Source organism: Aquarana catesbeiana, linkage group LG03 (genome assembly GCF_042186555.1).
Source record: "Aquarana catesbeiana isolate 2022-GZ linkage group LG03, ASM4218655v1, whole genome shotgun sequence".
NCBI lineage: Eukaryota > Metazoa > Chordata > Amphibia > Anura > Ranidae > Aquarana > Aquarana catesbeiana.
Window position 1 is genome coordinate 349,483,845 of NC_133326.1, and position 144,179 is coordinate 349,628,023.

Consider the following 144,179-nt stretch of genomic DNA (forward strand, 5'->3'; position numbering starts at 1 on the left):
TCAAACCTAGATGGAGTACGTACCATCGGCACTCGTTGCTTAATTAATCGAAGGAAGGCATTAAGCTGTATTTGCCTAAATGGATCTAGGTCAGACGAGAACACCTGTTCAATCTCCCCCTTAGTCATCACATGATTGTCAATTGAAAAATGTATGATCCTGCTAATGCCTCTTCTCCTCAAATCCCTGAAACCTTGGTCTATAAGACCTGGCTTAAAAGCCGAGGTGCCCAGGATTGGTATCATGAGACTTGGATGAGTCAACATCTTAGTTTTCTTAAATATCTTTTTGATGGATTGGAGTGTAGCACCCACAATGGGGTGTCTTCTCGCCGCCTGTGGTATCTCTACCTCCCAAAGCCATGCTAATCCCTCCAGGGGTATATTGATCGTTGCTTGCTCCATATGTATCCAAGGCTTTTCCTTATGTAGTACACACCAATCCGCTACCCGTGCTAGATGTGATGCTTCATAATAACCCACCGGGTCCGGAAATCCCACCCCTCCTCTCTCCTTTGGTAATGTCAGAATATCTCTGCGTATTCTCGCTGTTTTGCCCGCCCATATGAACCTCACAAATCTTGATCTCAGGTCCCTCAGAAACCCTGAGGGGAGCTTTATAGGTAGGGTCTGGAATAAGTATAGCAATCTCGGCATTACATTCATTTTGATAATGTTAATCCTACCAAACCACGTAAAGACTTCTTTGTCCCACCGCTGAATATCTAGTTTGCCCATCACGTATTGAGTTAAAAGCATCTAGAAATTTAGGTGCCAGTTTTTCCAAGAAGGTCTTATAATACAGCAAGGTGTACCCATCGGGACCTGGGGCCTTACCTGGCTTCAGCGATTTCAGGGCTTCTGAAAATTCTTCTATTGTAATTGGGCCATCTATGTCTCCTGCTCCTTCTTCAGGTATCTTAGGCATTCCTGAAGCCAATATGTATTCTTTTGCCAACTCCCATCTATTAGATGTTCTTGAAGTAGGCAGTTGGCCCTCTATCTGATATAGGTTGGCATAATAATCCCTAAATGCCTTCGCAATTGCCTGTGAGGAGCTGACTAACGTGTCTCCCTGGGTTTTAATACGCTCAATATGATTCCGAGCTCTTGTCTCTCTGATCGCATTTGTTAGCACCCTGCTAGGCTTATTTCCGTATTCATAGTATACGCGCCTACACCGGGCCAGTTTGCTTTTGCTTTATCTATTAATAATAGATTTAATTCATCCCGTAAGCCCGAAAGTTTCTCCTCTGTCTGTTGTGCATGAGATTTCTTGTGAGCCTTTTAGAGTATACGGATTTCTCCAAGCAGGGTGTCCAGCTTAGTGCCGAGAGAGCGTTTCCTATGAGCTCCTAAAGATATGAGGATTCCTCTAATGTAACATTTATGCGCCTCCCATCTGCAAAATGGGGTTGTTTCCCCTGATTTATTGTTTATAAAGAAGGATTCCAATTCCTGAGCTATCTGATTCTCATACTCTGGTTCCTTCAGGAGTGTCTCATTCATCTTCCAGTTCCATTCCCGGGGGCTTATGTCACCCCATTCTAAAACACAATTGGTTGGTGCGTGGTCCGATAATGTAAATGAGCCTATGGAAGCCTCCAATATACACGACAGTGCGTTCTGCGATAGAAAAACATAGTCAATTCTAGTATATGTCTTATGTTTAGCTGAAAAAAAAGTATAATCTCTGTCGTGTGCATGAAGGGTCCTCCAGGTGTCCATTAATTGCAAGTCTTGTAGCAATCTCTTTGCTCTGCGCAGTTTTATATAAGATAAATGAGACACTCCCTTTGAGACATCCAGAGCAGGATCCAATGCCATGTTCAGATCCCCTCCCATCATCAGGATCCCCTCTTTATTTTGATGTACCAAATTCAGATACGTCTCAAGAGCTGAGACTTGATCCTCATTTGGTAGATACACGTTTACTAACGTAACCTTTTGTTCACAAAGAAATCCTTTTACAATAAGAAGACGACCTGCCTCGTCCGTAATTATCTTGGATTCTTTCCATGGTATCTGATTCGAAATCAAAACTGAAACCCCATTCGCCTTTGCGGTCTGGGAGGCACCATGGTACACTATAGGAAACCTGCGATTCCCCAATTTTGGAATTTTATCATTTCTAAAATGTGTCTCTTGTAAAAAAATGATTTGGGATTTCAGCCTCCTCAGTTCAGTTAGCAATCTGGTGCGTTTCTCTGGACTATTTAGCCCCTTCACATTATAGGAGGTCAGAGTTAGCCTAGTCATTTTGCCCCTTAATTCTAGCAAGTCACCAGTGTAAGGGGAATGTGGGGGAAGGGGGACGGTACAATAAGGCAACCCTACCCAAAAAAAAAAATTCAAAAAGCTGTTTCTCAGGGTCTGGCAAGTTGTCCAAGCCCCTGAGTAATGTATAATCTAAGCTATAGCTGGCTTTATGCAACTGCAAGGCTGCCTGCTAGTTGCTTAGTAAAAGAAATTAGAAAGTGAAACTCCTCCGACTTCCCTCCACTTGGAGGAGAGGCGTATAAATTTGGGGAGAGTGAATAAGCCCGGCAGAGATCAGAGCTATAGTATCTATCCACATGCACCCTATATCCGCTTACAACCCCGTGTAAATATCACCACTTTTTTTTTTTTTTGCCTAAATAACACATTCCTTAACTTATCCATTTAGGCCCCTTGCCAGTTGGCCCCCTTACCCATTATTTGCTCATAACCAACAGACGGATTCCATCATCCCCCCAATATATATTCGTACTTTACTGAAAATCCTATCACACATTTTTTTTTGTCTCCTAATAATACATATTAAGGTGATCCCCCAGGCCCACAAGTAAAGAAAAAAAAAACAGGAACCAAAGATACCCCACCCGACCTCTATTATTAGGCCTTGGCGAGACGGCAAATATTCTAAATCCTTACTTCTTCCAGTTCATACAACTTTTCTTAAATGTGGGATTTTCTTCCCATACCAGGATATTAAAACATACTATTCTACCAATGAGGGAGCAGGGGTACTGAGTACCTTTCTAGGAGGATACACCCTCCCCCCTATTTTACCTCTTGACCCCTGTGACGGTGTATCAATTGCTATACTCTCGTATTCCACCCATTGTGAAACTAACTCACAGCAAACATAAAAAAAAAAGATAAAAAAAACACAAAAAACAAGAAAAAACACTGCTCTCTATCGTGTGTAACCACTACCTTATATAAGACGTCCATCACTACTCACATATTCCTATGCTGACAGACGTAGCAAAAATTCTTGCTTATCAATTGTGAATTGTGATATATGATATGTGATATGTGTTATTTATTATTAGTCTTCTACTCCATTCGGGCTACCAATACCGAACAAACCAATACATAACCCCCCCCCAAAAAAAAAAAAAAAAAAAGTATTCGGGGGGTTCTTCAACACTTGATTTAAAATGGCCATCACTGTATCTCTTAGGGTGGGTCCCTCGATATCCTCTGGGACCCCCTTAATCCGAATATTGTTCCTCCTACTCCTATTTTCTGATTCCTCAGACTGTAGTTGTAGCATAACCAACCGCTGGTGTTGCTTTTGCAATTTTTCTTCAATCATCTCTAACCGTGTATTTGATGTACCTTGCAGCTTTTCAAGATTGTGCACTCTGTCATCTACCGCCACTACATGAGCACGCACCTCCTCCATCTCCTCCCTTAGTGCCCCGTTATACTGACCAGGAGTTTTTGGATGTCATCATTAGTAAGGAGAGCCTGAATAAGCTGTCTAATGTCTGGCTCTATCCCCTGCTCCTGTGACTGTGTATTATATGCAGTGTACGAGCATACCTGAACCTCTTCATTTATAGCTGTATGGGTTGCTGATGAGGGCTCCGCTTCTACTGCTCCCATCGGTGTAGACGATCCACCCCTCTGTAGCAAAGAAGCAGCTGGTGCCTGTAGTGATACCTCCGACAACAGCTCCTTTATCAGAGCCATACTGACACTGGCGTCCGCTGGCTGTTCCAGATCTCTCTTCACCGTCAGGTAGCGGGTAATGTACGAATGTTTGGGAGTGTACGGCACTCCTGCACTCCTACCCCGCCTCGACATGTACTGTGTGGGTCTGGTGAATTTCAGCCGGTCTGCTGGAGGGTGCGCTGTGATACCGCTATGCTCCGGTCTCCATCGCTCTCACGCTGCCATGCTTAGACCACTCCCCCCGGAACACGGAAGTCCAGAGAGCAACCTTTTGGTGATCTTCAGTTCACCGTTACCATGAATGATGGCCCTAGAATTATTACTCTCACTCTTAGGGTGGCCACATACTTTTGGCTTTACAGAGTTTGTTTAAATATTTTACCCTATGCAAATACCTTATTTATTTATTGAAATATGTGTTGAATATCCATCCATTAGGTTACAGAGCTCTGTGAGGCACTGCCATCTTGGAGATATCTTGGAGATATCTAGCACCCCCAGCAAACAGAACTGTCCCACCCTTTACATCATTTCTACAAGCTGTGTGCCAGAGCGCTCCTGCAATCAGCCGCTGCACTGTTATCATACAATGTTGTGCTGGTGCTGCTCACTGGAGGAGATGACATAGTGGCTGGAGAGAGGGAGCTCTGACTCTCCTAGAATTCAACATTTCTGGGAGTGTTGGATTGCCATGAAAACTACACTGTGTATAACAGGAAAAAGAGCAGATCAGAGAAACAAAGGAGAAAAATGTAAATCCTATTATATTTTTACTGATCAAATCTTTAAAAAGAAGAAATGTTGCATGATGACAGGGTCTCTTTAACAAAATACAGATCGTTTTACAAGTAATAATATGTAACTGCCCTTGAGGTCCTAATGCAACCCTGTTACCACATTAACCACTTAAGGACCGGGCCTATTGTTCAAACATGTTGTTAAAAGTTAAAATAATTTTTTTATTTGTGCAGCAGTTTTACAAGCGCACTTTTTAAAAAAAAAAATACACTTTTTCTAATTAAAAAAAAAAGACAACAGTAAAGTTATCCCAATTTTTTTTTATACTGTGAAAGACGATGTTACACCAAGTAAATTGATACCCAACATGTAATGCTTCAAAGTTGTGCCCGACAAACTTTTACCCTTAATAATCTCCATATGCAACGTTTAAAAAATTCTACAGGTTGCATGTTTTGAGTTACGGAGGAGGTCTAAGGCTAGAATCATTGCTCTCCCTCTAACAATTGTGACGATACCTCACGTGTGTGGTTTGAACACCATTTTCATATGTGGCCGCTACTCACGTATGCGTTCGCTTCTGCACGCGAGCTTGATGGGACAGGGCGCGTTTTAATTTTTTTTTTTCTTATTTATTTTACCTTTTATTTTATTTTTTATTTTTACACTGTTCTTTTAAAAAAAAATAATTCTGTCCCTTTTATTCCTATTACAAGGGATGTAAACATCCCTTGTAATAGAAAAAAAGCATGACAGGACCTCTTAAATATGAGATCTGGGGTCAAAAAGACCTCAGATCTCATATTTACACTAAAATGCAATTTAAAAAAAAAAATGTTGAAAAAATCTAAAAAAAAAATGACTCTTTTAGAGCTATGGGCCGAAGTGATGTTTTGACATCGCTTCCATCCTGCAATGGTATGGAGCCGGGTGGGGACCATCTTCCCCTCACTCAGCTCCATACCACAGAGGAGAGCAGACGCGATCGCCTCTCCCGCCACCGATAAAAGTGATCTTGCGGTAAATCTGCCACAGAGACCACTTTTATCTGAAAGCGGACTGCCCGCTGAAGAAGAGGATACCGGGGTTATGGCAGCTAGCTGCTGCTATAACAATGATATCCTTCTTCAAAATGCAGATGTATAACGACGGCGGGTGGTCCATGTTTAAACAAAATAAAGCAAGATTGCCATGTAAAAGAAGAGGTTTGATACCCTTCCAGAGAGCAGTGAGTCAAATCTTTATTCCATTGAAAAACTCTGGGGGCTTCTGGTATCTAGTTTACTTACAGGTGTGAGGGATATCTGGTCCTCAGATATGCTGTATATGTAGTCGCAGCACTGTAGTCGCATAGCAGTCAGCAGGATGAACCACAGCACCCAGCAGGGGACTCCATATCTAACACACATCAGAATATTGTTGGATTGCAGCACCCATAGCTCTTCAAGAGAGCAAAGAATTGACTCCCTATCCTCTGGAAAGGAAAGCCTGAGGCTGGGTTTATATATGACGTCCTTGGGCTGGAAGTGGTTAATAAACTTCATTAAAGAAAAAAAAGTTCAAAAAGCCAGTGCTGTGTCTGCAGTAACATGTGGTTCTGCGCTATGCATGCTGAGGTGCATTGGTAGCTGACGCAAAATGAGTTCAGTGCAAAGCAGGGAAATTAAACAAATCGATCTGTAGTAAAATACAGCACAGATTATATGTTGTTAGGTACACAATTAACCCCTTGATTGCCCGTAGATGTTAACCCCTTCCCAGCCAGCATCATTAATACAGTGAGAGTTTATATTATTATCACTGATCACTGTATTGGTGTCACTGGAGATGTCAGTGGCAGTTTCCACAGTGTCAGTTAGTGGCAGATTGTCCGCTGCACTATCACAGTCCCACTATAAGTTGCTGATCTCTGCCATAAAAAAAATGTAATGTATAAAAATTCCAGTGTATATATATACCATTGTTGTTTGAGGCTATAACTTTCATGCAAACCAATTAATATACACTTATTGGGATTTTTCTTACCAAACACATGTAGCAGAATCAATTTTGGCCAAAATTTGGGGAGAAATTTAGATTTTTTTAAAATCATTTAAGTAAAAATTATTGCTTTTTTTCCCCCAATTCTCTGTATCTTTTCATTTATATAATTGTAGCACACTACTCCCTTGGGAGCTGCAAATAGTTCATTCCTTTCTGTTCTAGGGCGTACACACGGTCGGACTTTGTTCGGACATTCCGACAACAAAATCCTAGGATTTTTTCCGACGGATGTTGGCTCAAACTTGTCTTGCATACACACGGTCACACAAAGTTGTCGGAAAATCAGATCGTTCTGAGCGCGGTGACGTAAAACACGTACGTCGGGACTATAAATGGGGCAGTGGCCAATAGCTTTCATCTCTTTATTTATTCTGAGCATGCGTGGCACTTTGTCCGTCGGATTTGTGTACACACGATCAGAATTTCCGACAACAGATTATGTTGTCGGAAAATTTTATCTCCTGCTCTCCAACTTTGTGTGTCGGAAAATCCGATGGAAAATGTCCGATGGAGCCCACACACGGTCAGAATTTCCAACAACACGCTCCGATCGGACATTTTCCATCGGAAAATCCGACCGTGTGTACGGGGCATTCGTGTGGTTCCGTTCTCTTCCCCCCACACGAATAACATCAACAGACAGTCCAGAACAATGAAACATTAAACTTTATTCTTTTCCTTTAAGCATGGTAGAAAAGAATGTGCAATACTTACAGTCTGTATCTTCAGGAAGTATGAGCTGCCTCTAAATCTTTGGTTCCTGTAAAAGTAGTTCTATCCTTTTCCCTTAATGAACCGACAGGTGCCTCTCTGAAAAACACCTCAGTTCAGGAAAAGTCCGGGCGCACCCCAATCTACTGCATCCTTTTAGCAGCCGCTTCCTGCTCCGAATGTTCAGAACCATCCCAGCCGGTGACGTCTGATCCATTGCTCCTGGAGAGTCTTTAGGTGACTTTTTGTGGATGAACCAACCAGCGCTGAGGTCTCTGAACCCTCAGGCCTTCCAGTTCAAGATCTTGTGCTATCCAGCACTGAGAGCATTACACCCCCAGGCCTTCAAGCCTGGATCCCTGAGGGTCAAATTCTTGCTGCTTCACTGGATCAAATTTCCATCTCCAAACCACCCCAGGAAACATGTGACCTTGGCTTTTATAACAGTCCCGCCTCTGCCCAAGCAAAACAATGACTGGTTCAGAGGGGTCTCCAAAAACTACCTGTCACTCTGCTCCTTCAGTCCACCCACTTTCCAGAACATTTCAGAGAAAGTGGTGGAAATCTTACAGGGCAGAGTGTAGGTGGCCACACCCTCCTCTATTCTATCAAATCTCCCAACCCAATTAACCAACCAGCTTACACCAACAGGGTAAAACACTGGCAATTTTACCTGACACAAATCCTAACTAACTAACTAGCACACACCTAAGTAGGTGGGCGCTAAAATGAAAAACCCAGTGGTGAAGAAGAAGAAATCTCTAATTGTGTAAACAAAATGATATAAATTTCATTTGTGTACAGTGTTGCATGATTGCGCACTTGTCAGTTAACCAGTTGCCGACCAGCCAGCGCAGTTATACTGCAGCAAGTTGGCTCGGCTGTGCGAATCACCATACTGGTATATCGGTTCATGCACTGGCTTTTGCTGGGGCATGCCTGCTGCACATCGCGGGAGCTCATCCGCAGGCCCGGCAGACTCAATGTCGGCCAGCAACCCACGATCGCGGGAAAGAGAGGCAAAACGGGGATCTTCCTTTGTAAGCAAGGTGGATCCCCATTCTGACAGGGGAGAAGAGAGAGATCAGCTGTTCCTAGTGATCAGGAACACCAATCTCTCTATACTCCCAGTGAGCCCATCCCCCTGACAGTTAGAAAACACCTCCCTAGGGAACACTTAACCCCTTGATCACCACCAGTGTTAACCCCTTCCCTGCCAGTGCCATTTATACAGTGATCAGTGCATTTTTTTTTATAGCACTGATCACCGTGTTGGTGTCACTGGTCACCAAAAAGTGTCAGGGTCAGATTTGTCCTGTCGCAGTCCTGCTAAAAATCGCAGATCGCCGCTACTACATAAAAAAATAAAAAGTCCCTAAATCTTTCCCCTATTTGGTAGACGCTATAACTTTTGTGCAAAGCAATCAATGTACACTTATTGCGATTTTTTTCTTTTTTTTACCAAAAATATGCAGAAGAATACATATTGGCCTAAACTGATGAATACATTTGTTTTTTTATATATTTTTTTGGCTATGTATTATAGCAGAAAGTAAACAAATATTGTTTTTTATTTTACAAAATTGTCTGACTTTTTTTGTTCATAGCGCAAAACATTAAAATCGCAGAGGTGTTCAAATACCACCAAAAGAAAGCTCTATTTGTGGGAAAAAAATTAGTTTGGGTACAGCGTCGCACGACCGCGCAATTGTCAGTTAAAGTTACGCAGTGCCGTATCCAAAAAATGGCCTGGTCAGGAAGTGGGTAAATCCTTCCAGGGCTGAAGTGGTTAACCGCTTCCTGACCGCCCCCTGGTCAGGAAGGGGGTAAATCGTTCTGAAGTGGTTAAAGTTGCACAATGCTGAATCACAAAAAATGGCCTGGTCATAAAGGAGGTAAAATCTTCTGGAGCTGAAGTGGATATGGAAATATTTAAGTGTATATATATCAGGCTTACAGCTCTAATTTAAAGTAGACCTTCATCCATGTAAAGAACATGTTTTTTCCTGTTTCCTCCTCCACTCTCCCTCTTACACAATAGCAGAACATTTATTCCTTTTTGGAAACATTATGCACCTTTTTTTTGTTCTGCAGTTCAGAATGACATTGGGATCCCTTCCATGTGAGGGGATGTTCACGTCACACATCCAAGGAACCAGAGTTTTACTAAGGGTCACATGGTGCTGATCTCTGCCAAGTGTTTGGGAACTGGCGCCAAAAAAAAAAAAGAGTCCAAATTTATTGATGATGTGTTAAAAGACAGCCAACGCGTTTTAGGGGTCAAAGAAACTCCCACTTCATCAGGGTTTCAGTTACAAATAAGGACCTTAGTGGACTCAAAATATGGGTTTCCTGATTCAGTCTGTGCAGGGAAGCTGATTGCTGGATTAGGATTGCCGGCCAGCAGTGTCTGCATCAGCAGTCAAACTAAAAAGCTTCTTATATTGACTGCTGATGCAGACACTGCTGGCCGGCAATCCTAATCCAGAAATCAGCTTCCCTGCACGGATTCAAACAGGAAAGCTAAATTTTGAATCCACTGAAGGTTCTCATTTTTAACTGAAGCCCTGATGAAGGGGAAGTTTCTTTGTCCCCAAGAACATGTTGGCTGTCTTTTAACACATCATCAATAAATTAATTTGGTGCACCTTTCATATATGCATGTCTTTTCCTGGTAACCTGCTGGAGTACCAACAGTAGGGTAACCTTGCCTGTTGTGAGCAGCCTGGTCTTTGCCAATGGGCTCTTCATATGTTTTTTTACCCTTTCACTACCTTGATCAATGTAAGTAAGGTCCTTTGCGCTATCAAAGTGAATGTATAATATAGTACTCTGATAAATTGCAGCTAGATCTAAAGTGTATGAGTACACTAAACTGGTATAAAATAAATAAGTGATTAGTGCAACTTAATATTATAAATATAGACGATTTAGCACTGTGCAATAATCTGTGCAAAAATTGCTAAAAAATGCGACTATGCAAAAAAAAACGCTAAAGATGCTGTGCAAAATTGCTAGGTGCAAATATGAGCTTGTGCTTAAATAAAACTATGCCAATGAACGCTCATACTATAAATAAATGTAGATGATTTAGCACTGTGCGATAATCTGTGCAAAAATTGCTAAAAAATGTGACTGTGCAAAAAAAAAAAAAACGCTAAAGATGCTGTGCAAAATTGTTAGGTGCAAATATGCGCTTGTGTTCAAATAAATCAATACCAATGAACGCTCATGGTACTCTGCAAAATACAAATATGAATCTGTGCACATAAGATGATTTCAGTGCAAAAAAATTATATAAATATCAATAATAAAATTCCCATGCATATGCAATATATCAATGGGACACATGTAATTATTATAGATGAATGTAGCAATAATCCGTATAATCTCTCTTTATCACACCGCTGACACAACAAATAGTGGTGGCCTAATGATAGCTAATTTAGCGCTGTGCAATAATCTGTGCAAAAATTGCTAAAAATGCGACTGTGCAGAAAAACACTAAAGATGTTGTGCAAAATTGCTAGGTGCAAATATGAGCTTGTGCTCAAATAAATCAATGCCAATGAACGCTCATACTATAAATAAATGTAGATGATTTAGCACTGTGCGATAATCTGTGCAAAAATTGCTAAAAAATGCAACTTTGCAAAAAAACGCTAAAGATGCTGTGCAAAATTGCTAGGTGCAAATATGAGTTTGTGTTCAAATAAATCAATATCAATGAACACTCATGGCGCTGTGCAAAATACAAATATGAATCTGTGCACAGATGATTTCAGTGCAAAAAATATATATATATAAATATCAATAATAAAATTCCTATGAATATGCAATATATCAATGAGACACATGTAATTTATATAGATGAATGTAGCAATAATCCGTATAATCTCTCTTTATCACACTGTTGACACAATAAATAGCGGTGCTGCAATAGTTCATGAAGTGAAGATAAATAAAGTCTATGATAAAACAAAGTGCAGACAGTGCTTCAATAAGAGCTCTTCAATAAAATCGCCGGTGTGTTCCTCTTCGTGTGTATCACTCAGTGTTCACTAGACTCTTGCCTCCATATGGATAGTGAAAAGCAGTCGAGATGGGTGTAGCTGGAGACCTTTCCAAGATGTTGTGATGGTAGATGGCCCTCTCCAGGTATTGTATATTAGATGGTGGCTCCGGCTTAGTCCATATGGACGTTCATTCCCAACGGATATGTACAGGGGATAAAGAAGAATCTCCCATAGTGTAGAATGTATAAACTGATTGATTTATTTAAAAGCCAAGTGGAAACTTACAACAGAGTAGTCAAAAAACAGCAGATCTGTAATTTGGACGGCGTTACAGGTGCCTCTTACATCACTTCCAGTTCTCGTGTGGTCCGGTCACTTCCTATGCATTACGTCACACCACCTGACTTCCTCAGGGAATTCCCTGAGGAAGTCAGGTGGTGTGACACATCCTTGTGTGTACATCTCTGCAGGTAAATGTGCCCTAAAACCATTCAAAAGTAGTATGGGGTTAAAGCATGTGGAACGTCCGCTCATTTGTCTCCCCCCTCCGGTACCTTTCACAGGTATCATATTACCACTTCAGGGAGTCGCGCCCGTTAACATCACCGCTTGTCTCCCTCCTTTTTCCCCTGCCGCTGGGCCAGTAGGAGGGCGCAGCGGGTGCCTTGTGCATGCACAGTAGGGACCCAGCGTCAAGCCGTAATACTTCACTACCGGGTTCCCCTACTGGATATGGCGGCAGCACCCAACAGCTGATGAAAACATCAGCTGCGGTGCCGACATTGCTGGGCTCCAGGACAGGTAAGTTTCCTATTAAGTCAGCAGCTGCAGTATGTGTAGCTGCTGGCTTTTAATTTTTGCAGGGGTGGGCAGACCTGCGCTTTAAGTTAGACTACAGGTTTAGTGTCACATTAAACCTGGAATCTAAGCCACCTTCTGACTTTTAGTGTTCAAACCCAAAAGAATGATTGGTGCCCTATCTCAATATCCCAGCCAAATACCCTAAATCTGTTCCCTTAAATTGGCACTGCAGTTCTGTGGCATGGCTCATGTGAATGGGGAGTGTCGCACTACAAGAGTCAGCATTGCACTGAAATATCAGTTTCTGACACCTTTCAAGGTGTTCTGTGAAAAATAGCTGCCAGTTAAATCCTGACACAAGGTGAGCACAGCCTCTGGGATAGGTCAGATCTCATCCTGACATTTCTGTACTACACTGCTTTACTCTATTCTCTTCTGTCTGTAGTCTGCTGGGAATGCTGAACAGCATTGGCTTGAGGATAGCCCTGATTTAGGTTGGTCATTTCATGTTTTTTTTTTGTTTGTTTTCTTTTTTCTTTCCTCATGCGCACGGATGTTTTTACAGCTGCTTTTTTGAGCGTTTTTTGCAGCTTGAAAATGCCTGTCTATGTTAGTCCATGGCTTCATGCCCACCTAGGCGTTTTTTGAGCTGCAAATGGCATAGGCGTTTTTAAGCTGTAAAAAAAACTCAGGATCAGTGCGTTCCGTGGCGCTAGAGCTGTAAAAATGCAAAACGCGGAAAACCGCGCAAAAACGTGCAAAAAAACGATGCGGCGTTTTTGAGCTCCGGCGTTTTTTTGCTCCAAAGGGAGTGCATATAGCTGAGAGATGTGTTTGTCTTTAAAAACGCTACTTAACGCTAACGCTAAAAAAACGCGCAAAAAACGCGCAAAAACGTTAATGCAAAACGCGGTAAAAATTGCGTTTTTAACGCCGCTTTTTCCAGGCGTCGGACCTAGCTTTACAGCACATGTGTAAAACGTCCATGTGCATGAGGCCTAGGTCCCTACTGGAGCTGCACAAGAGGAGGAAAGCTGTGACTGAACCAGAAGCTCGCTATTACCTACGACAGACCATCCTGGGCTGCCAGTATCTGCACAGCAACAAAGTGATCCATAGAGATCTCAAACTTGGAAATCTTTTCCTCAATGATGACATGGATGTGAAAATAGGTAGGTATGCTTTGGTTTTGACAAGGTGGGAAACTAGCATGGCATTGGTAAAGATTTGGTGGTGTTTTTTTTTTCCCCTTAGCTGCTTGACCTACTGGTTTTAGCCCCTATTGGTGGTAGAGAAACAAGATTTTCCTAGCAAACGCCCATTACTCCATAACCATTCTGCTCCTGGAATTTGTTGCACAATGGTAAATTCAGTGCGGAACTGCTCTTTAAGCTACCCCTGCCGGGTTAGCCCCCCCATATCAAAATTTTTTAAAAATATTTTGCAGTTTGTTAGAACTTTGTTAGATCAGATTAGATCAACCATTGTTTGCGTTAGATCTCACACAGAAGAAGCAATATTACCAGTTATTTGCTGGGGGGGGGGGGCTAACCCGTCATCAGCACCCCCTTATTAAAAAATGTACCAAACAGTTAGCTATTTTGGAAGCTATTTGTTAGATCTGGTAAGATCAAGTGGTTTAAACGTTAGATCTCACATAATTGGATACTTATTAAGTGATTAATGAGGGGGGCTGGCCCCCTCTTATCAAATTTTCTGGCCAAAAATCATTCAGGCTAGTAGATATTCGTTAGATTCGATAAGATCAAGTGGTTTTAACCTTAGATCTCACATCATTTCAGAGATATTACACATCAAAATAGAGATATTCAGTGGTACATAAGGATGGGTTAGTCCCCCCACATGCAATTTTCTGACCAAAAATCATTTAGGCTAATAGATATTCATTAAATCCGGTAAGATCAAGTGGTTTTAACGTTAAATCTCACATAATTTCAGAGATATTCCACATAGAGATAGAAATATTAGGTGATACATAAGGACAGGTTAGCCCCCCCCCCCCCCCCCCTTATCAAATTTATTGACAAAAAATCATTCCCAGAACTTAGCACAGACTTAAGCCTGATCAAAATCTCAGCAGAGAGGATCGCAGATACAAACCACCGAAGAGGCTTCCTCCATACTCCCTGACAAGCTCGTGGGACCTTTTCCTGTTGTTCCCATCCAAGTAAAGGGAGTCTACACCAAGGCCCTTATGGATACTGGAGCTTAAGTGACCCTTCTCTACAGAGACTTCTATGACAGGCACCTCAATCACCTGCCTTTGCAGAAGTTGGAAGAGTTGCAGATATGGGGCATTGTGACCCAGAACTTGCCCTATGATGGCTATCTACCGGTCAAGCTGACCTTCGATCCCTCCATGGCTGGGAAAGCCGAGACTTTTGACACTCAGGCAGTGGTCTGTCCTTGCCCACCAGGGGCCAGTAAGAGTTCTCTCATCATAGGGACCAATACTGATCTTGTCAGAAGGCTGTTGACATCTCTTGTTCTAGAGATGGCACTTCAACTACAAGTGTGCACCCCATGCTGAGACAAGCCTAACAGCACCTGGTACAAAAACAGAAGGCTCCAGCTGAAGGAGGGGGAAAAAGATCTGGCGCTTGGACCAGTGTGAGAGGTGTTACAGCCTGGTAAAGTGGCCTATTTACGAGCATCAAGCTAAATTGGAAGCAACCAGGCCCTTTCATTGTCCTTGAATCGGACGGACAGAGAGGAGACATGGGAGTGGAGATAATTCCCGAGGTGGTTTCAACCAAAGGGTTGCAAAGAAGTCATGGGAAGATCTTGGTTAGTGTCCGCAACATAACAGCCTCGCCAGAGAAGATTCCGGCTCAGATGTTGCTGGGACAAGTGAATCTGGCCACCCCAGTATTATTTGGTGGGGGGAGCAAAGGATGGGATCTCTGTGGAGGAGTTCTATCCAAAGAATACTCCCCTTTTGCCTGAATGGAAAGAAAGGGCCAAGACTCAGCTCCTGAGATGGCAGGCTGCATTCTCCAAGAGTGAACGTGATGGGTGTGCAAAAAGTGCCCCAGGGAAGGAGTTTGATGGATTCCTTTAGGGGACTTGGAGGATCTGCGTGAACAACTGGCAGAGTTGAAGAGGGCAGGTATCAACCAAGAGTCCCAGAGTCTATACGCTTCCCCAATAGTGGTGGTACAGAAGAAGAATGGGTCACTGAGGCTGGGTATTGACTACCGGATGCTGAACCGAAGGACCATTCCCGACCAATATACTACTCCAAGGATAGAAGATGCCTTGCAGAGCCTGTCAGTGGTTCAGCATGCTGGATTTGAAGAGTGGGTATTACCAAATCCCCATGCACCCTGAAGATCGGGAGAAGACCATTTTCATTACCCCGAAGGGGATCTTTGGATTCGACCGTATGCATCAAAGCTTGTCTGGTGCCCCAGCCACCTTCCAAAGGCTAATGGAGAAGACTGTGGGTGACATGAAACTGATCGAGGTGTTGGTGTACTTAGACGATATCATCGTTTTCGTCAAGACCCTGGAAAAGCACGAAAAGCATCTGCAGAAGGTCCTGAAGAGACTCCATGATGAGGGGGTTGAAGCTGTCTCTGGAAAAGTGCCAGTTTTATCAACCCTCAGTCAACTACCTTGGCCACATTGTGTCTGCTGACGAAATGGCCTCCGACCTCCAGAAGCTGGAAGCTGTCACCTCCTGGCCGAGGCCTACCAACGTGACGACTGAGCTTAGGTCATTTCTGGGATTTTGCTCTTATTACAGAAGATTTGTCAAGGGATTCGCTAAGATGCTGACCCTGAGCTGGCGAAGCCTGTCAGACCAGCTGGAGGGCCTTGAAAACTCAGGAACAATGGACTCCGAAGTGTGAAGAGGTTTTAGGCTGAAGTGAAGCCTAACAACCGCTCCAGTCGTGGCCTATGCAGATCCAGCCAAGCCATACAAGCTACACTTTGACGCCAGTCGAGATGGGTTAGGTGGGGTGCTATATCAAGAGCATGACGGCCATCTACGGCCTGTTGTCTATGTGAGTCGGAACTTGGCCCCATGCACAAACTACCCCATGCACAAACTTGAGTTCCTGGCCTTGAAGTGGGCGGTGGTGGACAAGCTGATGGATTACCTGTATGGAGTTCATGATCAAGACCGACAACAATCCTCTCACCTACATCCTCACTACCACCAAGTTGGACGCCATGGGTACCAGATGGTTGGCTGCTCTATCAGGGTTTATTTTTAGCCTGAAGTATCAACCGGGGTCAGGAAACAAGATGCAGATGCTTTGTCAAGAAGGCCCCATTGTTCCAGAGACCCTCCAGAAGAATAGGCCCAGCTGATACCTGAAGGGGTACAAGCCTTATGTCAAGGAGCAGAACATCAACCTGGAGTAGGATCCAGGACCGAAGAGGTTGGAGTGTCAGCTGCTGGTGTCCCCAGATGTTATTGCAATGTCACCCAAGTCAGGGATGAAGGTCTGCCCAAGCTGTCAAAGACCTGCGGAGGGACCAGTTGGAGGACCCTCCCTGTAGCTTGGCATTGAAGGCCTTGGAGAGCCAACGCCCTGACTTGCTTCTCACTGACTCCACAAAGGAAACCCATCTGCTGTGAGATCGGTTTCAGGTGCACAGAGTGTTGGTCCACCGACGGGGCCCCTCTGACGATTCTGAAGAAAAATGGCAGCTATTCCTACCTGAAAGACATAGGGAGACAGTATTAACTGCCCTACATGACAACCATGGGCACCTAGGGCCCAAGAGGACTTTTCACCTGGTGAGGGACCGGTTCTACTGGCCCTGCATGCAGGCTGAAGTTGAGGACTATTGCCACTCCTGCATCAGATGTATCCAAAGGAAGACTGCCTCACCGAGCTGCCCCAATGGGCCATCTTCAGAGTCAGGGACCCATGGAGCTGGTGTGCATTGACATTCTGTGCTTGGAGCCTGATCTGAGCGGGCAGGGAAATATCCTGGTAGTGACTGACCATTTCCCTCGGTATGCCCAGACGAAGGACCAACAAGCATCCACAGTGGCCAAGATCTTTGCTGAGAAATTCTTTGTGCACTGGTCTGTCCCAATGCATCCACTCTGATCTGATTTCAAGAGTAGTCTCATCAAGAGACTTTTAGACCTGTTGGGCATCAAGAAGTCTTAAACCACCCCGTATTATCCTCAAGGAGATCCTCAACCAGAGAGATTCAATCAAACCCTCCTGGATATGCTCAGAACTCTAAATTCAGAACAAAAGTAGCACTGGAGCAAGCCTATAGTGGCTATTGTGCATGCTTATAACAGCACCGCCAATGATGCCACAGGTTACTCTCCCTAAAGTTTGATGTTCACACCGTAGGCCCGGCTGCCAGTAGACTTGGCCTTCGGCACATCCCTCGACCATACCTCAGCAACTTCCCACAGAGGGTATGTGGATCACCTGCAGAAACGTCTGAAAACCACCTATGATAATGCTCAAGCTGCCTCATATGCCCGAGGACAGAGAAATGAAATAAACTTTGACCTCAGGGTACAAGTGCAGGACCTACAGCCGGATGACAATGTACTGCTGAGAAACCTGGGTGTCCCTGGAAAGCACAAGTTGGCTGACCGCTGGAAGTCACAGCCCTGTCGTTTGCAAGCATCTGCCAGGACACCCAGTATATTAAATCCGGCCAGAGGAAAGCACAGGCCCGCTGAAGACTTGGAATTGCAATCATCTGTTGCCTCTGTCAGAAGCAGTTCATGTGCCACCACAGCCGGATTTACAGTCCACACCCACGGCCTCTCAAAGATCCCGGCCAGTGACTAGATCTCACTCTGTACCCCTTGCTGAAGATGAAAACAGTGAGGATGAAGAGAAAAATTGTCTGTGGCCGTCTCAAATGCGAGGGCCTGCCACCCCCCTTTTCTTCTCCTCCCAAGGTGATTGAAGTGACTCTCAGGCAGAGGCTTATGAGTTTGTACCTCAAAGTCCACCTTTTGAAGAGTTGGAAGACCCTGACAACAGACCCCTAAGACTTTCCATCCTTCATTGAGGAAGCTGAAGCTGATATGTAGGAAGAAGAAGAGACCAGTGTGCCTGTAACCCCAGAACCTAAAGAACAGCGAGAGCGAAGGGTTATTCACCCGCCCAAAAGACTAACATTTGATACTTTGGGTGAAAGCTCTGAGGAAGTAATTCTCATTGCAAAAAGGACTCTTGAAGTAACTGACCCTTCCACCGCAGATTTGGTGGTGGACAATCCCAACTCACTGTCAGGACTGGGCTCAGCCCTTCCTTCTCTGAGCTGGCCGCTCAACTGTCGGCTACTTGCCAGCTCCTATCTCTCCACAGTTACTCAGCTGTTGATGATATACTGCTTGTCAGTCCTTCCTACTTAAGTCGTCCAGTCCAGAGGATCTCTGCCTTCGCCTTAACATCACAGAAACAATCTCCTGCGATCCTGTTCAAGACTTGCTTTACTGACATCCCTTCTGGCTCCAGATCCTGCTTGCTGTTCCACTACATTGATCCCTGACTTCTGGCTTGGCTGACTATCCGTTCCAGGTACTGTACTTTGGCTATGTTTTGACTACGTTTGTTCTTTTTACTTTTATTATTAAACAAGTGTGATTTAACTGTACTTCTGTCTCGGCCCGATTTCTTGGTTTCTGACACTCACCCCCTGGCACATCTAGCTGGGCAATTCCAGTTAAGGTGGCCTGTAGGCAGGACAACTTCCCCTCCTATTCTAATTGGTGGAATGTTCCTCCAGGGTTTTATGCAGATGTAAATTGTATGGTTTCCTGTGTACACTAACCTGTTTTTTTTTTTGTGTGTGTATATCAAAAGCATGTAACAGGTCATAGACTCTTTACCTCCTTTGGCGGACCAAAGGTTCTTTGGTGGGGGGAGTGTGTAGCGGGGGCTACTCTTTCACCCGTGGTCCCGCACCTCCCGTCATTCCCACCAGCGACTGCTGGACTTAATAGAGACTGACACAGACACTCACTGAGGGAGAGCACGCCTGTCAGACCCTGTGGGGGATTTCTCCCTCTCCCTCTCATCTTCCTGTGTCCCTATTGGCAGGGAGAGGGAGCCAATCAAGCAGCAGCAGAGGACCACGGGACTTGAGGTCTCATCACAATACAGCCCCATTGATTTCTACAGGGGGTGGAACTACCAAGCCCAGCCTGCTTTGCAAGAAGGGGGGGCTAGCTAAAGACTTAAGCTTGTTGGTCCGAGGAGAGATCACCATGAGGCAGGGAGGTGAACGGAGGTGTGATGAGAGACTACAGGCACCCGCTGTAGAACCTTCCAAAGACGGTTCCAGAGACCATCCAGAGACGGTTGAAGATGGATATACCGTCTGTACCACCTAACATCTTTATTTTTATCTGGAATATCTCTGAAATTATGTGAGATCTAAAGTTAAAACCACTTGGTCTTACCGGATCTAACGAATATCTATTAGCCTGAATGATTTTTGATCAGAAAATTGTATGTGGGGGGGCCAACCCATCCTTATGTACCACCTAATATCTCTATTTTGATGTGGAATATCTCTGAAATTATATGAGATCTAACATTAAAACCACTTGATCTTACCGGATCTAACAAATATCTATTAGCCTGAATGATTTTTGGCCAGAACATTTGATAAGGGGGGGCTAACCCGTCCTTATGTACCACCTAATATCCCTATTTTGATGTGGAATATCTCTGAAATTATGTGAGATATAACGTTAAAACCACTTGATCTTATCGGATCTAACGAATATCTATTAGCCTGAATGATTTTTTGTCAATAAATTTGATAGGGGGGGGGGGCTAACCCGTCCTTATGTACCACCTAATATTTCTATTCCTATGTGGAATATCTTTGAAATGATGTGAGATCTAACCTTAAAACCACTTGATCTTACCGGATCTAACGAATATCTATTAGCCTGAATGATTTTTGGTCAGAAAATTGCATGTGGGGGGGCTAACCCGTCCTTATGTACCACCTAATATCTCTATTTTTATGTGGAATATCTCTGAAATTATGTGAGATCTAATGTTAAAACCACTTGATCTTAACAGATCTAACGAATAACTATTAGCCTGAATGATTTTTTTCCAGAAAATTTTGGCCAGCCCCCCCTCATTAATTACTTAATAAGTCTCTAATTATGTGAGATCTAACATTAAAACTACTTGATCTTACTGGATCTAACAAATAGCTTCCAAAATAGCTAACTGTTGGATCAATTTTTTGATAAGGGGGGGCTGATGACGGGTTAACCCCCCCAGCAAATAACTGTTAATATTGCTTCTTCTGTGTGAGATCCAACGCAAGCAACGGTTGATCTAACCTGATCTAACAAAGATCTAACAAACTGCATAAGATTTTTTGAAAAATTTTGATATGGGAGGGCTAACCCGGCAGAGGTGAATAAACAGGGTTTCCACCGTGCCTGTATTTTATTAGTCAGGGGGTCAATTCACTAAATACTAAAGACATAAATACTGCATGATTGCCCTATAATAACTCATGCTGCATTTATCTCAAAAGTAGCCAATTCACTGAAAAACATGTTTTATTTAACAAATGCATTACATAATTATGTTTTGTGATATTTAGCACTTAAATCTAATGTTGTTTTTACATTTTATTGCAGATTGTTTATTTATTTATTTTTCTGTTTTTTGTTTTTTTCTTCATTGGCTAACACTGCAGCAGAGAGGGATTGTTCTGTGAATGAAACCATTCTTTAGTGTGCCTTCATTAACAATCTCCTTCCGGCTCAATGTTACAATACATTTACATTCCTGAGCTCAGGGTATAACATTTCTACACTGATACATTGTTTTCTTTTACCTTAATGGCCAGTGCAGAGTTCCACTCATTGTTATTTTGTATATTCCTAAAATATCAACAGCCTTCACCATGAGATAAAAAGTGAACTTGTTTTTTTTTGTGAATTTGCTTTAATTATTTATCTCATTTTTTTAAAGTATTTATTTTAAATTTGTATTAAATTTGCGGTATCTACCAATTCAATATTTTACTTTGATGAATTGAATCCTTTATTATTTCCAGAACAAACACACATATTGCATGCAGTAATCGTTAGTGAATTGACCCCATCGTCTGTAAGTATAGAAAAATACCAGTTGATCCTGCCAAAAATCTAGCATCCTTCTGCATTTCCTGTGCACTGAACTGAATTCTCAAACAATGTTATCAGCTTTCCAGTTTTCTTTTGTGAACTATGGAGCAACCTCCTAGGTTATGGAGATAAGCTGGCCACAAACAGCTCAAATTTTGGCTGATTCCTACTGGTGCCATCAGGCTCAACAAAAGTCTATTTAAAAATCGACTGAGTCGGGTACAAAATTGCCGAACAGTGATCACATTCCTATCAGATGTAGTCACTGTTTGGGTATTTAGGCAGCCCTAGGATGCTGCAACTTACCTTAATACAATAGCTGGCAGTGGATATTTCTTCATCCAAACTGTTGGTCTAGATTGGGGGAATAATCTAGCCATGTATACCTAGCATTAGCCTGAAAAAAAGAAAACATAAAGTAGAACTAAGGACAATTTTTTTTATCTTATTTTGGATAGCGCAAGGGAGAGTTATAACCCCTGTCTCTTTTTTTCACCATCTGTGTCCCATTGTAGAGATTTCCCGTCACTTCCTGTCCCATAGCCACAACAGGAAATTATGAGAATTTCCTGCACATTAAGGGAATTTCATTGAACCCCCAGGTCACCAGAACTAGTGTCCCTATTGGAAGATTTCCCCTCTCTTACTTTTTTGCGGACAACCCAAAATTTGGGATTTTCTTTAACTTTCACTTTCAATGACAATCGTAAACAGGACAAATAAAGAGGGTTAACTTCCCTTAACAGGAGCACCAGGACCGGTGCTACCACTAGGCAAACTAGGCAGCTGCCTAGGGCGCCCGGCCGCTGGTGTTCCTACTCTCTTCCCTCTGCAGCAAGCAACTGCAGCAAGCAAAAGTGTCAGAGGCACAGTGGCAGCGGAGGACTGTGTCTGTGTCCTGACTCCCAAATGAATGGAAGCAAGCAAACATTCATTGATGGGAACTGGTAGGCTGCATTGATGGGCACTGGAGAGGCTGCATTGATGGGTGCTGGTGAGGCTGCATTTGATGGGTGCTGGTGAAGCTGAATTTAATGGGCGCTGGTGAGGCTGCATTTGATGGGCGCTTGGGAGGCTGCATTTGATGGGCACTGGTGAGGCTGCTTTTGATGGGTGTTGGTGAGGCTGCATTTGATGGGCACTGGTGAGGCTGCATTGATGGGCACTGGTATGCTGCATTTGATGGGTGCTAGTGAGGCTGCATCTGATGGGTGCTGGTGAGGCTGCATTTGATGGTCGCTGGTGAGGTTGCATTTGATGGGCGCTGGTGAGGCTGCATTTGATGGGCACTGATAGGCTGCATTGATGGGTACTGGTGAGGCTGCATTTAATGGGCGCTGGTGAAGCTGCATTGATGGGCACTGGTGAGGCTGCATTGATGGGCGCTGGTGAGGCTGCTATTGATGGGCGCTGGTGGGGCTGCATTTGATGGGTGCTGGTGGGCTGCATTTGATGGGTGCTTCATTAAAAAGGTGGGGCATACATAGGCAGGACAAAGGGGGTGGAGTCAGGGATGGAGCCAAGGGAGGGGATGGCAAAATGAGGTTTCGCCTAGAGTGTCAAAAATCAACCCCGAGGGGCACAGACAGAAATAAAAACCTGACAGGTGTTCTAATCCCTCTCCACTCCAAAACTAAAAAAAGAAGTTTTGTCTTAAAGCGGAGTTTCACCCAAAAGTGGAACCTCCGCTTATATGCTCCCCCCCCCCCCCCCCCCATATGGTGTCACATTTTGCACCTTCCAGTGGGGAGAACAGGTAACTGTTTTTGACAGGTATCCTTCCCCACTTGGGGGGAAGTTCGGCCCCCTTCTTCTTTCTCTGCCATCGGCAAGTTAGAAAGTGCAGCACACTTCACACATGCGCAGTAGGGAACAGGCTGCGATCCACAAAGGCTTCACTGACAGTTTTTCTTAGTGGAGATGGTGATGGGAGCACCCAACAGCCAATCCGAAAATCGGCTGGGGTGACGATATCGCGTGCTCCCTGGACAGGTAAGTGTCCATGTATTAAAAGTTAGCAGCTACAGAATTTTTTTTTCCCCAGGCGGAACCCCTCCTTAAGTTATGCTTTAAGGTTGGGTATACACCTTCACTTTTGTTTTTTCATTCAACCAGTGGGTGTGAACAAAAAAAAACTTGACAGATCCCTACATCAACACAAACAATAGGGAGATTTACTAAAACTGGAGCACTCAGAATCTGGTGCAGCTGTGCATTGTAGCCAATCAGCTTCTAACTTCAGCTTGTTAATTTAAGCTTTGGCAATAAAACCTGGAAGCTGTTTCTTTGCAGAGCTGCACTAGATTTTGCACTCTCCAGTTTTAGTAAATCAACCCCAGGGTTCTCCCCTACTGCTCTTTTGTATTCTGACAGGGGAACCCCCCACCCCATCCCCTGCCGCCAGAATACACAGATCAGCACTTACAGACATTAGCTATAAGCACTGATCGGATGCTGGTTTTACACTAGGACTGTTCAACAGAAGCCGGTTGTTAGACTGGCTTCTGTTGAACAGGCAAGAGTACACGCAGACCTTGCTGAACCAATCGATTCCCAGCCCGCGTATAACCAGCTTAACACAGCCACCACATATAAGAACTGGTAATCTGCAATGTATTACTGTAAATGTTTGTTCTTGGGTTTAGATATCCTTTAAACGTTCTAATCGCAACTGCAATCTCCAGACTTCTGTTTTTCACAGAAGCAGGTTTCAACTGTTAAAGTGACACTAAACCATATCCTTATTGTTCCAAAATAATCCATACACATCCACTACTCAATGGCCCTGTAATATAGCCTGTGGTCTTCCAAACCTCCTTTCACTTCCCTTTGTTTGGAAGGAGCATGTTAGTTACAGTCATGTGTACTGCTCCCGTAGTTTATACAAATCCCATAGTCCATCTTGGGAACAAGCAAAGAGAGGGCTAAATTCCTACATACAGTGGGACAATGGAGAAAGAACGTAGCCACCCTCTAACAGGAAGTTGGATCAAAGCAGCAAAAAAAAAAAAAAAAAAAAAATGCACGTATTACACCAGACCGAAGACTGAAAATTTTGAAAAAAAAAAGTTTTTCATAATTTGTTAAAAATGTATGCAAACAGGTAATTTTTCTCCTTCACTGATATGCGCTGATGAGGTGGCACTGATAGGCAGCACTGATAGGCAGCACTTAAAAGGCTGATAGGCTGCACTTATAAGTGGCACTGATAGCCTGCAATGATGGGCACTGATAGACTTCACTGATGGGCACTGAAGAGGTGGCACTAATAGGCTGCACCGATGAGGAGACTCTGATGAAGAGGCACTGATTGGCAGCACTGGTGAGCACTCATGGAAACATTGGCAGCACTGGTGGGCACTGATTGGCAGAACTGGTGGGCACTGTTGGGACTGATAATCAGGACACTAAAAATCAGTGCCCTGATTATCAGTGTAGATGTCCCTTTCACACAAGTTAGTTATTGGTTCTCCTCTTCTCTCCTCACACTGTCAGTATTGGGGAAAGGAATGCCGATAACCGGCTTGTGTTTACATCGTTAACAGCTGTCATTGTACACAGCTGATCACGTGGTAAAGAGCTGCTGTGATTGACCCCTTACCCTGATGTGTAATCAGCTGTGTATTAAGGAAGCAGCGATCACAGAGTGCACCACCCGTGTGCCGCCAGGGAAGCGTGGGCAGCGTGATCACTGGGGGACATCCATGGTCGCCATCCCGGCAATGTAAGCCCCGTTTATAGGGTGAACTGGTTAAACCCTCATTTTCAGTACTTTCAGCAGTTGATTTAATCACGTATTGGGTATGCAGCTTCTTCACCTAGTAATTCTTGTCTGATCACTACCCCGCCGACCTTTGCTGTGATTGAACACAGCATGAGTTTGGCAGCAGATTTCAGCTGAAATCTGCCAATCGGCTGTGTCCAATCACACACAGATTTCTGTGTTTACAAACACACAGAACTCTATGTACATAGGAACAGCGATCTGGCTTGTTCTTCTCCCTGAAAAGCAGGGAAAAAAATTATATCAATTTCACTTGGGTACAGTGGTGAATGACTGCGCAATTACCAGTTAACCACTTCAGCCCTGGAAGATTTTACCCCCTTCCTGACCAGAGCACTTTTTGCGATTCGGCACTGCGTCACTTTAACTGGCAATTGCGTGGTCATGGTCATGCGACGTTGCACCCAAACAAAATTGACGTCCTTTTTTTCCCATAAATAGAGCTTTCTTTTGGTGGTATTTGATCACCTCTGTGTTTTTTATCTTTTGCGCTATAAACAAAAAAAAGCGACAATTTTGAAAAAAAGCAATATTTTTTACTTTTTGCTATAATAAATATCCCCCAAAAATATATAAAAAAAACTATTTTTTTCCTCAGTTTAGGCTGATATGTATTCTTCTACATATTTTTGGTAAAAAAAATCACAACACGCATTTATTGATTGGTTTATAGCTAAGTTATAGCGCCTACAAAATAGGTGATAGTTTTTATTTATTATATATTTTTTTTATTAGTAATGGCGGCGATCTGCAATTTTTATTGTGACTGCGACATTATGGCGGATAAATTGGACACTTTTGGGCCCATTGTCATTTATACAGAGATCAGTGGTATAAAAATGCACTCATTACTGTGTAAATGACACTGGCAGGGAAGGGGTTAAACACTAGGGGGCGATCAAGGGGGTTAAGTGTGTCCTAGGGAGTTATTCTAACTGTGGGGGGGATGAGCTTCCACTCACATGACAGCAATCACTGCTCCTGATGACAGGGAGCAGTCATCTCTGTCATGTCACAAGGCAAAACGGGGAAATGCCTTGTTTACATAGGCATCTCCCCGTTCTGCGGCTCTGTGACACAATCACTGGGACACCGGCGGACATCGAGTCTGTGGGTCTTACAGGTACGCCCATTTGCCCACCGCTGCCATTGTGCCGACGTATATCGGCGTGCAGTGGTCGGCAGGTGGTGGTTAAAGTAGCACAGTGCTGAATAGCAACTGCTTGGTCATGAAGGGGGTAAAACTTGCCAGGGGTCAAGTGGTTTAGGGTTTCCTGTTTACCAATAGCAGGTTACAAAATGATCACTAAAATTAGTGGGACACCTGCTACACACTCTTACAATTCTACTATTGCTGCCCATAGTAAATTTCATCTCAGGCAACCAGAATGCCAAATGATCGTAAAGTAAATAAGATGATAATCATATCTGTGGGCCAACCTGTGCTGTTTGTCAGCCTCAAAACATTGTCCTCTTTGTCCTTCCTCAGTGGTTGCCCTAGATTGCTAAAAGCGGCTGCTCTGGCTCTTGTAAAGTCACTTGCTATGTATAAGGTTTGGATTGCTTAGAAGCCTAGGGAGCTGAAATTCCTAATAATAGCTAATTGTATCTAGATGTGTCGATGAAACCTTTACACTCCATGGTGCAAATTTCCCACTGGGTTCAATAAGGTTTCACACAGTCCCTCTTTAGCAGTATCTCATCTATGACAAGGTTTTATCTCCCTGGCTTTAACATGATTCCATGACACATGCTCACTATTTCTGAATCTCCCTTATATCCGTGGGACCCTGATAAGCGCTTGGGCTGCTGGCCAGGACATGAAGGTCATTGTTTCTTTGTCTCGTTCTGCGTAAACGGTTGTGGTATGCATCTCCAGTCATATCGGTATAGGCCTTCAACACTACATTTAAGAAGAGTCTTGTCCCACAGGAAAGTGACTAAGGTGTTCTGGGCTACAGTGGATATGCCTGGAGCGGCCCAGGGTATTTACAAATGAAATTAGCTGGAAGATTAATATTTGCTCTGCAGAAATGTAAAATAAATAAAACTGACCTTGGCTACTATGTTATATGCACTAAACTTGAGGGTGATAGGGACAGATTCCAGCAGTTTGTTTATATGATCACGTCCTGCCCCTCACTGGCTGTAAACAGGCAATGCAGCTTCAAGGATCCCACTGCCTGCACAGTCACAGAGCCTCTACAATATCTTGGCAGGAAAAATCTTAGACAAATAAAACATTCCTGTATTTTTCCACTGAGTACAAGTTAGTGGAATCAGCCATAGGTCCTAAGGGCATGGCTATATCTAAATAATTTGCTAATCCATTAAATTAAAGTACCGTTTTTAATATGTGCTTTTGTTTTATTCTGTTAAAACATGGAAATTTCCAGTACTTGTCTCACACACACACACTGAGATTTCATAACTTCATAAATGCACAGTCAGCAGCCTTTGCTCAGTGATTTATAAGCTGGTAAATATACCACATTTACAATAATTAGGCAAAGTTAAAGTTGATCTTTGCTGCAATAAGGCCTTCTGCCCACCTTGCTCCCCAAAGGAGCCCATAAAATGTATGTAAACCCCAACAATAAGCCATTCTTATTTGCTGCTTTTTGGTCTTTTAAATTTAATAGTGAAAGTGTGTTGTTATATCTGCTCAGTGAATAAAATAATACCTGTTGATTTTGCCAGAAATTTAGAAACCTTGCTGTGCTCTCTGCCTGTGTTGTTATCAGTTAACATTGTTCCCAAAAACCTCTGTGGACTTCAATCCCCCCCATGCTATGAAGAGGAAGAGAGGGAGGTGATCTATGATTGTAACACACTTCCTGTCCAAGGGTGACAACACTGCTTTTCTGTAGATACAGTGTGAGAGTTGTCACCACAGGGCAGGATGTGTGTTACAGACAGGATCACCAGGCACATATAAAGGGAAAAAAAAAAGCTTGAATAAAGAAAAATTAATGCAGCCACCACATCACACCGATGACTGATAAATCGCAATATATTACATTTTTGTTCTTGGATCATGAGACACTTTAAATAAATCATTTGAGATTGATTATTGATGTATGTTTGTATTATGTTGATGACTCTGAGAACGTACAAAAACTCACCAGTTTACTTACAAAAAGGAGAGAAGCTCCGTTGTATCTAAATATTGCTCTCTCCTCTCACCACAGAACCAGGGGGTACCTGTTTTTCCTTTTCCTCTCCTTCCCTCCCATTTTCCTAGTCACTAGCTCTCCTGCCTCTATCTTGCTTCTTTTTACGTTTTATGTACTTGACAGCTTCCCTTGCACCCTTCAACTGCCACCCATTCATTGTGCTTCCACCCCACCTATCCCTTCTAAACCGATCCCCCAGTATCCTCTGCATATCTTAACCACATCTTCAAAAAAAACACACATTGTTCTCATACTCTCATCCTAAAGACATTCTATGCAGTACATACCTAGTTCACGTTTACCCTTGTTTTTATTGTGGGGGGCGATTTCATCTTACAACGTCACAATGTAAATCCAGGAAAATGCATGGTTACAGATTGGCATGTTCATTGATGCTATATTTAACCTGCGCTATGACGTTCTTATACTGTACATTTGTCCACAGCTATAAGAGGTTGCATTCCAGGATGTTATTTAAGTAGGGAACAGGTGAACTATATAAACCTGTATGAAAAGCTAGACTACTAAGTCATTTCCTTTCATGAAACAACAACATACCTTGGTTGTAGAACCTGCAGCTCTAGGTTCTCACAACATCCCCTCATACCAACAAATACATAGGCATTTGGTTATATTATGTCTACTGAAGGGAACAGTTGTTGCTTATGGGTCTATTGGTAAACGTTGCTATCTCCTCCCATTTCTTATTAATAGATTTTCTATATATTCCTATGAATAGGAATATTTCTAGAAGATCAGCAAATGCTGTTGTTTCCTGTGCTTGGAAGATTCTCCTAAAAAATATATAAAGAATCCAACAATATAGTTCAGTATATGAGTGGCACCCCAAAAGTTCATGGCCTGACACGGAAGTTACTCTTCCAGATGTTCGGCACTGAAAAATGGTGCATGCACGCTATGCAGTTTTCCTGCACTTCTTGCAAACTACGGGTGGAGTGGCAATTGTTTGCAAGGAGCACCCAAAAACCATATAGTGCACATGCGCCATTTTTAGCATCTAACATCTGGAAGACTGGCTTGGTGTGGTGACAAAGTTTCATGTCTGTGTGGCCACTCCTTCTGTGTCAGGCAGTGAACTTTTGGGACACCTCTTGTAGAACCTGAATGATAATATTAAGTATTTATGCCTATGCATCGAATGGGGAAGAATTCAGAAGCCTTAGGGCTAAGAAAAACTTCTATGTGCCAAAACTGTATATCATGTAGAGCACACCATTCAGAGTCAAGTTATGCAGAGTATGTATTGCACTGCACAATGTATAGCGGCCTTTTTCAACCAGGGTACATTCAGGTATCTTCAGGGGTGTCTACCTAGAAATTGCCCAAAAACTGTATACATGTCAGTGGGTGGATCAAGCCTGCCTACTAATTACACAAAGCCACAGGTTTTCATTGTGCACCATTACAACCCCTTAAGCGACCAGTGTCCTAACAACCAATGATGTCATTGGTTGATAAGGAGGATGTCAGGCACCTGCATAGCATCCTTGTTTGCCCCTCCCCCGCCCCACTCCTTCAGCACTGGGGTCACATTAGCTGAGTGAGGGATAATCAATAAAGTTGGGTGTTCTACATCATGCAAAACTATTAGTTTTGTTTTTTACATTTTAGAATGGGGTGCCTAGAGATTGTGTGGAATTTGAAAAGGATGCCTTGACTGAAAGAAGGTTGAGAAACACTGATGTACAGAATAGGAGCAGTCAAAGAAAATGTCATGTACAACAGTTGGATGGTTCGGGACTTGTAACATATAGTGAACATGGGGGTTTGCAGCACACATCATACAACGTTTTGTCACTTATGAGCTGGACTACCTCTCATTTCCTTTACTGTAACTGTAAGGGAAGTGTTTTCATGTAAGACTATAGTCTACTTTCAAAGTATTGAACTTTGTTGAACAACCTGTTTGTATATGTTATCAATTATTTTTAGCAGTGGTGGCCCGTTCATTAGGGTACTGCCCCCCCCCCCCCCCAATCCATACATGGATTTCAATGTTTTTTTTTTTTCTTGAACCACATGCTTAGAACCTGAAGCTCTAATTGGCTTCAAAAAAGGGTGGGCTTGGGGCACAGAGCACTGCCCCTGAGCCCACCCACTTGTGTGACAATAGCGAATTAATATTCGCTATTGTCTTCCTGATTCGCCTCCTGGCCAATCAGGAAGCAGTTCCTAAGACCCGATTAGCCAGGGAGTCTTAGGACTCCCGGCCAATCGAGCCTCAGTCAGGACCCACTTCTTGTTCGGCCGGGAGGAAAGGCGATGGTCCCAGAGCGAGGAGCTGCAACCCAGATCCATGTTTGCCTGATATGCCTCCTTCCTGAAGTAAGGAGGCCTCTGATCGCCGTCGCATTCCCATCGGTCTCCCGCAGGGGGGGATTACTGCATTCCCGTCCGTCTCCTGCGTGGGGGGGTATGTGTTGGTTTGCTGCTCCCTCCCCAAAACATTGAGCACCAACCGCCACTGTATTTTAGGATTAGCTCCTTTATGTAATTTAAATTACAATTTATGTACGCTATACCATCTCTTTGAGCCCAATTGAACTTTCAGTTTAAATTATTTAAAACATTACAGATGCATCAAAACAAAACACATGTAATTATTATTATTATACAGGATTTATATAGCGCCAACAGTTTGCACAGCGCTTTACAACATGAGGGCAGACAGTACACTTACAATACAAATCAATACAGGAGGGATCAGAGGGGGATGAGCTGATGGATAAAATGAAAATACAGTTGTTAGGTGTGGGTAGGGTAGGCTTCTCTGAAGAGAAGGGTTTTCAATGATCGTCTAAAAGCTAATAAAGTAGGAGATAAGCGGACAGATTGGGGTAGGGCATTCCATAGGATTGGAGAGGCTTTGGAAAAGTCCTGGAGGCAAGCATGGGAGGAGGTGACGAGGGAGCTAGAGAGCAGGAGGTCTTGTGAGGAACGAATAGAATGAGTAGGTTGGTATTTAGAGACTAAGCTAGTGACATAGCTGTGGGCGAAATTGTAAATGGCTTTGTACGTAGTTGTTTGTATTTTGAATTTAATTCTTTGGCCAAGTGGAAGCCAGTGGAGGGATTGACAGAGAGGAGTTGCAGACACAGAGCGATTGGTAAGGTGGATTAGTCTGGCAGCAGCATTTATGATGGATTGAAGAGGTGATAAACTATGTAGAGGTAAGCCAATGAGAAGGGAGTTGCAGTAGTCGAGGCGAGAGATGATCAGCGAGTGAATTAAGAGCTTTGTTGTGTCATTGGTTAGAAAGGGGCGTATTTTGGAGAAGTTGCGGAGGTTGAGGCGGCAGGATTTGGACAGTGATTGGATGTGTTGCTTGAAGGAGAGTTCAGAGTCCAGGACTACACCTAGAACCTTGGCATGTGGGGATGGGCTTATAGTTGTGCCATCGATTTTGACAGAGAGCTCAGGGGAAGGGGCATATGGGGGAGGAAAAATTATAAGTTCGGTTTTGGATAGATTGAGTTTGAGGAAGTGGTGTGACATCCAGATTGATATATCTGATAGTAAATTAGTGACACATGAGGAGACAGAGGGAGTGAGCTGAGGGGTAGAGAAATAGATTTGGGTGTCATCAGCTTAGAGGTATTATTGCAAGCCATGGGAGGCAATCAGTTGATCCAGGGAGGCGGTGTAGATTGAAAATAGGAGAGGTCCAAGAACAGAAGCCTGGGGGACCCCAACAGAGAAAGGAAGAGGAGAGGAGGAAGTAGAGTTGAAAGAAACGCTAAAGGTGCGGTTGGATAAGTAGGAAGAGAACCAGCGAAGAGTACAGTCACGGAGACCAAAGGCGTGGAGTTTTTTGAGGAGGTGGGGGTGGTCAACCATATTAAAGGCAGCAGAGAGGTCCAGGAGTAGGAGTACAGAATAGTGTTGATTGGTTTTGGCCGTTAGTAGATCGTTTGTTAGTTTTAGGAGAGCAGTTTCTGTGGAATGTTGAGGACGAAATCCAGACTGAAGGGGATCAAGAAGGCTATTATCAGCAAGGTGGACGCTCAGTCGGTTATAGACCAGACGTTTGAGGAGTTTGGATAAGGAGGGGAGCAAGGAGATGGGGCATAGGTTGTTAAGATTGGATGGGTCCAGTGAGGGCTTTTTAAGTATGGGTCTGACAAGTGCATGTTTTAGAGAGTTGGGGAAGATGCCAGAAGAGAGGGAGAGATTGAAGATGTGGGTTAGAGAGTGTAGCATAGAGCCAGAGGGTGAACGTAGCATTTGTGACGGAACAGGATCCAGAGGGCAGATGGTAAGGTGGACATGAGCAAGTAATTTAGCAACTTCGTCTGTAGTGGTGGGGTTGAAAGAGGGAAGTAATTAATGTGCCTGTGGGTATGAAGTGTAAAGCATGGAGGGTATCGGAACAGTAGAGATCTCAGCGCGAATTGTATCAATCTTCTGTTTGAAGTGATTGGCGATCTCCTGGGCAGTGAGTGAGTTGGCGGGTGGAGGCGGTGGAGGACGAAGTAGAGAGTTGAAGGTAGAGAAGAGTTGACAGGGACGGGATGATAGGTTGCTAATGGGAGTGGTAAAATAAGTCTGCTTGGCAGAGAGGAGGCTGGAATTGTATTTTTGGAGGGCAGATTTATATTGGTTGAAATCTCTCTGAGACTTGGTCTTACGCCACAGGCGCTCATGAGCATGACTATGTTTTTTCAGACTTCTACTATCATCTGTTTGCCAAGGTTGAAGGGGTCAGGGCGTGATTCTGTGTGTAGTGAGGGGGGGCAGTGAGTCCAGTGAGGCTAGAAGTGAAGCGTTGTAGACAGAAGTGGCTAGGTTGGTGCAGGATAGGGGTGAGATTTTGTCGTAGAGGTTTTCGATAGCAGAGTAGAGAAGAGAAGGGTTGAGATGATGTAGGTTTCTGCGGGTAACTTTAAGGCAGTTGGAGGGAGAGGAGGTGAAGGAGAGGGAGAGAGTGAAACTAATAAGGTTGTGATCAGAGAGAGGGAATGGATAGTTAGAGAGGTTGCATGGAGTGCAAAGGTGAGAGAAAACAAGGTCAAGGATATTGTCTTCAGAGTGAGTAGGAGCATGTGCCCACTGCTTCAGGTCAAAGGAGGAGGTTAGGCTGAGAAGTTTGGAAGGGGCAGGAGTGTTAGTATTAATAGGGATGTTGAAGTCCCCGGGAATGATTGTGGGGATTTCAGAGGAAATAAAGTAGGGTAGCCAGGCAGAGAAGTCATCAAGAAAGGTTGATACTGGTCCAGGGGGCCTGTAGATCATGGCTATCCTTAGAGAAATTGGAGTGAAAAGATGAACACAGTGTGCTTCGAAAGAGGAGAGTGACAGGGAGGGAGGTGGCTGAGGTACCTGAAAGGTGCTATGTGGGGATAGAAGGATTCCAACACCTCCTCCCTTACGTCCACTGGATCTGGGGGAGTGAGTCCAGAGAAGACCACCATGGAATAGGGCAGCAGAAGACGCAGTGTCGGATTTGTGGATTCGCAGGTTAAATGAGTTGTCGATAAAGAGGTCATGGAGAGAGGTGAGTTTGTTTTGTCTTTATTAATGTAATGTCTTTAGTTTTCCTTAAAAAAACAGCCTGAGGCTGAGTAGAGAAGCCTGTTCACTGCCAGTAGCTGCAGAATGTGACGTTTTCCTCTCTGTGGGTAAGCAGTGGTCTCTTTGAAGAGTTTTGACATGCCCCCTGCCCATTGGCGGCTCGTCCATAGGGAGCACACAGGCGCCGCCCCCCCCCCCCCCCCCAGCAGTAAAAAAATAAATAAATAAATAAATGTTTTGTTTTTTTTTAAAGGCCCTTTAAAAAAAAATAGAAAAAAGTTTCCTTTAAGTGCACTGTGTTCCGGCGCCGGACACAGTGCACTATGGGAAGCGCCACGTTAATGCAATCACGAGATTACAGATGAGGCGCTTCATTTGCAGGAATTTTACCTGCTTTGTGGCGCATTTCATCGCGCCAAACAACTTTCGCTGGTGCTTTGTTCTTCACGTTAAGACATTACTTCCGGTTTCCGTGTGCTAGAGGGAACCCGCAAGTGACGTCAGAAGCTCCCTGGAATGCACGGCCTGAGCAGAGCTGGTAAGTAAGGCTGCAAAATAGGTGAACTGCGAGCGACATGCTTGGAGCTTGCAGTCCACTCAGCTGTGTTAGGAAAGCGAATGACTATTCGCTTTCCAAACACTGAACCGCATCTCCGCCAATCAGGTCCTCGGGTCTGTTACCTGTCACCTGATTGGCTGAAATGACAGGCGCCACTATTGGACGCCTATTAGGAGGCAGGAGACGCATGAAGGACCCCGCTCATTGCAGTCACCTGCTGCCCCACAGATACAGGGTAAGCAGGCAGGGGGCACACTGGCAGCATTTAATGGGCACACTGGCAGCATTTAATGGGCATACAGGCAGCATTTGATGGACACACTGGCAGCGTTTGATGGGCACACTGGCAGCATATGATGGGCAGTTGGGCACACTGGCAGCATTTGATGGGCACACTGGCAGCATATGATGGGCAGTTGGGCACACTGGCAGCATTTGTTGGGCAGTTGGGCACACTGGCAGCATTTGATGGGCACACTGGCAGCATATGATAGGCAGTTGGGCACACTGGCAGTATATGATGGGCACACTGGCAGCATTTGAGGGGCACACTGTCAGAATATGATGGGCAGTTGGGCACACTGGCAGCATTTTATGGGCAGTTGAACACACTGGCAGCGTTTGATGGGCACACTGGCAGCATATGATGGGCAGTTGGGCACACTGGCAGCATATGATGGGCACACTGGCAGCATTTGATGGGCACACTGGCAGCATATGATGGGCAGTTGGGCACACTGGCAGCATTTGTTGGGCAGTTGGGCACACTGGCAGCGTTTGATTGGCACACTGGCAGCATATGATGGGCAGTTGGGCACACTGGCAGCATATGATGGGCACACTGGCAGCATATAATGGGCTCACTGGCAGCATTTGATGGGCACAATGGCAGCGTTTGGCACAGTAGCTGCGTTTGATGGCGCAGTGGCTGCATTTGATGGGCACAGTGGCTGCGTTTATTGGGCACAGTGGCTGCCTTTGATGGTACAGTGTCTGCAATTGATGGGTTTTTTTTTTGTTTTTTTTTTAGTTTGTTTGCACCCCCCCAAAAAAAAATTTTGAGCACCAGCCGCCACTGCTCCCACTGAGTCAAAGCCAGAGCTCTACAATCAGTGGAGAGCCATGAGTTTTGGTGATTGCAGAGCTATAGGTCTGACTCAGTAAGGGGTGAGGTGGTCTTCTGCAGGTAGATCCCATTAGCAGTAAGGTTCCTTTTCTGTAGCTGCAGGCAGGGGACAGTTTTTTTACTCGAGGCTGTGGCTAATCTAGAAATAATGGGAACTGTAAGACATTGAAGACCTTTTGTTTTAATACACCTGGAGTGTATTTAGCTTCTTAAAACTGAGTGTTCAGTGTTCAAATGCCCTTATTCCCACTCTGTAAATGAAAGATGAACCCTAATAAGTTGCTGTAGGTAACAGCTCAATTTTATCCCAGTATTTATAAATCAGTGGCACTGTTTCCCTCCTTTTCTCTCTTCTTCGTTTTCTGTCGCCATCTCTCCTATTTTCTGCTTTCTTTCAGGCCTTCAGCACATCTCTCAGCTTGTTATGTCTCTGACACTCAACGGTGATCTTAAAAGCTTCAGCCACATAGATTAGAAAAGCGCTGACAGTCAAGTGCGTGGGTGGAGTGTTTGCAGCACACTGTTTGCTGTTGCTATGAAGAGTTTTGTTGGCTCGAAGTACTACCTCTTAGCTCTGACGCCAGCCCTGCAAATGTGTGGTTATTTCCTATGCAACCCTGGCATAACAGGCTGCATGAATGAGATAGGCAGAGACAAGGACATCAGAGGGCATCTCAGGTTGTGTTACTTCCTCTAAAAGCAAAACGCAACAGTGTCATTTAATTCATTAGCAAAGAAAAAATGAAAACTTCTTCATAATTACCACATGTAAGATGAAATGTACAGCAATGCTGGCAAATCCACTCATGTAATCCTTGACTAAACGTAGGTCTGTCAACCAAACAGCACATATATTACTCTCACATACCTTACTGCACTCTTTAACAAGAGTAGGAAAGACAAAGTAACTACAACGGCAATTCCAAAAAAGTTGGGATGCTATGTAAAATCTACATAAAAGCAGAATACAATGATTTGCAAATCTCATAAATCCATTTTTTTTATTAGCAATAGAAAACATTTAAAGTGTTTAAACTGAGAAAATGTCCCATTTTGAGAAACAAAAAAGGTCATTTTGAAATTGATGGCAGCAACAAGTCTCAATAAAGTTGGGACAGGGAAACAAAAAAACTGGCAAAGTAAATGGTACTAACAAGGAAGAGCTGAAAGAACATTTTGCAACTAATTAGATTAATTGTCAACAGGTCAGTAGCGTGATTGGGTATAAAAAGAACATCTTAGAGAGTCAGAGTGTCTCATGCCTCGTACACACGGTCGGAATTTCGGCCCGCAAAAGACAGATGAGAGTTTTTCGTCGGAAAATGCAACCGTGTGTATGCTCCATCGCTCTTTTGATGGCAGAATTCCAGCCAGCAAAAGACTTAGAGCATGCTCTCAATTTTTCGGTTGGGAAAAGTTCCTATCCGAAAATGCGATCGTCTGTGGCAATAATAATGTGACAATAATTGTGGAAACAATTTCGACGCATGCTCGGAAGCATTGAACGTAATTTTCTTGGTTCGTCGTAGTGTTGTACGTCACCGCGTTCTTGATGGTCGTAATTTCAGCAAACTTTTGCGTGACCGTGTGTATGCAAGGCACACTTGAGCGGAATCCTTTCGGAAAAGCCGTCATATCTTTTTCCCACATGAAAACCGATCGTGAGTGCGCGGCATCAGAAGTAAAGATGGGCAGATGTTCACCAATCTGCGAAAAGCGGCATCTAAAAATTGTTGATCAATTTCAGAATAATGTTCCTTGACATAAAATTTACTTTAAATATATCATCATATACGGTACATAATATCATCATGAAAAGATTCAGAGCATCTGGAGAAATTTCTAGGCACAAGGGAAAAGGCCAAAATGCAATATTGGATGCCTGTGATCTGCCCTCGTACAGGCAGGCACAGGGGCGGACTGACCATTGAGCCACTCGGGCTCTGCCCGAGGGACCTGGGCCACTAGGGGGCCCCATCAGGGTTGCCAGCCTCAGTAAAACCAGTAAAAATCTGTGTTTTTTTTACATCTGTCTGTGTATACTGTGTGTACATGTATGTGTATACTGTGTGATTGTATACTGTGTGTGTGTATACTGTGTGGCCCCATAATCTCTGATTGCCTGGGGGCCCCATAATCTCCTATTGCCCGCGGGCCCCATGAGTTATCAGTCCGCCCCTGGGCAGGCAGTTACTGAATGACAGGAAGAATCAATGAACTACCTGCGCTCACCAGTGCACTGGTGCACTGGTAGTTTATTGAGAACTACATGCTGTTAGCCGCAAAGGCTGTTGCTACTTGTAGTTAAATTATTCACAGAACTCTGTGAATAAATGACGTGGCCGTTTGGGTGGAGCCATGTTCTGCGATAGTGTGTGCGGGGAAAATATCCCTGGCCTGCTGTCACAATTAAAAGGGGGATCAGAGGGCAGCTGCAGGAGCGGGAACATGTTACATGTTCAAGCCATGATGTATTCCGTACCCTTACAGGCTAGTGAGGCCATAGGTCCTGCAGGTTATACCCTTCTAATATTGGCACACGCTTATATTTTGTGGTGAACCTGGGAATTTTTTTGATATTTTTATTATATGAAATTACCATTTTATCAATTTATAGTCATTGCCGTGTCTTTTGCATACTTTTGTTGTTACCAACATATATACCATGAACTGTGTTCAATGGGCTTATTACCTTGTGTATGTTATTTATCAAAGCTATCTAAAATATGTATGTATAATGCAATGCTCAATAAAATTCCCTCATATTCACCCTATTATCCCTTTGGCTGTCATATACTTCACACAAAATCCCACATCCTCTATATATGCTTATATACTTCCTCCTTCCAATACAAATGGGATGGATATCTATGACCTTACCAGGCCATGATATCATTTAAAGTCCCTAGGGATGGAAATACATGATCTTACCAGATCATGGCCTCCTGAAAGTCCCTAAAATTCCCCCTTTTCCCCTAATTTTCTTCGATATGAACAGAGATGGAAGCATTTGATTCAGCTCTACCAGCTTAGATATATTAGTCCTTCTGCCATCATTGACCTATGTTCAGTCTCCCCTGCTATATCCGTTTAACTTTGTAACCATTTTAATTTGCTATTCTTTAGAGACCCGCAACAACTTTTATTGCTCCAATTGTTTAACCTGCTCGGTTTTGGTACTGTTGATGGAGGGTGTGTTGGGTCATCCTGCGGTCTGGCTTCTCTCCTATCCCGGGGGCTATGACACGCCTTGCGGACGTCCAACCCTCCCCCACCGCTTTTGCAGCCTGGGGGGGGGCGGATGTGCTGTCAATGCATGTCGGTGACACGCTTCTGATGCTGTGCGCGAGGCGCTGATTTTACGCCGCCGCGAACAGACTGTGTTTACCATACTCGTGGGCTATGGGGGAGCTTGCTACGTGCCGATGGCCGGAATCGGCCATCTGGCGCTTGGCACTCCTCCCCCCCGCCCCACGGTGTGACATTGGTGGATATCCCTGCAGCGGGTGTATTTAGGGGCGCTCCCCGGATGGCTATGGCACTCGAGGCTTTCTACACACCATCCACCACACGGATTGTTTTTCCGTTGGTCCTCCTGGTTCCCTTCATTGGGTTCCTCATACACACAAGGTAAATTGGCACTTCCAACTGTTTCATTACTAGTATCATTTTGGTTTCACTTGTTCCTATTCACTCACACAACATTTACCCCTTCCTGTCCATTCACTTTCCTTCCTGTCCCCACGTCCTCACCTCCCCCTTCCTCCCCCTCCCCTTTCTTTCCTTTTTCCCCCCTTATTCCCCCCCCCCCCGCCTTGTTCCCTTCTTCCCCCCTTTCCTTCTCCCTTTACCTCCTTTTCCCCTTTCCCCCCTCTTCCCCTCCCCCCCTTCCCTTTTCTTTCCTTCTTTCCTTCTTTCTTTCTTCCTCACCTCTTCCTTTTCCCTCCTGTTGTCTTCCCTCCACTCTCCTCTCCCTCCTGTCCTCCCCCTTCCCTATTCCCCCCCCCCCATGTCCTCCATACCCCCCTGCTCACCATTGTCCCTTCACTCCCAGAATGTCCTCGGTTGCCGTGCCTGCCGCGGGTGCCGCCCCTCCCAGATCGCGGGGCTGCCCACCTCAGCTCCTGGTATGGAGTAGTTTTCCGGACTGCTTGTAGGGCCTTGCCACTGTACCTTTAGCATGCCCAATCTAAGTAAGTAAGCCCTGGTTATGGTGGTCCTATACTTTTCCCCTAACTTTGTCCCTGTATTTACAATTTCTATTTTTTATTTTTTCAACTTTTATAGAATCCACACGTGCCTGCTCCTGATGAGTGGTTTAAGAGCTACTGATTGCCGTGTATCCACTTGTTTTATCAAGAACTTCAAGCCATGATGTATTCCGTACCCTTACAGGCTAGTGAGGCCAAAGGTTCTGCAGGTTATACCCTTCTAATATTGGCACACACTTATATTTTGTGGTGAACCTGGGAATTTTAGATATTTTTATTATATGAAATTACCATTTTATTATCAATTTATAGTCATTACCGTGTCTTTTGCATACTTTTGTTGTTACCAACATATATACCATGAACTGTGTTCAATGGGCTTATTACCTTGTGTATGTTATTTATCAATGCTATCTGAAATATGTATGTATAATGCAATGCTCAATAAAATTCCTTCATATTCACCCTATTATCCCTTTGGCTGTCATATGCTTTACACAAAGTCCCACATCCTCTGTATATGTTTATATACTTCCTCCTTCCAATACAAATGAGATGGATATCTATGCCCTTACCAGGCCATGATATCATTTAAAGTCCCTAGGGATGGAAATACATGATCTTAGCAGATCATGGTTTCCTGAAAGTCCCTAAAATTCCCCCTTTTCCCCTAATTTTCTTCGATGTTGCATGGGCGGAAAATATAACATGTTCCAAAGGTGAACATGTCCTTTTAAAGCCCAATTCCATGAAGAGTAAACATCCTCCCTTGCAGAGGAGCCTGCAGGAACACAGGATCGGGTAAGAAAAACTGCTTTACCCTTGTACTTAAACAAGCAGGTAAGCCATGCAGTGCGGGCGCACCCCTACAAGGAAGGGCTTGTAGGAGTTCAGCTTTAACAATGTTCCAATGCTTACAGATACAGCCAGCAATGAATGAGTGCATTTACTGCTTGTTAATAGAATATGCATGATCTGGGCACAGGTTCACTTTAAATTTATAATTGATAGCATTTTGTTGTATCTGTTTTATAACCAAAAAAAAGTAGACTATGTTAGAAATTTAAAGCTGAGGATAGTGGAAAAATAGCTCTGGACCCATAAGGCCATCTTATTGGTGTTACTCCCATGGTGACGTAAATAATCAAGCCCTGGTGAAGAGGGTATTTTTGGACCCCTGAAACATGTTGGATACTTTTTGGATTGTCCCTCTGACCTTTATTGGAATAATATTGTATCTGGACCTCTCAGCAGTCTTGTGCATACTTCCTTTGTTATCTCAAGGAGTCTATTTACCCCTTCTTGTTCTAATTTGGACTACAGATCAATTAGTTCCTATGTTGTGGATATGAGGGGAGGGGATACAGTAGTAGCAGTGTCAAAAGACACATGGGCAGGGTTTATACCATTAAGTCCACAATAACGCTGTCTGTTGTACACCCACAACAAGAAACAGAAGCTAAATACATTTCTGGCAGATCAGCAGGTATTATTTAGTACTTTAAGTTAAAGCGTTTTACCTCAACACTTCATATTCCTGATATTTGCCTGCTGTACCATGTACTTGTATGAGAAAGTATCCTGTTCTCTTTGTATAGCTTCCTTTATGTCAAATCTCTGGTGTGCCTGCTAGTCCCCTTGCTTTCCTATTGAAAACTGACGACACTAAGCAGAATAACACACCACGGTCAATTCTCTAGCTATGCTGGGAACTCAGCCTGCTCTCCTCCAATCAAACCAGACCTGTCCTGACATGAGCCTGTTGCACAGCCATTAACTGGGATGCTCAGTGTCCTGATGCTTCTCCTCCCCCAGCTCTTATGTAGCTGAGAACAAAGAAATGTGATCACTTTTAAAAAGGAAAAAAAAGGTATTTATAATGTTTTATATATATATATATATATATATAGATATATATATATATATAGATAGATATATATATCTATATATATATATCTATCTATATATATATATATATATAGATAGATATATATATCTATCTATCTATAGATATATATCTATAGATAGATAGATATATATATATATCTATAGATAGATAGATATATTTATATAGTTGTGCTCATAAGTTTACATACCCTGGCAGAATTTATGATTTCTTGGCCATTTTTCAGAGAATATGAATGATAACACATAAACTTTTCTTTCACTCATGGTTAGTGTTTGGCTGAAGTCATTTATTATCAATCAACTGTGTTTACTCTTTTTAAATCATAATGACAACACAAACTACCCAAATGACCCTGATCAAAAGTATACATACCCCAGTTCTTAATGCCATGTATTGCCCCCTTTAACATCAATGACAGCTTGAAGTCTTTTGTGGTATTTGTGGATGAGGCTCTTTATCTTCTAAAGCTTCCCATTCCTCTTGGCAAAAAGCCTCCAGTTCCTGTAAATTCTTGCGCTGTCTTGCATGAACTGCACATTTGAGATCTCCCCAGAGTGGCTCAATGATATTGAGGTCAGGAGACTGAGATGGCCACTCCAGAACCTTCACTTTATTCTGCTGTAGCCAATGACAGGTCGACTTGGCCTTGTGTTTTGGATCATTGTCATGTTGGAATGTCCAAGTACATCCCATGCGCAGCTTCCTGGCTGATAAATGCAAATGTTCCTCCAGTATTTTTTGATAACATACTGCATTCATCTTGCCATCAATTTTGACCAAATTTCCTGTGCCTTTGTAGCTCACACATCCCCAAAATATCAGCTATCCACCTCTGTGTTTCACAGTAGGAATGGTGTACCTTTCATCATAGGCCTTGTTGTCTCTTCTCCAAATGTAGTGTTTATGATTGTGGCCAAAAAGCTCAATTTTGGTCTCATCACTCCAAATGACTTTGTGCCAGAAGGTTTGAGGCTTGTCTCTGTGCTGTTTGGTGTATTGTAAGCAGATACTTTGTGGCATTTGCGTAGTAATGGCTTTCTACTGGCGACTCGACCATGCAGCCCATCTTTCTTCAAGTGCTTCCTTATTGTGCATCTTTAAACAGCTACACCACATGTTTTCAGAGAGTCCTGTATTTCACCTGAAGTTATTTGTGGGTTTTTCTTTGCATCCCGAACAATTTTCCTGGCAGTTGTGGCTGAAATTTTAGCTGGTCTACCTGACCGTGGTTTGGTTTCAACAGAACCCCTCATTTTCCATCTCTTGATTAGAGTTTGAACACTGCTGATTGCCATTCTCAATTCTTTGGATATCTTTTTATATCCCTTTCCTGTTTTATACAGTTCAACTACCTTTTCCCGCAGATCCTTTGACAATTCTTTTGCTTTCCCCATTACTCAGAATCCAGAAACGTCAGTGCAGCACTGGATGAAAGATGCAAGGGTCTGTCAGAAACGAATTGACCTTTTATACACACACACTAATTACAAGCAAATAGCAATTCAAACCTCTTTGTGTCAACTTGTGTGTATGTTATCAGGCCAAACTCATGTATGTAAACTTTTGATCAAGGTCATTTGGCTAATTTCTGACGTCATTATGATTTAAAAAGAGTAAACACAGTTGATTGACAATAAATGGCTTCAGCTAAACACTAACCATGAGTGAAAGAAAAATGTGTTGCCTTTCATTTCTATTTTAAACGGACTGGGTTGTTTTACAAAGTGATCATTTACAATCACTTTAACCACCTCCCGTCCGCGCTATAGCCAAAAGACGGCTACTTCGCAGACCTGTTTTGCCGGGAGGGCATCCATAGACGTTCCCCCTGTGCTTGAGCAGCCTGCGCGCCTCCTGCAGGGCGTGCGCTGCGCGCTCTGTGATCAGCAAGTCTATGAAACTCGGGCCCGATGTGATCAGCTGTCAGCCAAAGACAGCTGATCATGTGATGTAAACACATGTGATTGACTATTTTTTCTCCTCATGCTGGAATCTTGAGGAGAAAAAAAAAGCAGATCTCCGGTGGCTGTGAGATGGACATCAGTTCCGATCCTGTGCCACCTACCAGTGCCCACCAGCGCCACCTACCAGTGCCCGCAGTACCACCCATCAGTTCCCACAGTGTCACCTATCAGTGCCCACAGTGCCACCTATAAATGGCACCAATCAGTGCCTCATTACCAGTGCTGCCTATCAATACCACCTACCAGTGCCCATCAGTGCCCATCATTGCTACCTATCAGAGCCCATCAGTGCCACCCATCAGTGCCACCCATCAGTGCCCATCAGTTCTGTCTTATCAGTGCCTATCAGTGTCGCCTTATCTGTGCCTATCAGTGTCACCTTATCTGTGCCTATCAGTGCAGCCCATTAGTGCCCATCAGTGCAGCCCATCAGTGTAGCCTCATCAGCGAAAAATTACCCCTTTGCAAAATGTTATAACAAACTATGAAATATGTTTGTTTTTTTGTTTGTTTGTTTAGCAAAAAAAAAAAAAAAACCCAAGTGGTGATTAAATACCATCAAAAGAAAGATACATTTGTATGAAAAAAATTATAAAAATGTCATTTGAGTACATTGTAGCATGACCGCACAATTGTCATTCAAAGTGTGACAGCGCTGAAAGCTAAAAATTGGTCTGGGAAGAGGGGGGTTTACGTGCCCAGTAAGTAAGAGGTTAACCAGTAAAGGCCATCACTTAAACTACAAACTTTCAGTTTTTAGCATAATATTGCATATAATTTAACATTCTGTAAAGGCTGATTTTATTTTAAAATGCTTTATATACTTGAGCTTGTTAAATGAAATCTTAGACATAAATATCCATATGTGTGTAAACATAAATAACAAGGGTGGTGGCTTTTGGTCAAATTGCCGGATGGAGTCTGCAATGTTTAATGCCTCAATGTGACTGCCTCTATAAACTTGGCAGATGCTCAACAGTCCTTTGGGTTGGTCTGATAATGTTTGGGTGTGATTTGGGAGGTGACCAAAGACACTGGCACATGTACATGTGAACCTTGTAAGAGCTACCTTACCAGTGTCCCATCCACCTTCCCTATATTGTGTTTTTAATTCCATATAATTAAACTTCTCCTTTTACAGTCACAGATTTGGGTGGTGATGTTTTTTTCAGCCTGATTTAATGTAATCACTAGGAAGGCCTTGCCTGGTCCTTGCTCTAGTACATGATCCTGGTATTCAGTGGCTGGCATAAGCTAAGTTTGTTTGGGGCATTTTTAAAGTGATACATAACTCTGGTTTGAAAAAAATACAATTTGTATTCTTTACTCAAAAAATACCTTCTATTGCTCTCAGCTTCCTCCAGAACTCCAAATTCCTTTTTTTTTTTTTTTACTGCTGTGATCTGACTTGCTGTTAGATGGTGGCTACATTCATCCTCCATGGTCCCACTGTATGTAGGAATTTGGCCAATCTACTGCTAACTCTCAAGATGGACTAGGCTAGGGACTATGGACTATGGGATTTTCAGTGTATGTAAAGCAGCCACATGACTGCAACTAAGGTGCACTGCTTGCTCTGAACAGACAGACGTGATGGTGAAAAAGAGGATTTTAGGAGCTCATAGAAGAATTTTCAAGGAGGCAGAAAAACACAGTAAGAAGTAAAATAGATTACAGAGCCACTAAGTAGCGGATGTGTAGGCTTTATCTTTAGACCAAAACTTTTTTTCTTTTTGGATAGGGTGGGGGAAGATTAGAACCCACGTTAGAATTTTACTGCAATCCATAGCTCTTTAAGGGAGATTTCTCCTAACTTACTGCAATGGGAAAATAATGTTATCAAATAGGATGTCAGAGAAAATTTTCAACAGAAACACAAACAGTACATAAAATGCTCTAGCCCTCTCCTACTCTGCCAAAAAGCACTTTTATTTTTGCATTGAAGATTATTCTTCACTTCCTGTCTGGTAAAACTGCTGTGACAGTGACAATGAGAGGAAACTTCTGTAACTGAGCAATTTATACATTTGTGCTCATATGTTTACATACCCTGGCAGAATTTATGATTTCTTGGCCATTTTTCAGAGAATATGAATGATAACACAAAAACTTTTTTTTCACTCATGGTTAGTGTTTGGCTAAAGCCATTTATTATCAATCAAATGTGTTTACTCTTTTTAAATCATAATGGCAACAGAAACTATCGAAATGACCCCGATCAAAAGTTTACATACCCCAGTTCTTAATACCGTGTATTGCCTCTTTAACATCAATGATAGCTTGAAGTCTTTTGTGGTATTTGTGGATGGCACTCTTTATCTTCTCAGATGGTAAAGCTGCCCATTCCTCTTGGCAAAAAGCCTCCAGTTCCCGTGGCTGAATGATATTGAGGTCAGGAGACTGAGATGGCCACTCCAGAACCTTCACTTTATTCTACAGTAGCCAATGACAGGTCGACTTGGCCTTGTGTTTTGGATCATTGTCATGTTGGAATTTCCAAATACGTCCCATGCGCAGCTTCCTGGCTGATGAATGCAAATGTTCCTCCAGTATTTTTTGATAACATACTGCATACATCTTGCCATCAATTTTGACCAAATTTCCTGTGCCTTTATAGCTCCCCAAACCATCAGTGATCCACCTTCGTGTTTCACAGTAGGAATGGTGTACTCTTCATCATAGGCCTTGTTGACAACTCTCCAAATGCAGTGTTTATGTTTGTGGCCAAAAAGCTCAATTTTGGTCTCATCACTCCAAATGACTTTGTGCCAGAATGTTTGAGGCTTGTCTCTGTGCTGTTTGGCATATTGTAAGCAGGATACTTTGTGGCATTTGCTTAGTAATGGCTTTCTTCTGGCAAATCAACCATGCAGCCCATCTTTCTTCAAGTGCCTCCTTATTGTGCATCTTGAAACAGCCACACTACATATTTTCAGAGAGTCCTGTATTTCACCTGAAGTTTTTTGTGGGTTTTTCTTTGCATCCCGAACAATTTTTCTGGCAGTTGTGGCTGAAATTTTAGTTGGTCTACTTGACTGTGGTTTGGTTTCAACAGTACCTCTCATTTTCCACTTCTTGATTAGCGTTTGAACTCTGCTGATTGGCATTCTCAATTCCTTGGATATCTTTTTATATCCCTTTCCTGTTTTATACAGTTCAACTACCTTTTCCCGCAGACCTTTTGACAATTCTTTTGCTTTCCCCATGACTCAGAATCCAGAAACGTCAGTGCAGCACTGGATGAAAGATGCAAGGGTCTGTCAGGAGTCCAGAAACTCATTGACCTTTTACACACACACACTAATTACAAGCAAACAGATTGCAGAGGAGGATAGTTACCATTAATAGCCATTCAAACCCCTTTGTGTCAACTTATGTGCATGTTTTTAGTCTAAAATCACCAGGGTATGTAAACTTTTGATCAGGGTCATTTGGGTAGTTTCTGTTGTGATTATGATTTAAAAAGAGTAAACACAGTTGATTGACAATAAATGGCTTCACCTAAACACTAACCATGAGTGAAAGAAAAGTTTTTGTGTTATCATTCTGCTCCCTCCAGCCTGCAGGGGGAGATGGACAGCCGGCAGACTTTCTTTCCTCTCTCCCCTTATCACTTGTTATCAAATGACTGGAGAGAGGAACGAGACGCTGTCTTCAATACTGTGAGTACATGTGGGAGGGGGAGGAGAGGGAGGACACTCTGAGGTGAAGGGGGCTGCTGGTGGGGACTCTGATGTGAAGGGGGCTTCTGATGGTGACTCTCTGATGTGAAGGGGGCTTCTGATGGTGACTCTCTGATGTGAAGGGGCTGCTGATGGGGACTCTCTGATGTGAAGGGGACTTCTGATTGGGACTCTCTGATGTGAAGGGGGCTTTTGATGGGGACTCTCTGATGTGAAGGGGGCTGCTGATGGGGACTCTGTGATGTGAAGGGGGCTTCTGATGGGGCTCTCTGATGTGAAGGGGGCTGCTGATGGGGACTCTCTGATGTGAAGGGGACTTCTGATTGGGACTCTCTGATGTGAAGGGGGCTTTTGATGGGGACTCTCTGATGTGAAGGGGGCTGCTGATGGGGACTCTGTGATGTGAAGGGGGCTTCTGATGGGGCTCTCTGATGTGAAGGGGGCTTCTGATGGGGACTCTCTGATGTGAAGGGGACTGCTGATGGGGACTCTGATGTGAAGGGGCTGCTGATGGGGACTCTCTGATGTGAAGGGGGCTTCTGATGGGGACTATCTGATGTGAAGGGGGCTTCTGATGGGGACTCTCTGATGTGAAGGGGGCTTCTGGTAGGGACTCTCTGATGTGAAGGGGCTTCTGATGGGGACTTTCTGATGTGAAGGGGGCTGCTGGTGGGGACTCTCTGATGTGAAGGGGGCTGCTGATGGGGACTCTGTGATGTGAAGGGGGCTTCTGATGGGGCTCTCTGATGTGAAGGGGGCTGCTGATGGGGACTCTCTGATGTGAAGGGGACTTCTGATTGGGACTCTCTGATGTGAAGGGGGCTTTTGATGGGGACTCTCTGATGTGAAGGGGGCTGCTGATGGGGACTCTGTGATGTGAAGGGGGCTTCTGATGGGGCTCTCTGATGTGAAGGGGGCTTCTGATGGGGACTCTCTGATGTGAAGGGGACTGCTGATGGGGACTCTGATGTGAAGGGGCTGCTGATGGGGACTCTCTGATGTGAAGGGGGCTTCTGATGGGGACTATCTGATGTGAAGGGGGCTTCTGATGGGGACTCTCTGATGTGAAGGGGGCTTCTGGTAGGGACTCTCTGATGTGAAGGGGCTTCTGATGGGGACTTTCTGATGTGAAGGGGGCTGCTGGTGGGGACTCTCTGATGTGAAGGGGGCTGCTGATGGGGACTCTCTGATGTGAAGGGGGCTTCTGATGTGGCTCTCTGATGTGAAGGGGGCTTCTGGTGGGGACTCTCTGATGTGAAGGGTCTTCTGATGGGGACTCTCTGATGTGAAGGGGTCTGCTGGTGGGGACTCTCTGATGTGAAGGGGACTGCTGGTGGGGACTCTGATGTGAAGGGGGCTTCTGATGGGGACTCTCTGATGTGAAGGGGGCTTCTGATGGGGACTCTCTGATGTGAAGGGGGCTTCTGATGGGGACTCTCTGATGTGAAGCGGGATTCTGATGGGGACACACTGATGTGAAGGGGGCTTCTGATGGGGACACACTGATGTGAAGGGGGCTGCTGATGGGGACTCACTGATGTGAAGGGGGCTGCTGATGGGGACTTTCTGATGTGAAGGGGGCTTCTGATGGGGACTCCCTGATGTGAAGGGGGCTTCTGATGGGGACTCTCTGATGTGAAGGGGGCTGCTGGTGGGGACTCTCTGATGTGAAGGGGGCTTCTGGTGGGGACTCTCTGATGTGAAGGGGCTTCTGATGGGGACTCTCTGATGTGAAGGGGGCTGCTGGTGGGGACTCTCTGATGTGAAGGGGGCTGCTGGTGGGGACTCTGATGTGAAGTAGGCTTCTGATGGGGACTCTCTGATGTGAAGGGGGGCTTCTGATGGGGACTCTCTGATGTGAAGGGGGGCTTCTGATGGGGACTCTCTGATGTGAAGGGGGCTTCTGATGGGGACTCTCTGATGTGAAGCGGGATTCTGATGGGGACACACTGATGTGAAGGGTGCTTCTGATGGGGACACACTGATGTGAAGGGGGCTGCTGATGGGGACTCTCTGATGTGAAAGGGGCTTCTGATGGGGACTCTCTGATGTGAAGGGGGCTTCTGATGGGGACTCTCTGATGTGAAGGGGGCTTCTGATGGGGACTTTCTGATGTGAAGGGGGCTTCTGATGGGGACTCTCTGATGTGAAGGGGGCTTCTGATGGGGACTCTCTGATGTGAAGGGGGCTTCTGATGGGGACTTTCTGATGTGAAGGGGGCTTCTGATGGGGACTTTCTGATGTGAAGGGGGCTTCTGATGGGGACTCTCTGATGTGAAGGGGGCTTCTGATGGGGACTCTCTGATGTGAAGCGGGGCTTCTGATGGGGACTCTGATGTAAGGGGGGCGCTATTGGGGACACTCAAAATTAAAGTGGGCCGGTCATGATGAAGTCCAGGGCCAAATTTTTGTCCCAGTCCAGCCCTGCACTCTATCCAAAGTGGTAAAAAAATGACCAGAAAAATATATTAATAATGCAAAGTCCAGTTATCGTTTAGGCTGCAATCACACTATAGTCGTAAATTGTGATTTTGCACACATTAATGAAATACGAAAATAGCAGGTTTTGCTCGTGCAGTGAACAAAATAAATGCACCACATTCAACCAAGGTGGTCCATAGGAGTTGTGAGGAGGATTGGTGCTGCGACTAAAGCTCCAGGGAGTTGTATGTAACACGTGTATGATGAAAGCCGGCACTCCACTGCTGGACTGTACGAACCACTTTACTGTAGACCGGGTAATACATCCATATAGTGCAATTCCACTATGATTAGGCCCTCTATTGGCTGAAAGCATTAGCAGAGTTGCACTATATGGATGTATTACCCTGTCTACAATAAAGTGATTTGTACAGTCCCGCGGTGGAGTGCCAGTTTTCATCTTACACTTGTCCAGTGGTAGCTGGTGGTATATTTTTTTTGGGGGGGGCAGCAATCCAACCATCGCTAACCCCCCCCCCACCCCCCTGGTCGGTCGCGTCTGCACTTACCCTATCTAGATGGCGGCTTCACCCTGTGTCTCCACCTTCCTCTGCAGTAAATAGGATCGCTTATCCTCTCGGCCATTTGGGTCTCAGGACCCGCTTCTTGAGCCGGGATTGGCCAGGAGGAGAATCAGGAAGACAATAGCGAATATTAATTCGTTATTGTTACACAACTGGGTGGGCTCGGGGGGCAGTGCTCTGCGCATCAAGCCCACCCTTTTTTAAAGCCAATTAGAGCCTCTGACTCTAATCATGTGCTTTAAAAAAAAACCCATTGAAATCCATGCGTCCGGAGCCCAGCTTGTAGATTAGGGCCAGGCGTATGGTCGGGCCACCACTGCACTTGTCACATATGTGGTGCCATTTATTGTTAATAGCACCCCAAACATAGCAAGCAAGACATGCGTTTTTGCATGTGATAAAACATGGCAAACACTGCAAAACTCAGGGTAAAAAAATGCTTAAAGTTCAAAAAAAGCTTGAAAAGAATGCCTTATGCATGAAGCGCACCAGCACACAAAAGAACACACTTATGCACAACGCCTGATGTCGCCTAACATATGGTGAATGGAGGCCTAAAGAGCTAGTGTTGTGAATTCATGCTACTGTATGATTGAATCCAAGGTCATATTGTTTTCCTCTGTGTCCTATGCTGCAGTATTGTGCCCTTATATTGAAAAAGTATGTTTACTGTTGTGGTTTGAAAGGGCTGTCATGTTGTAATGTTTTCATACTTTTTAGCGTTTATTCTTTACAGGTGAATAAACTCTTTTCAAACAGTGAGTTGGCCTTCCAGGATTCAATAGCGAACGATGACAGTATGAATTTAGCTCTTCAAAAGAAGAATTACATTATTTTTTCAGTAAGCACATTTTTATTTCTAATAACATTTTTACCAATAAAGCACAATGGTTGTGTAGCATTACAAAGCAGAATGCAGAGCCTGTGTGTGTGTAATGAGTAAATAGATCTGCTCCAATTACATAAACTAAACAGAACACGTTATACAAAAATTTTAATTTATTTGTAATATACGTTTCTAAACTATTGTTTTCTGTAGTTAAACTGTAAACTTTGTAACAAATGCATGACAAAGGGAGTAAAGGAAAAGTTGCTACTGATTATAGGGACCAGATTTGGGGCTCATTTCAATAGCCAATAAGGGTTGTTTGCCACCAAGACTCAGTATTGCGGCAGATAGCACAGGCGTTTGCGACAGCTGCAGCCAGTCGCCTGTACAAATCAATGACAGGCTGAAAGGTGCCAAGGTAGTCTGCAGCTGTTCACACATTACCACACATCAAGTGGTTACATGTGGTCATGGACAGATAAGCAGCCCTGGATGCAAATGGTCTGTGTCCTTGGCCGCTCATCTATCCCTGTCATATTTAACTGCTCGATGTGCAGTTACATGCAGCAGCCACAATGCCTGTAATCCAGGAGTGCTCAACCTCTGGCCCGTGGAGACATCTGATGTGGCCCATGACCTCAAACCAGGAAAGCACATGCCCGGGGGCAGCAACCCGTTGATCGCTATCTAGGCTTGTTGACCCGCTATCCCAGGAGGGAGCTGGCAGCCACAGAGGGAGCAGGAGCCACATAAGCTTATGCTTCCTCTGTAGTGCTGGCTCCTGTCCCAGGCAGTGGGATACCAAGTGCTCTTCGTTCACCTGGGACCTTTCAAGCAGCCTGGAGACAGACTGATGCCAGAAGAGGCTGGAGGAGGAAAGGAAGGGCAGTGTATTAAACAACACATGCACTGCGCTTTTGCAATGGGCATATTTATAACTCAACATACAGCCATTAATGTCTAAACCGCTGGCAACAAAAGTGAGTACACCCCTAAGTGAAAATGTCCAAATTGGGCCCAAAGTGTCAATATTTTGTGTGGCCACCACAGAGCTGGTGGATGTTAGAGACCTTGCACTCCTCCACCTTCCGTTTGAGGATACCCCACAGATACTCAGTAGGGTTTAGGTCTGGAGACATGCTTGGCCAGTCCATCACCTTTACCCTCAGCTTCTCAGCTTCAGGAGGTGTGTTTGGGGTCGTTACCATATTGGAATACTGCACTGTGGCCCAGTCTCCGAAGGGAGAGGATCATGCTCTGCTTCAGTATGTCACAGAACATGTTGGCATTCATGGTTCCCTCATGGAACTGTAGCTCCCTAGTGCTGGCAGCACTCATGCAGCCCCAGACCTTGGCAATCCCACCACCATGCTTGACTGTGGGCAAGACAGACTTGTCTTTGTACTCCTCACCTGGTTGCTGCCACACACGCTTGACACTATCTGAACCAAATAAGTTTATCTTGGCCTCATCAGATCACAGGATATGGTTCCAGTAATCCATGTCCTTAGTCTGCTTGTCTTTAGCAAACTGTTTGCGGCTTTCTTGTGCATCATCTTTAGAAGAGGCTTCCTTCTGGGACAAAAGCCATGCAGACCAAATTGATGCAGTGTGCGGCATATGGTCTGAGCACTGACAGGCTGACCCCCCACCTCTTCAACCTCTGCAGCAATACTGGCAGCAGTCATACGTTTCCCAAAAGACAACCTCTGGATATGACGCTGAGCACGTGCACTCAAGTTTTTTGGTTGACCATGGCGAGGCCTGTTCTGAGTGAAACCTGTCCTGTTAAACCGCTGTATGATCTTGGCCACCATACTGCAGCTCAGTTTCAGGGTCTTGGAAATCTTCTGATAGCCTAGGCCATCTTTATGTAGAGCAACAATTCTTATAGCCTAGGCCAGAGGTCTCCAAACCCCGGCCCGTGGGCCACATCCGTCCCGCTTGGATGTTTTATCCAGCCCGCAGCTCATTCAGAGACTGCTTGCTTCAATTCCCCCCGTGCACTTTAGGCAGTGGGACAGAGCAGAAGGCAGGCGGGGAGATGTATGTGTTCCGCTGTCAAAGCGGATCCAATGAGGCAGAGGAAGGTGGAGTGGTGGGCAGATTCCCATGCGTGCAGGGAGGAGGCGAGGCCCCGCTGTCGGGCAGCATTGATGTGGGATGGCTGTGTGTCAGGCTGGAGGAGTGGCGGCAGAGGAGGAGGTTGGGCTGGGGAAGTGACGGCAGAGGAGGAGGTTGGGCTGGGGGAGTGGCGGCAGAGGAGGAGGTTGGGCTGGGGAAGTGACGGCAGAGGAGGAGGTTGGGCTGGGGAAGTGACGGCAGAGGAGGAGGTTGGAGTGGAGAAGGCTCCCGCTCTGTGCAGCTGCCACCACCAGATTTGTATGGAGGCATTGTCGTGCCTGCTCTAGTGACAGTTAAGCCACCCTGGTGTGCTGCAGATTCCTCCACTGACATCATCTGGAGGAGGAGCCGCAGGACCTGGGAAGAACTATCTGCAGGACCAGAAAACCCAAAGGTGTGTGTGTGATGGTGGAGGGGTGTGTTAGGGGAGAGGTATGAGGGGGGGGGTGTGATCAGAGTGGAAAGATATGGGGGGGTGTGATCAGACTGGTGGTATCTGGGGTGGTGGTGATCAGGCTGGGAGGTGGAGGTGTTATCAGATTTGGGGGGTATCTGGGCGTGTAATCAGGGTGGGGGACACAGACGTGTGGAAAGGCTCTGATGGGGACACAGACGTGCGGAAAGGCTCTGACGGAGACACAGACGTGCGGAAAGGCTCTGACGGGGACACAGCCGTGTGAAAAGCTCTGACGGGGACAAAGACGCGTTGAAAGGCTCTGACGGGGTCACAGACGTGTGGAAAGGCTCTGACGGGGTCACAGACATGTGGAAAGGCTCTGACAGGGTCACAGACGTGTGGAAAGGCTCTGACAGGGTCACAGACATGTGGAAAGGCTCTGACGGGGACACAGACGTGCGGAAAGGCTCTGACGGGGACACAGACATACGGAAAGGCTCTGACGGGGACAAAGATGTGCAGAAAGGCTCTGACGGGGACAAAGACATGCGGAATGGCTCTGACGGGGACACAGACGTGCGGAAAGGCTCTGACGATGACAAAGATGTGTGGAAAGGCTGTGAAGGGGACACAGACGTGCGGAAAGGCTCTGACGGGGACAAAGACATGCAGAAAGGCTCTGACGGGGACACAGACGTGCAGAAAGGCTCTGTCGGGGACAAAGATGTGCAGAAAGTCTCTAATGGGGACAAAGACATGCGGAAAGGCTCTGACGGGACACAGACGTGCGGATAGGCTGTGAAGGGGACACAGACGTGCAGAAAGTCTCTGATGGGGACACAGATGTGTGGAAAGGCTCTGACGGGGACACAGAAATGTGGAAAGGCTCTGACGGGGACACAGACATGTGGAAAGGCTCTGACAGGGACACAGACGTGCGGAAAGGCTCTGACGGGGACACCGATGTGCGGAAAGGCTCTGACGGGGACACAGACATGTGGAAAGGCTCTGAAGGGGACACAGATGTGCGGAAAGGCTCTGACGGGGACAAAGACGTGCAGAAAGGCTCTGACGGGGACAAAGACGTGTGGAAAGGCTGTGAAGGGAACACAGAGGTGCGGAAAGGCTCTGACGGGGACAAAGACATGCAGAAAGGCTCTGATGGGGACACAGACGTGCAGAAAGGCTCTGACGGGGACAAAGACATGCGGAAAGGCTCTGACGGGACACAGACATGCGGATAGGCTGTGAAGGAGGCACAGACATGCGGAAAGGCTCTGAAGCGGACACAGATGTGCGGAAAGGCTCTGACGGGGACAAAGATGACCTGGGAAGAACTATCTGCAGGACCAGAAAACCCAAAGGTGTGTGTGTGATGGTGGAGGGGTGTGTTAGGGGAGAGGTATGAGGGGGGCGGGTGTGATCAGAGTGGAGAGATATGGGGGGTGTGATCAGACTGGTGGTATCTGAGGTGGTGGTGATCAGGCTGGGAGGTGGAGGTGTTATCAGATTTGGGGGGTATCTGGGCGTGTAATCAGGGTGGGGGACACAGACGTCGAAAGGCTCTAATGGGGACACAGACGTGCGGAAAGGCTCTGACGGAGACACAGACGTGCGGAAAGGCTCTGACGGGGACACAGCCGTGTGAAAAGCTCTGACGGGGACAAAGACGCGTTGAAAGGCTCTGACGGGGACAAAGACATGCGGAAAGGCTCTGACGGGGACACAGACGTGCGGAAAGGCTCTGACGGGGACAAAGACATGCGGAAAGGCTCTGACGGGACACAGACGTGCGGATAGGCTGTGAAGGGGACACAAACGTGCAGAAAGTCTCTGATGGGGACACAGATGTGTGGAAAGGCTCTGACGGGGACACAGATGTGTGGAAAAGGCTCTGACGGGGACACAGAGGTGCGTAAAGGCTCTGACAGGGACAAAGACATGTGGAAAGGCTCTGACAGGGACACAGATGTGCGGAAAGGCTCTGACGGGGACACCGATGTGCGGAAAGGCTCTGACGGGGACACAGACATGTGGAAAGGCTCTGAAGGGGACACGGATGTGCGGAAAGACTCTGACGGGGACAAAGACGTGCAGAAAGGCTCTGACGGGGACAAAGACGTGTGGAAAGGCTGTGAAGGGAACACAGAGGTGCGGAAAGGCTCTGACGGGGACACAGACGTGCAGAAAGGCTCTGACGGGGACAAAGACATGCGGAAAGGCTCTGACGGGACACAGACATGCGGATAGGCTGTGAAGGAGGCACAGACATGCGGAAAGGCTCTGAAGCGGACACAGATGTGCGGAAAGGCTCTGACGGGGACAAAGATGTGCAGAAAGGCTCTGACGGGGACAAAGACGTGTGGAAAGGCTGTGAAGGGGACACAGACATGCGGAAAGGCTCTGACGGGGACAAAGACATGCAGAAAGGCATTGACGGGGACAAAGACGTGTGGAAAGGCTGTGAAGGGGACACAGACATGCGGAAAGGCTCTGACGGGGACACAGACGTGCGGAAAGGCTCTGATGGGGACAAAGATGTGCGGAAGGCTCTGAAGTGGACATAGACGTGCGGAAAGGCTCTGTCAGGGACCCAGACGTGCGGAAAGGCTCTGATTAAATTATTTACATTTTTATTCATTTATTTATAAATAACAAATGTTTTCGGACTGCGAATATTTATAAAACCTACAATGTGGCCCTCGGGCTAAAAAGTTTGGAGACCCCTGGCCTATGCCATATTTATGTAGTGCAACAATTCTTTTTTTCAGATCCTCAGAGAGTTCTTTGCCATGAGGTGCCATGTTGAACTTTCAGTGACCAGCATGAGAGAGTGAGAGCAATAACACCAAATTTAACACACCTACTCCCCATTCACACCTGAGACTTTGTAACACTAACGGATCACATGACATCGGGGAGGGAAAATGGCTAATTGGGCCCAATTTGGACATTTTCACTTAGGGGTGCACTCACTTTTGTTGCCAGCGGTTTAGACATTAATGGCTGTGTGTTGAGTTATTTTGAGGGGACAGCTAATTTACACTGTTATACAAGCTGTACACTCACTACTTTACACTGTAACAAAGTATCATTTTTTCAGTGTTGTCACATGAAAAGTTCTAATAAAATATTTACAAAAATGTGAGGGGTGTACTCACTTTTGTGAGATACTGTATATATAACGTAAAGTGTTGCGTAAATTGACAGTGTTACATAAGTACCTATAGTAAATAAATAGTACATTTTTATTGGAGTTATATACATCAGGCCAAAAAACAGGGATAATGAAAGAGGGACAGAGGGACTTGATCCCAAAAAAGGGGAATAGTAAGGGACACAGATCACATAATGACTCCAGATTGCCAGAAGGAGACTTGAGCTGAAATGTAAAAAAGGAGACCAAGAGAACCCAATATACTATGTTTGCTGCTAATGGTTGCAGCTTATCGTTTGGTGAGTGCATAGTGGTGGAGGATTACCTCACGTGGCGCATTTCATGTGTTTGGTGGAAGATACAAATAGACGAGAATTAAGGAAATATTGAACTTTTATTTAACCACTTGCTTACTGGGCACCTAAACCTCCTCCTGCCTAAACCAATTTTCAGCTTTTAGCGCTGTCACTCTTTGAATGAAAATTGCGCGGTTATACAACACTGTACCCAAATGAAATTTTTATCATTTTTTTTCCTACAAATAGAGCTTTCTTTTGGTGGTATTTGATCACCTCTGGGTTTTTTATTTTTTGTTAAAAAAATTTAAAAAGGCCAAATTAAAAAAAAAAAATACAAAACCGTTTTTAAATTTTGTTAATAAATTTTGCAAACAGGTAATTTTTTTCCTTCATTAATGTACGCTGATGAGGCTACACTGATGGGCACTGATAGACGGCACTGATGGGCACTGATAAGGCAGCGCTGATGGGCACTAATAGGCGGCACTGGTGGGCACTGATGCGGTGGCACTGGTGGGCACTGATATGTGGCATTGGTGGGCACTGAGAGGTGGCACTGATGGGTGGCACTGATGGGCGGCACTGAAGGGCATTGATAGGTGGCACTGAAGGGCACTAACAGGTGGAGCTGATAGGTGGCACTGATGGGTGGCAGTGATGGGCACTGATCGGCACTGGTAGGTGACACTGATAGGCAGCACTGCTAGGTGGCACTGATGAGGCATTGATAGGTGGCACTCGTGGGCATTGATAGGTGGCACTGATTGCTGGCACTTTTATGTACTGGTGGGCACTGACTCGTGGCACTGTGGGCACTGATTCGTGGCACTGTGGGCACTGGTAGGTGGCACTGCCAGGCGGTACTGGTGGGCACAGATGAGGCGGCTTCGCCTCTTCCTCTTCGGGACCGATGCCCCTTCAACAGAAGCCGGTGATCTGCTTTTTTTTCTCCTCACGCTGTTTGCGTGAGAAGCAAATAAAAACGATTACCGATCTTCTGTTTACATCACGTGATCAGCTGTCATTGGCTGACAGCTGATCACGTGGTGAGGGGCCGGGATCGAACCCTTACTCAGATCTGTGATCACACGAGTCTCATTGACTCGGTGATCACAGTGCTCGCCGCTCGCGCCCTGCAGGACGCGCATGAGGAGCGTGCAAAGGGGAGGAAGTCTATTGACGGCCTCCCGGCAAAGTAGAGACGGCTATAGCGCGGATTTGAAGGGGTTAAAGATACACAGAGGAAATATTGGGACTTTGTGTTTAGTTTTATTTATTTATTCATACATATTGATATACACAGTGGTATAGTACACTTATGTTATTGACACAGTTTATGTTTGCTCTATGGAGTAATTGCATTATTTATTTGTAACGTTGTGAATCACTTTTGGCCTTGCTCATGTGATACAAATTTATAGTGAAAGGTTTTGTACTTTGACCTTGTTTTTGCTAGCCGCCAGAACTTTCAAGCACTGGCTTTATTTTCTATACAGAGTTTAAAGTGATATTAAACCTTCAGTTTTTTTTTATTTATTAAAATAAAAAACATGTCTATACTTACCTGCTCTGTACAATTCTTTTTCAGCCCTGATCCTCCTCTTCTGGGGTTCCCCACCAGCACTCCAGGCCCCTCCTCTTTGGTAGTGCCCCCACAGAAAAATCTTAAGGCTTTGGAACCACTTTAAAGGGTTAAAGTGGTTTGATACCCTTAAAGTTTTTCACCTTAATGCATATGCATCAAGGTGAAAAACCTTCTATGCTTCAGCTCCCCCCCACTTTTTCTTACCTGAGCCCGATCTGATCCAGTGATGTGCATGAGAGCAGTGGCTCCCGCCGTTGTCTCCCTCCTCGTTGCGCAGATTTATAGCAGTGGTAGCCACTGGCTCCCACTGCTGTCAATCAAATGCTGTGACACAGGAGCGGAGGCAGGTCCAAGTCCTGCTGTCTGTGTCAATGGAATGACGAAGAGGAGGGGCCAGGAGCACCAGCAGGAGACCCCAGAAGAATAGAATCGGGGCTGCTCTGTGCAAAAGTATTGCACAGCGCAGATAAGTATAGACATGTTTGCTATTTTAATTAAAAAAACCTGAAGGTTTAATATCACTTTAACTACTCTGGACCTGTTCTATCAAAAACCCTAATTATACAGAGTATGTTGTTTTTTGTATATAGTTAATACAGGTAAAATATAAAAAATATTTTTTCCATGCAAATTTTGCCTAGGCAGCTTAGCGAGCGGAATTGAGAATTGGCATTTTGATGGAATTGCCCAAGAAAAAATGATTATGCCAAAGTGATTCAGCTCATCCCAAGCAATAATATGGTGTGTCACAGAGGTGTGGTCAGATAGGTGCCAGGATATGTATCTTCTCTCTTCAGTAGCAGATGAATGATGTTCAACATCATTAAAGTATAATTACATTTTATGTTATATGGTTCCTTTAAAGGACTGGAAAGGTAGCACCTTAACAAACAATTCGGCACTGGCAACCTACATATGTGTATCCTGACAGGTTGCTTTTAAATGAACAGTCCCATATCATGGCACTGTCTGATGCCCGCGTTCTGTGCAGTTGTTTATGTTTAAGCCGTCTCATTAGTACTATGTTTTGCTCTGGTTACTTGGCTGTTATTGGCGTTACCATGGCACTATGGTGACTAATTTTGTCCAGTGTTCTTGCTTCTGTTGCATGCGTTAGATCTGTACATAGAAACAAGCCGCCAGCTGCAGAAGAAAGCCAACAAAGTTAGCAGAAGCCACAGAAAGCCCCAGTTCTGTGTTTCAGAACTGTGACTAAAATGTGCCTGTTCTATCGTAGTATTGTCAATGGCTAACTCTACCTGGACAGGTAGGAACCTGTTAAAACACATACACTGGAACTGTAATACGCCTCATGTACATTGACCTTTATAAACCTAAAACTCCTCAAGCATAATATCCCTGGTGCTTTCTTACACCCCAGAAGCTGCAGGTGCCACATACAGTCACCAATGCAAGTGAAGTGCTGTACGTGGCCGTACTTAGGTAAGCGTTTATCACTTCAGCATCAGTATTTATCTGCGCGTGTGTGCACGTCATATTCCCAAAAATGCAAAAGCGGTGTGTTTGGAGAAATGCTGGGGTAAACAGTCATGCAGAAGCCCATACCATTGACTCTGCATTCCAACCCTCCACTCGACTGCCTGGCTGAGGTGCAAGCCTCGTTCTGGATCGTGTTTGTATGCCGAAAGTCGGCGCCAAACACACAGCCGACAGCGTAGAGGAACAAGGCTCCCTTCCATCGCAAACTGCAGAGATCATCTATGGCTTCTACTGGAATCCCCTGTGCCGAACTAATATGTCATTACATGTGAGTGCTTTTAATGCCAATTTGTCATTAAATATTACAATCTAACTAAGAGGCACCTGTTGCTGTTTTTCTTTTCATTCACTTGTATTGGCAACCGAACGTGACACCTGCGGCTCCCCAGGTATGGGAAGGCTTTGGGGATTTTATTATCTGGGGCCTCCTAAAAGTTGAATGCACAGACTCTTGTGATCTGTGACCCACCCCTTCTGTCCTATGTCAAACAACACTTATGCCCCGTACACACGGTCGGACATTGATCGGACATTCCGACAACAAAATCCATGGATTTTTTCCGACGGATGTTGGCTCAAACTTGTCTTGCATACACACGGTCACACAAAGTTGTCGGAAAATCCAATCGTTCTAAACGCGGTGACGTAAAACACGTACATCGGGACTATAAATGGGGCAGTAGCCAATAGCTTTCGTCTCTTAATTTATTCTGAGCATGCGTGTGCGTCGGATTTGTGTACACACGATCGGAATTTCCGACAACGGATTTTGTTATCGGGAAAATTTTATAGCAAACTCTCAAACTTTGTGTGTCGGAAATTCCGATGGAAAATGTGTGATGGAGCCTACACACGGTCGGAATTTCCGACAACAAGGTCCTATCACACATTTTCCGTCGGAAAATCCGACCGTGTGTACAGGGCATTACAGAACAGACTGCCTCATTTCAAATATATGATTTTAAATAATATAATTGATTTATTAGAAAATACTGTACACAAGTGACCTAAATAGCTTTTCTACCAATTCAAACTATTGATAGGAGGACTTTTCTTTGTTTACTCTCTTTTAAAGTCTGCATATCTCTGGCCATTAAATGGAAGTTCGTAGTTCAATATTAAAGATGGTGGCTTTAGTAAATCATTTTCTACCCTGTTAGTCATTAGGGAGGTGAAAAGGACAGAAAGGCATGGAAAAACAGTGACCACAACAGATCTGGTCTCCTTATCTCAAATAGAACCCCCTGGATGTGAAGGTTCCTCCTTAAAATGATCTCTCCTCCTGAAAATATTAGTTGCCTGGTTGTCCTTCTTGCCTCAGTGCTTTTGAGTTAGTAACCCAGAACTACATAAATCATTACTGATGTTGCCAGATTATAATGGATGCAAATATACTGCCCTTTATAACTGCTTCCCATCCAGTGTACACCAATATATATATATATATATATATATATATATATAGTATCTCACAAAAGTGAGTACACCCCTCACTTTTTGTAAATATTTTATTATATCTTTTTATGTGACAACACTGAAGAAATGACACTTTGCTGCAGTGTAAATTAGTGAGCGTACAGCTTGTATAACAGTGTAAATTTGCTTTCCCCTCAAAATAATGCAACACACAGCCATTAATGTCTAAACTGCTGGCAAAAAAAGTGAGTATACCCCTAAGTGAAAATGTCCAAATTCGGCCCAAAGTGTCAATATTTTGTGTGGCCACCATTATTTTCCAGCACTGCATGAACCCTCTTAGGCATGGAGTTCACCAGAGCTTTACAGGTTGCCACTGAAGTCCTCTTCCACTCCTCCATGATGACATCATGGAGCTGGTGGATATTAGAGACCTTGCGCTCCTCCACCTTCTGTTTGAGGATGCCCCACAGATGCTCAATAGGGTTTAGGTCTGGAGACATGCTTGGCCAGTCCATCACCTTTATCCTCAGCTTCTTTAGCAAGGCAGTGGTTGTCTTCGAGGCGTGTTTGGGGTCATTATCATGTTGGAATACTGCCCTGCGGCCCAGTCTCCGAAGGGAGGGGATCATGCTCTGCTTCAGTATGTCACAGTACATGTTGGCATTCATGGTTCCCTCAATGAACTGTAGCTCCCCAGTGCCGGCAGCACTCATGCAGCCCCAGACCATAACACTCCCACCACCATGCTTGACTGTAGGCAAGACACACTTGTCTTTGTACTCCTCACCTGGTTGCTGCCACACACGCTTAACACCATCTGAACCAAATAAGTTTATCTTGGTCTCATCAGACCATATGGCATGGTTCCAGTAATCCATGTCCGTAGTCTTCTTGTCTTCAGCAAACTGCTGACTTTCTTGTGCATCATCTTTAGAAGAGGCTTCCTTCTGGAAGACAACCATGCAGACCAATTTGATGTAGTGTGCAGCGTGTAGTGTGACAGGCTGACCCCCCACCCCTTCAACCTCTGCAGCAATGCTGGCAGCACTCATACGTCCATTTCCCAAAGATAACCTCTGGATTGACGCTGAGCATGTGCACTTAACTTCTTTGGTCGATCATGGCAAGGCCTCTTCTGAGTGGAACCCGTCCTGTTCAACCACTGTTTGGTCTTGGTCACTGTGCTACAGCTTAGTTTCAGGGTCTTGGCAATCTTCTTATAGCCTAGGCCAGGGGTAGGAAACCTTGGCCCTCCAGCTGTGGTGAAACTACAAGTCCCATGAGACATTGCAAGACCCTGACAATCACAGACATGACTCTTAGAGGCAGAGGTATGATGGGATTTGTAGTTTCACCACAGCTGGAGTGCCAAGGTTGCCTACCCCTGGCCTAGGCCATCTTTATGTAAAACAACAATTCTTTTTTTCAGATCCTCAGAGAGTTCTTTGCCATGAGGTGAAAATGGCAATTGGGGCCAACTTGGACATTTTCACTTAGGGGTGTACTCACTTTTGGAAAAATGGCTAATTGGGTCCAATTTTGGACATTTTCACTTAGGCTGCAGATGAGCATGCTCAGTGCTCATCTGCAGCCTCTAAATTGCCCATCAATGTACCCTGCTCCGTGCCCATCTGCAGCCATTAAATTGCCCAACAATGCACCCTGCTCAGTGCCCATATGCAGCCATTAAATTGCCCAACAATGCAGCCTCTTCAGTGCCCATCTGCAGCCATTAAATTGCCCATCAATGCACCCTGCTCCGTGCCCATCTGCAGCCATTAAATTGCCCAACAATGCGCCCTGCTCAGTGCCCATATGCAGCCATTAAATTGCCCAACAATGCAGCCTGTTCAGTGCCCATCTGCAGCCATTAAATTGCCCATCAATGCACCCTGCTCCGTGCCCATCTGCAGCCATTAAATTGCGCAACAATGCGCCCTGCTCAGTGCCCATATGCAGCCATTAAATTGCCCAACAATGCAGCCTGTTCAGTGACCATCTACAGCCATTAAATTCACCAACAATGCAGCCTGTTCAGTGCCCATCTACAGCCTAAAAATTGACCAACAATTCAGCCTGTTCAGTGCCCATCTGTAGCCTTACCTTTCCCATCATTGCAGCCTCGCCAGTGTTGGATTATCTCTGCTGTCTCCAAGGGAAAAGGAGGAGCGAGCGCCGCTGAATTACACAGAGCCGCGATCTCCTGTGAACCCGGTGCTCCGTCACTCACAGCCACGCCTCCTGGCCCTGCTCATATGATACACAGAACAGTGGCATAATGCAGGGCCAGGAGGTGTGGCTGTGAGTGACGGAGCGCCAGGTACACACGAGATCACGGCTCTTTAATTCAGCGACGCTTCCCTCAGAGACAGTAGGGATTGGCGTATAACACGCACGATTTCCCTCTGATTTTAAGGGGAAAAAGTGTGCGTTATAAGCTGATAAATACGGTATATAATATATGGGAGTTATAAGTAATTTTCTAGCAAAGAAAATGCTGATTTTAACATGTGTGAGAAATGTAAAAATTTGCCTTGACGGCACATGGTTAAAATTAAAGCTGGGTTTATTGCCAAACCCCCAATAAACTATCCCCTGCATCTAATGCTTTTCGAGGCCCTTACCAAATTTTGAGGTTCCATATTTGTTTCAGCAATATCCTTATCCTCCTTTTTAAAATATAGTTTGCTTGCAACATGATCTCCTAAGCTCCAACAATTTACCAGTCCATCTCCCAGCCATGAATCAGGGGGACTATTTAAAACAAGATTTTCAGCTATCAAAAAATATGGAGTCATTGCTGTGAAGCTGAGAAAGTATGGGGTATTTGTTTTCTTAGGTCTACATCCCTTTAAATTGCTGTCATCCCACACAGACTTTAACTGTTACATGCTTGGATCTTGTTGCTGTACAGTGTGTTCCCCCCTCCAGCGTTGGCTGGTATGCACATATGTACTTAATATTTCATCATACGGGACAGATTTCCTCATTTAGGTAACAAATAATGCTCAGAATTACAGTACATTTTTTAGAACAGTACAGTACAAAAAGTACAATATTATTTCCACGTTAGGTTTTTGTTTTTAAATACTGATTTCTCACCTGAATCAAGGTTACAAACCACTGACGTGAGTGGGGAATAAAGTGTGCTGCGACTGGATTTTCTGGTTAGAAAGCTATGTAAATGCAACTAAATACGTCTATTCTATGAGCACAGCTTGTACAGCTGCTGCTGAATCTAAACAAGCAGAACAGATTACATAAGAGATAAACCACAAATGGCATTTAAGCACAAGATGAGACTTCCAGATATGATCTTTAACATACACTTAATACTTATCTCAAAGATTACTGAAATTTTATGTAACCATTTATTTTTGGAATCCATGATTATAATGAATAAGCAATGAATAAGCAATAAAGTGTTTCTTAGTTTAAAGCAGGGGTCTTCTAACTACGGCCCTCCAGTTGTTCAGGAACTACAATTCCCATCATGCCTAGTCATGTCTGTCAATGTCAGAGCTGTACAATGCCTCATGGGATGTGTAGTTCTGCAACAGCTGGAGGGCCATAGTTTGAGGATCCTTGGTTTAAAGGGACATTTTAGTTAAAGGCTTAAGCCGTGTACACACGAGCAGAATGTCCGACAGAAAAAGTCCATCTGACTTTTTTTTTTTGAAAATTCTGATGGACCTAGAAATGGAACATGTTCTAAATATTTCCGAAGGAACCAATTTCCGATCGGGAAAACCGCTCGTCTGTATGCTGTTCCGACGGATCAAAAAACGACACATGCTCTGAAGCAAGTACGAGACGCAAGCTATTGGCTCATGGCTATTGAACTTCCTTTTTCTAGTCCCGTCGTACGTGCTGTACGTCACCGCATTCTGGACAGTCGGACTTTGGTTTGACCGTGTGTAGGCAAGACCGCTTGAATGGAATTCCGTCGGAGAAACCTTCGGAGTTTATTCTGGCGGCAAAACCGGTCATGTGTACAGGGCATAAGTCTACCTTTTACAAAAAATATATAATAAATGCACATAAATCTGCAGGGAAAAAATGTGTATTTATTATTTTTTTTGCAAATCAGCCTGCAGAGCCTGGCAAATGCTTTGCCAAGCTCCTGCAGGCTCTTCCTCTATCTCCCTGTGTGTACCAAAGTACAGGCTTTCAATTAGAAACCTTGAAAAAGTGTCCATGAACTACGAGTGTTGTGATTACCATATCCTATTGACAACTATACTGTAAATCTGTTTGCTGCAGTAGCAAAGGGAACTTGTAGTTCATTCATTCAAAGATCTCTGTGTGCTTGGGGTGGAGGTGGGGCTCCTATTTGTATCATGTTACACCCTAAATACAGGTTTAACATGTAACATGGTGCAAAAGGTGGAGTCAGCCTTTAATTTCCTGTGAGCCCTTACTGTTGATGTATTCCTGCAATTTTTACATTAAAATAAAGTGTCTCTCTTGGTGGGTTGTCACACTTTCAGATGCCTGGTCTCCTGCTGCATGCTGTGGTTCCATCAGCCAGTGGAATGAACCACAGCCCACAAAAGGTGTGCAGTGACCTTTCTCAACTGCAAGTTTTGAATATAGTAGAAAGTTAAAGTGGTTCTAAAACCTTAAAGTGGAACTTTACCCATAACAACTTGATAAAAAAACAATGTTCTTTAGCAAGGAAGCTACATTCCACATTAATGATTATGCTACCAAAGTTAGTGTTTGCTGTAAATTGCCTTCAGCATTGTTCCCGTTTCTTTTTGCTGGAGGCTGCCATTTTACTGAAGTCCAGAACCCCTGAGCAGCAGTAAATCATAATGCTGTCAGCACATCGCCTGTGGTGGCTCTGATTTTTGGCACAATGCCAAAAATGGAGAGCAACTAAGCATGTGCAGAGCAAGGTGAGACAATTTGTTACTGGATTTTAAACGTTATATGCACTTATTTTTTATTTGTTTGCTATATCTGCCAAAGGGGCCAGTCAGAAGTGATCTAACAGGATTTCGTTTTCACTAAAGTTCCACTTTAAGGTTTTTTACCTTTAATGCATTCTATGCAATAAGATAGAAAAAAAAAAAAAAAAACCTTCTGTGCTGCAGGAAGATTTCGACAAGTAGTTTATATAGTAAAGTTATTGCATGAGAGAGAGCTGACGTAGATTTACAGCATTCCTCAAAGGCTTTTAGTTCTCTGTTTAGATCCCCTGTCTTTGCAATGTGTTTTTTAAAATGAAACAGCTGGATATATTTATTATATAATTATAGTTTCTAAGGGACATCCTTCCTTGATCACTGCTCAACAGAATAAAGGTGTAATTTATCCAAATGTCAGATTTTTTTTTTTTTTTTTTTAGATTTGTAACCCCTTTACTTGCCGGGGAGAATAACTGAGTATAGCAATATGGATTCAAGTAGAATGACAAATCCTGTATTGCTGAGAAAGTCTATCCCATGATTGTTAAGTGACAGTAATAAAAGAAAGTGATTCAAAGAATGATGATCTGTATTAAGAAAAAACCCATGATAAATGTGATAATGTGACACCTTGATATTATTTACTTACATTGGGGACATGTGTATCTAGAACACATTGCAAGAACTATGTGTTTCCTATGAGTGTCATGCACACTGGGCATCAAAAATTGCACTTTTAAAGTAATTTTATGGGTTTTTTTTCTGCCTCTGAATGCCCCTCTATGTTAAGCCTAGTACACACGATGAGATTATCGGACAAATGATCATCCTTTTTTTTTTTTTTTTTTGCATGCTAGTCTAAGTCTCCATATTGAATATGAATAGGTTACTAGAGTACGAAAATTCTCGTATGACAGAAAAAAAATTGAAAGTGCTGTAATGTATTTGTATTGTGTTTTCGCTATATAAACAAAAAAAACAAAAAAAAATACCGAAACGCCTTTTTCTTAGTTTCTGTTATAACATTTTGCAAATAAATAATCTTTCTTCATAAATTTAGGCCAAAATGTATTCTGGTACATTTCTTTGGTAAAAATTACCCAAATCAATGGATATTATGTACCCTGTTTATAGAGTCCACAAACTATGGTATATATATTTGAAAATTAATCAATCCTGATGTACTGACGGCCTATCTAATTTCTTGAGGCCCTAAAATGCCAGGACAGTGCAAATTCCCCCCATATAACCCCTTTTTTAGAAAGTAGACAGTCCGAGGTATTTTGTAAGATGTATGGTGAGGTTTTTGAAGTTGCAATTTTTTGTAAGAATTTTTTTGAAAATTAAGAAACTAAATATTTATTTTCCACAATTCATTTTGTTTTACATACTGTCACCAGTGCAATACAGCGTCACCATACGACTAGTGGCAGTGATCAGTGATTTTTTCTTTTATAATTTTTTTACATACTGTCACCAGAATAGTACAGTGTCACCATGTATGATTCTATGCATTAAGGTGAAAATCCTTCTGGGTGCAGCTACCCTTCAGCCCCTCTTATACTTACCTGAGCCCATTCTCAATCCAGCACTGTGGTCAAGAGCAGCAGCCCTCTCAGCTCTCTCTCTCATAGGGCAGACTGATAGCAGCAGGAACCATTGGGTCCTGTTGCTGTCAATCAAATCTTGTGACAAGAAAGTTGGGGGCATGGCCGAACCACACCGTCTGTGTCAATGGACACAAACAGCGGGGCTCAGGCTTGAGCCCGCTGGTGTGCCACAATAGGAAGCGGCTTTCTATGGTGGCACACCAATAAGAGGAGAAGCCAGGAGCGCTGATGGGGGAACTAAGAAGAGGAGGATCGGAGCTGCTCTGTGCAAAACCATTGCAGAAAGCAGGTAAGTATAACATGTTTGTTATTTAAAAAAAACTAGGTTTACAGTCACTTTAATGTTGCAAGCCACCATGCAGAACAAGTTGTGGATTTGGCAAAACAAGTATTCCCAGTTATATATTACCAGTTCAAGATAAACAGGGCTGTTGTGGCATAGTACTAACATCTAGTTAAAATACTAATTAAAAGATTAGATAGGAAAACCATGGGAAAACACAGCAGTGTGGGAACACAGGACTCATTGTTCAATTTTTGTACAATTATGGCAGTAATTATATGGTTTGTCCTCTTGGCATTGTGTCACAGCCTCACCTCCTACATTTACTTTGGACTGTATTGCATATTCCTAACCATTATCTACCTCATTTAAATTTGCAATATGTTGTAAACACTGTACAGTTTTCTTTGTAGGTTTTGTACCTGGGCATGAAAAATTAAAATTTGCACTGTGGAAATGCACAAATAAGTAATTTTTGTGACTCCACTTTATACATTATGCGAAAACTAGCATATTTCATAACCTTTTTTTTTTTTTTTTTTTTTGTATCTTGCCTTGCCTTAAAAAACTACTAACTACCAAACTTATATTCCAACCAAAATTTTGAGTGTAATACTACTCTTTAAAGGTGTTGCGTGTTCTTGTTATCTGCTTGTGGCAAATTACATCTCTGAATTTCTAGGTCGCAGGAAGGATTCTGACCATTATTATGAACTGTATTGGAAGAACAACCAAGTCTTGTCTATACCAATTCATTTAATTCTCTCATACAATGGTGCATGAAGGAAAGGGGATCTGATCAGTTGCAATGGTCATCAAGAACAAGACATTTTTAATTCTGATCAAAAGTATTGGATGGCAGGGACAAAACAAAGGTCCCTTGAAATTCAGGAAGTGTCTTTTTCGAACAGATTGATGTGGATGTGGGGCAAATGGTTTTAAAAAATCTTTGTGTTATCAATAGTTTTCTGGCTAGACGTATGTGTGTATGTATGTATATGTATATGTACAGTATCTCACAAAAGTGAGTACACCCCTCACATTTTTGTAAATATTTTATTATACCTTTTCATGTGACAACACTGAAGAAATTACACTTTGCTACAATGTAAAGTAGTGAGTGTACAGCTTGTATAACAGTGTAAATTTGCTGTCCCCTCAAAATAACTCAACACACAGCCATTAATGTCTAAACCGCTGACAACAAAAGTGAGTACACCCCTAAGTGAAAATGTCCAAATCGGGCCCAACGTGCTAATATGGATCCAAAGTGTTAATAAGGATCCAGCCTGTAATGCCGCATACACACGGTCGGACTTTTCGACCGGACTTGGCCGACGGACCAAATCCGGCGGACAATCCGATCATGTGTGGGCTTCACCGGACCTTCAGTGGACTTTACCAGTCGCAAATCTGCCGGACTTTAGATTTGGAACATGCTTCAAATCTTTACGTCGTAACTCCGCCAGACCCAGAAATCTGCTCGTCTGTATGCTAGTCCGACGGACAAAAACCGACGCTAGGGCAGCTATTGGCTACTGGCTATCAACTTCCTTATTTTAGTCCGGTGTACGTCATCATGTACGAATCCGTCGGACTTTGGTGTGATCGTGTGTGGGCAAGTCCCGTTGTTAGAAAGTGTGTTGAAAGTCCGCCAAAAGTCCGTTGAAAGTCTGTCGAAAGTCTGTCGGACTGGCTGTCGGACTTTTGTAGCTGAAAAGTCCGACCGTGTGTACGCGGCTTTATTACTGTTATGTTTCCTCTTTTTATAATAAGTGGAGGTGGTGCTGCGCTAATCCTCATAAACCCCACGGTGCCTAGATACCAATAAGCATTCACTTGCCCCAGTAATGAAAGAGCTAACTACAATGTGCTAATGAATAATAAGGCCGAGCAGTGATGTAAATCACCTAAAGTGCTCAATAGAAAAAGCGATAAACGTGAGTGAACGTGTATAAAATAAATTCTGTGTAGATAAATAATGGTAATCGACCTAAAACATTAATATATATGTGACATATGAAAACTGCTGAGGCCAAAACGAAAATTCTCAAAAAACCAACACATATTATAAATAGCAAACAAAGTTACACTAGGTGTCCGTGGAGATCTGCAATAACTGCAATAAAGTGTCCAATGCCTTCAACGGGTGCTGACGTATAAATACAGTGATAGTAAAGTAATATGTGCAATAAAGTGGCCAATGCATTCAGTGAGTGCTCACACTTAAATATAACATCAAATAGTTTGTGCAGCAGCAAAAAACATATACAAAAGTGACAAGTGCAATATGAACCGATTCCAATAATAGTCCAAACGTGCCACACAGTGAAGAAAAAGGTTAAACAATAATTATAACCAAAGGAATAAATCAGCGTGCAAAGTTACAGTGAATGTCCATGGGGATCCATAATATATGCAATAAGGTGTCCAATGCCAACATTAAATCCTTAATGTTAAAATACAGCAATATTCAAGATGTATAAAGAGAGAATGACTTGTGCCACACTAAGTATTTCACAGTTCAAAAGGTGACTTGTGCATTGTTTAGCAGCTCCAATAGTTCTTAAGACATGCCAAACAGTGGAAAGAGACGAGCAGTGATAGGATCATTTCTTGCATTTAGATAGCATGGATAGAGATGTGGGGTGTATACAGGTGCTCTTCGTGCAGATAATCCTCCAATGGAGGGTAATGGCCCCTTACCTCATTAACCTGAGGTTACAGCATAGAGCAAAACGGGCGCTGTTGGTATCTCCTGTGGGGATGGGTCCTGCGCTCAGGGCTGTCTTTCAGTTAACCTCCAATCCTCCCGGAGTATAGTAACCAAAGGGAGACAAGGATGCCATATAGTGTAGTATTTTTAAAAACCGAGCTTTATTAGTAACAAAAATCAGGTACTCACACAGTTTAAAAGCAGAGGATGCAGTGTATCCTAACGAGCAGCAAACTCGTACACTGCTGACAGTGGAAGGTGTGCCTATCCCTACGCGTGGCGTCACGGGTCACGTGGCTTCATCAGGGGATGAAGCCCCTGATGAATGCTTATTGGTATCTAGGCACCGTGGGGTTTATAAGGATTAGCGCAGCACCACCTCCACTTATTATATCCCATCTGTCGTTAGGGTCAGGTTGGACCCTATTCGGTGCAAGCTGCTTCTCCTTTATCCTTTTATTTTTTGTTACATGGTAGCACAGGAATAAAATATATCTACTAGTTTTCCTCTTTTTAGCTCTTGCTCTTGTATGCCCTTTAGCCATTCATTGATCTCTAGGATTATTAAATTACTTTCCTTCCAACCTTGGTGTTCCTTCCCCTGAATGCAGTGAAACACACTGGAGATCTTTTTCCCTTTTTTCCATTCCAATGGTTTCCCCTCCCTCATCACCTTTCCTTAGCTTCTCATGTTTTCACTAATATTTACTTGTTTTACCCCTTCGAACTCCAGTGATTTTTCTGTTATGCTCAGAGCATTTCTATACCCAGATTTTCTTTATCTTTATAGTCTGCTTCCTGCAGCCAAAACCCCACAGCTCATTTAAAGACCCAGTGTATGAGTATCTCCCTTATGGATCATTAGGCACATATTCCTAGTAAGTATTCAACCTATGAGACTTTTGTCCCCCCCTTTATCCTATGAATATTATGTACATCATTTACTAAACTTTCCCTTAACTCTATAAATACCTATTGTCCCTAGTGTCGCTCTTCTGCCTTCTATGGCCACACCTGACTAACTCCCTGGGATCAGTTTATTTGGGGTGATTGTCTAATGTCCAGCCTGGTGTTTTGCGGGTGCTAGCACTTGTTTGGGTAAGTGTTCGCATCCATGTCTTTCTTCGGCAACCAAGCTCACATATCATCATTTTTTTGTATGACAAATTTAAATGTATGACATAACTGCATGCTATAATATCTCTATATCTCATTTATCTAGTGGTTCCGATTAAGCTTTGCACATCCCCTGAGGAAGCTAATAGCGAAACATGTCGGGCTAATGTGCAATGTCTCCTCTGTCAACCTTGATTTTTCTGTTTAATACATGACCACCAAACATCTGTAATTTTATATGTTTATAAAAACTTTTTCTAAGCATGTTATTAAATTCTTTTCTATTTTAATTGATGGAAGAAACTCTTTGTCTTTATGCATTTGGCACCGTAAAAATCCCCCCAATCTCCCACCGTCTTTTCCTATATATTGGGATGAGGTGCCTAATCTAGGGGTGTTGTACCATCGACCAGACCAATCACTTGTTAATATTTTGTGTGGCCACCATTATTTTCCAGCACAGCCTTAACCCTCTTGGGCATGGAGTTTACCAGAGCTTCAGAGGTTGCCACTGGAGTCCTCTTCCACTCCTCCATGATGACATCATGAGCTGGTGGATGTTAGAGACCTTGTGCTCTTCCACCTTCTGTTTGAAGATGCCCCACAGATGCTCAATAGGGTTTAGGTCTGGAGACATGCTTGACTGTAGGCAAGACACACTTGTCTTTGTACTCCTCACCTGGTTGCCACCACATCATCTAAACCAAATAAGTTTATCTTGGTCTCATCAGACCACAGGACATGGTTCCAGTAATCCATGTCCTTAGTCTGATTGTCTTCAGCAAACTGTTTGCGGGCTTTCTTGGGCATCATCTTTAGAATAGGCTTCCTTCTGGGACAACAGTCATGCAGACCAATTTCATGTAGTGTGTGATGTATGGTCTGAGCACTGACAGGCTGACCCCCCACCCCTTCAACCTTTGCAGTAACGCTGGCAGCACTCATACGTCTATTTCCCAAAAATAACCTCTGGATATGACGCTGAGCACGTGCACTCAACTTCTTTGGTTGACCATGGCAAGGCCTGTTCTGAGTTTACCTGTCCTGTTAAACTGCTGTATGGTCTTGGCCACTGTGCTGCAGCTCAGTTTCAGGGTCTTGGCAAACTTCTTATAGCCTAGGCCATCTTTATATAGAGCAACAATTCTTTTTTTCAGATCCCCAGAGAGTTCTTTTCCACGAGGTGCCATGTTGAACTTCCACTGACCAGTATCAGAGAGTGAGAGCAATAACACCAAATTTAACACACCCGATTCCCATTCACACTTGAGACCTTGTAACACTAACGAGTACAAGCTGTACACTCACTACTTTACATTGTAGCAAAGCGTAATTTCTTCAGTGTTGTCACATGACCGGTATATTAATTCTTCAGAGAACTTAAACATTTTAGACCAGGGGTGTCAAACTCAACTTCATCGTGGGCTGCATCAGCACCATGATTGTCCTCAAAAGGGTCGGCCGTATCTGTAAGACTAGATGTCCAGCGCATCCCCTCCCCTTACATTAGATGTCAAGAGCCACCCCACCATCAGAAGTTGAGTCCCCTACTCTCCCTTACATCACAGTGCACCCCCTTTCCTTATGCTGCTGCTGGGAAGAAGCTGGATGCATTGCTTGAAAGCAGAAAGTAGGGGTCTGGAGGAGGACCAAAGGAGGGCTGGAGCTCTCCTGCAGCTGCAGGAGAGGTGCGAGGGCCACATGAAATGGCCTGGAGGGTCGGATTCGGCCCGCGTGCCTTGCGTTTGACACCTGTGTTTTAGACCTGCAGCTTAGGCAGCTTTTCTCCTTGTAGAAGTATTATCTTGTCAGTTTATACATTGATTGCATTTGCTTTTAGGCAGGGTTCACACTACCTTCGCATGTGGCTCACAGCAGAGGTCTGGTGCGTCCCCATTAACTGTTTCAGGTCCGATTTCAGCCCGAATTTTTGGCTGAATTGGGACCTGAAACTGACCAAAAGACGCGCAGGGCTCCTGTACAAATTCCTGCCGCAGCCGAGATATGTGAACCGGCTCCATAGAGAGCTGGTCAAAATCTCCTGCTTTTGCGAATTGGATGCGGGGAACCCACATCCAATTCGCAATAGTGTGAATCCAGCCTTAGGTTTTTGATATGTGTACTGAGCAATGGTAATGACTTCAAAAACAGTGTATGAAATTCAAGCCTTTTCATGTACGAAACTGTATACAAAAGTATTTTTAGATAAGATTAGATGCACAGAATAGTTTCTTCTTTTTATCCAAACATTTTGTCACACAGTCACATAATAGGAAATTCTTCTTCCAATTCTTTCAACAATTTTTCCAGAGCCTGTAGATAATTTATCTAGATAGAAACTCTGTTAGGAGAAAGTTGTAAATTATTTTCCTTTTGTACTAAAAGCTAGTGAGACCTCAATAGGTATGTTACCTGCAATTTTTACAAATAGAAATCTGTAGAGCAGTGACCTGGTGGTGACCGCATTTCTTTGTGGAACACTACAGGATATGGAATAAATTTCACATGAAACAGTCTTGAATTTGAAGCATTTGAAACTAACATTGGTGTTTTGTTTTGTTATTATACTGTACGATGAAGAGAAGTATTTAATTGTGCTTGTTGAAATGTTGATGTCTTTGACCTAAAGGAAGCAGAGTATTCCTGAACATATATAATTGTATAGATGTTATGATACGAGGGCAGGGGAGGTATAGGATATACTAATCCCATTTCCTAGATTTCGGGAGAGAGTTTTCAAGACAACTTATTTCAGCCTTCTCCCTCTCTGTTCATCCCACCCATCAGTTAGTTGAATGGTTGGCTGAATAGGTATGACTAATGCCCTGTACACACGAGCGGAATTTTCGACCGGAGTGGTCCAACGGACCGAATCCGGCGGACAATCTGACCGTGTGTGGGCATCATCGGACCTTCAGCGGACTGTTTCTGTCGAAAATCTGACGGACTTTAGATTTGGAACATGTTTCAAATCTTTACGTCGGAACTCCGCCGGACCCAGTTCCTATCGAAAAATCCGCTCGTCTGTATGCTAGTCCGACCGACGAAAACTGACGCTAGGGCAACTATTGGCTACTGGCTATGAACTTCCTTATTTTAGTCCGGTCGTACGTCATCACATACGAATCCGTCGGACTTTGGTGTGATCGTGTGTAGGCAAATCCGTTTATTCGAAAGTCCGTCGGAAGTTCGTCAAAAGTCCGTCAAAAGTCAGTCGGAAAGACTGTCGGACCTTTGTTGCCGAAAAGTCCACCCATGTGTACAGGGCATTAGCATGAGGCATCTCAGAATGGTGCAGAGTGACCACTGCATCCACACAGAAGTCAAGGGTTGCTTCCATGCAGCATGCTGGCAGGGGACAGACTTTTATTTACCCCTTACATTCCCTCAGATTCCCTTAATAGGGAATCAATAAATTCCTTTAAAGTGTAATGCCGCGTACACACGATTGGACTTTTCAGCTACAAAAGTCCGACAGCCCATCCGACAGACTTTCGACAGACTTTCAACGGACTTTTGGCGGACTTTCAACAGACTTTCTAACGACCGGACTTGCCTACACACGATCATACCAAAGTCCGACGGATTCGTACGTGATGACATACACCGGACTAAAATAAGGAAGTTGATAGCCAGTAGCCAATAGCTGTCCTAGCGTGGGTTTTTGTCCATCGGACTAGCATACAGCCGAGCGGATTTCTGGGTCCGGCGGAGTTACGACGTAAAGATTTGAAGCATGATCCAAATCTAAAGTCCGTCAGATTTGCGACGGGAAAAGTCCGCTGAAGGTCCGGTGAAGCCCACACACGATCGGATTGTCCGCTGGATTTGGTCCGTCGGACAAGTCCGGTCAAAAAGTCTGACCGTGTGTACGCGGCATAAGGCTATGGTTTGATGCTCTGAGAATGTTTTTAGCTCATTCAAACTGAAAGTTTAGTTGAATCCTCTTGTTTCATATGCTACTGGACTTGACAAAATAAAATGTGTGAGTAAAATTTTTATAGCATCAGGAGAATCATTCATTTGTGCTGTAAAAGGATTTTTTTGCAGAAATGTGAACTGATCACAAGAGCTCTTTGTGTAGTATCAAGGGCCAACACTGTGATTTACTTTATGTAAGCTCCTATCCTTACTCACATTCCTAACAGTGTATTCCTAATGCTAATTAAAGCCACAAGCTGCTCATACTGAAGCCAATCCCTAGGGCATGTAATGCCTGTGGAAATTAAACATTATAAACACAAGCCCCTCAGTTTGTTCTGTTATGTGTCTGATGATCCTGCCACTTCTGGCATTCAGCTGAAGATTACTTGATCAAACAACACATGCTGTGTGTTTGAGTCACATTACTCATATGGATCTGCAGGAGCTATACTGACATTGCAATGCCGCTGCTGGTTAAAGAAGGATACCATACTCTGGAATGTACTAGGAGGGTATGCTCATTTCATCAGTGAAAGCATAGCTGAAAAATCAAGTTGCTTACATAATAAATAATAGCTCCTATTCGGCAGTGATTCCTGTGATTGCATGGTGGTAATGCACCAATGTTTGTTAGTATACAGCCATGCCACATATCCCTAATGCACCGTTTTCCAATGCATTTGAATTTGAATGGGTTCCTCAAAGCACCAAAAAATCCAGCTTTAATTAATTTTTGCAGCATTTTTGACATAATTTCTCATGCATACATTATTCCTCAAAGCGGTAGTAAATGGCACCTTTTTAAAAAAAAAAAAACCTGCAAGACAATGGCATAATGTGCTAGTATGCATCGCCCTACCAGCACATTATGAAATACTTACCTTAGAACGAAGCCCTCCAGCGGCACGCTGTCAACACTGACAGGGTTTTAATCTTCACCCAGTCTTCCTTCCGGGTTCGGGTGCTCCGGCCGTCTGATTGGCCGCCCCGTGATGACATCACTTACGCACATGCACGCAGGTGTCACAGAGCTCTGAAGGAGTGGCATGGGTATGCCGTCCCTTCAGAGCGCATGCGCCGGTAACATCACCATCTGCATGCAATGTGAATATCTCATCAACAGTGCACGTTTAGGAGATATTCACTGTACCCATAGGTAAGCCTTATTATAGGCTTACCTGTAGGTACAAGTTTAAAAGAAAGAGTTTACTAACATTTTAAGCAAATCATTTTTGTGACTGTGGCAAAGTTTCTTACCTGAGATCCTGCCAGTAACAGAACTTAATGTTGCAGGCTGACAACACTGAGCCATTGCACTGCTTAAAGGAATAGCTGCTCAGTACTGGATTAAAGGAGAAGTACAGCCAAAGCTTGTTAGGCTGGGCTTCTCCTATGGATCACAGGAGTGCAATTTGTTTTGTACTCCTGTGACCCATTTTCAGCAGAGAGCGGACTGAAGTCCGCTCTCTGCTGATGTCACAGAAATCAGTCCAGGCACTGCGTCATTCCGACAATGGAAGTCTGGATCCACCAGGTGCCTGGACTGAAACCCGTCTCAGCCTCTCTGCGAGCTGCTGAGAGGCTGAGACAGATGCTTCCGCCCCCTCCACAGTTTAGCGCTTCAGTGAGCAAAGAGGGAGTGGAGAGATGCTGATTAACAGTCAGCAGCTCTCTGTTTGGGGAGTTGTGAGAACCGAGCCATCGGCGATGTTCGATCACTCGGTTATCAGTGTAGAGGAGCCGGGGAACAGCTGCAGCAGCGGACCGATGCTGCATCCACCTAGGTAAATATGATTATGGAAAAAACCCCAAACCCATACTTCTCTTTTAATGCTTGCACCCTCGCCACGGCTGGAAGTAGAGGACCCTCTTGTGAGGTCACTGAAACGGCTTAAATAATAAAAAAATAAAAAAAACACACAGCACATTTTACTGGAACAGCATATTTTAGTTTAGATTGCTCATACATACTGATTTGTTTCCATAATAAATAAGAGTCATTGAAACTGAAACTTTTAGCATATACTCATTTCACATAACAAGAATTCAGCTTTTATTTTTGCATGTCTCTATCAATGTTAAAATCTGCACAGCGTTTCTGGGCATCAGTGGGATATGCTGGTACCCCCTGCATCTCCGATTGCAAGGCAGGACCCCAGTCTTAGCGGAGCTAAGTTGGGAAATGAATGGAATGTGGGAGGGAATCTTAAGAACACAGTGTTCCTTCCTGATATGGGGGACTGACGTCATGCAATAACTGCCTGGAGCTCAGGCAGGAAGCACAGTCTGACTCCCCGCCTGCCCCTTTCTTGTCTTGACTTCTTTGTTTGGCATGAAAGGGAAAATACAGTACATTAAACATCAACATAATTGTACTCTTTAAACCTTAAAATTGCTATGGATGAAAGAATTCAGTCCTAGTTGCTCTATTTGAGCTCAAAGAATTGAAATGCATACAAAGGATTACAGTCATTTATTGTTTATTATGTCGGAGCTGTCCGAATGCATTAAACAGAGAATGGAACAGAGCAGGGATTGGAACCATTCTGCTTTTATTTATCTCAATACCACCAATGTAAATTTCACCTGAATTGCTTCAACATCTTTCTTTAGACAAGGACAACACAATTATATCCTTTCTGAAAATCTAGTCAAGATTGATTTGGTTGTTAACATACAGTATACCGAATTAGTAAAACTGACTGTACATGGTACATTCTTTGACCCTTTGTTAGCAATGGGTCAACCACTGGAAGGTTAATATGGAAGGCTCTTATGACAGACACATGATCTGTGCAATTTATGAACTGGGGACCCCTCACATATTGTACAAAAACTTGAAAACGAATGGGCTTTTTACATTTTTTTGCACATTAATTGGAACAGGCTGTTTGCCTTCAGGATTTCTCTATGTTAATTAATAGGGCCATTATTAACATAGTTAAGGGGCCCTAAAAAAGAGAACCAGATCCTTTGCTAAGTGAAAGAGTGGGCTTGATAATAAATTTGACAGTGCATCCAGGCAAGGCCCCTGTGAACAGTGGGGACTCCCTTCCAGGGAATCAAACCAATGATCTAAACAAAATAATTGGGAGCAGAAAGACTACTGCAACCAGCATATATATATATATATATATATATATATATATATATATATATATATATATTTTGTAATTCCTTTATTTAGCCAACAGTTGCATTATACAAATGAAGATATAAGTAAGGCAGGCAACAATGACATACGTATGCTAAAAACAAATAATGAATGTCCGCTTTAACTTCAATGGCAATTAACAGATTCAAAGCATACATAATGTATCAAGTTTTATGGCATATCAAATATTCTGGACTGGTAGGGCGTGATAGTAATTGTCACCAACTTTCCACGTCCGTGTAAAAAGCCCTAATGTAATAATGCAATCCTGTGGGATAAAAATAAATAAAAAGAGCCAGGGTCATAGGGGATCCCCGGCAGCCAACATAACTCAGTAAGCAAACAAATTTTTCCTATTTGGTCAAATACAGATGAACAGAAAGGAAACAATCAAGAAGGGGTCTCCAAGCTGAAGGTATACACTTATTAGGGGGAGAATAGTAGTAAAGGTAAAGGGTGGGATAAATGGAGGGGAATAGGGACAAGAAAACATGTACAAGGAGAAAGGAAAAAGGGGGACAGCAGAAAAAAGGTTAGAATTTGGAGAGCCAGAAGAAACAGAAAGATGGGGTCTCTCACCTAGAGCCTAGCACTAGTCCTAAAGAAATCAGCCATGTTGCGAGACCTCCTGCAGATAGCCATCGGTGAAGACAAAGTTTTGCCACGGTCTCCATGTGTCACGGAAGGACTCCTCCCAGTTATGGAAAGTGGCCGTAAGGTCCTCCATGACCCTCAGTTCATTGATTTTAGAGAACCAAAGAGACCTTGTGGGCAATTGCACAGACCTCCAGCACAGTTGAATGCACGCCCTAGCTGCATTTAAGAGCTGAATGGTAAGAGAGGCCTTGTATTTTTTTGATGGGTCGCTGTGTGAGGTGCAGCAAGCATGCCGCAGGATTGTCCACTAAATCAACATTAGTCAGATGCTTAATAGTGCTGGCCACCTCTCGCCACCAGCATATATTTTTAACATTAACCATAAGCATATAGATACAGGAGTAGGAGTCCTGGTAGAATTGTACACATATACCTGGAGATGTATACTGTGTACACACATATATAGTTGTTAGTAGAGATACATCAAGATGAATGTTGCAGTAAAGCCCAGTTAATGTCAGAGACCTGAAGGCAAGATCTCTGGTGATTAGGGATGAGCTTCGAGTTCAAGTCGAACTCATGTTCGACTCGAACATCAGCTGTTCGCCAGTTCGCCGAACAGCGAACAATTTGGGGTGTTTGCGGCAAATTCAAAAGCCGCGGAACGCCCTTTAAAAGTCTATGGGAGAAATCAAAAGTGCTAATTTTAAAGGCTTATATGCATGGTATTGTCATAGAAAGTGTTTGGGGACCTGGGTCCTGCCCCAGGGGACATGTATCAATGCAAAAAGAAGTTTTAAAAAGTGAAACAATAAAAGTATAATTTTCCTTTAAAGGGGTTGTAAAGGTAAAAATTTTTTCACCTTAATGCATTCTATGCATTAAGGTGAAAAAACTTCTGACAATACCGCCGCCCCCAGCCCCCCCGTTTTACTTACCTGACGCCTCGAAAGTCAGCTTCTCGTTCCCGACATCTATTCCTCCGCTCACCCTGGCCGCTGATTGGCTACAGTGGATGGATTGGAAGCAGCGCAGCCATTGGCTCGCACTGCTGTCAATCACATCCAATGACACAGCGCGCTGGGGGGCGGGGCCGAGTGATACAGTGAGCGGCTATAGCCGCCGGCTGTATCACGGGAGCGCGCCCGCAAGCACTAACCACCATGCGAGGGAGCTCGCATTAAGGTGGTTAATGCTTGCGGGGAGGAGCTGAAACAGCCGCCGAGGGACCCCAGAAGACCAGGTTCGGGGCCACTCTGTGCAGAACGAGCTGCACAGTGAAGGTAAGTATAACATGTTTGTTATTTTAAAAAAAACAAATTTTACAACCCCTTTAAATTTCGTACCTGGGGGGGTGTTTATAGTATGCCTGTAAAGGGGCGCATGTTTCCTATGTTTAGAACAGTCTGACAGCAAAACGACATTTTAAAGGAAAAAAAAGTCATTTAAAACTACTCGCGGTTATTAATGAATTGTCGGTCCGACAATACACATAAAAGTTCATTGATAAAAATGGCCCTTGGCCGGTGGTTATGGGGGTCTGCGGGCGGGGGGGCTTATCGGAATCTGGAAGCCCCCTTTAACAAGGGGACCCCCAGATCCCGCCCCCCTGTGTGAAATGGTAATGGGGTACAAAAGTCGGGTGACCCCACCCCCTCTGACGTCACGGGGAAAGCCATAGGGAAGTCCCCATAAAGTCCCCGTGCGTCAGAGGGGGGCGGGGTCACCGGGTGGCCCTGCCCTCTGTTATATAAGAAGTGTCAGAAGAAGAGAAGCGTCACACAGCGGGAGCCTCCCATGGATGCGGAGCGGCCCAAGAACGAAGCGGGGAAGAAGACGCCGCAGAGGAAGATGCCGAGGATCGGAGGAAGAACCAGAGGAAGAAGAAGATGGAGGAAGAAACTGAAGGAAGAAGGAAGGAAGAAGACCCGAAGAAGACCCGAAGAAGATGGAAAGAAGAAGACTTTAAATAAAGGAATTGTCAAAAACTGTCTCTTGTCATATTTAACATTTTTGACACTTTTTTTGTGAAATGGTACCCCATTACCATTTCACACGGGGGGGGCGGGATCTGGGGGTCCCCTTGTTAAGGGGATAAGCCCCCCTGCCCGCAGACCCCCACAACCACCGGCCAAGGGTTGTGGGAATTAGGCCCTTGACCTCATCAACATGGGGACAAGGTGCTTTGGGGGGCTACCTCAAAGCACCCTCCCAATGTCGAGGGCATGTGGCCTGGTACGGTTCAGGAGGGGGGGCGCTCTCTCGTCTCCCCCTCTTTTCCTGCGGCCTGCCAGGTTGCTCGGAAAAGGGTCTGGTATGGATTTTTGGTGAGACCCCACAACATTTTTTATTTACATTTTGGTGCGGGGTTCCCCTTAAAATCCATACCAGACCTGAAGTCTAAAATTTTTTTTAAATTTTAGTTCGGGGTTCTCCTGTGGGGAAATCCCATGCCGTTTTTATCAACGAACTTTTATGTTTATTGTCAGACCGACAATTCATTAATAGCCGCGAGTAGTTTTAAATGACATTTTTTCCTTTGAAATATCATTTTGCTGTCAGACTGTTCTAAACACGGGAAACATGCGCCCCTTTACAGGCATACTATAGACACCCCCAGGTATGAAATTTAAAGGAATATTACCCTTTTATTGTTTCACTTTAAGCATTATTAAAATCACTGCTCTCGAAAAAACGGTTGTTTTTAAAACTTTTTTTTGCATTGATACAAACAGGTCCCCAAACACTTTTTATGACAATAACTTGCATAATAGCCTTTAAAATGAGCACTTTTGATTATTCATGTTCGAGTCCCATAGACTTTAATGGTGTTCGCGTGTCCGAACAAATTTTTTGCCTGTTCCCATGTTCTGGTGCAAACCGAACAGGGGGGTGTTCGGCTCATCCCTACTGGTGATGAGGATATCCTCCAACTGTTGTATAACCCACCAGAAACGAAGGCCTAGCTACTAGATCTGCACGATTCTGGTCAAAATGAGGATCACAATTTTTTTGCTTAGAATAAAAAGATCACGATTCTCTCACGATTCTCCCGACGTAAAATCTTTCACATTATACAAAAAAAATGGGCTAACTTTACTTTTTTTTTTTTTTATTTATTAAAATCTTTTTTTTTTTTAATTGCATTTGAAAGACCGTTGCACAAATACAGTGTCACATAAAATATAACACAAAATGACACAAAATATTGCAACAACCACAATTTTATTCTCTAAGGTGTCTACTAAAAAAAAATATATATATATATATATATATAATGTTTGGGGGTTCTAAGTAATTTTCTAAATGATTTTAACCAACAAATGTCAGAAAAAGGTTTAGTGTTTAAAGCGGGATTCCGGCTAGGAAATGTTTTTTTTAAAAGTCAGCAGCTACAAACACTGTAGCTGCTGACTTTAAATAAGTACACCTACCTGTCCTGGGTGCCCGCGATGTCGGCCGCCCGAGGCCGACCTGTCCCTAGGCTCTCAGGTCCCGGCACCGCCATCCTAACTAAGGGAAACAGGCAGTGGAGCCTTGCGGCTTCACTACCAGTTTCCTACTGCGAGCGGTGCGGCGCTCTGTGAATGGCCCCGTGGTTTTCTGGGAACACACACAGTTCCCAGAAGGCAACGGGGCCGCTCACCGAGGAGCAGGACACGCTGCGGAATAGGAAGAGACAGATTAGGAAGACTGCCTAGCAACAAGGGTTCAGGTAAGTTTAAATTTTTTTTTTTTTTTCAAATGTTTTTTTTTATTATTATTTTTTACGATTTTTCATGCTATTTTTTATTTTAGGGTGGCTCTCCACTTTAAGTGGTTAAACTTTTTTCACTTACACACAGTCTATTCCACTGACAAATTGTTACAATGTTTAGACTTAAGTTCAACTGACAAAGAATGTTTTGATTCTTGGAAGACTGCCCAGTTTTTCTCTTCCTTTATTTTGATGGCTGTGGCTTCAGAAGAAAAGAGAGAATTCTTTGCATAGCAAGAATTGTGAGAGACTTTAGTCAAGAGCGAGATAACGATTCTTGACAATTAATTGTGCAGCTCTATTAGCTGCATATATCTGGCACTAGTCTCTCACCTGATCTGAGTGAAATACAGCAACAGCAGCAGCCCACTCCAGATGGTCCCTGGTATCCTTTGTCTTTTATTCTCTGTCTTGGAGTCTCTAACAGCAGTGCAGCACAGTACCTGTAATAGCTTGCGTCACAACAGAATAGTCACTGACAGGTACAGCATGGGAGCTCTCCTTGACCAACACAGAAACAGCCACAGCAACACAGTCTCTGGTGGGCTCAGCACAGCAGCCTTGTACTACCACAGTAGCTACCCATAGGTCCCAGCAGCAGTGCTCTTCACATTTCCTTAGCAACAGTACAACACCTCTGCACTTATGCTGGTACGTTTATGTATTTCAGCATTGTACGCCAGAAGAAGTCCAAGCGGACATCAAGGTGACAAACCTATGAAGGCCCCAACCAGGGCACACCATCCAGATCAGGATACCATGCAAGCGGTGAGGGTTCATCCGTGAAAAAACATAGTTCTTCACATTCACCAACTCTCAAATCCCTAAATGCCGAGCATGCGGGGTCATCCCATTACCAGCCAATTGGTCTGCAAAAGCTGTGAGGGTTAACAGGTAAGCTGTCCTACTCAAAAGATGGACAGGGGTTGTAACATAGCAGAACGAGCAACAGCAGTTCCATTGCAGAAATTAGCTCAACTTCCTCCATAGAAGTTAACTCTTCCTGGCCCATCCTCGAGAGAATCCTTTCACCACGCAGTAAGTATCTTCCCTAGACATATGGATGATAGTGGGCCATCTGAGGATACCTCAGAAGAGCTCGGCCCTCAGACTTCAACCTTTTCCTAGTTCAGCCCTATCTCCAGGCTGTAAAGCCAGCTATTGGCTGGGAGGAAGCTGACACTGCATCTGAGAAGTCAAAAATGTACTTCCCATGTCTAAAGAAGCAGGTTTCCTTCTTTCGGCTCGGTTTCCACTAGTGTGACTTGTCATGCGACTTGGGACTGCAAAATCACATGACAGGTCGTACCCCATGATTTCTAATGAGTACTGTTCATATTTGTGCGACTTCAAGTCGCAGCGACGTAAAAGTAGTCCCTGCTAGGGGTGCAACGGAACAAAAAACTCACGGTTCGGATCGTTCCTCGGATCAGGAGTCACGGTTCGGATCATTTTCGGATCAACAAAAAAATCTCCCCCACTGTAATATCCACGGCATCTCCCCCACTGTAATATCCGCAATCTCCCCCACTGTAATAATATATTAGCAGGGTATTGCAGGGTATTGGCAGAGTATTGGCAGGGTATTGTCAGGGTATTGCAGAGTATTGGCAGGCTATTGCAGACTATTGGCAGGGTATTGGCAGGGTATTGGCAGAGTATTGCAGAGTATTGGCAGGGTATTGCAGAGTATTTGCAGGGTATTGGCAGGGTATTGGCAGAGTATTGGCAGAGTATTGCAGGATATTGGCAGAGTATTGTAGAGTATGGCAGAGTATGGCAGAGTATGGCAGAGTATGGCAGGGTATTGGCAGGTATTGGCAGAGTATTGCAGAGTATTGGCAGAGTATTGCAGAGTATTGGCAGGGTATTGCAGAGTATTGGCAGGGCATTGCAGAGTATTGGCAGGGTATTGCAGAGTATTGGCAGGGTATTGGCAGAGTATTGGCAGGGTATTGTCAGGGTATTGCAGAGTATTAGCAGGGTATTGCAGAGTATTGGCAGGGTATTGTCAGGGTATTGCAGAGTATTGGCAGGGCATTGCAGAGTATTGGCAGGGTATGGCAGAGTATTGGCACTGCTGCCATCTGATCTCTCCCCTCCACTGTACAGATCAGTACACAGAGGGGAGAGAGGAACCGGAGTCATGACATGATGCCGGTTTGTTTACAAGTGATCGCTCCATCATTTGACCAAGCGATCACGTGGTAAACGGCTGCTGGGCGTACCAAGATGGCCGCCGCTCCGGAGATAGGCCGAAGCCGCGGCGCGCTCCGCGGAGCGCATGTGTGCCGTTCCGAACAGGCTGAACCGTTCGGATCACGGATCGGTGACGATCCGTTGCACCCCTAGTCCCTGCACTACTTTGTCCCACTTTGATGCAACTTGAGGTCCATAGACCTCAAGAATACACAGGCATTGTTTCAAGTTGCATCAAAATTGCATAAAAAAATCACTGCAAAATCTTTCAGGTCGCAGTAGTGAAAACATAGGCTTACTCTAATGCATGATGTCAGAGACATTGTTGAAGAAAAAAAATAAATACATTTTTTTCCTCTCAATTACCTAGGAACACTTTATCCACTGTCAGAACTAGATTCTGCAATGCCAGACGGTACACCAGAGGTAGACGCGGCAGTAAATTGTATAACAAAGAATTTCATTTTACCAATCAATGATTCAGCCTCAATTGAGGATCCTTTAGACAGACGAATAGTCCCCAACTTAAAGGAGCTTACCAAATGGCGTGTAAAGGCCTGGAAGACAGCAATTGACTTATCATCTGTATCCAAAGCCCTGCAGGCATGGACCGAAAACATGGAAACAGTGATTCATCAAAATGTCCCTTGGGAAAATATAGTCAAGGCTTTGGACGAATTATGGCTCTCAGAAGACTTTACCGGTGAGACGGCGATGGATACAATTTGATACTTCGCAAGATCAATGTCGCTACTTGTGTTAGCCATATGGATATTGTGGTCAGAACTACGGGCAGCTGACACTGTGTCAAGACAAAATTAGTATAAATACCTTTTTTTTTATGGTAAATCACTCTTTGAAAAAAGGTTACAGAAAGCCATTTCCTGCATCACAGGAGGAAAGTCAGTCTTGATTTCTCAGAACAGCAGAATTAGACGTACCGGGGATTGAGGGATGTTTACTTGTACGTACCCATACTACAACTGTTACAGAAGTATCTGAGATTTTGGGTCGACCAGAGTCTCCCCTTTGGACCCCGCACTTTCCTCAGAGCTCTCACGAGGGCTCGGATCACTATCCAAGATTCTTTACGAGAACTGGGTCTCAGTTCTTATCACTAACGAGACGTTATCCTCCTTTTATCAAAAGATCCAGCCCAGCTAGTGAAACACAGGTGGATGCTGTGGCCTACACTATCAAGATATGGTTGGATGGTAAATCATCAAATGAGCCATTTTTTCTCCAGCTTAGGCGCCTTATTCAACACTGCAAAAGGGACGGTGTTCCTGCGATCTCAGAAAGTGTGGACGATCTTTCAGAAAGTAAAGAGAATGAGGACATAGTCCTACATAACAGCCTCGAGCTAACTCAACCTAATAGGGATTTTTGTCTATTTGTATCCAGATAGTCTAATGGACACATGGATACCTCAGGCACCTTTTAACTAGGATTCCTGAAGCAATGGGAGCAGTCCCAGTCCATATATCATACAAGTTTGATGCACAGGGGTCTGCACTAGTGGACAAAGAGGGAGATGCCTGTAAAGCCACGTCCATTAAGGCATGTCTCCGTTACCACGGATGCCAATGCAATAGGCTAGGAGGCACATTGCATCCAGATGTTGGTTTAAGAGAGATGGGCGTTCAATGCAGCAGACATCATTGCAAATATCCTGGAAATCCAGGCGGCTTATCTCGCATCGACAGAATTTGCTCTCTCAGATCAAGGACAAATCAGTTCTGATTTGGATAGACAATAGAGCTGCAATATTATACACACATCACCAAGGCAGCAACCCACAACCGTTCCTTACTAAGGGAAGTGGAACCCATCTTCATTTGGGCAGAGGGGAATCTGAAGGACCTAAGGTAGTCTATCTTCCAGCCCACTTAAAAACAAACGCCAATCACCTATCCCAAGGATTCCTGGATCCCAACAAATGGTCCCTACAACCAAAGTTATTCAGTTGGATTGTGGGCCAGTGGACCTTTCCTGAACTGCATCCTTTTGCTACAGCAAGCAATACCAAGCTGCAGAGGTTTGTTTTACATCTACCTCACCCTTGAGCAGAAGCAATAGATGCCTTGTCAAGTCCTTGGGCATGCAATCTAATTTAACAATTCAACAATAACGGTGATTACAGTCCTGCCATATTGCAGGGAGACCCATGATTCCCTAGGGCAATATATCTTAGTGTCCAGCCTCCGGTAAATATTCCTCTTATACCCTTTCTTCTGGCTCGAGGCATCACACCCATCAGAATCCTCACAGATTGAACCTTCACATTAGGATGTTAAAACACAGAGGCTTTAATCATTAGGATGTTCCTCCAGAGAGTTGTTTCAACTCTGCTCAAAGCTCAGGAGCCTTTAATGAACAATACATATGACAAGGTTTGGAATAAGTTTATATCTTTCGCTGACAGCAAAACTTCAATCCTCTTCCTTCCACCTCCTTGACTTCCTGCAAACAGACCTGATTTAGGATTAGGATTAAGCAATTTAAAGGTACAGGTCTGCTGTGACGACAAGAGATGGGCCGAAGATCCTTTAATAATCAAATTCTTCAAGACAGTCAAGAAGATAAGCCTACCCATTAAAACAAATCTTTCCCACTTGGGATCTGTTTATCGCTCTGGAGCCCTTATATAAACAGCCTTTTTGCCCCATCTGATTCAGCATCCTTGTGGAATCTCACTTGGAAAACGGAAAATTGTATACTCACCTTTCCGTAATTTTCCTTTCCTGTCGCATCTTCATGGCAGCATACACCTATGGGTTGTGGCTCCACCTCTGCAACCTGACAGGACCGCGTAGCTATTAAACCCAGAGAGGGCCCCCCGCTCCAGTATTCCCAGTATACCTCACCTCAGACTAGTGGGCATCTGTATGCTGCCATGAAGATGCGACAGGAAAGGAAAATTACTGAAAGGTGAGTATACAATTTTCCGGTTTCCTGTCGCATCATAGCAGCATACACCTATGGGGAATAACTCGCAAACTGGGTGGGTATGAGCAGAAGATAGGTTTATTTACAAGGAATAGAGGTGTTGGACTGAATAATTGCTCTCCCGAATTCTACCGTCGACAACCTAGCGGAGTCCACTTTGTAATGTGATATAAAGGTGTTTTTTGATGACCAGGTGGCTGCTTTGCAAATGGTTTCTGAAGACACCCTGCAGTAGGCCACCTGTAATGTGATATAAAGGTGTTTTTTGATGACCAGGTGGCTGCTTTGCAAATGGTTTCTGAAGACACCCTGCAGTAGGCCACCCAGGAGGTCGCCATTGCCCTTGTGGAATGTGATCTTAAGTCCTCAGGTATTTGTGCTTGGTTAGATGAGTAAGCCCTTTTAATGATCTTCACCAACCATGCTGCGATGGTGAGAGAGGTCACTGCTTGTCCTCTCCTAAAGCCATGTGGGATGACTAGGAGATTCTCCATCTTCCTAAGGTTACTGGTTGCCGAAAGGTAGGTCAAGATATTGGTTTTTACATCGAGTGGATGTGGGTCACCTTGTTCTGTAGAGAGAGTGGGAAGGCATATCTCCTGATTAAAGTGGAAGGAAGATGACACCTTCGGGATGAAGCGATCCGATGGCTTTAAGACTACTTTGTCTGGGTAGATGGTTAGGTATGGTTCCTTAGGGTAGTAGGGCCTGCATCTCTGAGACTCTTTTAGCCGATGTAATTGCTATTAGGAAGAGTTTGAGAGTTAGGTTCCACAGAGAGATGCCCTCAATCGGAAAGAATGGTTCATGGGATAGGATATCTGGCACTACCGAAAGGTCCCAAGTCGGGTAGGAAGGTTTTCTGGGGGGCCTTAACTTTAGGAAGGCCCTCTGGAATTGAATGACAAGGGACTCCTGTGCCCACTTCACTGCTGTCATGGCGGACAAAGCTGACACGTGCACCTCTAGGGTACTTGACCCAAGGCCTTTTTCTAAGTCTAGCTGGAGAAACTCAAGGATCTGAGCGACTGTTGGAGATGATGGGTTCCAGGATTGCTGTGGTGCAACTGAGAGAAACTTCTCCCAAATCCTTTTGTAGGTATTGTTGGTGGTGCTTCTGGCTTGAAGAAGAGTGTCTATCAATTTCTGAGAGCAGCCTTGGACTAAGAACCTAGCCCTTTCAATCTCCAGGCTGTCAAGTGCAGCCTCTCCGGGAATGGATGAAGGAGCTGTCCCTGGGAGAGTAAATCTGCTGCCATCGGGAGCGGCAATGGCTTTGCTGTATTCAGTTGGTGAAATGTTGTGAACCATGGCCGCCTCGGCCAAAAGGGAAGGACTGCTATCACTGTAGATTCTGACCTCTTGAGTCTGTATAGAAACCTTGGAATGAGGGGCGTCGGTGGAAAGATGTAGCCCAGACGGAAGTTCCAGTCATGATGCAGACAGTCCGTGCCCTCCACCGATGGGAAGGGAACTCTCGCCAGGTACCTCTAGCACTTCGTGTTGGTTGGTGTCGCTGCCAGGTCTATATCCGGCATCCCTCAAGTTTTGGTTATGAGGGAAAAGGCTTGGTGGCTTAAAGCCCATTCGTTTTTGGATACAAAATTCCAGCTTAAAGTGTCGGCCAGTTGGTTTTGAACTCCTGGGACATACATTGCCCTTAGCCCCGACAGATTTAGCTGTGCCCACTCGAGAACTGGGCAGACTTCCTGCATCATGGCATGACTCCTGGTGCCTCCTTGCCTGTTGATATTGGCAACTGCCACTCTGTTGTCCATCTTTAACAGGACTTCTTTTCCACTCAGGAGGGGGCTGAAGGCTAGCAGAGCTTGGAACGCTGCTTTCATCTCCAAAATATTTAAAACCACGTTCTGTGTCTCGAACGGCCAAAGTCCTTGGACTGCGTAGTGACGGTAGTGTGCCCCCCAGCCCTCCATGCTGGGGTCCGAAGTGATTACCTCCTGGGGGGAGGGGGACTATGTGCTTGCATCTCTTCAGATTGCGTGATCTGGTCCACCACCAGAGTGATTGTTTTACTTCCTTCTGGATCGCGATTGGTTGAGACATCGACACCCCGTTCCACTGCCTTAAAAGTGATGTCTGAAGAGGTCTTGAGTTCCATTGAGCCCATTGGACCATCGGGATGGTTCCTGAGAATGATCCCAATATGCTGAGGTACTCTCTGGCTGGGAGTGTGGTAGATAGAAGTAGCCTCTTTGCCTTTTGGATCAAAATGGGAATTTTCTCCTGAGGAAATTTTGTTGTGTTAAGGCGGGTATCGAGTTCAGCCCCAAGAAAGATCCTTCTCTGAGTGGGCTGTAGATTGCTTTTCCCCCAGTTTATCAGCCAACCGAATTTTTGCACGGTGGAGGTTAGAATAGTTTGATGCAGTAGGAGGGAATCTTGATTGTCCGCGAGCAGGAGGATGTCGTCCAGGTAATGATGGACTCTTAAGCTTTGCTCCCTCAGTAAGGCTATCACTGGCAGCAAGACTTTGGTGAACGTTCTTGGAGCGGTGGAAATCCCCAACGGGAGACTTTGAAATTGGAAATGCTGATGGCCTACCGCAAAGCAGAGAAACTTTTGGAATGCAGTGTGAATAGGAATGTGCAGATAAGCGTCTTGTAAATCGATGGAAAGCATCCAATCCCCGATGTTCATGGCATGAAGAATTGACCGTAGGCTTTTCCATCTTGAATGTCTCCACTAGGATTGACCAATTTAGATTTTTCAAGTCCAGAATGGGACACAGGTCCCCTGTCTTTTTCTTCACCAAGAATAAAGGGAAGTAAAACCCCTTTCCCCTTTGGGATAATGGAACTTCCACTATTGCCTGCTTCTGGATCAGACCTTGAACGTATTCTGTTATAAATGGTAAAAATTTTCTCTCTCGAGTCTGGTTGTACAGAATAGTTCTCTTGCTGGCCGCTTCTTGAATCTCCATTTGTGCCCAAACTGGACAGTAGCTACCGTCCATAGGTCCTTTATTGCTTCCGCCGAGACCTGCTTGTACTGGCCCCTACTACAGCTGGTTGGACGGATGCACCTTCAAAAAGACTTTTCATCCCCTGTGGTAGGGGTCTTTGGAGCTTGAGGAAGGATGACTGGGGGTTCTTCCAGTTCCTCCTATTCTCTCTACCGGGCCTGTAAGATTTTGCCTCCCTGTATTTATCCGGGAGATTTCGCCTAGAGGCAGGTGGCCTTTGTTGTTTGGGCCTTCTGTCTGAAGGGATAAGTCCCCACTTCCCTGCCGGTGACTTTAGAAATGGCCGAGTCCAGTTTTTCTCCGAAGAGGTTTTCACCGTCAAAAGGGATTTTACACCAGCTGGATTTTGAAGAGGGATCTGCCGACCAGGGTTTCAGCCAAAGCGCCCTTCTGGCCATTACCGAACTTAACATTGCTCTTGATGCAGATTTTATTATATCCACAGAGGCCTCTGTGACAAAATCGCCTGCAAGACTAAGCTCCTGGAGGGCTGAAATTACCTTTTCCTGTTCCACCCCCTCTGTTACCAGCTTCTCGGCATTAGAGGACCAGCTAGAGATAGCCCTTCCCACAGCTGCCAGCACCACTGCTGGTCTACAAGCGCCACCTGCAGACAGGTAGGTTCTTTTGAGATCCAGGTCGATCTTTCTATCCAGCACATCTTTAAATGTGACTGCGTCTTCTATTGGGAGTGTTACGTGCCTAGCGAGGTGCATCAGAGAGGAGTCGACCACTGGTGGTGATACTAATAGGTTGACGTTAGGCTCCTTAAGTGGATAGAGCTTTGCTAATCTATTACTGAGACTGTTTTTTATCTCTGGTTTTGCCACTCATCCTTGATTAGATCTTCAAGCTCGTCGATGAACGGGAAGGTCTCCGGGTCTTTCTTAAGGTTCGGAAAATATTTCCTCATATTTTGAGGAGTCTCTTTTTCTTCCACCCATTCGATTGCTTCCTTCACTGATTTCACGAATGGTTCAGTTAGTGAGAAATCAAAGCCGGTGGATGTCTCTAGATCATCATTGTCAGATAGGGGGTCCAACTTTTTTGATGAGGAGGGAGTAGCAGATGAGGTGCCTTGTACAGGCCTGTTCGCTTTGGACCCTGCGTTTTGGAGGGGTGATTCTCTAGCCGACTCCCTTGTGTCTAGCTCTTTGTCTCTAGTTGCTTCGTTAAAGCATGTGCGACAGGCTAGCTTGTCCGGAAGCGTTATGGCGCCGCAAATCCAGCAGGAGTTCCCAGATGGACGGGGACGCTGGGTGGGCGGAGAGTGCCTGCGCGTAGGAGATTTCCTGTGGTAGGAGTGACTAATGTCATGAGTAAGATTTTGAACTGATCCTCCTGCAACTTGATCTACTTCTCCTGCGGCTTGAGTGGCTTCTGCCGTGATCTGAGCGGCTTTGCCTATGGCTTGAGCGGCTCCTTCTTGAGGGCTCTCTTCGTCTTGAATTTGATGATCTGGAAGACCTGGTAGGGCTGTTCAATTAGACAGCATTAGTGGTAGGCTCTCTTTTTTCTTTGTCTTCATACTTACCAATCATCCCCTCTTACCTATTAGGCTAATGATGGTCTACTGGGGCAGCGGCCTCCATGGAAGGTGACTGAACCCGACCTAGAACATATGGGGAATAAACATGCAAGAAAGAAAAGCAAGAGGAAACTAAAAAAAAGAGTACATGGGGCTGACTTGATGAATGAAGAGAGAGAGAGGGTTTTGCAGGGTAAAAGTGAAATGCAGTACTAAAAATGATAACCAATGGTAAAAGGCACATCAGACATGGTGACCATTACCAATATATACATAGCTGTAACACATGAAGCATAATACCAAAAAATTGAATATTAGACGGGATATAGTAAAGTCCCAATGTATGGCTATGAATCTGATACAAGAGAGTCCAAAACATAGGCTAAATACGAATGTTGGACTGATGTAGAAATCTTCTCTTGTATATCATGAGTTGTACGATCATGGGAAGTGAATAGATGGAATACGCTTACCAGCAGTGGATTCGGATGCCGGTGACACCACCGGCAGGGTAGCAGACCAGACGATACAGGGAGTTGTGTAGATCGCTTTTCCCCCAGATGCAGAGCTCAGGGAAGAAAGAGGGAGAGAGATAGTGTTTTAAAACTTATCGCCGTCGCTGCGGTGATGATGTCACGCTCGCGCATGTTCACTAGCGCTCCGTAAGGTCTGGCACCATCTTGGAAGCTGGAAACAGGTGAATGGTCGAGATTCCGCCTGTCCGCGCATGCGCGGAAGAGCTGAGATGCTCGGCGCTATGCATAGGATGCCTGTGGGACTACAGGGCTCAGAGGCGAAGAGAAAATGTGTTTTTTTTTTTAAACAAAGGTGCACAGAAAGAAAGGCTGGAGGCTGCTGCAGATAATAAACCTATTTAAGGTTTGTAAGGTGTATGGCAACATACCCCTGAGACCATCAGAGTGGGGTTCCTTCCATTTAGCTCGTTTTAGAGGCTGTACAGGTAAGGACTTCTACCCAGGAGAGGCTTGAACCTGGCTGGGGCGAGAGCGGAAAAGGATGTTGTTTGGTCCTTGACAGGTGAGGAAAAAAAGGAGAATCAGTGGCGGCCCGTCCATAGGGGGCGCCCCCCTCCCCCTCCAGGCAGCAAAAAAAAAAATTTTTTTTTACTACTGGCCCTTTAAAAAAAAAAAGAAAAAAAAAGGTCCTTAAGTGCACTGTGTTTGGACGCCGGACACAGTGCGACGCCGGACATAGTGCACTTATAGGAAGCGCCACGTCTATGCAATCACGAGATTGCAGACGTGGCGCTGCATTTGCGGGCGTTTAGCCCGCCTTGAGGCGTTTTATGAAGCACCGAGTAGCTTCCGCTCGGCCATAGTAATACATACTACAGGCGCCGGGCGGAAGCTACTTGGCACTTCAGATTTGATTGACATCTGCCCTGAGTCAGATGTCACTTCCTGCCTCTCTCTTTCATTGCGCCCGAGAGAGGAAAAAGGAAGAATGCTGCTGCCAGTGTGAGGAGGAGGACACCGCAGGAGACTGAAGGTAAGTACCGCTGTGTGGAGAATGGGGGGACACCTGCTGTGGGGGGCTCTGATGGGGGACACATGCTGTGGGGGGCTCTGATGGGGACACCTGCTGTGGGGGGCTCTGATGGGGACACCTGCTGTGGGGGGCTCTGATGGGGGACTCCTGTTTTGGGGGGACTCTGATGGGGACACCTGCTGTGGGGGGACTCTGATGGGGGACACCTGCTGTGGGGGGCTCTGATGGGGGACTCCTGTTTTAGGGGGACTCTGATGGGGACACCTGCTGTGGGGGGACTCTGATTGAGACACCTGCTTTGGGGGACACCTGCTCTTGGGGGGCTCTGATGGGGAACACCTGCTGTGGGGGGACTCTGATGGGGGACACCTGCTGTGGGGGGACACCTGCTGTGGGGGGCTCTGATGGGGGACACCTGCTGTGGGGGGACTCTGATGGGGGACACCTGCTTTGGGGGACACCTGCTCTTGGGGGGCTCTGATGGGGAACACCTGCTGTGGGGGGACTCTGATGGGGGACACCTGCTGTGGGGGGACACCTGCTGTGGGGGGACTCTGATGGGGGACACCTGCTGTGGGGGGACTTTGATGGGGACAACTGCTGTAGGGGACACCTGCTGTGGGGGGTTCTGATGGGGACACCTGCTGTGGGGGAACTCTGATGGGGACACCTGCTGTGGGGGGACTCTGATGGGGACACCTGCTGTGGGGGGACTCTGATGGGGACACCGGTGTGGGGGGGCTCTGATGGGGGACTCCTGTTTTGGGGGGACTCTGATGGGGACACCTGCTGTGGGGGGCTTTGATGGGGAACACCTGCTGTGGGGGGACTCTGATTGAGACACCTGCTTTGGGGGACACCTGCTCTTGGGGGGCTCTGATGGGGAACACCTGCTGTGGGGGGACTCTGATAGGGGACACCTGCTGTGGGTGGACTCTGATGGGGGACACCTGCTGTGGGGGGCTCTGATGGGGGACACCTGCTGTGGGGGGACTCTGATGGGGGACACCTGCTGTGGGGGGCTTTGATAGGGGACACCTGCTGTGGGGGGACTTTGATGGGGACAACTGCTGTAGGGGACACCTGCTGTGGGGGGTTCTGATGGGGACACCTGCTGTGGGGGGACTCTGATGGGGACACCTGCTGTGGGGGGACTCTGATGGGGACACCTGCTGTGGGGGGACTCTGATGGGGACACCTGCTGTGGGGGGCTCTGATGGGGGACACCTGCTGTGGGGGGACTCTGATGGGGGACACCTGCTGTGGAGGGACTCTGATGGGGGACACCTGCTGTGGGGGGACTCTGATGGGGGACACCTGCTGTGGGGGGACTCTGATGGGGGACGCCTGCTGTGGGGGGACTCTGATGGAGGACACCTGCTATGGAGGGACTCTGATGGGGGACACCTGCTGTGGAGGGACTCTGATGGGAACACCTGCTGTGGGGGGACTCTGATGGGGGACACCTGCTGTGGGGGGACTCTGATGGAGGACACCTGCTATGGAGGGACTCTGATGGGGGACACCTGCTGTGGAGGGACTCTGATGGGGGACACCTGCTGTGGGGGGGCTCTGATGGGGAACACCTGCTGTGGGGGGCTTTGATAGGGGACACCTGCTGTGGGGGGCTCTGGTGGGGGGCTCTGATGGGGGACTCTGATGGGGGACACCTGCTGTGGGGGGACTTTGATGGGGACACCTGCTGTGGGGGGACTCTGATGGAGACACCCTGCTGTGGGGGACACCTGCTGTGGGGGGCTCTAAAGGGGACACCTGCTGTTGGGGGCTCTGATGGGGGACACCTGCTGTGGGGGACACATGCTGTGGGGGGACACTGATGGCAACTCTGATGTAAGGGGACAGAGGCTGTATTTGGGGGGGGGCAGAGGCTGCATTTTATGTGACAGAGGCTGTATTTGGGGGGGGCAGAGGCTGCATTTGGGGGGACAGAGGCTGCATTTGGGGGGACAGAGGCTGCATTTGATGTGACAGAGGCTGCATTTGGGGGGACAGAGGCTGCATTTGATGTGACAGAGGCTGCATTTGGGGGGACAGAGGCTGCATTTGATGGGACAGAGGCTGCATTTGGGGGGACAGAGGCTGCATTTGATGTGACAGAGGCTGCATTTGATGTGACAGAGGCTGCATGTAAGGGCGGACTGCTGGGGACACCTGATGGCATCTGGTTGTAGGCGACGTGGCTAGTGACACGCTCAGGGCTCCCACTGATTCTGCATTATGGTGAGTTGAATGATTTCATTTTATATTACAATGTAACAATAGAAACAATGCGCTTCAATCATCCTGACACCATAACAACCATGGTGCCGGGATGATTGAAGCGCTAACACCAGGTGTTTGGAGTATCTTTATCTGATGATTGTTAAACTTTGTAGAATACACATTTCTATTGTTGTGTAGGATCTGGGTCTGCTGTCCCTCTCTCCCTCTCCCTCCATCCCTCGTTCATCTCAGACGCTAACCACACCACCTTAGAGCCACGCCCACTATTTCGCTGAAACCACGCCCATTTTTACCAAGTGGGAGGGGTCAAAAAGGAAGGGCGGGGTCTGGCGCCCCCCCATCCTAAAACTTCACCAGCCGCCACTGAGGAGATTACTGGGGCGGGGGCCCTCTCAGGGTTTAATAGCTACAAGGTCCTATCAGGTTGCGGAGGCGGAGCCACAACCCATAGGTGTATGCTGCCATGAAGATGCGACAGGAAACTATTTTTCTCTGTAGTGATGGCATCGGATTGGAGAGTATCAGAACTTCAGGCTCTGGGATCAGAAGACAATAATACTATTTTCTGTACTCGAATAGAGGGGAACTTAGAATGGTACATGGATTCATCCCTAAGTTTTCCTCTTCCTCTACTATCTCCGAGCCTTGGGCCCTGACAATCTTTTCAGATCCAATTTCGACCTTCTTCACGAAGACGATATTACTTCGGTACTAAGACCCTATCTTCAAGCCACAACTCCAAAAAAAAAAAAACAGGGGCAAAGAAGCATTATCTGGGGCGAAGGCCTCCAGAATGTGGCCCTCCAGCCATTCTGGAACTGCAGTATCCATCATGCCTAGTCGTGTCTGTGAATATCAGTGTGGTTCTGCAGCAGCTGGGAAGCCATAGTTTGCATAGTTTCCCTGCTCTAGTACAGTAGTTTCATGGATAATCAAATTGGTTAAGAAGGCGTACAGGGCTAGGGGTCTAGAACCCCTCTTCAGTTGGGCTGTATGCCACCCAGTTGTTTTCTGCTTCTTGGACAGCCAGAGCAGACATATCCATCAAAACGAAAAGGGTAGCATCATGGTCATCCCAACATGCGTTTACGTGATGTTACAGAGTAGACCAGGCAGCTTTCTCATTTGTAGAAACTGGCAGACAGGCTATCCGGCCAGCATTTGCCTATTTTAAATCCTTTTTCAAACAAATCTTTTACTATGCATCATCCCACCCATTTCAGCTAGTTATTTGTCACAGGTATGCTGCCATGGAGGCACCAGGAAAACAGAAAATTGTTTCATACTTACCGTAATTTTCTTTTCCTGGTGCCTATCCATGGCAGCCTACAATCCCACCCTCGGTATGCTATATTACGTAGAATGCTGGGAGTGAATTAATCCTTTTCTTTTATAATATTCACTGATCCTGAGGGAGGAGCCAAGGTGGAGCTTGTCACAGGTATGCTGCCAGGGATAGGCACGAGAAAAATAAAATTACGGTAAGTATGAAACAGTTTTCTTTTTTTTTCTTTTTTTTTTCATTAAGGATAGAGCAAGAGAGGGTCAGATTTTTATTCGCCATCTGTGTCCCATTGTGAAGATTTCCCTTCACTTCCTTACCCATAGCCAAACAGGAAGTGAAAGGAAATCCCTGCAAATTAAGGGATTTGCCCTCCTTTACTTTTCCAGGGACAACACAAACTTTTGGGATTTTCTTTTGCTTTCCCTTTCAGTGATAATGGTAAACAGGACAATTAGAGACGGTGAATCTCCTTAACGGGGGCACAGACAGCATTAAAAACTGATAGCATTAAAAACTATCGAAGGGATGCAGGTTTTCCAGCAGGAACACTTGGAAACATTCTATCCCCCAGTTTATTTCAGTCATCAAACCCTAAATATACTTGGTTAAACACGTATGGCTCCTTTCAATGTGGTTTAAAAACATGCCGCTATTGCAATAAACATGACAGGAATATTAAGTCTGTTGTCTCTTGTTCTACAGGCTAAGGTGCTCAACATTTATGGCTTCATCAACTGCAGCACAAAATATGTAGTGTACATAGGCGTGCGCACAGGGTGTGCCAGGTGTGCCCAGGCACACCCTAATCACCCTGTAATGCACAGATTCTCTCTACTGCCCTGGGCCCCCCCTTCCCCCCACAGTGCTTCCCTCCTCTCCTCTCCCACCGGCTGCTGCTACGGGCACACACAGGTGGATGTTTTAGGATGAGTGGGGAAGGGGCTGGTAGATATATGATTTACCGGCCCCTTCCCTTTCTGAATGAATACAGTGAGTGATTGGTAGCTTGTGTTTGAGCTTTGGGGTGCACACCCTAATCCAATAGACTGCGCACACCTATGGTAGTGTATATGGTAGAATGTACCACATGTGCCCTACAGAAGAAATACAACCTATACAGTGTTGACAGCAAGCCCAATGTTAGTGAATGAGATAGTTTGTTTGGACCAGCTTTGTCCAAATGAACTACTTAAAATGTAAGTTACCCCAACATTTCATATTCCGAATATTTGTGTCTTGTACCATGTACTTGTGTTAAAAAGTATTCTTTGTTCTCTTTGCATTGCTTCCTTTGTGTCAAATACCTGGGGATCCTGCCAGCCCCCTGCTTACTTATTTCAAACAGACCACTCCAGGCTTGAAAGCCCTATCCCAGCATGGTGAGTTTTCTGGCTGTGCTGGGAGCTCAGGCTGCCTGCCTTCTAATGGCCAAAACTTGTGCTGACATGCCCCCTGCACAGCTCTTTACTGGAAAGATCCGTGGCCTGCTGTTTCTCTGCCTTCTCCTGACATGCCACCCCCAGCTCTCTAGGCTCCTTAGGCTTTAAAGTTGAACTGCAGCTAACACTTTTTAAGCAGCAACAGAAACCATTTTTTCCTTTTGGGATAAAAGTTTTACATAAATATATATATATATATATATATTATAAGCACCCCTGTCAGTATTAAATGGTTTTTTTCAACCCTCTGCCAGTTTTGCTGGACAGCTTGATCTGTTAAAGGAAGTTACATCACTGCACTTGCATGCTGGATCACTAGGTGGAAAAAATAAGGAAAAAAGTCCAAAAAATATCCAAAACAATTAATGCAGCCAACACATCAAGTTGGTAAGCTGCCATATAATGAATATGTTTTTGGGTTTCAGGTATACAACGCTTTTAGTTATTCAGCTGCCATACATTGATGTTATGTAGGTATCTGAATGCTCTATTTTTTTGTCCCTGGCTGGGCTTCATTTGTAATATCATAGTTTTTGAGTTGAAATATAATACTTTGGAAGAAGTCTTTCTTCCTAAAAGTTCCTGATGCCTAATTGGAAAACTTTTACTCTACTAATTAATTTTTTCGTTTTGTTATATTGTGGTTTTGAGTGCACTTATGGTTTCAAGCCTCAAATGTAATATCAAAGACTTTTCCCAAAGCATGAATTCTTGTTCCTCATTTTAGTTTGGGTACATTTTTTTATTTCTTAACAGTCTATGCATGACTAATTTTTGTTGCTCAATTTAAACAAGTTCTGTTTCGAAATGAGGTCTGGATAGTATATGTGTTTGATCATGATTTTTATACTGTGTAACAGTATTCATGGGCAATTTTTCCCCAGTTTAATCCTCGATGCATTATTAAAAGTAAATGTCTACATTAGTGGCTCTTAGCATTCATGCATGAGACCCCTTTGTTTGCTGTTGATATTGAGGTCCTCAAAATATTCCCTAAAACAAAATAGAATAATACCTAATCTGCATACCTAAAATGTATGAAAGTCATATAACCAGCTTCTAGATATCTAAAGCCTTCGATAAATGATTGATTTCTTTCCTGATCAATCTCTTCTGCCCTGCCCATAGTTCCAATAACAAGTGGGCCAGGGATTCTGGGAACAAGCCTGTGTCTTTTTCAACATGCAGACAAGTTGCTTTGACAAGGTACCCCCATGTTGGGGGCATGCGAACTGGGCATATAGTTAAAGTAGTTGTAAACCCAATTCATGAAAGTTGAACTAAGCATATATATCTGTAGCGTTTACTTATCTCCCTCTCCAAAGCTCTAAGTGTTGTTTCTCTCTGGTGCTTCGTTCCTCTGTTATCAGCATGAGTTACTTCTGACAAGCTCTCTGACACATGCGATAACAGTATCTGAAAATTTGTGTGGGGAAGGGTGCTTAAAGGGAGATAAGCTCGGAGCTTGTCTATTCAGACTGCAGCTCTGCATGTTCCTTCGTTCCTCTACCTATGTGGAGGGGGTGTCCCTTTCCTCCAATCAGCTCTCACACAGTGTAAATCCAGTATCCCCACCCACCCCTATGTGCTTCTGAAAGAGGAAGAAAAATTTGTAACACAATATGCACTTTCCAAATAGTGTAGAAAGGGGAAGACAGCAGAAAAGTAAAACTTATGTAGAAGGATTTGTTTCATCTCTGTGTATCACCTGAGGCTATTCACTTCACTGGATAGTATGAGTGAGAGTTTACAACCATTTTATGGAAGTGGGGGAAGGGCGTATTTTTGGATAAGGGTCTGGTATGTTTTTTTGGGGGGACCTCATGTTTTTTTTTCTTTATTAAGTGGGGTTCCCCATTAAAAATCAGGTTGGGTATGTATTTTTATGGGGAACCCCATGATGTTTTCTTTTTATGGGGGTTCCCCATTAAAATTTATACCAGTTGGGAGAAAGGTCTGCTATAGATGAAGAAAATCCCCAGCTGCTATGTTTACAAACAGAAGTAATTGGCATGTGACTGGCCTCATCAAAAAAAATCATCAATACCCTATGGAGGAGGGGTTCCTAAAGAAATGGACTCTCAGTGGTGGACCCAACTATTTCCTGCTTTAGCAAAACCTTAAAAATCCCTAAAAGTCAAGAGGTCTCGGGATTTTAACAGTATGATCCCTCAGCAAGTGATTCATACATAGAATGATTAAAGGGGAAGCTTTTTGCCCATGTTTCCCCTATAGATCACAGGAGTGCAGTTCCTTCTCCTCTCTTGTGACCTGTTTTCAGCTGACAGCTGGTCCCTGCTGGGGAAAGATCCCAACTGTAAAGCCGGGAGCTGGCTCCCACCCTAACTCAGTGCTCCAGATGCAGCATCAGAACAAGGCTGCATCCCTCTAGGTGAGTATACGTTTTTTTTGTAAACCCTAACTCCTCTTTTAAAATCAAAATCTTTATTTATACATAATGTTATGTGGCAATACCCCCCCGTAGGAGCCGCTGGATAGGAGTGGTCCTCTGTTATTTGCCTTGACTTTTTCGAGAACCTCAGCCCTTCTAACACACCAGCTTGAGTGTACAAACATGCAATATCACAGGAAATCACTGAAAGTAATACTTAGTACCCAATAGTAGTGCTATAATCAAGGAAAACAGGCACCAAACCAGGTAGTAAAGACAAACTTAATATATTGCCACTCAAAATGGATTAACAGTGGTAACAACACAATTTAGCATAAAAAGTGATTAACAGTAAGGACTAGGCATTAGATGACTGCAGCAAGGCCACCCTAAGTGCAGCAGGGAGCAGTAGTAAAGTTTAATCTATCGATTGCTGAAACTATACTGCAGAGCGCATTTATAATGCTAGTTCTAGACCAACTGAGTATGCACTGTCCAAAAGAAAGGGAGGATGGTAGTAGAAGGGGCAGGGGAACAATTTATTACAGGAAAGGCAGTGCTTTGAGATGTTTTTCTGCTATTGTTGGGGCCCATTAAGTGCATCTTTGCACTGAACATCAGTCCCAGTTAACCTGCATGCAGTATAGTTACAGTATAGTCTCAGCCACATGTGCAAGGTAGATGTGGTTCAGATACAATACAGGTTTGGTATAACGTGTTATAGGGTTGGTATAGGTGCAGTCTAGGTTTGGAATGAGTGTGGTATAGAGTGCAGTATGGATTAGACACACTTGGTATGCTGCTCTCAATTGCTCAGTCCCTGCTAGCAGTATCAGCAATCGGCATATAGATCTCTCACCAGTCCTGGGATGTTGCAGGAACCTCTGACTGTAGAAGGGGGGGCAGGCTCTCAGTCTCTTCCACAAACTCTCTGCTGATCAGCAGTGGAAAGCATAGGGTTAGTGGATCCTCCAATCTCCCTGTGGCAGCGGTGTAGGTGCTGTTATATTGGTTGTACTGCACTGCCCCGAGTGTCTTCACTCCCAGTCTGTTACGTACCTGCCGGATGAGCCTGACGTGCAGTGGGAAGGCTTTCTCGTACAACCCCGGCTCAAGGGCCACCGGTGTTGCAACAGTGGCCGCAAGAGCCTGGCGGTGTATGGGTGCCTGGTTCGTCTTTGGTCTTGTCAGTTCAGCTGGTGCAGCAGGAAACAGGAAGCAGGCTGGTAGGTGCAGAGCTGGGGAGACACTGAATACGTAGTCAGACAAGCCGGGTTTGGTAACAGATGATCAGATGTAGATATAGACGACAGGCAGAGAATGGTCAGGATACAGGCAAAGTTCAGCAACAGGATATCAAGCAGTGTAGAGCTGAGCATGGTTACAAGGCAGACCGGGTCAAGATAACATTGATCAATCGTAGTCAAACAGCCGGGTCAAACACAGGAAACAGATCGGATCACAGGAACAGGAAGTCAGGGGAACAGGTATGAGCTGCAGATCAGACAGCAAAGACACAGTGCTGCTGAGGTGTTTAAATAAGGCAGCCTGTTGCCAATCACTGAAATCAGTCTGCACTATTTTAACTTCTAGGTGGCAGATCCATGACATTGCCCCCCTCTTACGGGCAATCTCCGGGTGCCCAACAGTTCTCTCTTCTGTGGATGACTGCGAAAAAAGGCATTAACCAAGTCTCTGGCATGCACCTCCTGTTCATCCTCCCAAGAGTTATCCTCTGGGCAATAACCTTTCCACTTAACTAGGTACTGTACCTGATTCCTTCTCTTCCTACAGTCTATGATGGCCTCTACCTCGTACTCCTCTTCGCCATTGATGGTCACAGGTTCTGGTGGCCTGGATACTCTATCTGGAAAAGAGTCAGGGACTGCGGGTTTCAAGAGAGAAACATGGAAGACAGGATGTATCTTAAGTGAATCAGATAAAGATAGTTCATAAGCAACCTCATTAAGTTTCTTCTTGACTGGGAATGGTCCCACAAATTTAGGTGCCAGTTTATTTGAGGGACATGCCAACCTGAGATTCGTAGTAGACAGCCATACCTGGTCTCCCGGGTGGAGAATCAGTTCACCCCTTCTTTTCCTGTCAAAAGCCATCTTGCTTGCTGCTTGTGCCTTGGTAACCACTTCTTGAAGCAACTTATTGCTGCGGCTGAGGAAATCCACTGTCTTGGACAGCAGGAACTGTGGTTTCTGGAATAAAGTTGGGCAAGAAGGATGGGTGAAAACCATAATTTGCAAAGAAGGGTGACTGACCTGTGGCTGAGTGAGTGGCATTATTGTAGGCGAACTCCGCCAGTGGTAGCAGCGATACCCAGTCAGGACAAAAGTGGTGAAGCATCGGATATACTGCTCCAACGTCTGATTGGTCCTCTCTGTCTGTCCATTGGTCTGAGGATGGTAGGCGGAGGACAAGGATCTTTAGATTTTAAGGGCTTCACACAGAGTTTTTCAGAATCGGGAAGTGAACTGAACCCCCCGATCAGAGACAATGTTCATAGGGACTCCATGAAGCCTAACAATCTCTCTGATAAACACTTGAGTCATCTCCATGGCCGAGGGAGTACTCTTCAGAGGCAAGAAATGGGCCATTTTGGACAATCAGTCCACTACCACGAAGATGGCTGTGCATCCTTCCGATGGGGGAAGTTCCACAACAAGATTCATGGCTATCATTCTCCATGGTCTGTCAGCGACTGGCAGTGGCCGAAGTAGACCCCAGGCTCTGTTCTTTGTTCCCCATGCTCCGGTTGCAGATTGCACAGGAATTCACGTATCTCTTACAGGTTTCTTACAGGTCTGGCCACCAGAATCTGCTTTTCAGGAAATCAAGTGTCTTGTGGATCCCAAAATGACCTGCTAGGGGATGATAATGACACAGACCCAAAATGGTTATACGTAAACATTCAGGCACAAATACCTTGCTTCTGTTAAACAGCAATCCTTCCCGGAGTGTCAGCGTGACCCCTGGAGGGCTAGGAACATCTGTCGAAGCCTGCTTCATTCGGTTGAGGAGGTTGCCCTGTAAAAGTAAGAAGTTATTCTCGGACAAGATTGTATCTGCCACTGGTGGTTCCTTGGGGTCATCAAACATACGGGACAGTGCATCTGGTTTGAAATTCTTTGAGCCCGGCCAGTAGGTAATGTGGAACACAAATCGGGAAAAGAACAGGGCCCAACGTGCTTGACGTGGCTTTGGGCGTTTAGCAGTCCTCAGGTACTCAAGATTTTTGTGGTCAGTATAGACCAATATGGGATGCGTTGCTCCCTCCAGGAGGTACCTCCACTCTTCTAAAGCCGCCTTTATGGCCAGTAATTCTCGGTCCCCAACGTCATAGTTTCTCTCTGCTGAGAAAAAGGCTACTGGATGCATCAGATCCTTAGGGCCTTGGCGTTGGGAGATGACTACTCCAATAGCGACTTCAGATGCATCTACTTCTAATGTATACGGCAGAGACGGGTCTGGGTGACCAAGAACAGGTGCTGAGGTAAACAGTCCCTTCAAGGTATCAAATGGGTGTTCAATGGAATGTCCAATGGAAACCGAGGTTCTGTTTAGTCAGCTGTGTGATAGGGGTTATGATAGATGAGAAGTCCCTAATGAACCTCCTTTAAAAGTTGGCAAATCCTACAAAGCGCTGCACCCCCTTCTTGTTGGTAGGTGCAGGTCAGTCTAAGATAGCAGAGACCTTTTCAGAGTCCATCTTGATGCCTTCAGGTGAGATTATCAGTCCCAGGAATTGGATGCTGCTTTGTTCAAACTCGCATTTTTCACCTTTAGCCGGCTCAGCACCCTTTTGACATGACCTCGATGAAAGTCTAGAGAAATGGAAAAAATCAGGATGTCATCTAGATAAACAATCAAAAATATATCCAGGAAGTCTCGGAATATGTCATTGACAAAGTGTTGGAAGGTAGCCGGGGCATTGCATAGTCCAAAGGGCATCACCAGGTATTCATAGTGGCTGAATTGGGTGTGAAAGGCCGTGTTCCACTCATCCCCTTGATGGATGCGGACTAAATTGTAGGCCCTTTGTAGATCTAGTTTGGTTAAAATGGTTGCCGACCTTAATCTCTGAAATAGTTCGGGTACTAGAGGGAGAGGATACCGGTTTTTAACTGTAATTTTGTTGAGCTCCCGATAGTCCACACAAGGTCGTAAGGTGTGGTCCTTTTTCTCAACGAAAAATATTCCTGCTCTTGCTGGGGAGGTAGAGGGTCAAATGAACCCGTTTTTCAAGTTTTCTTGGATATACTCTTTTAGTGCCTCCTGTTCTCGTTCAGCGAGGGGGAAGATTCTACTGAAAGGGATTTCAGACCCTGGAAGCAGTTCAATTGGGCAGTCGTATGGCCGATGCGGGGGAAGAATGTCAGCCCCTCGCTTACTAAAGACATCCAGGAACTCATGGTAGGGTTCAGGTACGACCTGCCGCACCTCAGACTCAGAATCCACACAAAGTAGTGTTGTAGAAGAAGCTGGGGACCTTGGTAGGCAGTGTTCCTGGCAATAGGCTGAGTGGAAGTTGATTCTCCCTGTGGCCCAGTCAACTCGTGGATTATGCGCCTGCAGCCAGGGTAGGCCCAGAATAACAGGGAATAGCGGGGAAGAGATGACATTGAGGCTTAGGATTTCCTTATGTTGGGAGGAGGCCAACACGGGTAAGGGAAATGTCTCTTGGGTCACAGGTCCGGACTTGATACATGACCCGTCAGCTAGAAAAACAGAAAGTCCTTGTGCTTTAGGTCTCAAGGGGATGCGTTGTTGTGTTGCAAAGGTTAGATCGATGAAGCAACTGCAGGCTCCGGAATCAATGATCGAGGTAACTGGCACTTCCCTTTCTAGCAGTTGGAAAGAGATGGGAAGGGTTAAGTTGGTGGTGTTGGTAAATGAAGATAGGTTATTACCTGAAGAAAACATCCGCCACTTATGTGTCTTGGTTGGACAGGAACGTACCACACAGTATAGGCAGAGGTTGTTCTGTCATCAGTGCAGGCGTTCCTCCGGAGACAGAGAGGGGCGTATTAGGCCGATTTGCATAGGCTCTGGTGCTTAGGTGGCAGTAGTAACAGGAGCTGGCTGAACTGGAGTGAAGCTAACAGGTGCAGAGTGAGTAGGAGCTGGGATCCAGGGCATCATCCAGACCGGACGTGGCTGCTGGGCTGAATTTTCGGATCGCCGCTCACGGAGCCGACGATCAATTTGAATGGCCAGTGTGATAAGGGCCTCCAGGATATTTTGGACTCCGACACGTGCCAATTCCTCTTTCAGACCTTCTGATAACCCCAAGCGGAACTGGTGTCACAGGGCTGCGTCATTCCACTGTATGTCTGCACTCCAGAAAGTCTGTAGCATAATCTTCGGCCGTTCTGCGGCCTTGCTGGAGTGCATGAAGGGCAGCCTCTGCTGTGGTGGTTCGTCGTCGTATAATTCGGCCATCACACCGAAGAAGGCAGACATGGACTGTAACAATACATCGTTCTTCTCCAATATCTGATGAGCCCAGGACTGAGGCTCACCCTGAAACAGTGATATGATGAATCCTACTTTGGTGACTTCAAGGGAGAAAGTTTGAGGTTGCATAGCGAAGTACAGTTCACATGCATTACGGAAGGATCAAAATTTTCCCCGGTCATCTGAAAATCTCTCTGGTGCTGGAACTCTGGGTTCAGGGGGCAATATCACCACTGAGGTTGCTGCAGTGGCAGTCCCTGAGGCAGAAGGCACAGCAGTGCTTGCTGGTGTAGCTAGAGTCTGTACACGTTGTTGCGTATAACGTTCCTGTAGAGATGTGACTGCTTGGGTAAGGGCTGCAAGGTGCTGACAGATGTCATCCATGGCCGACTTCCCACTTGCAGGCTCAGATATGGCTGTCTGATACTGTTACGTACCTGCCAGATGAGCCTGACATGCAGTGGGAAGGCTTTCTCATACAACCCCGGCTCAAGGGCCACCGGTGTTGCAACAGTGGCTGCAAGAGCCTGGCGGTGTATGGGTGCCTGGTTTGTCTTTGGTCTCGTCAGTTCAGCTGGTGCAGCAGGAAACATGAAGCAGGCTGGTAGGTGCAGAGCTGGGGAGACACTGAATACGTAGTCAGACAAGCCGGGTTTGGTAACAGATGATCAGATGTAGATATAGACGACAGGCAGAGAATGGTCAGGATACAGGCAAAGTTCGGCAACAGGATATCAAGCAGTGAAGAGCTGAACGTGGTTACAAGGCAGGCCGGGGTCAGGATAACAGAGATCAATCGTAGTCAAACAAGCCGGGTCAAACACAGGAAACAGATTGGATCATAGGGACAGGGAGTCACGGGAACAGGTATGAGCTGCAGATCAGACAGCAAAGACACAGTGCTGCTGAGGTGTTAAAATAAGGCAGCCTGTTGCCAATCACTGAAATCAGTCTGCACTATTTTAACCCCTAATTGGCAGATCCATGACACAGTCCTAGGAGTAAAGTCCTGGGAGTGACCATCCACTGGTATGGTCTCCTGCTGGCAGGTGAATATCCAGACAGATGTGCTCTCTCTCTCTCTAACTCCCTCTGTTCTAAGAGGAAGAACTTTTCCGGGCAACTAAAAAAAATCATGTTTCCTCTCCTCCTACTGCACAGTGCCTATTGGGATCTGTAGTGTAAGGACTCCCATTACATGGCTGCTGTCTCAAACTACAACTCCCAGGATTCTCAACACTCTACATAGAAGTCTATGGGCTTGCTTGGCTTTAGCTCTCCTCCTGCTGGCCGTAGAAGAATGGTGCAGCATAACATCAGTATTTGGAGAGAACATTTCAGTAGAAGGAGAGAAGAATAAAAGACAGTGGGGGTTATTTACTAAAAAAACAGTGCAAAATTTGGTGCAGCTGTGCATGATAGCCAATCAGCTTCAGACTTCAACTTGTTCAATCCTGCTTTGACCAAAAAAAACTGGAAGTCGATTGGTTTCTAATGCAGAGCTGCACCAGATTTTGCACCCTTCAGTTTTAGTAAATCAATCCCAATGTCTCATTTTCCATATTGCTGTAACCCAGCATGTGGCTACAGTTAAAAATACCAGTTAAAAAACATCATACTGGACTGTAATGACAGCATTAATAGGCACCATGTGGAGGCAGCATCTATGACCAGTAAGTACACATAAATTATGACTATAGCTATGATCGTTAGAACCCTATATGAATAGAATTAAACTGGTAACTTGAAGAAGAAATGCCTAACATGTAGTGCAGTTGGTACCACTCCACATGGGACAAGAGCCAGCGCTACAGAGGAGGCATCGGCATATGCAGCTCTTGCTCCCTACTACAACTTCAACTTTACAAGTAGTCACTTTGATGCTCTGGAATGGCGGGTCAGCAAGCCCAGACCGTGATCTACCAGTCACCTGTCCATGATCTACTGGTAGATTGTGATCTACAGGTTGCTGACCCCCGCTTTAAAGTGATTGTAAAGCTTAAAATTTTTTTTTCTTTAACATAATAAACATACTTACCGCTCCTAGCTCCTCACCCCTGCAAAGTGCTACTTCCTGTGGTGGCTCGATCCCATCCCCATCCCCTGCTCACAGGTTTTGACTGACAGGAGCAATGGCTCCTACTGCTCTTGGCCAAGCCTGTGAGATGAGAGAGGGGAGAAAATTTGTTGCAGATGTGCACAGTAATGGATCAAGAGCAGGTTTAGGTGAGGATTTAGGGGGGTTTGGTGGTAGTTCAGGAGCTACTATTAAAATGTTTTTCTCACCTTAATGCAGGCGATAAGCTGCACCACAACCCCCCTGCAACCTTCTGGGGCATGAGACAGGTTCCAGAAAGCTGTGGGACCATTCACAAAGTGCAGCAGGGCTCGCAGTTAGTGGGGCAGGTTAGTGTCTTTTTATTAAATGTCAGCAGCTACAGTATTTGTAGCTGCTGACTTTGAATTTTCTTTTAATACAGGGCAAAGAACCAAAAACTTTTACATTTACAACCACTTTAACTGATCTAGGCTTCAGGGTGGGCAAGTTCTATCAGGCTAGCAAAATGTTTGCCTTCTTATGTAGTGAACAACAGGCAGCTAGTATTCGTAACACTTAAATATTTACATGAGTACATCATCATGCATTGCAATAGTCATGCCAGTGTTAAAGCAACATTGTAACTGATCTGAATGGTGCATTGTTTCTAGCGTGCTCTAATGTCTAAAAGTAGCTGAATTACCAACACACATAAACTGAGCCCCAGAACAATGGTGATAACATTCCCAGGCACAACGCTTACAATGCTAGGACTGTAAGATCATTGTGGAACTGTTAATATTATGCAATAGGGTATTCCATTGTAGCACTACAGAAGAAGCTAATAGAGCTGCAAATATTTTCCTCTTCCCACACACTCACTTATTTCAATAAGTCAGAAAATAGGTATTCATTCTTGGTAAAAGATCTATACATACAAAGATAATGTACAAACATAATATGCAAGCCAAAATAAGAGAGGCATTGTAGAACATTTGTAGACCATTTTATGCACAATGATAAAAAGAAATTGCGTGTAAATACCATTTAAAGTATCAAAATGCTGGCTACACTTAGCAGAACATGCTGATTGTCAAAAGTATAATTTGCAGGTTTGAAAATAATTTTTTTAGCAAGGGTTCTATTGCGCAATTTTGTCTTTTGTCGATTGACTCAATTCACATAAGCTCTAATGTGCTTTATTAAGGCATTTTAGTTCCTATGCATTATTGGTTTATTTCATTGCTCATTTTTTTTGTTCAGTTTGCTAAAGATGAATTTGCAGCATATACAGTCAGGTCCATAAATATTGGGACATCGACACAATTCTAATCTTTTTGGCTCTATACACCACCACAATGGATTTGAAATGAAACGAACAAGATGTGCTTTAACTGCAGACGTTCAGCTTTAATTTGAGGGTATTTACATCCAAATCAGGTGTATGGTGTAGGAATTACAACAGTTTGTATATGTGCCTCACACTTTTTAAGGGACCAAAAGTAATGGGACAGATTAACAATCATCCATCAAACTTTCACTTTTTAATACTTGATTGCAAATCCTTTGCAGTCAATTACAACCTGAAGTTTGGAATGCATAGACATCACCAGACGCTGGGTTTCATCCCTGGTGATGCTCTGCCAGGCCCCTACTGCAACTGTCTTCAGTTCCTGCTAATTCTTGGGGCATTTTCCCTTCAGTTTTGTCTTCAGCAAGTGAAATACATGCTCAATCGGAATCAGGTCAGGTGATTGACTTGGCCATTGCATAACATTCCACTTCTTTCCCTTAAAAAACTCTTTGGTTGCTTTCGCAGTATGCTTCGGGTCATTGTCCCTCTGCACTGTGAAGCGCCATCAAATGAGTTCTGAAGCATTTTGCTGAATATGAGCAGATAATATTGCCTGAAACACTTCAGAATTCATCCTGCTGCTTTTGTCAGCAGCCACATCATCAGTAAATACAAGAGAACCAGTTCCATTGGCAGCCATACATGCCCACGCCATGACACTACCACCACCATGCTTCACTGATGAGGTGGTATGATTTAGATTATGAGCAATTCCTTTCCTTCTCCATACTATTCTCTTCCCATCACTCTGGTACAAGTTGATCTTGGTTTAATCTGTCCATAGGATGTTGTTCCAGAACTGTGAAGGCTTTTTTAGATGTTGTTTGGCAAAGTCTAATCTGGCCTTTCTGTTTTTGAGGCTCACCAATGGTTTACATCTTGTGGTGAACCCTCTGTATTTACTCTGGTGAAGTCTTCTCTTGATTGCTGACTTTGACACACATACACCTACCTCCTGGAGAGTGTTCTTGATCTGGCCAACTGTTGTGAAGGGTGTTTTCTTCACCAGGAAAAGGATTCTTCGATCATCCACCACAGTTGTTTTTCGTGGTCTTCCGGGTTTTTTGGTGTTGCTGAGCTCACCGGTGCGTTCTTTCTTTTTAAGGATGTTCCAAACAGTTAAATTGGGCCACACCTAATGTTTTTGCTATCTCTCTGATGGGTTTGTTTTATTTTTTCAGCCTAGTAATGGCTTGCTTCACTGATAGTGACAGCTCTTTGGATCTCATATTGAGAGTTGACAGCAACAGATTCAGAATGCAAATAGCACACTTGAAATTAACTCTGGACCTTTTATCTGCTCCTTGTAAATTGGATAATGAGGGAATAACACACACCTGGCCATGGAACAGCTGAGCAGCCAATTGTCCCATTACTTTTGGTCCCTTAAAAAGTGGAGGCACATATACAAACTGTTGTAATTCCTACACCTTTCACCTGATTTGGATGTAAAATACCCTCAAATTAAAGCTGAGAGTCTGCAGTTAAAGCACATCTTGTTTCTTTCATTTCAAATCCATTGTGGTGGTGTATAGAGCCAAAAATATTAGAATTGTGTCGATTTCCCAATATTTATGGACCTGACTGTATGTCTTTATTTATTTTGATATTTTTTCTCCATTCCCAATCAGGGCTGAATTTACATATCAGGAGCTTATAGGCAGAGAATTCTGAAGCATCCCCTTCCCCCCAAAAAAACAGCAATAATCCACACTCTCACCCCTAAGCATGAATTCCTTCTGCAAGTTAAAATTCTACCCAAACAAAAAAGCAAAAAGTGCCCATCCTCATAGTCCATATAGCTTTGCCCCCTAGTCCCACCTTCCAGCTCAAATGCCCCCAATTCCCCACAAATCACCCCTCATAGCACACATCCTCTTTTCTTCCAAATCCCCCCTCCCAGCATAAATTCTTCTTCCAAATCCCTCCTCCTAGCACAAATCCTCTCCCCCAAATACCCCCTCCTAGAATAAACCCTCCCCCCCATCTTTGCACTTCGCCATTCACTAATCGAATTAAGTAAGCGCACCCATTCGGTTCGCCCCGGAACTTGGGTTGACTTCCAATATATGGGAATCAAACATCGGGCAGCATTTAATAGATGTGGGAGAATTGAATTGCGGTAGAAGCTGAGAGGAGTGGATGGCACGTGCAGCAAAAACTCTAATGGTGAGTCTTGCAGGTCTACATCCAAAATAACTTTTATCTGGGCTCTGATATCCTGCCAGAAGGGTCGAAGCCTCGGGCACTCCCACCAAACATGCAGGAAGGTGCCTCAGAGCACACAGCCCCTCCAGCATGCAGCAGAGGCCGTTGGATACATCCTATTTAAGGTTGTTGGGACCCTTTACCATCGGGTCAGCAGTTTAAAGCTATTTTCTTGCATCCTAGTATCTACCAAGCTCTTTTGGGTGAGAAGGTATAGATGGCTCAATTGAACCTCCGTAAACGTATACTGCAGATCCTCCTCCCACTTTCGTATATATGTTGGTTTACCCTGAGACTCCGCAGACTGCAACAACTCGTAAAGTACTGAAATAGAGTGAGGAATGGGGTCCTCAGACTTACATAACCTCTCAAACGTGATCAAGGAAGAAGGAGGTCGAACACTACATGGCAAATTATGGATAAAGTGATGTAATTGTCTATAGCGCCATTCGTCCATAGGGAAACGGCCTAATTGAGAGCGGAGCCAGTCCAAAGAGACCAGGCCTTGCTCGTGTACAAACCCCCCACATCGCGTCTCCCCGTCCCTTGCCCACATGCGGAAGTAGGAGAGGTGTCCCCCTGGAGTGAATCAGGGGAAGCTCCAAAGAGGAGCAAGCGGGGACACAGGCTGTGACAGCTGCCCCCGTGCATTTAAGATATCCCACAACTTCAGCACATGGACAGAGACTGGTGTTACAAAGTCCGAGAGGCCTCGACAGTCTCTAGGAAGCCATGGGGAATGAGACAGATTACGACCAGCCAGAATTTTCTCAAGGGGAACCCAAGATTTGGTGGCAGTATGGTGCTGCCAATCAAGAATCCTTTGTAGGGCAACCGCCTCATAATATCTTCGTATAGAGGGAACCCCCAGCCCCCCGAACCCCTTAGGACATTGCAGTGTGCGGAGGGCCAAACGAGGTGTACGACCCTGCCATATAAATTTTAGGAACAAGCTGTTGAAGGCCGAGAAGAGAGATCTGGGCAGCACTATAGGTACCATCTGAAGGTAAAAAAGGATTCTCGGCAGTATGTTCATTTTCAGAATGCTGACTCGGCCCATCCATGAGAAGGTGGCACAATCCCAGTGCAAAAGGTCGGCTTTAATCTTGGTGAGTAGGGGGGCATAGTTACATGTATAGAATTGTGCAAACGTATTTGGGAGGTAAATGCCAAGGTATTTTAATGAAGAGCCGCACCATGTGAAGGAGAAAGAGGCCTGCAGTTGGGAGCGCATCGCCGGAGGAATAGCAAGGGGAAGAATTTTCGATTTACTATAATTAATTTTAAAGTTGGAGAGAGAATGGAATCTCCGTAGTTCCGCCATAATGTTAGGGAGAGAAATCAGCGGGTCCATGACGTAAAATAGAACGTCATCGGCATACGCCGATAGTTTATGTTCTGTCGTCCCCACTGTGAACCCTCTGATGTTAGGATTGGACTGTATCTTATTGAGTAGCGGTTCCAGTGTGAGGGCGAATATCAGGGGGGATAAAGGGCACCCCTGTCTGGTCCCGTTTCTAATAGGAAAAGCATTAGAAAGTGTCCCATTTACCTTAACCTGGGCCTCTGGGGAACTATATAATGAGCCTATCCACCTAAGCATATTATGTCCTAGACCCAACCTGGATAGTACCGCCTGAAGATAGGCGCAGTCCACCTGGTCAAAAGCTTTTTCAGCATCCGTGGACAACAAGAGACAGGGTGGACTGGGCCGCTGTATATTCGCCCAATGAATTAGTTGTATCGCTCGGATGGAGTTGTCCCTAGCCTCCCTCCCCGCTATAAAACCCGTTTGGTCTAACTGGATTACCGATAGGTTTAAGTCGATTCGCCAAGACCTTTGCTAAGATTTTGATATCGTATTCAACAACGAGATCGGCCTATAGCTGCTAGGGATGGATGGGTCCTTTCCTTCCTTTGGAAGAACGGTAATATGTGCAAGCAATACCTCCTTCGGAAGGGGGGTGCCTGATGCCAGGGCGTTAAAGTAGGTACACATGCGATCAGACAGGAGGGAGGAAAATTTAGGGTAATATGCATTGGTGAACCCATCCGGGCCAGGGCTCTTTCCTTGCGGAAGGTCTTTAATGACTGCCTCGATCTCAACCACAGCTATAGGCCTGTCAAGCTGCTCGCTAATGGATGCGGACAATTGTGGGGCTAATGCCTTCTCTAGGTATTGTGAAATACATTCCAATTTCTGCGGAGGCGTGTGACCCACAAGTGTGGCGGGGAGCTGATAGAGTTGGGCATAATACTCCCTAAAGGAGTCGGCGATTTTGGAGGACAATACCGTTTGGGAGCCCGAAGCAGTTTGCAACCTATGTACGTGACCGGACGTGCATTGTCTTTTAAGGGCCCTTGCTAATAGCCTCCCGCACTTGTTTCTGAATTCATAAATTTATGAGACACATATCGCAGTCTATCTTGTGTGCATGTTTCTAGCAGAGTAGAGAGCTTTTCCCTAAGGGACACAAGCTCCTCATAAAGGGGTGGCGTCAGTTGGCGTTTATGTTTAAGCTCTGCGGAGCATAGCTGGGTCAGTAGGGACTGAAGTTCCTCAATGCATGCTTTTTTGATTCTGGATCCTTGGGAAATGAGCTCACCCCGGATCACGGCCTTGTGTCCCCCCCACACAGAAGCCATCCCCACCTCTCCCGCCATGTTCTCCTTAAAATATAATGATATGGTATCGAAGACCCGCTTGTGTGCCTCTGCATCATCGAGTAGGTTCTCATTTAACCACCATGTCCATTGGCGAACTTCTGGAGATAGGGGACCTAGGGAGATAGAGATGGGTGCATGATCGGAGATCGTCAGAGATCCAATTGACGCGCCAGAGAGCGATTCTAAAAAGCATTGGTCTACCAGTAAGAAGTCTATCCGCGTATACACATTGTGTGTGGCGGAATAGTAACTGAAATCTTTTACGGTAGGGTGAAGCACTCTCCAGCAGTCGACCAGATGGTTTGCATTCAGGGTCTTACGAAATCGCTTAAGGAAGGCGAACGAGTGAGTAGAATGGCCAGATGAAGTATCCAACTGCGGCTCGGGGCTGACATTGAAGTCACCCCCCACCACCAGCCTCCCTTCCTGAAGCGTGGAAAGGGCATCTAAAATTGTTTCCAAAAACTACAATTGCTTAGAATTAGGAGCATATAGTGCCACGAGGGTAAGCTTGTGAGCAAACAGAGTGCCTTTCAAAAAGACAAATCTGCCATCTGGATCTGCATGGTGTTCTAAGGGAATGAAAGGGCAATTTTTATGTATCGCAATCACCACTCCACCAGATTTAGGCCTGGGTGAGTTGCTAAGGTACCATTGGTTGTATAAATGTGTAGGGAGACGGGGAACCGAGTCAGTTCTGAAATGAGTTTCCTGCAAGAGTAAAATGTGTGCACCCAGTCTCTTTGTCTCAAGCCACAACTTACTGCATTTAGATGGGGAGCTCAAGCCACGCACATTATACAAGATGATCTTCAGATCAGCCATGGATAATCACTGGCTGCTCCGCCCCAGGGGCATATGAAGGATGAGGAGAAACCTGCGGCCAATTAAACCCAATAAGTCTGAGGTGCTGAAAAGAAAAAACATGTAAGTATGACCCAGTTAGCAAAAAAAGAGGGAAAAATAAAAACACATATGAATGATATAAAACAGATAAAGAACAATATGCCCAATGGGCAAGTAAATAACGCTAACACCGATGGTGCGAGGGTCACCTCCTGGCCAACTGGCCCAAAAAGGTCCCAGTGACCCATGCACCGTGGACTACCTCGGCCGAGGAGTGCAACTCCCAAGAGTTCACCTATGGGGGGTGAGTGGGGAGACATCAGACAGGAGCCCTACTAAGGGTCCCGCTCCAGTGCAGGAGCACCTCCGGAAATCAGAGGTGCAATTGAATTATCTACAGCAGCAAAAACAGTCCTGAAAACAGAAGAAAAAATTAGGAGAAAATGGAAGAAAGGACATAATCTTCTGAAGCTTGAATGGACAGTCAACATGCAGCAGGGGGAGAAGGAGTCCCCTGATCAGCAGAAACAACAGGGTCCACCTGTGGTTTGTTGCGGTGTCTGTGACGGGCTTGTTGCCAGGGTTCTGGACGGGCTGGTAGCCGGGGGAGTGCGCCAGTCAGGTATGTCCATTGCCGGCAGACCGAGGCGGGCCAAAAAGTGGGGCAAGTCCGATTTGTTCCTCAGAGTAATTTGCTGGCCCCCTTTAGTGATCGATAGGCTGAAGGGAAATCCCCAGCGATAGATCAGGTGGGCATCCTGTAAAGTTTCCAGTAAGGGCTAAAGGGCCCTGCGTTGCATCAGTGTGCGTCTCGATAGATCGGGAAAGAGGGACACGTCAGCTCCATCAAAGTCCACATGGCAGACCCCCCGAACATGATGCATGATGTGTTCCTTCAAAGTATATTTGTGCAGCTTGCAAATAATGTCCCGGGGTTTTCCAGGGTCATCAGAGGGGGGTCTGAGAGCCCGATGGGCTCAGTCAATCTCTATACGATCAGGTGCCTCTCTACCCAGGATCTGCTTGAATATCCCCTGTAGGGTAAGGATAATGTCTCTGGGACCCGTAGATTCTGGTACACCTCGTATGCGAATATTGACCCTTCAGCTCCGGTTTTCGACATCATCAAGTTGGTCAAGCAAAGAGTCAATGTGTTGATCTTGCATCATACAGCATGTCTGCAGGGCCTGTAGGGTAGGGTTAATGTTCTCTACGGCCTCCTCCAATGCCTCTACCCTGCCCCCAATGTGAGCTGTGTAAGCCTGCAAATCTGTAATGTCCTTTCTAAAGGCCTTCTCCATCCGGGTCATAAAATCTTCCAGATCAGCCCAGGTGGGGAGGGCTAGGATATGTGACCTCAGGTCCCCATCTTCTAGGACAGCCTGAGATCCCATGTGCCCAGGTAACATGCGGGGGGGGATCTGGGGGCTAAAGGAAAGAGGTGTAGCAGAGTGCACCTAGGAGCCATGAGGCGAGCTGTGTGAGGCAATGTCCTGTGTCCCCCGAGCATCATGCCGGCCTGGGCTGCTGAAGGGACTGCCTAGGGAGCCTGGTGAGGAGGGAGGAGGAGGTGATGTAGGCGGATGGTGTGGAGAGGATATCGGAGATGCCGTGTGTGTTGTTTGGGAACACTCACCCGGCGCCATCTTGGAATCGGCCCCACGATGCTGGCCGCCGCCGGTAAGATAAAGGTCCATGGAGGTGGATCGGAGCTGAGGTGTCCTCTGGGGCTGCGGGGAATGCTTCCTCCGTGACGGCATCTCGATTGCCCGCTGTCCGTGAGCTAGATGCTGCTGCAGAAGCGGTAATGTGGAGCGGGTCAGACAGAGCTCGGCTTACTCAAGTCTGCTCGCTTCCATGCCGTGGCCACGCCCCCCCATCCCCCTCTAGCACAAATCCCCTCAAATTTGTCCTCTTAGCACAACCCCCTCCAAGTTACCCTTCCCAGCACAAATCCCTGCCCCCTTCCCAATTCTCCCCTCCTAGCACAAATCTTCCCCAACTCTGCCTCCTAACACAGCTACTTCCCTTCCCCCGATTCCTCCTTATAGCACATATTACCTGCCATTACCCTTCCCTTCCCAGCACAAACAGCCCCCTCCAATCCTACTGGGGTAGTGAGGAGGTGCAGGCTCTCTGTGCCCCCCCTCAAGGCCGCCCCCATGAACATTGTACCTACGCTCGCTGCAAGTCTGGACAGGAGAAGTGTCAGCAAGGAAAGAGTTGGGGTAACAGTGCTCCTCCATACAGCAAATAACACAGGATCCTCTTAGATTGGACAGTACACGGCTTGATTACCTGTCCCCTACCTCCTCCAAGTACTGCTCATCTCCCAGAAATGGGTAGGGGGTGGGTAGGGGGTGGGTAATCAAGCCGTGTACCGTGTGATCTAAGAGGATAGGGGAGCGCTCCACTGACAGGAGCGGGGAGAGTACAGAAAGCCCACACCTCCTCCCAGCTCTCTTCTTGTTGACAATTCTCCTGTTCGAACTTGCAGCAGGCATGGGTACAATGTTCATGGGGGGCCAGCCTGGGGGGGGGGGGGCACCCCAGCACCCCCCATAGATCCAGCACCTGTAGACACCCCCTCTGGGATGGGCGCCGGTAGGTTAATGCCTACAGTGCCTATTGAGAAATCCAGCCCTTTTCCCAATGATTATCACATTGGGTTTATTCCCCCAAAGTAATTTTAGCTTCATACTGGTAACAATTGTTTTAAGAGTTTCATTGAGGTGCCTGTTGAGGAGGGCAGCTAAAGCAGTTACCTGAGGATAAAACATTTTTCAACTATTAAACATTCATTTATTGCTGGAAAATAACAGTTCCACACCAATGCTATATTTTTTTTTGTGAAGAAATGTATTAAAGGAAGAGGAGATGCTAAGATGAATATGCAGACTGCCTTTCCTGACCTCCTTCAGAAAATACTAGATGTCTGGCTGTCACCTAATTCCAGATTTTCTGAAACACTGACCCAAAATAAGCATGCAAATTACAAAGTCAAAATGAAGCCAGACCTCTTTATGTGCATGTCACGGACTCAGGAAGTACTAAAGTCATCAGATAAGGATGACAGAATGGGAACTAATATTTCTTAGGCAAACAATTCAGGACACTAAATCTTTAGTCTTTTAACCATGGGTTTCATGCAGCTACCTTCAGGTAACCACTGGCAAAATAAGAGAGATGCAGAGACATTTCCTAGATAAACCCTCCCACTCCCAACTAGCCTCAGGTTTTTGCTAGTGTCCCTAGGGATGAGCCTCTTCTCTCTATGGAGTGAAGCTTACCTCTTTCCTTAGAGGTTTTATTCTCTGGGGCAACCCGTAGATCGTGATCTATCTGTCGACGTGGGCAGGTGATGAGTAGATATAGTCCCTTCTTTGCCAACCCCCAGGACTTAGACAGGAGCGGGAGCAGCATTTACTGGAACCAATCCCCTGTATTTCCTCGTGCAGTAGCTGAATTCCAGCTTCTGCTCCTCTCCCTCCTCTTTCACAATCAGCTGCCGCAGGAGGAAAATACAGGGAATCAATTCCAGTACATGCTGCCCCTCTTGTCCAGGTTTCCGTTCCTTCTGCTGCCATGTTGATGGGGACAAGGGCCTCTTCCCGACAACTGTGGGCGGTAGTTGTGGGGGTCTGCGGGCAGGGGGCTTATCGGAATCTGAAAGCCCACCACCTAAGCTGTGAATCTCTGCAGCTCTTCCAGAGTTACCATGGGCCTCTTGGCTGCTTCTCTGATGAATGCTCTCCTTGCCTGGCCTGTCAGTTTAGTTGGACGGCCATGTCTTGGTAGGTTTGCAGTTGTGCCATACTCTTTCCATTTTCAGATAATGGATTGAACAATGCTTTGTGAGATGTTCAAAGTGTGGGATTTTTTTTTATAACCTAACCCTGCTTTAAACTTCTCCACAACTTTATCCATGACCTGTCTTGACCTTCATGATGCTGTTTGTTCACTAAGGTTCTCTAACAAACCTATGAGGGCTTCAGAGAACAGCTGTATTTATACTTAGATTAAATTACACACAAGTGGACTCTATTTACTAATTAGGTGACTTCTGAAGGCAATTGGTTCCACTAGATTTTAGAGGTATCACAGTAAAGGGGGCTGTATACAAATGCATGCCATTTTGAAAACCATTTATAATTTTCCTTCCACTTCACAATTATGTGCCACTTTGTGTTGCTCTATCACATAAAATCCCAATAAAATACATTTAAGATTTTGGTTGTAACCTGACAAAATGTGGAAAATTTCAAGGGGTATAAATATTTTTTCAAGGCACTGTAGATTGTACCCCTACCCATTCACCAAAAGAAAAAAATAAATAGAAGTGTAGTGTTACAAAAACAGGAGACGGTGTTTGAAAAGTCCTTTAAAAAATGAAGCATGTCCCCCTCGTAGCCCCATGTCTTCTTCCTCCAGTCTTCTCCCTCCGGTTCTTCTCCCTCCACTTCTTCTCCCTCCGCTTCTTGTATTGGTTCTTCTCCCTCTGCTTCTTCTCCCAGTTCTTCTCTGTTCACTTCTTCTCCCTGTCCTTTTCCCTCCGCCGATGACTTCTTCCTCTGCCCACACTTTCCTCCTCCGACGCTGGCACCCGCTGTTATGTCAGGTCCAGTGTCTGCCAGTTCTTATATAGCCATGGGGTTTGGCCATCTGGGGACGTCACACGTAGACCCCGCCTCTCATGCCACGAAGGGTGGAGGCACAGAGCCCCCTTGCCCAAAAGCACCCTCTCCCCCATGTTGAAGGCATGTGGCCTGGTATGGTCCAGGAGAGGGAGGGGGGCGCTTGCTCATTCCCCCCCTTTCCTGACCTGCTGGGCTGCATGCTCAGATAAGGGTCTGGTATGGTCTTGGGGGGACCCCACGCCATTTTTTTTATTTTGGCATGGGGCTCCCCCTCAAGATCCATACCAGACTCAAACGGCCTGGTATAGATATGGGGGGCACGCCAATTCTTTTTTAATCTTGGTCTCCCCCTCAAGATCCGCAGAGCCCAAGTTGCATGCCACAAGTTAAGATGATGATTCTGACTTCCAAGTGCCCAAGTCGGACCAAGGTAGTGCAGGAGCATTTTCAAAGTCAGACCGACAAAGGTCAGGCCAGTTAAAACGGCTCTCATAGGGAACCATTGATTTTGATATGTCATGCTTTGTCATTTTGACTTGTGCTCTCGTAATCGGACCACATGTTGGACCAGTGTGAATCGGCCCTGAGCCTTAAGAGACAGTAAATTGACCTCACTTTGATGACAATGGACCAGTTTGTAATGTTGATTTATGCTCTGGATCCTTTGGGGGTGCTTACCTTGGCACATGGTTCATCACAGTGTTAGAGTGATGCCGCAGTGTGCTATACGGTTCCAGGACTGTGCCCCGTCGATGAAGACCCCTTTAGGGGAATGCCCACTGTGGAGGGGAAAGCCAGGTTGGGGTCCCTACCCTTGTATCCTGCCTGGAGTGCAAATACATCTGCCGCCATATATGCAGGGTCCATTCATCTTTTAAAGTGATACTAAACAGAGAAGTGTTCATTGCCATAATTTATTTGCATAAATCATATATATCATGCCACTGTATTTTGTTTTTCTCTTAAAGTGGAAGTCAAGCCTAACACTAAAATTGCTACATCTACAGACATCCATGATCTAACACTAACCTATCTAACCCTGTAAAGAAGAAATCAGTATACATACCTTTTTTGATGCCGCTCTAGTCCGGTCTCCAGTGGTGGAAGCTCTGTAGACGACACAGCCAACAACGGCTGTAAAATGAATGGGGAGTGACGTCACCCATAGACTTACTATGGGGCTTCCATTGTCGGCTGACTCCTCTGCACCCGCCTCCACAGCGAAGCAGCTGCTGACAGCTCAGTGGGGGATCAGGTCAGATTGGCTTCAGAAAAGGTATTTATACTGATTTCTTCTTTACAGGGACAGATAGGTTAGTGTTAGATGTCTATAGATGTAGCGATTTTTGTGTTAGCCTGGACTTCTACTTTAATTCTCTATGTACCTTATTCATGCAGTGCTGTTCTGCAGTTATATGATCTTTCCATATTCTTTGGCATTAGTAGGGAAAGATACTTGGGAGGGGCTTCTATTACTCTTCTCATGTATACTCTCTACTGACACTGTCCACACGCCATCCACTGCTCTACTGACTGACACTGTCCGCTTTTAAGGTAGGCTGAGTTCATATTTTTACTGTGACATTTGTTTTATTAATTTAAGCACATTTTATGGGGACAAGAATGCTTTAGTTCTATTCAACCACTTCAGCCCTGGAAGAATTTACCTCCTTTCTGACCAGGCCATTTTTTGCACTGATCACTGTATAAATGGCACTGGCAGGGAAAGGGTTAACACTAGGGGACAATCAAGGGGTTAACTATTTTCCCTGGGAGGTCTTTCTAACTGTATGGGGGATGGGCTGCCTGGGAGAAAAGAGATCGCTGTTCCTGATCACTAGGGACAGCTGATCTCTCTCTCCTCCCCTGTCAGAACGGGGATCTGTCAATGTAAACAAACTCTCTTGCTCTCTTTCCCGTGATCACGGGTGGCCATCAAGTCCACTGGACCCGCAGGCGAGCACCTGCAGCGCGCGCCCACAGTACCACATGCACAGACCAATGTACAGGTACGTCGGTTTGTGCAGCAGAGCCGCCTTGCCGCAGTATATATGTGGAAGGTGGTCGGCAAGTGTTTAACCATGCCCCTTTCAGCCCCTCCCAACGCAATTTGACCAAACTCACTGTTAACCGCAGTGAGCTAAGCGTGCTGCATTAGTACTCTCCTTGGGGCCCTCAAAGGTGTCCCATTTCTTTTACAATCCTATAGTACATTTTTTTTTTTGGTAATCTGCGTTTATATTCCCATGTCCTGCAAACTGAAAATTGACTGACCGCTTATATACATTTTTGGTAATCTGCGTTTATATTCCCATGTCCTGCAAACTGAAAATTGACTGACCGCTTATATACATTTTTGGTAAATCTGTTTGTGACCGCTGTCTCAACTACATCTGTAGCCATGCTCACATTATTTCAATGTTTATTTAGCCATTAAGTCTTACCTAAATTATGGGTTCCCTTATCTTTACAATTTTGGCCTTTTAGTTCCCGTGCAGTTTGATTGTGGTGTGAAAGTTATGTCCTGCTAGCTGTGTTCCTAATATGCCCTCCTAATTGATTAATTGCCAGATTCCATCCACACCCAACACAGTATATAACAAGGCTTTCTTTACGGGGGAACATACAGGGGGCTGCACATACAGGGGGTTCTTCCAAAGAAGTGGGGTTCTTTAAATAAGTGGCACTTCTGCTCTTGCACTTCAACGATTTGCACAAAGCAAACCATAACAGATTGCAGGTGATCTCATTCTCATGTTATCTCACCTTCTCTGAAACATGCACTCTTTACCTCTCCTCCTCTTCACAATTGCAGCCTCTCTCCTCAAGCTCTCTTTTCTACATCCCTCTGCTCCACCACACAATCTGTACATATCACCCTCACTTCTCCCCTCCCCCTATTACTGCACTCATCACCTCTTTCTAACTCTAAGCCCATTTGCTAACAAACCCCCCAGGATACTGAAGCATGTCCCCTCATACAAATCATATTCTCATATTACCTCCCTCACTCTTCTGCTTCTCCTAATCGCTGGAGATATTTCCCCAAACCCTGGGCCTCCCTTATTTAACTGTGCCCAACACACCCATCACCATCACCCTACACCCTCTGGCAGTAGTCGCAATCTACACAATTTAGTCTCCATTCCTCTTCTTCCCAACGCCAGCCTCCCTCTCTCCTGCGCCCTCTGGAACGCCCGCTCTGTCTGCAACAAACTCACTGCTGTTCATGACCTCTTTGTCACTAATTCCTTTAATCTACTTGCTCTCACCGAAACCTGGCTCCACGAATATGACACACCTTCTCCTGCTTCCCTCTCCCAGGGTGGCCTTCACTGGACTCACTCCCCTAGACCTAATGGACGCAAGGGAGGTGGAGTGGGATTCCTCCTATCCCCCCAGAGCACCTTCCAGGTTATTTACCCTCCTCCCTCTTTTTCCCTCTCATCATTCGAAGCCCACTGTATACGTCTATTCTCTCCTACTTCCCTAAGAATTGCTGTGATCTACAGGCCCCCTGGACCATTATCAACTTTCCTTGATGAGTTTTCTGCCTGGATACCCTACTTTCTCTCTTCGGATATTCCCACAATCCTTCTCGGTGGTTTTAACATCCCTGCTAATACAAACACTCCTGCTACTTCTAAATTTCTTAGTCTAACCTCTTCATTTGACCTGAAGCAATGGGTACAGGCTTCTACTCACTCTGATGGCAACACCCTTGACCTTGTATTCTCCTACCTATGCACTCCATGCAACTTCTCAAACAATCCTTTTCCTCTCTCCGACCACCACCTTATTAGTTTCTCTCTCCCCCTGTCTTCCACCACCTTTCCCTCCAATCGCCTACTTCAACTCCTCTCTCCTCTATTCTGCTACTGACCACCTCTATGACAAAATCTCTCCCCTGTCCTGCCCCAACCAAGCCACGTCCATCTACAATAAATCTCTGTCCTACACCCTGGACAAGCTCGCTCCCCTCACTACACGCAGAATCAGGCCTCGACCCCTACAACCCTGGCAAACAGATGACACTAAAATTCTCAAAAAACGTAGTTGCGCTCTTGAGCGTCTGTGGCACAAGACTAAGTCTCTCAAAGACTTCAACCAATACAAATCTGCCCTCCAAAAATACTATTCTTTCCTCCACACTGCCAAGCAAACCTATTTTACAACTCTTATTAACACCTTCTCATCCAATCCCCGTAAACTCTTCTCTACCTTCAACTCTCTACTTTGTCCTCCACCGCCTCCACCCACTGACTTACTCACTGCCCAGGAAATCGCTAATCACTTCAAAAACAAGATTGATACAATCCGTGATGAAATCTCCATTCTACAGGTATCTCCCCCCGCTAAGACCCCATGTCAACAGGTACAATTTACACTCCCCCTATTCAAATCTGCTACTACAGATGAAGTTGCTAAACTCCTTTCTCATGCCCACCTAACCACCTGTTCCCTGGACCCTATTCCTTCTCAAACGCTACGGTCACCCTCTGACCCCATCCTACACTCTCTAACCCACATCTTCAATCTCTCCCTCACCTCTGGCATCTTCCCCGATGCTCTAAAACATGCACTGGTCACCCCCATACTCAAAAAGCCGTCCTTGGACCCTACCAATCTTAACAACCTACGCCCTATCTCCTTGCTCCCCATTTTCCTTTAAACTCCTTGAACGCCTGGTTTACAACCAACTGAGTGACCACCTCATTAAAAACAACCTTCTTGATCCCCTTCAATCTGGATTTCGCCCTCAACACTCCACAGAAACTGCTCTTTTAAAACTCACAAATGACCTACTAACTGCAAAAACCAACGGACACTATTCTGTACTCCTACTAATGGATCTTTCAGCTGCCTTTGACACGGTTGACCACCCCCTCCTCCTCAAAAAACTTTACTCCCTCGGTCTCCGTGACTGTGCTCTTCAGTGGCTCTCATCCTACCTATCCCAACGCACCTTCAGTGTCACTTACAATTCTACTTCCTCCACTCCTCTTCCCTTCTCTGTCGGGGTCCCCCAAGGTTCTGTTCTTGGACCTCTTTTATTTTCAATCTACACCTCTTCCCTGGGTCAGCTGACAGCCTCTCACGGTTTTCAATATCATTTCTATGCTGATGACACACAAATCTATCTCTCCACCCCTCAACTCACCCCATCAGTCTCCTCACGCATCACTAACTTACTAACCGACATTTCTGTATGGATGTCACACCACTTCCTCAAACTCTACTTGTCCAAAACCGAGCTTATAATATTTCCTCCCCCACGTGCCTCTTCCCCTGACTTCTCTGTCAAGAGCAATGGCAAAACCATCCACCCGTCCCCATATGTCAGGGTGCTAGGTGTTATCCTGGATTCTGAACTCTCCTTTCAGCCCCACATCCAATCACTTTCCAAAGCTTGCCGCCTCAACCTCCGCAACATCTACGTCCCTTTCTAACCAATGAAACCACAAAGCTCCTGATTCACTCCCTGGTTATCTCTCGCCTTGACTACTACAGCTCCCTCCTCATTGGCTTACCTTTAAACAGACTATCCCCCCTTCAGTCCATCATGAATGCTGCTGCCAGACTCATCCACCTTACAAACCGCTCAGTGTCTGTTACCCCTCTCTGCCAATCCCTCCATTGGCTACCACTCGCCCAACAAAGTAAATTCAAAATACTAACAATAAGTTACAAAGCCATCCACAACTCTGCCCCCAGCTACATCACTAACCTAGTCTCAAAAAACCAACCTAATCGCCATCTCCGTTCCTCCCAAGACCTCCTGCTCTCTAACTCCCTCATCACCTCCTCCCATATCCGCCTCCAGGACTTCTCCAGAGCCTTGCCCATCCTCTGGAATTCCCTACCCCAATCTGTCAGACTGTCTCCAAATTTATCCACTTTTAGGCGATCCCTGAAAACTTTCCTCTTCAGAGAAGCCTATCCTGCCTCCATCTAACAACTGCACTATTTTCTCCATTAGCACATCCCCCACAGCTACTACCCTTTTGTATAACTTGACCCTCCCTCCTAGATTGTAAGCTCTAACGAGCAGGGCCCTCTGATTCCTCCTGTATTGAATTGTATTGTACTTGTACTGTCTGCCCTAATGTTGTAAAACGCTGCGTAAACTGTCGGCGCTATATAAATCACGTATAATAATAATAATAATAATAGTACATACTCCAAAAAAAATTGCTGTGCGCCGCTAAAGTGGTCGGGTTTGGCTTGAAGAAAAGGTGGCAACACTATCAGCAGAAAGCAGCAGTGCTTTATGAGGTGTTTTCAGGCCTCACCTCTGCAGCGGATTAGGAGTGGCACCGCTGCTACAAATTCACTTTCCCGGGGGCACCACACCTAATTCGCACCACAGGTGAGGCTTGAAAGCACCTCATTCAAACCAACTATGCAGTGATTGTGTAGGCCTTCACACTACATGTGCAGCAAGTTACTATTACCAAACCTATGAAATTACATACTGTATATTATTATTACCATTCTATGGCTTTTTTATTTATTTATTACATTTGGACTTTTCTCTCTGGCAGGCGGCTGGGGGTGTGTGGATGGAGAACTTCTCTCTCGGCAGGAGGTGGAAGGGGGGGATGCTGAACAAACAAGTCTTTGACCCGGGTGAAAGAATGTCCAGCTACGCCATAGGGTAGAGGCATATGGAAATGCATTGATTGTTAACAAAATGGGATGAAACTTAATTTATATAAAGATATACTGTTAATATAAAGAATATTAAAAACTAAGTTCCCTAATAGAAAATCTTAATAGTGCATATTTGTCAAAATCATTGATCGACTTAAAACAACATATATGCACCTCAAAAAAGTCCCCTTTTTGTTTCAGCTTGTCATATAAGATAAGGTCCCCCTTTTTTTTCCATCCCCCTAGCGTTCCCTAGTGTACATGTTTGAATGCAGTGAAGAGAAGTAAGGAATACAGTTTCCAACATCAGTGGAAGCAATAACGATAAGCATGATTTTCAAATGTGAACAATCTTGGCAATCCTGGCTGGCAATGATCGGCTGTTGCCATAGATAGGAGATCGTCGCCCAATTCAGGGAAAAGTGCCAGATCTATATCTGTAAAAGACCACTAGTGTGAAAAATATTGCATTCTGGTAACTGTATGTTATTACTGCTATTATGATGTTCCCTGGAAGGTGACGTGAGCTCACTTGAGGGGCAGAGTCTAAGCGGCAGTTGGTTTTCATCAAAGATATTGATGGTGGAGATGGGCCAGGACTTCTAGTGGTCCCGGTTTTTGTTTGTTGAAAACTGGCACCAGGTTGCAGTCTTCAACTTCACTCTACCAGAGAGAATCGTTAGAATAGAAAAGAGGTGGTACTGAGACTGTTCAAAGGGCTACAGCCAAGTGAGTGATCAGGTCAGGCAGAAGTCTTGGCAGACAGCAGGTAGGGGAATAGTCAGGTCCAGCCAGGGGTCATGGCAGGCAAGAGAGTAGTCGGCTCCAGGCAAGGATCGAGGCAGGAGGCAGATGAGAGCATAGTCAGGTTTAGGCAGTGGTTGAGGTAGGCGATAGAGTAGTCAGGTCCAAGCATGATTTGAGGCAGGTGGCAGGCAACAAGCAAGAGAGCAGTCAGGTCAGTCTTAAAGCAGAATTCTAGCTGAAGCCTAATTAGTCTTAAAAAATGTTCTCTCCCCTCTCAACTAAACACTAACTAACCTGTTTAAAAAGATGTATATACTTACCTTTTTTCAGCCTGCTCCGGTCTGGTTACGTGATCCTGTGTGTCAACCAGTGGTTGGATATTGGTCATGATTGCCATATTTATTGGTGTATAACACGCACTTTTTTACCCTGAAAATAGAGGGTAAATCGTGCCTGCCTGTTATAAACTGATATGTGTTTTATTAACAGCAGGGGGCGGGGATCGGGCGGTCCGCCTTGGGTGCCACCTATTGGGAGGGTGTCAGGCCGGCCACCCGCCTCTCCTAGCCCTGGGACAGTGCTGCCATACTTTAAAAACTTTAGAAAACATTATTGCCAGCCCTTTCTCATAAAAAGCTCCTCCTGTGTCACTCTAAATATAAATGGAAGTCTGTAATATCTCAAGTAACGCCGCTCGTTCTGGCCACTCATGTGACCATCAATGAAACAGCAGAGGAGAGTCACATGATCAGGTCCACGAGAGAGCCACGTTAATTTAAGTATATAGAAGCTTTGTTTTACAATTACAATGAGACACGGTGAGCAGTGTATAAGAAGGGGCTGGCAGTGATGTTTTCTCAACTTTAAAGTAGGCTGGCAATGCTGTCCCAGGAAACTGGGGGTCTCCTGGGAGTGCAGGGGAGGGACTTTATAATGAAAGGGGACTGTGAACTGTGCTGTGCAGGGATCCGTGTGCTGTGCAGTAATGTGCAGTGCTGTGCAGGGGTACGTGTGCTGTGCAGTGCTGTGCAGGGGTCCATGTGCTGTGCTGTGCAGGGGTCTGTGTGTTGTGCTGTGCGGGGGGGTCCATGTGTTGTGCTGTGCGGGGAGGGGGTCCATGTGTTGTGCTTTGCAGGGGGGTCCGTGTGTTGTGCTATACAGGGGGGGGCGTGTGTTGTGCTATACAGGGGGGGGCCGTGTGTTGTGCTGTGCGGGGGGGGGTCCATGTGATGTGCAGGAGGCTGTGGAAAGTTTTTTTCCTGTAACTTCCCTCTTAAAATTAGGATGCGTGTTATACGTCTGTGAGGGTTATACGCCGATAAATACGGTAAATTAATAGTCTTCCCTGTCTACAGTGGGTATATAAAAGAAACACCCTTTAAACGTAATCACGCTTTAAAATAATCACATTTTCTTGCTTACTCAGTGCAACTTTATCCAAATGAAAGATATAACACCAATATGTCAGAAAAAAATAAAACAAATTCAAAAACAGAAACACTGAGTTGAAAAAAGGATCACCCCCTTGTGTTAGTATTTTGTTGAACCACATTTTGCTTTAATAACAGCCTTTAGTCTGTTGGGATATGTCTCTACTAACTTTGCATATCTAGACTTTGCAATATTTGCCCATTCTTCTTTGCGGAACTGCTCAAGTTCAGTTAAATTTGATAGTGACCGTTTGTGGACTGCAATCTTCCACAGATTCACATTCACCTTTTTCTCCTTTGGGTCATTGTCACCTTCTTGTAAACCTTCTTCCCTTTGACAACTTTTTGGTAGAGAGAAGCAAGTTTTTCTCAAGAATTTGATGGTGTTTTGCCCCATCTATTTTTCCTTCTATCCTGACAAGTGCTCCAGTCCCTGCTGCAGAGAAACACCTCCATAACAGGATATTACCACCTCAATGCTTTAGGCTCGGTTCACACTGGATTTCTGCCAGACATATTGTTTGGTGTTGAGGCCGAATAATTCAATTTTAGTCTCATCTGACCATAACACCTTGTTCCATGTGACCTCAGAATCTTCAAGGTGCATTTTGGCAAAGCTTAATCTTGACTGCATGTGGCCTTTCTTGAGGAGTGGCTTTTGTTCTTGCAACCCTCCCATACAAGCCACATTTGTGGAGAATTTGTGATACTGTTGTCACATGCACACAATGACCACTCTTCGTCATAAATTTCTACAACTGCTTCAGAGTTGCTGTAGGTCTCTTGGTAGCCTCTCTGACCAGTTTCCTCCTGGCTCTTTCATCCAGTTTGGAGTGACGTCCTGATGCAGGGAGGGTCTGTTTTGTACCAAATACAGTGGGGACGGAAAGTATTCAGACCCCCCTAAATTTTTCATTCTTTGTTATATTGCAGCCATTTGCTAAAATCATTTAAGTTCATTTTTTTCCTCATGTACACACAGCACCCCATATTGACAGAAAAACACAGAATTGTTGACATTTTTGCAGATTTATTAAAAAAGAAAAACTGAAATATCACATGGTGTAAGTATTCAGACCCTTTGCTCAGTATTTAGTAGAGGCACCATTTTGATCTAATACAGCCATGAGTCTTATTGGGAAAGATGCAACAAGTTTTTCACACCTGGATTTGGGGATCCTCTGCCATTCCTCCTTGCAGATCCTCTCCAGTTCTGTCAGGTTGGATGGTAAATGTTGGTGGACAGACATTTTTAGGTCTCTCCAGAGATGTTCAATTGGTTTTAAGTCAGGGCTCTGGCTGGGCCATTCAAGAACAGTCACTGAGTTGTCGTGAAGCCATTCCTTTGTTATTTTAGCTGTGTGCTTAGGGTCATTGTCTTGTTGGAAGCTAAACCTTCGGCCCAGTCTGAGGTCCTGAGCACTCTGGAGAAGGTTTTCATCCAAAAAGTCATTTTTGGGAGGGGTGATCCTTTTTCCAACTCAGTGATTCTGTTTTTGATTTTTTTTCTGACATGTTGGTGTTATATCTTTCACTTGAATGTTATAAGTTGTAAATACAGCAGGATAAAACAAAAATGTCTTCATTTCAGGCTGCAAAGCAAAAAAGTAGAATTATTTTAAAGGGGAGGGGGTTCTTTTCTAAATCCATTGTATGTATACCTGACCTTCTTTCTTCCTAGATCCTAAACACATATTTTAAATTAATCTGCTTCTTTGTAGATTGGCTCACTGTCGAGTGCAGCTGAGGCTGTAGAGAAAGGCATGTGTGTTTGAGCATTGAGGTGCACACCCTAATGCAATAGGCTGCGCACACCTATGTGTATGTGGGTGCAAATGTGGTAGTACCATTAGAATATAAGGGACTGATGGTATAGGAATGAATGGTTCAAGGACAAATAATGATGTGTAAAATTATCTTGAGAGCTCTGTGTTTTTGCTATAGAACTATAAGAAATAATGTATCCTGTTTACAACTACAGTATTGTCACTAAATAGTTCCAGATCTACATACATTTGTGAATGAGTCAGTTCACCTTTTGTTATATGAGCCTAATATGGACTATTTCAATATTTCGATATTTAGTAGAAGCAAGACATCATATACAAAGAATTTCTAGCAAGTGTTGCAAGACACATTTACTTTCTTAGAGAAATGGAATGTGTTGGCTGAAATATTATGCTCAGAGCTCAGCCTAGCGTTTTTGCTTAGAAAGCCATTATTAAATTGCTGGCACATACACATTCCCTCCTGTGTCTATTTTATTATTACTGACTTAAAGCCGCCAGACATGTGTTTCTCATTAAGGAAAATAGTCCATTTTTTTTTTTTATAGCTCAACAAGTTCTGAGGAACAAAGGGGGCTATTTTTGGAATCTAGCCTTTTTTGTACAGAAATAGCTCTGTATCACACCTGGAAATCTCTGGCTGTATGCTCGCCACATGTGCCGCCAATACCGGATGCTGCCTGTTCCTTCTGCGATTCTTCAGTACATGCATGACCATTCCTTCGTGTTATACTTCAAAGGCTGTAAATATCAGGATTCTTGAGTCATTACATGATACCGCGAGCCTTCAATCTGTCTATAAGTGTTCCGTTTTTGTTATGAAATTGTTAAAGTGGAAGTACACCCTTTTTGTAAACTTTTACCTACAGGTAAGCCTATAATAAGGCTTACCTGTAGGTACTTTGAATATCTCCTAAACTTGCACTGTTTAGGAGTTATTCATACTGCATGCAACCAGTGATGTCACCGGTGTATGCGTTCTGAAGATACAACATACTTGTGCTATCCCTTCAGATCTCCGTGCCGTAGTCTGTGACTCATGCTCCCATGTGCGAGAGTGACGTCATTGTGGCGTGGGCCAATTAGACAGGCAGAGGATGCAAACTCAGAAGGAAGACTGGGTGAAGATGGAAGCACCTTCAGCTGTGACAGTGCGCCACTGGAAGGCTTCATTCTAAGGTAAGTATTTCATAATCTGCTAGTATGCGATGCATACTAGCAGATTATGCAACTGTCTTACAGGGTTTGAAAATAAAAATGCGGTTTACTACCGCTTTAAGTTGCTCCACATAGAAAACTGTGTTTTTGTGTAGGTGTATATATTTAGTGTGCTGTTCTTAATATCTCACAGTACATGTTCAGGTATGGACAAAATATGTCAATGCCTCTCTGAGTTTAGGTATTACCAGTGAAGAATACTCTTATTGCTACAACATACAAATACATTTAGGATAATTACTCATTCCAACCTTGTGGCAATAATTTGTGGAAGGCCCTATTTTGTTTCAGCATGACTTTGCCCCTGTGCACAAATTCAGGTTCACAAAGACATGCTTTGACAAGTTTGTATGTGAAGGAACTTGAGTGGCCTGCACAAAGCCATGGCCTCAACCCTATTACTATAGGACTAAATTGGAATTGGTTGTAAACACTTACATACAGTATATCCAGTGAAGTGATTAACCTCAGGTGATACAACAGAAATTAAACAAATCCTCCAACATAAGTTGAACATTTTATCTGCAGCTCTCTCTTCTCTACAGTCTTCCAAATCACACATTTTACATGGAATCACTCATCTCTGAAAAGAAGGGGGTAGGGATCTGAAGTCTCACACTCCAGAGCTCAGTGAGGACTAAGGAGAACCTTGAGCCCTGATTAGAGGGAAGAGACTCCCTTCCTCACAGTACACAGGTAACATGAACAGCTGTGGCTGTCAATCACAAGCTGTGTGCTGTATCTCTCCTCCCCCGTTACCAATTATCTTTTGGAGTGGGAAAAGCTGTTCAAAATGTCTTATGCAGATAACAGAGAATGAGACAGCAGAGGGAAATCTCTGAGAGATGTTTCTGTTATGCCGCGTACACACGACTGGACTTTCCGTCAGAGTAGACTCTGACGGTCTTTATGACGGAGTTCCGACGGATTTCCGCTGAAACGGACTTGCCTACACACGATCACACTAAAGTCCGTTTGTTTAGAACACGATGACATACGACGAGACTAGAAAAAGGAAGTTCAATAGCCAATAGCCAATAGCTGCCCTTGCGTCGTTTTTGGTCCGTCGGACTAGCATACAGACGAATGGTTTTCCCGATAGGAATTGAGTCCATTGGAAAGATTTGAAACATGTTCTATTTCTAGGTCCGTCAGAATTTTAGAAAGAAAAAGTCCAATGAAGCCCACACACGATCGGAATGTCCGACGGAATGATTCCGTCTGACCTTTTCTGCCGGAAAGTCCGGTCGTGTGTGCATGGCATTAAACACTCTCCAACCAGAAGGCATGAACATAGATATTGATTTAAATTGTTTCTTAAAAAAGAGCCTTCTGAAATATATTATAACCCATCACCAGGGTACTAACACCCATATATTATGCTGTATTTCCTCTCACTTCAACCAACAATATGTCACTATATATATATATATATATATATATATATATATATATATATATATATATATATATATATATATATTATTTTAATATTTTGAAGTAATTTCTTATGCACAATTTCTAACCAATTTTTGGGAAGTTCTTATGAACTATGAATGTATATTTTTATGTATTATTTAAGATTTTTTTGTATTATATTCTATGTTATTAGTATATATAACTTGTGGTGTCCCCAATATGTCTTTTTGCATAGTATTCTATGCTCTGTGACACAGCCGATAAATCTATAATACCCATTCTCTATGCTATTTTGTAACGGGCTTCTTTACACTGCCAAAATAATAATTGTATTTTCAGCTGGCAGCCGCAGCTATATACAGAGTGAAAATAACAGTTAAAATTAATAGCTACCCTGTTTCCCCGAAAATAAGACCTAGCGTGATTGTCGGTGATGGCTGCAATATAAGCCCTACCTCCCAAATAAGCCCTACCCTGTTTCCTCGAAAATAAGCCCTACCCTGAAAATAAGACCTACAAGGACTTTAACTAGGGCTTATTTGGGGGGTAGGGCTTATATTGCAGCCATCACCGACAATCACGCTAGGTCTTATTTTCGGGGAAACAGGGTACTAAATAACCTAACTAGCCTCATCAAACATGGCTGGTGACGGAGTAAACTGTCATTTCATTACACTGAAGTGCCGCATAACAGCACTAAATAAGGACATGGTGTACAAAAAATGGCTGCTTATTATATTGTATTGGATTGCTAGGTATCTCAGGAAGTGTAGCAAGATGGCACTGCTCCCGATGACGTCTGATGAAGAAACACGTACAGCGGAGCCACAGCAGAGCCACAGCGTCATTGTGTCACTTCTTGTTTAGTCCGGAACAAATTGGATTCACGGACTTCCCATTTTCTTACTGATAAATGAATTTAAACCAAATGTAAGTGCATACCTATATGTCTATTACAAAAATAAATCAAGTATAAATGGTATTGCACTACAGAGTGTTATTTCTCATAGTATATACTGTGCATTATCAAGGTGAAGGGGCCAATAAAGGCTACTATCAGCGGCCTGTGTTCCAATAAACAGCAGTGTGGCTGTGAAGGCACAACACCCCCTAGAGGGGAGAGCCCTCTGGTAAGTGCATTCACACAGGATAGCATGGAGTGAAGCACCTGCACTATAAGATATTTCTAGAACACACGGAGAGAAAAAAGTCACTTTGTTTCTGAAGGATGGTCTTTAATTCCGAACGGACTGTTTATCAACTTTAGGATCCAAATATGATAATAGGACTTTTTATCATAATGCGTCACTTTATGTACTTTGAATTAAATTTATGATATAAGGTTTAGATTTTAAAGACTATGGATTAATTATCGCACCTGCCACTTTATTCATATATATATATATATACAATATTTATATGATTTACATATGTTTATATTTCTAAGGATTATTGAGTAGCATTAGCACTTGTCACTCTATTTTGATGGAATGATTTACACATATGCACAAAGATCACAAAGCTTTTCAATTGCATATCAAGTGAATAAAAGCAATACCACCTAAATAAGAATACACTTATAAAAGAGCAGCGCCACACCCACTAGAATTCCTTTTCCATATAGACCCTACTTAGGTAGGTGTCACGGTGGAGGCAGCAGCTCTTATCATAATATATTTAACCATCAGTGCGGAACAAACCCTTAACTATCTAATAAGAGAGAAATTACATTCAATGCTTGGGATAGAGACATGTACAGTACATAGTATAGAAGTAGTGTTTTGTTCACATTTCATGTCTGAGGATTACAACCACTTTAACCACTTCCAGCCCTCCATCCTCAGGTCGAAGTGGTTATACCAAGATCATGGTTGCAGTTGCCGCTATGATCCTGGCATCAAAATTTACAGCTGGTGATGAATTTTCCTGTAAAAGTAATTGAACATCTCTACAGCCGCCTGATCACTTTTACAGGGCATGGAAGGGAAAAGCCCCCCCCCCCTCCACCTTTCCCAGGCTCTCCAGTGCGATTGAAGGGTGCAGGACTGCTACCTTCTGTCAGGTCAGCTGAGTACAGAAGAGAGGAAGGTATTTCCGTAGCTTCCCCTCCTCTGTGACAAATGAAACCTGAAGCAAATTGAGAAAAGCCAAATTGGCAAGAAAAGGATTAATGTAATATTACCATTAAATAGTCTACAAGGTATAACAGAATTTGAAAAATACTCAATTAAAGATCACCAACCACATGATAAATCTTTAGGAGGCAGGACCCATGATGTTGCAACATCCTGAATGACAGCAGTAGTATTATGAAAATAAGTTTCACCAAACTGCCCCATTAAATGGAATGTAATGATAGGTTTATTCTCCATGCACATGGGAAAAAAATATGCCGCTGCTTGCGTTTTTTTTTTTTTATTCATGCCAATGAACACAGCTGCATGTTATTTAATGTGGCCATGCACATGTGAGTGTTTATGCATGTATTTGTGTGCAGCATTCAGGGGCATAAAAAATGCCCCAAACCTGATTTCGGAATGCAGGTGATCAAACCTTGCCTCTTCTCTGAGGCATTTCACCCCAGCCAGAGATTAATTATAGAGGTCCATGGCACTCAGAGTTACTCTAGTCACCTCAGGTAAATATGTTTACTTAAAAGAAAAGTATGGCTAAACAAGTATAGCCCAGCACTCCAGTGTGCACTGGAGGGACAGAGCAGAGAGCCGGTGACTGACAGGCATTGGCTCTCTGCTCATTAAAGACCGCAAACTGAGTAATTAGTGGTCTTTGATTACTCAGTTCTCGATGTAGAGCTGGCGGGGGACAGCTACAGCATCTGATTGCTGCTGCATCTAGGTGAGTATGTATGCTTGTTTTTTCATAAACCTGCACATCTACTTTAATCATAAGGCAGAATCTAATTTTGTGCACAGTTGCATACTGTTTACTTACTTTTGAGTGCAGTAACTATCCATAGTCAAACTCACTTACTACTTATAACAGTCAACAGCAACATTTGTTCAGCTGAGCTATTTACTGTACATAATATCCATTTTGTTCATGCATTTTCTTGCCCTGTTTTTGAGAATCCTCACATTACGCTCACATTACAAATAGCAGAAACCTTCAAACAAGCCTCTATGTGTCTGTATATAAACTGCCTTTTATTTCTGGCTTGATTTTCATAATATCTACAAATGGCACACATAAAAGGTTGTAATTTACTGTAATTGTATTTGCCTAGAAGTTCAGCTGTTATGTTGGTTTTGGAATGGTATTCGTGTAAATGTTCTTCCAGTCAACGACACCCAGGAACAGCAAACCGACTGGATAAACTGTACAGTCATCTTACATAAAACAAAGATCTTAGAGGATTAAGTATAATAAGAAATTATTAGGTTTTAGGTGTAATTCATCGTTCTGTTTTATTGTGCTTACATCCTCGTGAGAAATCAATTCAAGATGTGAATGTATCTTTGCTTGAAGATGGGAGTAATATCTATCACTGGCGTTAATACTAGAGATATTTTATTCATATGGGGACATTAAAAGCTGAACCATATGAAAATCAAAGACAAACAAATCTAGTCTTTGAACCCGTTTTTAAACAGGCGACTAAGAATCTCAAATATTTGTGAGGTTTCCTTACTTCTTCATTAACATCCACGTTTCAGTAAGGCTGGGTTCCCCGCATCCAATTCTCATGACAGGAGAGTGCGATTGACTCTCAATGGAGCCAGTTACATACCTCTTCTGGTTCTTCCCCTGTTCCACTCAGCTCTAGGAAACATATACAACAAAAACTGCACAATCCGCAGTTAGTGGATGCCTGGCACATCTTACATGCTGGTGAACGAGATTACTCTTCTTATCTACACCTCACCAGTTGTACTCTTGAATCGACCTCTTTCTGGTGCCACACCAACCAGCTGTCTCTCTCTGTCTAACTCTAACGATGGACTGGTGATGGCAACTGAATGAGAGCCTGTTGCAGATCCCAGAGGTTTTGACTGAGGTGATCCAAGAAATCACGGCTTACTTTTGAACAAATGCTGTGCCTGAGAGTGACCTAGGCATGGTGTGGGAAGCCCATAAAGCGGTCATGCGGGGAATTCTTATCAAACGTGGATCCAGTATTACAAAGGCGAAAGAAGCACAACTGACCAAACTACTGACTGATATCCAGGTTCTTGAACTGCAGCATTAAAGGTCACCAGACCCTGTTGTGGGGACCGAACTTGCTCATCTCTGTCGGCGGGTCTCTGACCTCCTTCGCTACAAAGCTAAAGCAGCACTCCAATCTTGCAAGAAGATAGTGTACAAACCTGGTGACAAATGTGCAAATGGCTAGCCCAGGCCCTGAGAGATCAACGTAAGGCTTCCTATATCCCATATATTAAGGGTTCGGACGGGCGAAAACTCTCCTTACCCAAAGATATCGCCCATACCTTTAGGGAATTTTATTCCTCCCTATACAACCTTCCCTCCTTCTCCTCCCTCATCCTCCGTAGAAGAATACCTCTCCTCGGCACATTTTATCGCGCCTCCTGTCCCCGATTCGGTGTGAGCTTGAGGTCTCCATCTCTGTTGAGGAGCTGAGTGGGGCTGTAAAGTCAGCCAAACACAGCAAAGCACCCAGCCCAGACGGGTTTACTATACAGTACTACAAGACTCTTCTACCCCTGCTAGGTTCACATATGGTAAAAGTATTTAATGGCCTAGGACAGGCTACTTAATTCCCACCGGAATCACTTTTAGCACACGTCTCAGTTATCCCAAAAGGTGTAAAGGTCCCTCTGTTTGCGGAAGTTACCGGCCGATCTCTTTGCTTAATGTGGACTTGAAGCTCTTCACCAAAATACTTGCCTCTCGGCTGCAATCCTTGTTACCCCAACTAGTCCATCAAGATCAAGTGGGCTTCATCCCTTCCCGCGAAGCAAGAGACAACATGATCAAAGTGCTCAATTTGGTTCACTTCCCTAATCAAATGGGCTCTCCCTGCCTCTTCCTCAGTACCGATGCAGAGAAGGCCTTCGATAGGGTGATACGGTCCTTTATGTTTGCGGTCCTGAGGCACATGGGTTTTGGAGAGCAGATGCCATGTTGGATATCTAGCGTATACTCTTCGCCTCTGGCTGCGGTTAAGGAGAATGGGGTGTTTTCAGAGCTGTTTCCTGAATCTTCAACGGCATCCGTCAGGGATGCCCACTCTCACCCCTCCTATTCGTCCTCTCATTAGAGCCCTTCCTAAACAGGGTTAGATTGAACCCAGATATGCATTCAGGTGAGCGACCTTTCCCATAAAGTCTCCGCTTATGTGGACGATCTACTATTCTCTCTGACCAATCCTCACGTTTCTTTGCCAAATCTTCTGAAAGAATTTGATCATTACGGAGCACTATCAAATATGAAAATTAACTATTCCAAATCAGAGGCAATGGGATTCGCCTTGCCCTCCCCTTTGCAGCACACCCTCAAGCTCAACTTTAACTTTAAATGGACCTCTTCAGGATTGAAGTATCTGGGCACCCACATCCCACCAAACTTAGCGGATACGTTTAGGGTGAACTTTCCACCCCTGCTTAGTGAAATCCGCTCCCTTTTAGACAAATAGAATCGAGGATTGCATTTATGGTTTGGTCGCTGTAACATCATCAAAATGAGCATTCTGTCAAAATTTCTGTTCCTCTTTCAGACTCTACCCATCTCCATCCCTTCAACCTTCTTTTGCAAAATTAATTCCCTCTTTACCAAGTTCATATGGGCAAACAAACAGCCTAGGATCGGTAGATGCCTCCTGACACCACCTAAAATCTATGGGGGGTAGCCGCCCCAGACGCTTTCAAATACTACCAAACGGCCCACCTGGGCAGGGTAATAGACTGGTGCAGACACAAAGACCTTAAACTATGGACGCATGTAGAACAACAGCTTAGCCCTATCCCTCTGAACAGGGCACCATGGTGCTATGCCTCCTTACCAGCTTCCCTCAAGTCTTATCCCACTATAGGATCTACTCTTTGTGTCTGTCACATGGCTTGTGCGAAACCAGAGCCCATTCCCCACTATTTTCCATATCGGGAAACCCTGGATTCCCACCAGGGGTGGAACACGGCCCATTCCGGAACCTCCGGGAGGGGTACTGCTTCCAAGCTTCCCATTTTTTGACTACTAACACCTGGCCCATGCTCTCCATGTTGATGCTGCTGCATGGTCAGTATAAGCTACTTTTCTGGCAAGCGCTTCAGCTTCAACACTTCTTGCGCACCCTGGGTCCCCTGATTCATTTCCATAGCCAGCGGACTCTGTTTGAATCGTACTGTGAAGACAAAGACCCCCTCCCTCTATGCCCTAACGAAGATGTATGTATTGCTCATCTCCACTCCAGATGATTTTATCATGCAGAGCCTTAGTAAATGGGAAAGGGACCTCAATAGGACCTTCACAGCCACCCAACGCCAAAACATCATCCACCTTTCCCTCAAATCATCCATCTGCACACGCACACAGGAATCCAATTCTAAAATACTGACGCGCTGTTATCTTACCCCATCGGCTTTGAGTAAATGTTTTTCAGAGGCTTCGGAGCGTTATTGGAGATGTGGAAACAAGAAGGGAACCTTCCTTCACATCTTCTGGTCCTGTTCAAAGCTCCAACAGAATTGGTCAGAGGTACAGGGGATTTCCCAACAATTTACGGACTTCCCTATTCCAAAGGATCCTGCTTTCTTCCTGCTCCACTGCTCACAAATGCCAATCCGGACAAACAAAAAATCAATCCTCCGTCACTTGACTAACACTGCCAAAGCTTGTGTCACTTTGTGTTGGAAAGACCCCAATCCTCCTTCCATTGCCATGTGGCTCAATAGGGTTAGGAGTGTCAGTACCCTGGAAGATCTGGTACTTAACGCTCAAAATAAAAGAGAACGATATTTGAAGACATGGGCATACTGAAACATGTTCGTATATTCGGATGAAGGGAAGTCCCTCCTGGAAAGTTGCTCTGAGCATTGGAGTCCTCCTATCAATCCTTCTGTTGCACCCATGCGTTCCATCACCTTGGCTCCCCCCCCCCCTTTTTTATCTTTTTCTTTTTCTTTCCTCTTCCCCCCTTCTTCATTACTTCCTGCCTAGACACCCTCATGGGTGACCCTAGGCCTCCACAATATAGCTTTCTTCTATCCAAAACTGAAGTGTCCGCCCACACACCGCAAGCGAAATACACATGGTTACCACCTAATCTGTTGAAGTGAGAAACCTACCTGAATGTCAGTACTGTCACACTAACTTTCTTTCGAGCAACTCAACCTTTGACTGTGTTACTATAGCTTATACTTATATTTGATTTGCAATGGCACCCTCTGTGCTTTTCATTGATCTGTGTTGTGATGGTTATATTATTCTTCTATACAAATAAAGAATTTGAAAAAAAAAATGGATATCCTCCCTCAACTGTTATACCTCCTTAAGAAGGTCCAGACTGCCATTCCCCCAAACATTTTGCGACAGATCCGGAGAGAATTCTTGCAGTTTCACTAGGCAGAATGCCCACCAAGAATAACAGTGGACATCCTCAGCCTGTCAAAATGTTTGGGGGGCATGTGCTTTCCGGATTCCCATCAAATTCCAACTATCCCTGTGGAGTCCTAGACTGGTGCAAACATGCTACCTCTAAAAGCTGGATGCCCATAGAGTAGCCCTATCCCGGATCTCTTTACGTGCACTTCCCTGGTTGCGGGGCTTGTACTCAGTTCGTTTCAGAGATCATACAAATTTTACCAATTTTGGCTGCTACCCTCAAGGCTGTTTGTAAGACTTTATATACAAAAATCAGGGCACAAAAAAGTAGTCACCATATAGTGCACTGTGCAGTATTTAACTAGCCAAAAATCTTTAAATCAACACAGTCTAAGAATAAAAATGTAATTTTATTTTTGCTCCAAATTAAAACCATTACAAAACACTCACACACCTTTCCTAAATGAAAGGGACTCTTTAATGACTGGCATAGTACCACTGGATTGGCATAATGCCAATGTGGTGCCTATATTTAACCACTTCAATACAGGGCATTTTCACCCCCTTCCTGCCCAAGCATATATTGATTGGTATGCACAAAAGTTATAGCGTCTACAAAATAGGGGATAGATTTATGGCATTTTTATTATTATTTTTTTTTTTTCTAGTAATGACGGCGATCTGTGATTTTTATCATGACTGTGACATTGCGGAGGACATATCGGACACTTTTGACACTATTTTGGGACCATTCACATTTATACAGCGATCAGTGCTATAAAAATGCACTGATTACTGTATAAATGTCACTGGCAGGGAAGGGGTTAACAGTAGGGGGCGATCAAGGGGCTAAAGGTGTTACCTAGGGAGTGGTTCTAACTGTAGGGGGAGGGGACTCACAAGGGGAGGAGACCGATCAGTGTTCCTCTGTACTGGGAACACACGATCGGTCTCCCTGGCAGGACGTGGATCTGTGTGTGGTTTACACACACAGATCCACATCCCTGCTCTGTATTACTGGCAGGATGGGAGATCCCTCCTGCAGACATCATTTGACTATGGGCGGGGAAGGAAGTGGTTAAAAAAGGATCAAATTCTTTACCAAGTAACTATAGACCTGTTAGTTTAACCACTTGCCGCCCGCCATATAGCAGATATAGCCATATAGCAGAATGACGGCGGCAAAGTGGATTAATTATCCTGATCGGACGTCATATGACGTAATCAGGAAAACGGACCCGGTGCACGCCCGCGGGGGCGTGCAGCGTGGCGATTGGAGGTGCTGCGTGTCAGTCTGATACACTGCAACTCCGATCGTGGTATGAAGCCTCTGACAGAGGCTTCATACCATGTGATCAGCTGTGACCATTCACAGCTGATCATCGTGTGAACCCGGAAGTGCCATTAAATGGCTTTCCTCGGTTCTTCCTGACAGGGAGAGCTGATCGCCGGCTCTCCCTGTCAGAGGGGGGGGGGGGGGTCTGTGCTGATAATCAGCACATTGATTATCAGCACAGCCCCATCAAAAGGTGCCCATCGGCTGCCAATCAATGCCCATCACCCGCCAGCCTGTCCTCCTCTATAAAGGCTGTCAGTGCCCATGAAATTACAGATCAGTGCCCAAAACATTGCCAATCAGTACCCCATCAGTGATGCCTGTCAGTACCCCATCAAAGTGCCAATCAGTGCCACTCAGTAAAGCCTGTCACTAGCTCCTCATCAGTGCTGCCTATCCAGTGCCACCTATCAGTGCCCATCAGTGCCACCTATCAGTGCCATCAGTGCCGCCTATCAGTGCACATCATTTTTTTTTCTCAAAATTGTCGCTCTTTTTTTATTTATAGCGCAAAAATTAAAAACCGCACAGGTGATCAAATACCACCAAAAGAAAGCTCTATTTGTGGGAAGAAAATTATAAAAATGTAGTATAGGTACAGTGTT